Raw genomic sequence first — 144,179 nt, 5'->3', positions numbered from 1 at the left:
TTTAGCCAGTTAGCTACTTCATTCTTAACTCATTTTCAGTTACCAGTCAGATACGATAATGGTACGGAATTATTAACTTCGCTAAAACAATCGACATCCACGTACATTTCTGATCACATCCATGAGTGGAGACGTCGAAGGAGATTAGTGAAAGTTTTTATCCCGGACCAAATTTTAGCTGAATGGTTTGTAAAATCATTATTACCAAGAATTACTGAAGATGTAGCTAAGGCCGGCGTAGTTACTGAGGAGCAAGTCATTGCTCAGGCACAATACCTTGACTTAGTTTACACTCAGTCGGGTACGTTACACGAGAAAATTCCGGATCTTCCAAAGTCAAACCAAATCGCTGCTGCTCCTTCGGGATCTCATGCCGCTGATGGTATGATCGGTATCGTGACTACGAAGAGTAAGAAGAAGTCTTCCAAGACCTCCAATACTCCAATTATCACTTTGCCTGATTCTCCGACAGGAGAGTCTTCTCCTCCTGAACTTACCGCCGACATTCACGCTGTAGAGTCATCTACGGCCAAATCCAAAAACGGTGGAAAGAAGAAAGGAAAGAAGAAGGCTAAAGCAGACAAGGCTCCAAAGGAGAAAACGGAAAAGTCGGAAACCAATGACGAAAAGCGCAAACCTCGTTATCCTTGTCTCATTTGTGAAGAAGATCATTTTACGAGAGACTGCCCTCATCGGGCCGAGGTAGTGAAAATAGTTAAAGGTTCTCCGACTCCTGCTGTGTTAAAGAATCCATTCCCCGAGCAGGAAAATAAGATGATAGGTTCTTCTTCGAATGCCAGTGAAGAACCCATTTTGATGATGTCTCATGTCAGGATTGCGACTCGATCGCAAGATTATGGTAGTAAGGCTCCTGTTGATGGTAAAGAAGCAGAATCTTCTAACTCTAACCCATCAACCTCAGCTCCTGGTTCCGATCCACTACAGATCGAAAAACCTAACCCAGACTTAGTGATTAAGCCGCCCGCCAAGGGTGTACTTCGAAGGTCTGCTTTCAATCCACATGCGAGAGCAGCCCAGAATTACAACATTGTTGAAGACTTAGCTGTTTCACCTTCAGCAATGTCGGCACTCGAAGTGCTGCAATCATGTCCAGCGCAACGAAAATTGCTTTTGTCGGCTATTGGAGCTGTCGATGTTCAGGACCCGAACCTAATGATCTTTGATCTAGAAAGTAGTACACCGCGTCTCCCCCATCAAATGGCTTTCCAAATTCCAGTGATAGTCAAAAACAGGCCTATTCATCGGACTGTGATTGATGAGGGAGCTTCTACGTGTATTATGTCGATTCAATGTTGGAGATCGCTTGGTTCTCCTTCGTTGAACCAATCCCCCACCATCCTTAAGGCCTTTGATGGCCGTGGGTTCCGTCCGTTTGGTATTCTACAAGAATTGCCTATAGGGGTCGAAGGTAAAACCGTTAGTCTGGATGTGGAAGTGGTTGATGCCCCTCTAGACTACAACCTTCTTTTGGGTCGAAGTTGGTCATATGCTATGACAGCGGTCGTTTCATCGGTCTTCAGAGTCATTAAGTTTCCACATAACGGTAAGATCGTGACTATTGATCAGCTGACATACTTTTCATCCGACCCAACCTCTTTAGAAACTATCCAGCATGTTGGTAAAACGACAATCCCTTATAGGGACATTGGTGTAGGTTTAGTTAAGGATTCCGGTTTACTGGGAACTTTTCCTCTCCCTCCACTCAATGCAGACCCTTCGTTCGCAACAATTCATATGATCACGTCAGAAAACATTATTTATGATGATCCTTGGTATGTTCCCTCTGACTCTGAGCTAGACTCACTCGGTGATGTTATGCCGTTGAGTCCGTATGAGATTGCTTATGAAGCTCTTATGTCTTTTACCGACTTTCATTCAACCGACCAAATGAATGTGGTCAGTGAAGAGTCACTTTTCACCTCACCCTTAGAACGGATAACGTTTCCCGAAGAAGTGTCATCTGACGAACAACTTCGCGAAATCCTAAGTGTAGATGATCTACCATGGGACGATCTCCATCACAGATCTTCGTTTTTACCTAAGGATGATGCCTTTGAAAATGATTTTTCATCTATCTTTACCGCTGAATATGTCAAAGACGCTCAGGATCCAACGAAACATTCTGATTCAGAGCTGAATTTAGGGAATATTTCTCGTACTATTCCCATTGATATTTCAGTGAAGCCCGGAATCAAGGAGAACATTCATATAGGTGCCGCATGTACTGACGAAGAAATTGAAACTTACAAGGCCCTATTCCAAGAATTCCGCGACGTGTTTGCCTGGTCCTACGAAGAAATGCCAGGAATCGATCCTGCCATTGTTGTTCATGAAATCAAAACCTACCCGGATGCTAAACCCATTCGGCAACGGTTGCGTCAGATTCACCCTCGAAAAGCAGCTGCAATCAAAGCCGAAGTCGAAAAGCTGTTGAAAGCAGGTTTCATTTATCCGATCCCGTTAACGGATTGGGTATCGAATATTGTTCCCGTCAATAAAAAACAAGGAACAATAAGAATCTGTATCGATTATAGGGATATCAATCGAGCTTGTCCAAAAGACAACTATCCTACGCCTTATATCGATCAAATTATTGATGATTGTGCCGGAAGTGAGATGTTTTCCTTCATGGATGGTTTCTCCGGGTATAATCAAATCAATATTCTACCTGCCGATCAACCAAAAACGGCATTCATTTGTCCATGGGGGACATTTGCTTATTGCAAATTACCTTTTGGCCTTAAGAATGCCGGTGCTACTTTTCAACGGGCCATGTCTTATGCATTTCATGACATCAAGCACATTGTGCAACCCTATCTCGATGATTTGCCTGCTCATTCTTTACACCGAGCTGATCACCTTGTCCATTTACGAGCAATCTTTATGAGGTGTAGGCATTATCGAATTCGGTTGAATCCCCACAAGTGTGTTTTCTGTATAGAAACAGGTCGATTGCTGGGATTTGTTGTTTCCAAAACCGGCATTCGCGTCGATCCCTCGAAAGTCGAGGCTATCATCCAATTGCCTCCTCCTTCGAGTTTGCGCCAACTCCAAAGTTTGCAAGGGAAAGCAAACTTTTTACGCCGATTCATCCCTAACTACGCCGAGGTCACTAAAGGTTTTACACGGTTGTTGAAACAGAACGTACAATTCTTTTGGGACGAGATTGCTCAACAATCTTTTGATGCACTGAAACACGCGTTGACCCATGCACCGTTATTGCATCCTCCCAACTACAACCAGGACTACTTCTTATACCTCGCAGCTTCGCATTCCACCATTGGAATGGTGTTAGTTCAAGAAGATGAATTCAAGGCAGAGCATGTGATATATTACCTTAGCAGAACCTTAAATCCAACTGAGTTAAAATATTCGCATGTGGAGAAATTGGCCCTGGCAGCCGTTCAAGCTGTCCAGCGTTTTCGTCACTACATTCTTCTCCGCAAAACTACTGTTATTTCGGATTGCAACCCTATGATTTATATCTTGACAAAACAACTGCTAGGGGGCAAGTACTCTAAATGGATCGTCATCCTGCAAGAGTTCGACTTGGAGTTTGAGAAGTCCAAGTCTAAGAAATCTTTAGTCTTCGCGGAATTGATGTGTGATTTCCCGAGTGCTGACACAGAGACTGTGGCAGAGGAGTCCATTGCGGACGAATCTTTGTTTCTTATTAGCACTGTAGATCCGTGGTATGGGGATATAATCATCTATCTCCAAACCCAAACCTTTCGGCCTGAAACTTCCAAGGAAAACCGTCGAAAAATTCGGTTTCAATCCCAGCAATACAGAATTATTGGAGATACACTTTATCGCCTGGGGGCAGACTTAGTTTTTCGACGTTGTTTAACTCACGATGAGGCTGAGAGAGTTTTGAATGATTGTCACTCTGGAGCATGTGGCGGTCATATGTCTGGGTATGCCACAGCTCAGAAGGTGTTGCGCGCTGGCTATTTCTGGCCGTCTATGTTTAAAGATTGTATCCTTGCCGTCAGAAAATGCCACAACTGTCAAGTGTTTGATCGCAAGATGCGCGCTCCACCTGCTCCTCTCCACCCTATAATTGCCGCTGGTCCATTCGCCAAATGGGGCATTGACTTTATTACTTGTAACCCTCACTCGGCCGGGGGGCATGCGTATATCATCCTTGCGGTTGATTATTTTACTAAGTGGGCCGAGGCGATGCCTACATTCGACGCAAGCGGCAAGACAGCTGCACTTTTCGTATTCAATCATATCATAACTAGGTTTGGTGTCCCACAAGCAATCATTACGGACCATGGAAGCCATTTTCGAAATGTCATGATGACTGAGCTTACAAGCCAGCTTGGTTTGCGCCACGATAGCTCTACACCTTATTATCCGCAAGCCAACGGTTTGGTTGAGTCAATCAACAAAGTTCTAGTCATCATGATTCGACGGATCATTGGTATCCATCGAACGAATTGGCATAACATGTTATTTTCGGCGCTATGGGCATATCGAACTTCAGTGAAAAATTCAACAGGTTTCACCCCTTTTCAGCTAGTTTATGGCTTAGAAGCTGTGTTACCTATTGAGTGCGAAATCCCATCACTTCAAATGGCTGTCGAATTACTTCCAGCTACTTCCGAAGAGGAGAAACGGTTGTTATACTTAGCTAAATTAGATGAGACTCGACGTGACGCTACTTTAGCTATCGAGACTCACGCGAAACGAATGAAAGCTCAGTACGATAAAAATGTAACCCCTCGAAGTTTTTCGGAAGGAGACCTAGTACTATTATATGATCAAGCGAACGATAAGCTAGGTGCTGGAAAATTCGTTCCCATGTGGCATGGGCCCTACATTGTAAAGCGAAAGCTAGCAAAAGGGGCTTATGAGTTAGTTGATTTTGATGGGGACTCTTTGGGCAAACCCAGAAATGGACTTTACCTAAAGAGGTATTATGCTTAAAATGATGGATGGAGAAATTTTTAGATAGGTTAGATTTCCTTTCTAGCTAGCAAGTGTGTTAGTTTAGTCAGTGTGCTTAGCTTAGCAAGTGTGGTTTTTCGTCATTATTTTGGCTCATCTTGGTTTTACTCTTGATATTGTAGATGTCGACGCCTCTCCAAACATACATTGGATTTGCTGATGGTGCTTGTCGTAGTACACGGAATATCTCTTCCGCAGCTTGGGTTATCTATTCGCCCTCTGACGAGTTAGTTTCTATGCATGGGGTAAGCCTCGGTCAAACAACGAATAACATTGCAGAATACAGTGCAGTGGTTGAATTATTATCCGAATCTATTTCATTTGGAATTCGACGTTTGATAGTGAGGTTAGATTCTGAACTTGTTGTATTACAGCTTAATAGAGTTTATGCCATTAGAAATCCTGTGTTATTAAGGTTGTTTTTGAGAGTGCGTCTCTTGGAACGTGAATTTGATTACATTGAATATCAACATATTCCAAGGTCTTTGAATACATTAGCAGATGCAATTGCTTCTCAAGTGTTGGACAGACATTTATAATAATCATGCAAGTAAATTTAAAGACATTTCATCATACATGTTAAACAAGATAAGCCGATAATAGTGATATATAGATATAGATAGAAGTGTGTCCAAAAATATATACATCGTCTTCGATCATAGGTTTAACACACCTTATGATCGGCAAAATGATAGTGCAAAAAGTCAAAAATGTCACATGTGACTACAAAAGTGACTAGTCAATCACTGGTGGTGCTCTCTGTACGACACCACTGCGCGGGCTATCTTGCGCAGAAATCTCCTAAACGGTCCAGGGACTGCGACCACGAAGCGCTGAAGCCTCATTGGAATATCATCCATAGTAGTCTCAGGTATATCTGCCGTGAGACGCTCTAGATCATGCTCCAAATCGGCTAGTACTTCTGCTGTCGCATCCTGTAAGGCCGGTGCCGGTGCAGCTGGATGTCGTCTGTCGTAAGGCCGGAGATTGGCTGGACGCTGTGGTCCAACATCTGCATTTTTAAAATTTTACTGTTACTTTGAGACGATATATATGAAAAATAAAAAATACATAATTAGAAAACTTGTGAAAATGAAAGTACCTCTGTCATCCCATTGTTCTCCCTGTGGAAGAACCATGTCCGGATCACCTCTGAAATCCATTCCGGCATATGGAAAGTCTTGTATCACAAAAAGCTGGCCCTCTAGCCAGTCGAAGTAACTGTCTGAGAATCGAACCACTGCAGCACCCTCGTCAGGATGCCGGGCCATCACCGCAACCCATCGAACAAGCTTTGGCTCCCGAGGACCCAAGTCATCAACAGTGAGTTGCTGAGGGATCAGCATAGGAACTCTCTCCAAGGCAAAGCTCACGACTAGAGGCCCATATCCAAAAGTCTTTAGTCGTCCGTTCTTTGCCTTGGTTAGTTGGCTCTTCATATGAGCCGACACAGCTTCGCACCAGTTGAAGATGGTGCCTTGGTAACAGTCAACTGCCATCCGCATTTGGGATCCGGAAGCAATGTGCAAGGCGGCCGCGCCACAAATCCTAGTGACCGTAAATGCAATAACTCTAAGTTCCGCCAGAGCGATGTGCTTTATCTCCACGCCTTTTTTATGGCGAGTCCCTGGTCTGCACCACTCCTCGCGGAGATCATCAAGGGATTGGCCACCCGGCCTGGTCCCCGCAAGGTTGAGTTGCTCACCTCTGTTTGGCAAGCCAGTGAGAAAGTATACATCCGAGGGCTCTATCTCGAGCTGGTGCCCTCCAATGTAAAAGCATTGATCTTGAACGTTCCATCGCTCAACTAGCCATTCCAAAAATCTTACCTGGCCCCTCATGCCCGGTATGGTCCAATATTTGTACAATCCACATGTTCTTAAGGCATCCAGAGAGGGTTGGTGGTTAATCGCAGCTTCATCGTCTTCTACGTGCTCTCTCTCTCTCCAGTCTAACATGTTTTGGGCCCTGCACATCAAAAGAGTCAATTAGAAATTAATTTGAGAAAATTTGGTGGTTTTTTGAGAGAGTTAGGGTTTTGAAATGCGCCCTTTGCGGAAGACGCACCCCGGCTTTTTAGCACAGGGCGTCCGGACGCAGCTCGCCTGAAGGCGGACTGCGTCCCCAGACCTTTTTCCCGTGTGAGAAAAAGTCGGGGGACGCGGCTCACCCGAAGGGCACCTGCGTCCGCCGAGGGGCGCATTTTGAACCCAAAACCCCCCCAAAAAATGAAACAGAGACCAAAAACAAAAAACTAAACGGATAAAAATGAAGAGTGGGATGTGTAAAATACCTCGGTGAAGCGGCGTTCGATTCCGACGGTCAGATTTTCCGCAGCAACCACGGGAAGTTTCTTGTCAAAAGCTCCTTTTTCAACCTCAACAGTGAAACGGTAAAAATGACATGGTAAAAGGTCTTTTTATAGGTTTTTTGGATGAATTAGTTCATTTTTTACCATGAAAAGATGTTTTCAAATGTATTTTTGCCTATTTTAAACAGGTATGAGTAATGTGTCGCTTTTGTGCAGGACGAAGGGATTTCAAGGGAAATTGTAATTTTTCACAAACAAAATTTCAGAGTCATCTTTTAAGCCCTTTTCTGACTCCTAAAACATGAAAAGATCGCCGAGTGTTTCTTTTTCACTCGTTAAAACGGAATTAAAAGACGGTCCCCTTTTAGCTCTTTTCTGACCGCAAAATCAGGAAAAGATTGCCGGGTTTTTGTCGTTTCAAACTCGATAAGGAAATAAAACGACGTGTCTTTGATCGCTTTTTACTTTTCAGGTCAACGATACTATTATGAAAGTACTCCTTGGTCGCAAGATCAAGCGGTTCCCCCAGGTATTATTTTATACTTTTTCGGGCTTGAGGGACACAAATATACGAAAAAGTTCAACGTGGAGTTTCCTTAAGTTTTTCAGACTCTCTAAAATTGAAAAACGCCGAGTTTCTCCTATACTGGGCTCGTTAAACTTTTACAGTAAAGGACCTGTTCAATTACAAACAGGAACGAACCACTCCTTCCTAGGGTTCGCATTTAAACTAGGTTGGACTCGTCCGAAGGATGAGCTTATAATCAAGCATATGTTATCCTCCTCAAGCTTGTTAAAAATAAAGAGGTACTTGCCAGAAATGGTGGGGGAAAAAAGAGAAGAATGAACCTATTTGTCACCTTTTGCCTCAGAAGAAACTTTATTACCGCTCTTGAACACGACACTTTTCATTCACCTGGGTTGGGAAATCTTTTACCTCACAGTTGACTAAATCACTTTGAAAATCTTTAACCGGGTTCAGGGATCAACTTTGAGTTATTCGTCACCAAACCATCTGTTGTGTCGTTATGTGTTCAAGAGGTCTGCAAGCAAAACTTTCATCTGCAAAATACTTGTCATCCATTGACCATCCCTGAGTCAGTCCTTACAGCAACATTTCTTCAACTTGAACAATGATTTCGTGTTGCGGGCTTGCCTGCAACGGGTCGCTTTCTATCGACATCGACACATTATCTAGAAAGATGACTTAGGAATCGACAGTACCTTGAAGTCTGCATGCATCAATGGCAGGTTTCTCGCCTTTGACGTCAGTTTACATCATTGACTTTCGATCAGAGGATTCCGTGAAGTGTTCGACATCAAAACATCTATTCACATTTCACGGGTTGTGCTTGGTACTTTGAGAACCATTGACATTACTGGTGGTTTCTCTCACGCTTGTTAACAGTTTACATCATTGACTGGTAATCAAGTGGTTTCTACCATGTTCGACATCGAATCATTTAATCACATGGCTAGAATCGTACCAATTCGGGAAGTAGAAGTGAAGACCCTGGATCTAGTTTCTACCATCCAGGCTGCGAGGAGTTTTGTATTCATTGTCTATGTAGACTTATCATAAACAGATGGCTGCGTCCATACTGTGTCTACAAAAGTCTATAAAAATGATGTACTGCAAGATCATTCCTGTATCAGAATAGTTAGTCCATTAGTTAAAGTTTTGAATCTGAGTATGGGAATGCCTACCTCAGTGATGATATAATCTTATCCATGTATTTTGTGTTGAAAATTGCAGGTTCCAACCAGGCCATCCACAAGGCAATCCTTGAAATGATAAAGCGCTTCACCCTTCCTAGAATTACAAAACCCTATTCTATTCCAGGCTTCGCACTTTAGGGGGCAATCTGTTACACTAAAAAATGTCACCTTGACTACTTACAGTTAGTATGGCTCAAATCAACAAGTCATGCTACCCTCTTAGGCAAGTCTCATGCCTCTGTTATCCATCTCAAACTCAAAGAAGAGAGAAAGTCTTGTAAAAATCATGTTTATCTCTGGGGTCGCAGGTTCTCTCTAGCCTTACCTGCGGGGACGCTGACCATGTTCACAAAATCTGCGTCCATAGACGCTCTGTATGTTAAGGGACAGGTGCGTCCCTCTGTAAAAGGCAAAATGCGCGAGTTTTATCTTGAAAAAGTTACTTGTGGTTACTTCTAGAACATTCTAGAGGTCGGTTTGATGAAATGGATGCGCCTCCAGTTGGTTCATGTATCTCTATTAAGGGGGAACTTATCCCATCAATAAGGGAGCTATCCCACCCATAGAGGGGGATGATCCCATTGATAGTGGACCTGAATAACCTCTTTACAGCACTATAAATGAAGGCATTGAGCCAGAAGGAGAAGAGGTTGGAGCTATACATTTTCTTTGGGTAAATGCTGCAGGATTTAGGTCTTCCATTAGAGCCTTTGTGAGGAGAGATTGTCTTCACTTGATTCTACTTGGGAGAGGGTGAGCTTTGTCAAAGTAGAGGAAAACCCTTGATGGACCCTGGGAGGAACTTGCACAACACCAAGGCCAGGTTGTAAGAGTTTCTTTGTTTCGTTATTAATACAAACTGGTTTATTTTTCTCAATAGCTTGTGTTAATGAGTTATTTCATGTGTTCCTTGGTCTGCATGTTGAATATATGTTTTATTATATGAAATGCAAGTGCTTGGTAATTGTTTGATTGTTTGTGGTTGCAGGAATTGACTTGAAGGAGGAGCTCATCCGGATCGTCAAGAACGGACTTCAACAACAGCGTTTTGGAATAAGGTAAGCCTAAACACTTGTAGTTTTCATGTTGTAAAAGGTGTATTTAGAGAAAGATCACTCCATTTTGTCTTGTTTGTCATTAGAATGTCTTAGACTTCTAGGAAGGTCAGTCGTGTCCGCACCCTTGACAGATTCCGTGTGACACCCACTTGAGAACCTTGTAACTTAGGTAGGAATCTTCAGTCTTGGTCTTTCTATCAAAAATCTTTTTAACCTTTTCCTGCACAACTTGAGATTTGACCTGAAACTAAATAGTGCTACAACCTTCAAACCAAATTAGTAAATCATCAAGATCTTGGATTCAAATCCTTAAGGAATTATTTTATAATCTACTGAAAATTGAATTAAATCAAACTAAAATCCTACCTACTTACTCTAATTAGCTCTCTAACTGTTGGCTAGGTAACATGAAACAACCAATGCAACCACTCAAGCATTATATACATTGGTGAACTTTGTTGCTTGTACTTGTTGGTGTTTAAAATTGAGATCTTGCAATCAAATATAGCTTTGTTAACCTTTGAGAAGATAAAGAAATTCTCGATCTCTTTTGTTGAATCTAGAAACTATACAAAAGGATCTTGTAAAATATATACACTATTCTTGAACTGATTCTTGTGGTGATATTTTCACTGATTGTGATGTCTGTCTGGTAAGACCATTATCATCTTGATTTTGAATTTCATAGTCTGTTAATGGAGAAGAAATCTGATTGCTTTCATCGTCCAACCTATCAGCTATTGGATCATAAAGAACTTGGAAGGATTGTTGCAACTTATTACATATAGGTTCAAATGGAACTTCATAGATTTGTACAAGTTTCTCCTCCTTTTCTTTAAAAATTTTACACCACATTGTTGGGTCGTTAATATGCCATTATTATTATCACTTTTGAACACTTATCCCACCCATTTCCACTATTCTTCATCATATCATTTGTTATAATTTATCATTTAAATCCATTTTATAAATGATTTATGCTCTTATGGATGAATATTATTTATTCTCTTTATTTCTAATAAATTGATGATTATGCATGATTTTATCAATGATAGTTTTAATAAATCAGTTATAACATTATTTACCATTCTTAGCCTCCAAGATAATTTTCAGATTGAATATTTGATTTTTAAAAAGCGCCAACTCAGAAATGCACTGGAATAAGGAGTGACAGTTTTACGGTTGAGATTCTGAGCAAATGAAGTAGAATCTGGAAAATCTGGAACATGGGTTTTGTCCAGAACGGGCCCAATTAACTTTGTCAAAAAATGGTTTGCCCAAATTCGGCTTGTACTGGGAGAAACGCAGGGTTCTTTGAGAACGATTTTTTCAGATTTATTATTGCGGCCGTCCTCCAAATCTCAGCTGCAAATCCAAATTTGTCTTGCTCTTGTTGAAAGCTGGAAGGAAATATATCTTCTTGTTGATCAATTGGTTAGAAGAAAACTAATTTTGTAATGTAAATCATGTTGTAGTTATCTCTATTGTAACTGCTCTCTGATCTCTCTCTATTTAAATGAAAACAGAGATCAGAGATGGGGATGACTTCAGGGTGATTTCGGAGGAATTCGAATAATGGAAGAATGATAGAAAAATGATGAAGAATGATGGTGGATTATCCATGATAGGATAGGGATTGTTGCATGCTGTAATTCTCAAGCATTTGCTGTTGTAATGATTCCACAATTTGCTGATTAATACATGATTTGGGAGTTGCTGTTCATTCTTTTCCTTCTGAAGTAACCCAGCAGCGTTCGCTGGCGGCTAAGGGCCCAGCCTCTGGTGGAGTATTCTGCTGCTACTGTACATTATCTTCTTTTGATTTATGCGTGGTTTGCTTATCTTTATTGCTCGGTAATCTGACATGCTTTTTCATATGCTATTCCATGCTCTGCTACGATTAATTAATTAATGGTTTCTTTAGGAAATTTATGTAGTGACTCTGTATTGTATGAGTGAATCTTTTCAGAGTTGATTGCATGTTTCTGTTACAGAGCATTTGTACTGAATATTACTGTTGTTGGATTCATTTGAAATCCTGATTATTGGAATCCGAAAAGTGATATTATTCTATTTGGAAACATAGTCGTATTCACCTTAATTGTCAGATTACCATATTAGCGTGTCGTGTGTATGTATGGTTGATTCTTGCTAATTCATCAATGAGTGCTATTCCATAAAGTACATTCCATCTAATTTGCCTTAAGAAAGAAGATTGCTATTTTATTGCAGAATGTGAGTTTAGTTCTGACTCGCGAGACTTAGTTTATTTGATTGTTGTTCCATTTACTGCTTGTTATTCCATTTCCTGTTTGCTATTCCATTTTACTTTCTGCCGTTCCATTTACTTGCATTTGTTGCTTTGGTGTGAGAGAAGGTCTAAGGTTGTAGTGAGCCAGCAAGTCGCTGCTTAGCTCCCGGACCTATGGTCCATGCTCTAATTTCCTTTCCATCAGTTTCTAGAGGGATGGGTTATCGCTTCCGCACCCTTGACTGATAAGCTGCCTTGTTCTTTTAAAGTAATTTAGTCATAGCTTGCTCAGTGAATAGTTGTTGTATCCTCAATTGATGTTTGCTGAGTGAATAGTCGGATTTCAGAGCATTTGAGTTTATGTTATTGTTAGACTTCCTTTTCAAGCATTCATTTACTCTTGGGTTTTAAGCACTATACTGCAAAACATTACTCTTAAGTAAATAGCCGCCTCAGACTGAGTACGCTCTTGAAATAAAAAGTCGTCCCTGGGTTGATAATTAATGTGAAGGTAATTAGGAGTTTAAAAGACACCTTTTTATCTTTCCACATTTTGGCGGCGTTGCCGGGGAGAGTGTAGCCATTTCTAAAGAGTAGTGTGAATCTGATGAGTGCCTGCTAGGGAAGAGTTGGATCTTAAAAACGGAAGGTAAGAACCTGCGTACGGAGCATGTAAAAGCCCTGATCCCCCTTCCGCTTTCCAGCAGGACTGTTAAAGAACCTAGGTTACAAATAGATGTTTGAATTTTTGAATGATTAGGAAAAAGATAGAAATTTTTAAAAAATGAATCACATGATCTCACGCAAGTGGTGATGTAAGCACCACCCATTTCACTAACCGATTGACAGAAACATTTGAAGAAGGAGCCTCGAAGAAACACATGAAGAACATCTTATATTATGGTAAGAAATGGCTCACGTTTCTACTTTTGAATTTCCTATCAAAGATCTAGGAGAAGTGACACAAATGCACATAATTCCCCCATCTTTACCAAATTTTCATGGTTTAGCAAATGAAGATCCAGATACATTTTTATTTGAGTTCGAAATACTTTGTAGAGGATATGATTATTGTACTAATGATCAAAGATTGAAAGTGTTTCCTCTTACTCTAAAAGGAGCAGCTCTCCGATGGTTCATGAGCCTAGGGGGGAATTGCATCCAATCATGGGAGGACATGGAGAACATATTCTTGAAGAAGTACCAAGACTATTGCAAATCCAATGAAGATATTTTCGGTATGATACAAGGGGAAGATGAAAGTTTGGAGGACTATGTAGATCGATTTCAATACAACCTTCAAAAATCAAAATATAAGCATTTGGAGAAAGAGATCTTAAAAACACTCCTTCTTAAAGGAATCAAAGATGAATGTTTAGAAATCTTAAATCTGATAGGAAAAGGTGATGTTTTTCAGTTATTATATGATGATGTTTGTGAGTTGTGCATAAGGTATTCAAGAGGAATCTCCAAGGCTGGTAAGAATTCTAGAGATGTTTGCTCTTTCTTTTCCAAATCTGCTACAAGAATAGGAGACATAAGAGCTGAAATCAATGTGTTATTTGAAAATTTTAAAGTTGATTTTATTAGCTCTCTAAATGAAAAATTGGATGTTTTGCAGGTTCATAAAAATCAAGAATTGGATGAAGTGTTTTACCCTCAGGACCGAAAGGAGCATCTCATAGATACTCACTCTTCCTTATCTAGGATGGAAGTAGCATATCAAAGAGGTAAGGAAGTTGCAACAAGGTCAAAACCACGGAAATCATGGCCTACAGGTATGGTTCAAAACACTCCCTCTCCACTTTCTTACTTGCATAATCCATTATGGAATACTAATGTGTTAGGGCAGCCATGTCAATCTCAATATAACCACCAGCAATTTTCTCTACAAGCTTGGCATGGTTCACCTTATGATTGCATGACTACTCTCCCCCATCTTGTAGCACAAGCACATTCTCCATATTCTCCACCAGCTCTTCCACAATATCTTGCTTGCCCATCAAAACCATTCACACAACCCAATCAACCATATCATCAAAATGCTCCATTCCTTACACATTTTCCTGCTCAACTAATTCCACACCCTCACCATAATAAACCAGTACAACATACTTACAATGTTGAACTGGAAAATTTACCCACCCTTCCCACCCATTCTATCTCACATGTGTTATTAGAGAAAACCTACAATGAGATTCAGAATGTTTCAAATGCAAAAATTGTAGAAGCTATGGAAGAAAATGAGGTTTCTTTTACTATGCATCAACAAGCTATTTTAAAAGCTCAAGAACTTCATGATATGATGGCTATGCAAAATCAAAAAGGTAAAGGATATATTGAAGATTGGTTTCACTCCATCATTTGTTTGCAACATCATTCTATGCTTCAACAATTTTTGATACCATTTTTTGAAGGGAAGTTGGCTTCTCATACCCTAATATCCATTAACATGCATTTTTCAAATTTGGGTATGTGTGTACGTGAAGCCTTACTTCGAAAATGGCTTCACTGGAAGTACTCATATACGTAGTCATATTCATCTTTCAAATCAAAATAGGTTAGTGAAGAAAATAAAATAAATAGGGGAATAAATAAATGCATTTTGTTTTTTTTATGTAAAACTAGTTGTTTTTTTGTTGCAACATGCTATGCAAATCAACATCGATGATAAATGTTTCAATTCATTTGTGTATGTAGATGATTTATAATAGAAATAAAAATTCTACAAACACATATATTCATCTTTATCACCAATTTGAAAAAATGCTTGAATATCATTTTTTTGGCTTGCGGGCTTGATGAACTTTCTGGAAAAATAGTCGGGACAGTCATGTTTTGAGGGACCAAAAGTGAATATTTTTAAAACCTGTTTCTATCCTAAGTAGCCCTTGATGTCTACTTTCTAACCCAATTTGAATCACTCAATTTGGATTTGAAACGAAAAAGTTAGAACCAAAACATTGACAGGGTGTCTAGTGGGTAACTCAGGAACAGAGCTGGGACAGTCAGTTTTTGGAGGCCTAATGAATGAATTTTTAAAACCTGTTTCTATGGTAGATTCCCCTATGAATCTAGTTTATAATTAAATTGGAATCACTCATTTTTGATATTGTATGGGGAAGTTATGATCAAAATACTGACTGTCTATTGTAAATCAGCACCCTTAAAACTATGTCTTTCCGGCTGTTCCTTACAGTATTTGACCTATCAATTCTTCTTCTCTTCAAAACCTGTTTCTATTGGAAATAAATAAATGAATATAATTTCATTTCCAATTTGAATCCTTTGAATCCGACATCAAACGAAAAAATTATGCTTGAAATATCAACTGTTGGTCTAGGCTGGGTAATCGAAAATGACTCTGTTATGCAAGTTGTTATAACTAAAATTGACATATCATATCATTGAATTTTTAAAACCTGTTTCTACTGGAGATATACCTTTGAATTAGCTCTCATTTAGCTTTGGAATCACTCAATTTGGACAAAAAAACAAAGAAGTTGTGATTAAAACACTGCTGGTTAGTATGGTCGACCACTGCTCTCCCGCAGGTAACAAATAAATTTTACTTTGTTATTTTCTCCTTGGATTTGTTCTATAGAGTAACTACTTGTTAGTTTTTTTGCATAATTCTTGGATTAGGGGAGCTGTGCACCTCTCTTTCTCCATGATTTAATGTTTTATTGCAGGTAGACACTCGTTTTTTGCAGGTCCTAGGAGAAAAAGAATGTCACTTTATGGACAAGTGATTCTTGAAACAAATTTTAATAAAACAAAGGAATTACCCAATGGATTCATAATAGAAGAAATGAAGAATTGATTTTGATTTGAAGATTCATGTCTTGTCACTGCTGCCAAAACATTTTTCTCAAAAAAAGATCATTTTTTTTTTTTTACATAATATCATAGCTGTTGTAACTTAATTTACATATTGTTTTTAAATAAATTGTTGTTTCTTTTCTAATTTCTCTTATATTTTGTGTTTTAGGTGTTGCTTCATTCAAAGTGTAACTCATCCTTAGCATGAATGTCGTGAACAGCTAATTTGTTTTTTGCATGCTTTCATTTTATGATTGTCTATTTTGTTGTTCCTTTTTCATGTTTTGCTGTTCCTTTTCGAAATGGAACAACACTTCTGCACTTTCACGTTTTGCTGTTCCTTTTCGAAATGGAACAACACTTCTGCACTTTCACGTTTTGCTGTTCCTTTTCGAAATGGAACAGCACTTCTGCACTTTCACATTTTGCTGTTCCTTTTCGAAATGGAACAACACTTCTGCACTTTCACGTTTTGTTTTTCCTTTTCGAATGGAACAACATTTCTGCACTTTCACGTTTTGCTGTTCCTTTCCGAATGGAACAGCACTTCTGCACTTTCACATTTTTGCTGTTCCTTTCTGAATGGAACAGCATTTCTGCACTTTCACGTTTTGCTGTTCCTTTTCGGAATGGAACAACACTTCTGCACTTTTACGTTTTGCTGTTCCTTTTCAAATGGAACAGCACTTTTGCACTTTTCATTTTTGTTGTTCCTTTTCCAAAGGAACGACACTTGCATTTTTGTTATTCCTTTTCCAAAGGAACGACACTTTTGATTTTTGCTGTTCTTTTTCCAAAGGAACGGCACCTGTGTTGTTGCTGTTCATTTTCCAAAGGAACAACACCTTTGACTTTTGCTGTTCCTTTTCCAAAGGAACAGCACTTGCGTTTTTGTTGTTCATTTTCTAAAGGAATGACACTTTTAGTTTTTGCTGTTCCTTTTTCCAAAGGAACGACATTTCCATTTTCACGCTTTTTTTGTGTGTATTTTTGTTTTTTTGGTGTGCATTTTCTTTGTTGTTCCCTACACCGAACACCACTTTTTGAGTGTTTTCGCTGTTCATTCAAAAGAGAAACACTTTGAGAATATTTTTGAGAGTAACCCTTTCCTTCCTCTTGTAGGATTACTCCTAGTTCATCCCAACCACATTTTACTGATCCCCTTGTATGGCATGAAGTACACTACTTTTATGAGGACAAGAATTATGGATTTTTTTTAAAGCAAAGTTAATATCATTTACGTTATGATCTTTAACAGGACAACTCCTTGATGATAGATTCTTTTCAAAAGGCACACAATTATTTATATATCACTTTACTGCATTGTTTTCTGTTGAACATGATATTGATTGATCATCTTAATACCATGCTGGTTCCACTCTTCCTGGTTATAATCTTCTCTGTCTGTAATAAATGAGATTATGGGTATATTTTTTTTTCTATTGACATGTTCAACTTCTTCCACTATCCCTGTTCTTAAGGAGTATTGAGCCTCCCTCTTTTTATCATCAAAATGTGTAATAATAACAAAATTTTGTTCGCAGATTGAGGATAGGGGGTCTCATTACGAGCCAGCCTACCATGTTCATAAGGTTGTAACAAAGTGACATTCCCATTATGGCCACCACACCAGGGTTATGATCCATTGGATAGCCAAATTATCCTTGGAACAGGAGGTCTCATCACGAGTCGGCCTGATCACTTTTGCTATATCCTAGTGAATGTCAGTGTGGTTATCTGGTTACCATGCCAGCACATTGATCTCTTCTATAGAACAACACTGAAACTCTCTAGTTATAAATTGAGGATTCTGGCTCATATGGGTTAAAAATCAACCCTGCCGAGGCTATGGACGCCTGCTGGCAGCAGCGGCTCTGCTTATGGTATTGAAGTTATATCTTATCGTCAATTATTATTATAATACCCTTTTCTTATTTTCCTTTTTATCAGAGAAGTTATTCCCTTAATTTTTTCCCAGTTTTGAACCTTTATGCATGAGAAATTGTTTTATGATCAATCACATCATTTTCAGCTAGAATACCGTCAGCAAAGCATCTTTTTAGCATATTGTTGTCCTTTTTCGTTTTGCATAAACTATCATCACTCCAAAGCATCCTATCTCTTATTCATAACTATCTTTACACACTTTGTTCTCAATATAACCATAACTTTCACCGTCCTATCATTGATAAGTGTACTCTGCCTCCCTTACTGATATATTGTTCGTTCCATTGCCTTGCCGTCAGCACCACCCCTTTCATATGCTTTATGGTTATGGAACCCATTTTCCAATTGGAGGGGGGAATGTATGCATTATGGGATTGCATGCGATATGATTACTGCACTTTGCCATACCTTGTTGATTTGACAACATATTAGTATTGCATGTATACATAAGTTTTTCTAATTGAAATTTTGCATCCATTTTATCTGTTGCTATTCAAAGCTAACACTATGGATTCAAGAACATTGTATGCAAAATAGTGCTTTGTTTACAGGAGAACTACAAGTATGGACAGAATTCTATTCGTAGCATGACCACACTATTGCACTTCACAGTAGAGGCTCGTGAACGTGAACAATTCTTCAAACATGATGTGCTTCCCTAGATTCCACCTTTTGCATCACTTTCAGCACCAACTCTGCCTACATCAGCTTCAACAACTGCTAATACATATATGTCATTCCACATTTTTCTTTTGGAGGTAAAACTTGAGGTAAAATAGCATAATTTTCTTATTTATTACGAATTTAGGAGAATTTACTGAACATCCATTTTGAGCATTATTTACCATCCTTCATTTCATAGTTTTTACCACTTCCCAATTTTCAGCAGCATATCATTTCCGAGTGTGGGGGAGTGTTCCTTCATTTCTTTCTTATGACCATGTCATTCATATTCTTTATCATCCATTTCTATTCTTATTCATTCTCAACACCTCCCTTATTTCATGTTGTTTTACACCAAGCATAGAATTCAACAGCTGGTAGCAACCACCTCTATTTGTTTTCTAGCATCGCATGAGGACATGCTAATTTTTCAGAGAGGGGGAGGAACTACTATGCATGATGGATGTTTTCTACTTTCTTCCTTATTTAAGGCATACAATTTCATTTTTACACAGTGCATAAATTGATTTCCACATATTTTTAAAACTATGAACTCACTTCTTGTAATTTTTGGAAAACACATACGTATCATCAATACAAACCCACACAATTTCAAGAAATATTGGTTCATAAATTTCGGAAATCATGCACTCTCACCTACAGCCATTTTGTTTATATCTCATGATCCATGCATCAAAACGATCTGATTTTTGGATCATAGAAGCCTTCATATATTACAAATCTACTTGCAACATTTCAACAAAATCTGGTTTGTAGTTTTTGGGAAAATGGTTAATGAAGTTTGTTGTTATCTATGTCATATTTTGCTGCAACTTCATACATATAGTTGAATGTCAATGTAAAAATTGTTATACCTTCATCGAGATTGCTAAAATTGAATATTCATTAATTAAGGAAGCATTCATTTCTTCTCAAATTTTTATTGCTTGGTTAACACATGTTTTTTGTCTTTGGGTTGCATGAGGACATGCAATATATTCAGTTTTCATTGCATGAGGGCATGCAACATATTGAGTGTGGGGGTATGTTGAGTCGTTAATATGCCATTATTATTATCACTTTTGAACACTTATCCCGCCCATTTCCACTATTCTTCATCATATCATTTGTTATAATTTATTATTTAAATCCATTTTATAAATGATTTATGCTCTTATGGATGAATATTATTTATTCTCTTTATTTCTAATAAATTGATGATTATGCATGATTTTATCAATGATAGTTTTAATAAATCAGTTATAACATTATTTACCATTCTTAGCCTCCAAGATAATTTTCAGATTGAATATTTGATTTTTAAAAAGCGCCAACTCAGAAATGCGCTGGAATAAGGAGTGACAGTTTTGCGGTTGAGATTCTGAGCAAATGAAGCAGAATCTGGAAAATCCGGAACATGGGTTTTGTCCAAAATGGGCCCAATTAACTTTAACAAAGAACGGTTTGCCCAAATTCGGCTTGTACTGGGAGAAACGCAGGGTTCTTTGAGCACGATTTTCTCAGATTTATTGTTGCGGCCGTCCTCCAAATCTCAGCTGCAAATCCAAATTCGTCTTGCTCTTGTTGAAAGCTGGAAGGAAATATATCTTTTTGTTGATCAATTGGTTAGAAGCAAACTAATTTTGTAATGTAAATCATGTTGTAGTTATCTTTATTGTAACTGCTCTCTGATCTCTCTCTATTTAAATGAAAACAGAGATCAGAGATGGGGATGACTTCAGGGTGATTTCAGAGGAATTCGAATAATGGAAGAATGATAGAAAAATGATGAAGAATGATGGTGGATTATCCATGATAGGATAGGGATTGTTGCATGCTGTAATTCTCAAGCATTTGCTGTTGTAATGATTCCACAATTTGCTGATTAATACATGATTTGGGAGTTGCTGTTCATTCTTTTCCTTCTGAAGTAACCCAGCAGTGTCCGCTGGCGGCTAAGAGCCCAGCCTCTGGTGGAGTATGCTGCTGCTATTGTACATTATATTCTTTTGATTTCTGCGTGGTTTGCTTATCTTTATTGCTCGGTAATCTGACATGCTTTTTCATATGCTATTCCATGCTCTGCTACGATTAATTCATTAATGGTTTCTTTAGGAAATTTATGTAGTGACTCTGTATTGTATGAGTGAATCTTTTCAGAGTTGATTGCATGTTTCTGTTACAGAGCATTTGTACTGAATATTACTGTTGTTGGATTCATTTGAAATCCTGATTATTGGAATCCGAAAAGTGATATTATTCTATTTGGAAACATAGTCGTATTCACCTTAATTGTCAGATTACCATATTAGCGTGTCGTGTGTATGTATGGTTGATTCTTGCTAATTCATCAATGAGTGTTATTCCATAAAGTACATTCCATCCAATTTTCCTTAAGAAAGAAGATTGCTATTTTATTGCAGAATGTGAGTTTAGTTCTGACTCGCGAGACTTAGTTTATTTGATTGATGTTCCATTTACTGCTTGCTATTCCATTTCCTGTTTACTATTCCATTTTACTTTCTGCCGTTCCATTTACTTGCATTTGCTGCTTTGGTGTGAGAGAAGGTCTAAGGCTGTAGTGAGCCAACAAGTCGCTGCTTAGCTCCTAGACCTATGGTCCATGCTCTAATTTCTTTTCCATCAGTTTCTAGAGGGATGGGTTATCGCTTCCACACCCTTGACTGATAAGCTGCCTTGTTCTTTTAAAGTAATTTAGTCATAGCTTGCTCAGTGAATAGTTGTTGTATCCTCAATTGATGTTTGCTGAGTGAATAGTTGGAATTTAGATCATTTGCGTTTATGTTATTGTTAGACTTCTTTTTCAAGCATTCATTTACTCTTGGGTTTTAAGCACTATACTGCAAAACATTACTCTTAAGTAAATAGCCGCCTCAGACTGAGTACACTCTTGAAATAAAAAGTCGTCCCTGGGTTGATAATTAATGTGAAAGTAATTAGGAGTTTAAAAGACACCTTTTTATCGCTCCACACACATTTCCTTTAAAAATTGAAATGATTCAAAAAAAAGAGGCAGGGAATCAACTTGGATCATTTGATCATATGTTCTGACTTCCAAGTCTTCTTCTGCAACCTGATATTCAATGGCATTTTGTGGCTGCAAATCTAGATATGAGTAGTCTTGAACAAAGATTTTATTTCCCTCTAGATAGTTAATATCAAGTCTTGTTGACATTTGATTTCTAATTGCATGATAGTTATCTTTGATAAACTGAAATGGATCAAAACAAAATGGTAAAGTTCGTTCATTGATTTCAAAATTTGTTGCACTTTCCTCCTCATTTTTATAGCTGAAATGAACAAATTGATCACTATTTTCAAGCTGCTGAAATTGAACTTCCTTATTACCCAAATTAGCTTCTGATTCCTCTGCAACGTTAATTTGGATTTGAGAAACATAATCATCATCACACTGATAATATTTGGGCGAATCATCAAAAGAAGGAATGTCATCAAATATACACATTAGATCAGGAGATTGCTGCTCCACGTATTGCTCTATGAATCTATCTTCTTGTCTATGGTAGATCGAACTGGTAGGAATTTGTTCATGAATATCAGCCTTTTCCTTTTGTAAAACAAATTTTTCATGGTGATTTTCAACAAAACATTCAACTTTCATTGTGATCTTCTGCATCATTTCCTCTGTTTTCTTTATCAAAATGTCGAGTTTTTCATCTTTTTCTACTTTCAACTTTTCTATTCTAATTTTCAGATTAACTTCTACATCTACTGCCATGTTCTGCATTTGTTCCATTGTTAAGGGATTTCTTTCTCTTCGATGAAATTCTATCTCCGAATCAAATTCTCTTGGATAATGAAAAAGAGCCGAATCAGAAAGAGGTCTTATATTTAATGGTATTGAATAGTAGGGTTGATTAAATATGTCTGAAAAGTGTTGTATTGTTTCGTCTGGATATCTTTTTAACTGATTATATTCTCCTATGATCATGAGAAGATTGACTTTGATTATCCATCTATCAAGGAAGAGTTTGAGAAACTGCTTGAGATTTGAGATGCTTGCCTCAGGCAGGGTTTTGAACCAACTCTTAACTTTGTCTTGCAAAGAAAGAGCAAAAAGCCTAACACTAACATCCTCTTCATCTATTTCAAATAAGTTAAGATAATCTTCAAAAGCTTGAATATGTTTTTGGGCAGTGATACCATTCTCTCCATAAAACCTAGGGAGATACTTGGGATAATTGTTAAGGAAAGCATGGAGTGTAGGAGGCAAAATGAGTGGTTTATACCTATCAGGAACTTTATGAGGTACCTGAATATGTTTAGGGATTGCATGATTAGTCTTAATTTTTTGATTCTCCTTAATTGGAAAATGATCTTCATAAGAATTAGAAGACTGTTGTTCAAATGGGTAAGGAGACTTTGCATCTACATTTTTCAAAGGAAAATAATAAAATTTAATCTAAAAACATCTCTAAAATACAATATACATTGAAAAATCTTATCAATGAGAAAGAACATAATGTCTTGGATAACAATCTAAGATAAAAGCCTGATCTTTTCACACAGTTCTTTCAGGTTCATTTCTCCAATGGAGTCTTGACTGTGAAATTGATGTGGAGTCGCCAGGTGGATGGTTTTAACCTTTGTGTGTCTGATCACAGTCCACCATCATAGATCAGATCTGAACCTGTAAAACAATTCTAAAGAAAAAGTTAGTTGTCGAGGAAGCTAAATTTTGAGTATTTTATGGTTATTTCACTTTTTTATGAATTTTCAAAACAACTTCTATGATTTCTTTAAGAGGCTTTAGATATGAGATTTAAACTTTTTTAAAGACCTATTTGACAAGAGGAACTGATCAAGTATTTGAAACCAAATGTTTAGTCCATAAGCTAGACCGGAGATAGACTGAATCAACATTCATTTACTTCTGCAATTCAAAGTAAAATCATTTCAAAGGATACCTGGCTAACTTTAGGCTCCATCTGTAGCTTATGAAATAAACAATAGTGACAAACAATTATTCAGTTCCCCAGTGGAGTCACCATTAATGTTATCACTCAGGTTTTCCCAGAAGTTGTAAGAAAGGGAAAGGAGGCCGAGGTAACCACAAACCAACCTTTTAGATACAGAATCTAGCCAATCTGTATCTAGAGAGGGCTCTCTCTTTATGATTTAGCTTTGTTTTTAAAGGTATTAGGCTAGTTATGAAGTTTAGGAGTTTTGTTTGAGTTTGGGCCGTGAGTTTCAATAGAGCAGAGAGGTAAGATAGAGTAGTTCAGGCCATTGGGCTAATGGAGTCAAGGAAGATGGCTTTCTAGATTTGGTTTCTTAAGAGAGGATGGCTTCACAAAGCAAGGTGATCAAACAGGGAACAAATAAAGACTTGAAACAGATGGAATGGGCTCAAATGGGGTGGAGGGCAGTTAAGAATCCTTACACCTATTTAAAGAATGAAATTGGATGATTGCTGATAAGGAGAAGTTAAGTATTCTTTAGCAAATAATCAACATGAAAGAATTAGGAAACAAGAGAAATTAAGATTTCACCGCTTGTCCTAATTCTGAAGAAAACACAGAGAACAATAATGACTGAAAACATAGTGCAATCAAGCATATTCTGAAATTAAATCTTTTCTTTATCATTCAGATTGTGAAACACAGATGATATAATAATCAACAAAACTTTAAGACACAAGATATAGAGGACTTATTGATCCGGTGGTTGATTCAAGAAGTCTGTGACAAGTCCTCTGCTTCAATTCTTCATCCAGTAAGCCATGCAACAATTGATTCCAACAGCTCTTTATTCCAAAATATTCAATATTACAGCAAAGTCTAGGAATCCCCCCCTCAATACTCCAATGGAGGGGGTATTTATGAAAAAATTATACAACAAAATATCTCATAACAGAGTGAGATAATATCTAGGATGGCTAAGAATAGTTTACAAGAAAATAGAAATAGCTAGTCTCGAAAATAGGAAAAAGATAAACTGATGTTGTGCTGGTCCTGTTTTTGTTGAATGTGCTAGAGGCAGGCCCTAGGATTCAGCTTGCAGTTGTCTTCTTCAGTCACTCTTTGCTGGCTGCCCTATCTTTACGAATACTCTTTGACCCTGGTCTGATACACTTCGACCTGCTTACCCTGTTCATCTTTGTCTGGTAAATAGCTCAATCTAGTAAACATCTCCATATGTGGTTGGGACATTGTAGGTTGTTCTGTGCCTGAAGATTGCTGAGAAGTTCCAGCAATGGATGTGCAAATAGCTGATTGTTGAGAAAACATAAATGGTACCTGTGTTAAAGAGGAAGACCGTACAACACAGATTGAGTGGCTGCGAGCTCATTGTTGTAGTCTTTGTGGTCGGGTGCCGGCTTGTAACTTAACTACTGGCTTGAAAGTTTTTTCTGCAGGGAGCACAGGACGTAGTGTATAACAATTAAAAACATGTTTTTCCAGTTTATTTTAACCAAACAAAGGTTGGCAGGTCTTTTTTTGTTTAATTGGGCGGATGACGTAAGTAGCACTAGATCTGATGTCAGCAGAGGGTGGTAAGTGGTTTGCTCGCACCGCTTTTGGAGGTGAGTTGTATTGAGTGGAGGGCGAGCGAGCATTTTGGCAGTGCGACGCATGGCTTTGGTATGGGTGGAAAGCCGTCGGGTGATCGCGAGTTAAAGCGAGGTTGAAAGGGGGGTTGCGATATTGTTTTCAACCATCATATGAGAACGGGTTGATCGAACGGTGGACGGGCAGGGGACATGGCGGGGAGTTATGCAGCGGGCCCGACACGATAAACCATGTTTTAATCATTTTGGGGCTATTTTGATTGGTCGGGGAAATGGTTATTAGTTAACCGGGGGTTAACTAATCCCGTAGTTTGTCGTGCGGCGGGGAACTTCAGTTATTAATGAATTTATAATAAATCCGTTAATCCCTGTTTAAATGTATGATTATGGTCGTAATCGACTGGGGGCGGGAATATATATAGTATCGGGATTTTGTAATATATTAATACGGGAAGGGTTACGTTTATTTAGGAGTTATATAATAAGTGTTAATAGTTAATATGAAATTGAAATGAAAAGCGCCAAGTCAAAACACTTTACATATATTTTAAACTTAGGCTAAAGTGGGAATGGGGTTTATATGAGAAATGTAGCCATTTTCCTAAGTAAAATAGGGTTTTTACTTAGGAAAACTTTATGAAATGGACTGAATGGTTTATGAGTGATATTAAGCATAGATCTTAATACTTTTGGGGGAGTTAGTGAATGATTAGGGAAAAGTATGAAGGGGAGTTAGTTATGTAACCTTGCCTCGCTTGAGCTGCATCAGGTATAATGTCTGCCTTGCACTTGTGATAGAGATAAAGATTAACACATTTAGAGACATAATCTATCACAAGTATCATTCTGCAACACCATCTACCTACCATGCCTACTTTGGCCTAGCATTTTTTCTTCTTTATTTGGGTGCACTTAAACTGGCAAACCCTCATCAACTTTTCTTTTCTTTGCATAGCAAGCCTACCTAAGTCTACACTTATAACATCCAAGGGCTCAGATTGAACTGTTGAGCTCCTTTTTATTTACTCTACCTGTCTACTTATCTGCCAAGATTAAACAGTTTGGTCAGATTTTATTCTCTATATTTAAAACATGAACTTCAAACATGAACTAGCCAAGATTAAGTTGTTTGGCCATTCATGAATTGTGGCATAAGTTAACAAGCTGCACACAATTGCTTATTGCAGAAAATGAAATAGTAGTGGTATTTAGACTTGCATACTTTCCTAGTCTATTTTTCTTTGGGGTTCATTTCTTCTCATTTTTTGACCATTTTATTCTTTTTACCCTTTGATTTTTCTTATAGGGTATACCCTCTTCACATTTTTTACATTTTTTTATTTTTTGATAATATGGAAAACCTTTGCAACAAGGAAAGGAATGAACATATTATAGAGCTCAACAAGTCAATCATGAAATATGACACCTATTGGTATAGGAGCATAACACAATGTAAATAATGGTATACGTGATTGTGTTCAAGAACAAAGGCATGTACACACGCTTCTGATAAAGGAAACTCGCGTATACGTGGGTTCACTTCGCAGAAACAAGCGCGTGTACGCTACTGTAAACAGAGTAAAATGCGTATACAAAGCTTTGCAAGAAAAAAAAAACCATATCAAAAAGATCAGACTTAAGATTTGAGACTCTAGTAGACCAAATAAGATAGTAATAGCAAGCAAACCAAAGACTGAGTCTTGATTGACATTGAACAACCGAACTAGGAATAACAAGATTTTTATCCCCAGTGGAGTCACCAATTCTATTACGGGAAGAAGTACCCTAGGGCTTTGGGTTACAACCCCAACAAAGCAGAAGAAGACTACAACAAGAAACATTCATACAACTCAGGAAAAATGCTTATATAAACAAACTATGCAAGAGCGACTATACCTGGATTTCCTTCATTTGAGTAGGTCCCATATGGTTCAGACCCTCTACAACTCCCGATGTTATTCAGACCTAAAAATCATTTAATTCGAACATATATAACAGTATAGAGGTAAAGCATATTCATGAAATTTAACTTTATATCATATAAATTAATGATAAATTATACATCAAAATAACATTCATACATGAATTACAACACGATTTGATGCATAAACAAAGTTATTTTCGGAAACAAGACAACATTTCTTTTATTGCAGTCAGGTATAAATAACATGGAGATGATTCACCTGAGTCTTCTTCTTCCGGCTCCAAGTGGAACCGTCATCCGGGTTTGTCCTATCCTAGCCTTCAACAATCTTCTTCCATAACCAACACCATGATATCTCAAGCAAGAAGGAGAATACCTATAATCAAGGAAACAAGGGTTTCCTGAAGCTTGGGGAAGTGCATGAGGCACGGGGATACATCAGACTCAATCAGGGATAATCTCAATACAATAACTTTGTCTCCTCTCCTCCTCAAGGCCTTCCCATAGAAGTCTATTTATACTTCTCCCAATTAGTTTTTTAGTTGAGAAACAGTTGGGCCGCGAGCAATAAGAGGTCATCAATAGGTAAAAACCATGAACTCTGCCCATAATTAAGGATCTTTATTTTTTTTTAAGTGTTTTAACACATATACGCGGGTTGGGTATTGACTAACCCGTGTGTACATGCTTTTATCTCAGGACAAAGTAGCGTACAAGGAATAAAACACTACTTTTAAAATATTTGGACCAAGTCTGGAAGGAGGGGTTGCCCTAGGCCATAAACCAAGCATCACAAATACTAAGGGTGATAAATGGTGCTATAACACCAGTGATAATAAGATCTTTATCCTTTGCATAATATACCATATTTTTCTTACCTTGTTCATCCTGGGTTGGTGTGAAGCCTTTGTCAACTATTTCCCATGGTTCATATCCTTGAGATAGCAAATGAAACTGCATTATTCCAATCCAAAGTGCATAGTTATTTCCGTTGAACAAATGACCTCTATTCTTAATATACTCCATGATCTCCTTCCAGTTGTTAGACTGCTATTGAAGGAACCAAGCTTTGATTCCAATGGTTGGAAATACTGAGAGGGGTGTGAATCAGTATTCCCTAGCAACTAGCACTTTTAAATATTTTCAGAGCATTAGTTAATCTTCAATTATTATTAATGTTTATGCAGTAATAACAATGAATAAAAGAAAAAATGAGGCACAAGAATTTTATGTGGAAAACCCCCTCTTGGTCAAAAACCACTAAACGCCAATCTAATAAATTATTTAGTCTTTAGCCTCAACTGAAATGAAAGCAACAACTTCCTAGATTTCTAGAAAAGAATTCTTCTCCGGCTCCCACTGCAAGGACACCCCAATGCCATGGTTTCTTCAATAATCAACTGAATGGATGCCCCAACATCCTAGACCAACCTACCACCCTAAAGTGTTCACAGGCTCCAATGTTTAGGTGAATTCATGCACCTACCTAGCACCTCCCTGCCCCCTATAATGACTAAAATAAGACAAAGCTGTGGATTCCCAAACCAGGGACAATAATCTGCGATACAATAATATGTACAATGATTTTCATGTACTTGACCAAATACCCAATCGCTCTATGACTTGCAAACCAACCATGACATCATCCTAATAGTGACTCTTATACCTCCCAACATTGCCTCTTTGACTCTAGGCAGAATGACTCTTTCACAAATGACTCTTTGACAGTCTTTACAATGATGACTCTTTTACAATGTGTTAGCGCTTGGAATTTCACCTCAGGCTGAGAAAGGTAAACTCCAAGGCAACATCAAACCACTTAGCCTCGTAGCTAGCCCTACGGGGCAGGAGAGGGCTCTCTCCGGTCTATCTCAGTAAAGATCTTCAATGGGCGAGATGACCAATAGGGAAACACTGATTTTAGGCTAGTAAACTGATCAAGATTTTTAATTTGGGATTTTTTAGGTTTTTGGTGGAAAATTGGGGAATGGCAATTTCGGGTGCGGGGATTGGACACAGTTTCCGCAGGGGGTTCTTTGGGGCAAGGTCGGAGACATTATTGATGCCTTTGATTGAGATGGATGGAGGAGAATGACTGGTGAGGAGTTAAGGAGAGCAAGCAATAACCTTGATTTCCCCTTAAACAGTTGAAAACATTGATATCAAGCAAACTTAAAAGCAGAGCATGACAGTCATGAATTCTACTTTAACACTTCATTTGCCTAATTTGCAGAAGGAAAAGTAAGGAAATGATTCACATAACACACTTACAAGTACAAAGAGAAACACACCATCAATACATGTTACCACAAGAATCCCAAAAAGGACTGCAAAACCCTGGTCTTCCTTTGCCAAAAATTGCAGAGATACAGTGAGTAATACAATAAGAGCTGCTCCCTCAAGAGTCCAACCATGAAAATGAGCAAGAGAGTACATAATATAGATCATCTAACATCTTTCCCTGCCTCTAGGGGTCGAGCTCACTATCCTAGGAGCTGTTTCAACCAATTCTAAACTAAGCACTGAAAACTAGGCAGTCAAAACAACTTGCCTCTAGAAGCTAGGAAACCAGTTCATTCATTTAATTTTCACCTATCTCACGAATGAATCTTCTAGAAGAGATACATAAGTGTAAAAGTGTCATAAAATTACATCATTTACAACAAGGAGGATAAAAATCAACTCCAAAAAGTCAAACATAGTCAAAACTGCGTTTTGTTGAGCTGTAGGTTGAAATCCTGAGCAATTTGCCTGATGGGTCGCGCGCCATTCCTGAACGGGTCGCGCACCTTTGAGAGAACTTTTGGGGCACTTCCAGGTGTCCAAATGGGGCAAGAGTAGGCTTGTTGGAAAGGTATGGATGTCTACTTTCCAAATCAAGTGGAATTTCGGAATTTGGTGGTCATTTACCCCTTTAAAATTGCAATCTCCCAAGACTGCTTTCTGTGTGTCAAAAATGTGGTAGAAAGTCATTTTTTGCTTGTTTTTTGACTTTCTGGAGGCCCAAAACTTCATAAAATCTCTTGGAAATGGGTGAGAATGTGTAAATTTTCATGACAAATCTAGAAATGCTGAGTTTTCCCAGAACGGAGTAGCCAAATGAAAGGGTCGTGCGGGGGGTGAGACCCGTTGAGGGGACAAAACCTGTTTTTTGCCTGAAAAAACCAAAATGACCCAAAATGCTCAAAATTTCTTGGAATTTGTGCTGGGGCTGAGCTATTTAGTGCCATGCTCCTTCAAGGAAGCCTCGGCCAAGATGTGGAGGGGGTCGGACCTTTTTCTTCGTTTTTGTGCTTTGGCCAACCGCCTTTGGAGCACTTTCATCTTCGCCTTGCACACGTGCATTCGGGCCCAATAGTGGTTTTTCATGTTCCGGAGCAGGCTCAACTTCTGGTGTTGACTCACGGTCATCACTTTGCTCATAGTCGGTTTCGGTTTCTGACATGGTTTCAGGGGCAAAGTGGCTGAAATGTACTACTGCTTCTGCTTTGAAATCTGCTGTTTTAACTGTTTTGAAACGCTGTTTCAAGGGGACAAGTAGCACAAGGGAAATGTTAGGGAAGGGAGACTTGGAAGGGAAATTGGGAAAAATATATGAAACAGGGGTTAAAGAGAGGAATCATGACATCAACATCATCATACAATTTCATTTGCAAGGATGTTATGGAAGGTAGGTTTAGGGTTTGATTTTTGATTTCTTAATATTTTTGGTAGGGAAATTAAATAACAGTGATAAGGGAGTAAGAAATGGGAGGTGGGAAAATGTAGGAACAATAGGAATGAAAAGGAATACCTTAAAACAACAAAACAAACCCTAGCAACTCTGATATTTTCAAGCAAAAGCACATGGAGTCTTTACTTGCGAATGAAGGCTCTTAAAATATTATCATGATCTTCTCAAGCTTTAGCAAACCATAATTTATATGATTGAAGGCCTACCGGAAAAGCTTGAACAATTTGTGGTCGCTTGGCAGCTTGCTGGTAATTTTCTGTGGAGGAAACCCTGATGGGTCGCGCGCACTGCCCAACGGGTCGCGCGCCCTCAACGGGTCGCGCGCGTTATAACTTAACACTGGCACAGGGCGCCCGACGGGTCACGCGCCTCCAACGGGTTGCGCGCCTGGTTCAACGGGTCACGCACCTTCCCAACTCACACAATTCACTCAAACTCTCTTGGAAACAATTGCTCTATCACTTGAATGCACAATGAGGCTTGATGGAGGGGGATTAGGGCTTTTATAGCCTTGTCTGAATTAATTTCATGTCATAACCCACTTTATAATGTTTTTCCATGACACTTTATAAACTTGACTTTTTGATTTCCTTTTGTCCTGAAATTGATTGATTTGATGCTTTTCTTTGATAATTTTTGCAGGGATAGCATCTGAGGGATCTTGACAAGGGAGCCAGGGTTACATGCTGTCCTTTGAATCATTTTGAATTTTTACAATTTTTACAAAATTTTGAGAAATGACCTTGGCAAATTTTGAGAAATCAATTTGGCTTTAAAAACAGGGTTTTTAAATCCAAGGTGAAAATTAACTGTACAAGATGAAATTTTTCGAAGAAATATTTTGAAAATCATCCCTCTGGCTTGCTGGGCACTTATTGACCTTCAGAAACATGACCTTGAAGATAAATTTGACCTAAACCCTAGACCTAAAAATTTTGACCTCAAGACAAGGCAAATAACCTTGAAAAAGTCTAATGACTGAAACAACTTGATCCAACAGTGCCAAGAGGGGAATAAAGACACCAGCTCCTCCATCAGGGTTATGGCATGCCTAATGGAATGCAAGACACTGCTGAGACACCTACTTATGCAAATGCAAAGAGCTTTGATCGCTGATGGAGGGCTACTAGACCGACTCTAACACAATGATGACTCTTTTATAAATGACTCTTTTACAATTTTACAATGACTCTTAGCCTTAAAAATACTTCACGATATCTTGATGATTGTCATGTCTTCAAGGATGTCCCGCTACAATGCTTCCTTTGATTTGATACTTCTGCTCTTGAATTCTTGCTTGATGTTGTACTTGAATCTTCTTCTACTTACATGCAAAATTTTTCCAACAAAACCAATCCCAAAACAAAACGAAATACCCTTCCACTTACCTCTGCTTACAAAGCACATGTAAGTGCATAATAATGAATAAATACAAATTAAAATTACAATCCCTACCTAATGTGTGCTTGTCACTTTTGTTGTTTACTTGTTGCAACAGTAGACAAAGACTCTGACTCTTGATATAGGTCTAGACTCTATGCAAGACTGTATCCAAAATTGGGCTAAATATATATACAACAAAAACTGATGACAAACCCTAGAATTGTGATGGACCAAGTTCTAAGTACAACAATAGAGACCATTATATCAACTATGACAAGACAAGTAACATGAAATTACAACATCATATAGATTTAGCATACTTGGTGTAGCATCAAGAATATGTAGAATACAATGTGTAATATCAAGAATAGGACATCTGAAATGTGGTATCAAAATTAATTGTGACATATAGAGATACAATCAAGACCCTGTATATACTTACGTTGTCCTGCAAAAACATATGTTAGAGATGATACTCAAAATTCAAATGTAAACACTAATCATACATACCTTATTGTAGGAGACTTACCCTTGACTGTTGATTTGTGGTCCTTATTATGATGATCCTTTAATGCATGTTTTTTCTTGCCTTATAGGAGCTCGATATTGAATACGTTATATCTATGTAATTTTGGATCTACAGGTCTGAAATTTCGTCCTGTGGTAGCCCTATGGGTCCTCTTTCCAACCCCACAGGTCTGATCAAGATTAGATTCTTCAAGAAAGAGTTATGTCCAATCTCCCATGATGACCCGATTATAGACTGGTTCAGTAGAGCGAACTTGTACAAAGTGCCATGTGTCATTGTTTCGACCTTTCACCCTATTTGACATGGAATTCGGGACCCTACAAAAACCCTAACTTCCTTAGATCATATCTCCAAAAATATAGCAAAACAAGATTTGAAATTCAGTCAAGAGGTTCATCAATATTTCAGCTGAAATGGATTTTAATTTCAGCTTCTGAAGCTTAATGTTATAGCAAAAATGTCACGATGACCTGTTTGAAGCCACAAAATCCCTACTATAGGGGGATATGAGGGTCATTATTTATATGAATGTATTGAGTTGAGAGGGTCCTCAACAAGTGAATGATCGAGGGATTTTAGGAGAAAAAAACATTATTAATTATTGACTATTGAATTACCATAACCAATTATGAGTGCCATGCCACAACCCTAGGGTTTTAGCACCCTAACTGGGGTTACTAACTTCAGACACGAATATCTCTCAAACCATGAAGAATTACGTGGTGTGCCATCTATCAATGGAAACATATTGATGATTAGAATCCATCTAGAAGATCCTTGACTTAGAATAGAGTAAGTTGTCAAGCCAAAATTCCCATGCAAGATCGGGGTAGCCCCTACTGCTGCTTGGGTTGATATTAATGACAACCACTAGTCAATAAATTGCACCTTGCCATGGGTGGATCCTATATTGTATAGGAAAATAGTTAGGATTCTACTCTATTTGAGTCACATCTAACCTAAAATTACTTTTATAGTAGGGCTTGCCTCACAATTCTTCCAAGATCCTCATGAAAGTCACTGGGTCAATATTTGCCACTTCATTCTATTAGGAGAGAACTTATTTCATCTCACATTAGTTGTAGGATAAAATGTATCCATTTTTACCCTTATTTTTCTCATATATGTACACCATTGATCCCTATTATTTATCTGCCTATGTAGCATGGCTCCCTTCCATTGTACATCCCATCATGTAATTTGTAGGATGCACATTATGCCTTTTTTCACGGAGTGATGATCACTAAATATTCTATAATTTCTCTTTACTAAGATGATCGTCTTGAGGGGGTGTCATGACTTGGATTAGGTTCAATTAGAGAAGTTTAGTGACTCCTATCGACCCTAGGTGATGAGATACATCCTCCCAAATCTAGGAATATCTTATATAATAAGACCCTCTAAAGGGTGGAGGAGAAGAGAGATTATATATTATCCCATTATGATAAAGAATTTTCAGTGGGATACCTTTCCCTATTGCATGGATGAGACCAGTCTATGTCTGTGAGTCAAGAAAGGGTTAGGATTAAGGAACTAGAGAGGAGTAATTTACCTCCAAAGTGGTTATACTTGCATTGATATACATTTATATAGATTGTTGGATTGTCTCCCCATCTTACATGTTATTATATATGAGATCATGATATGTGTTCATATGTTACTATTTGATTATTTTATGTACACTTGTTTTCCTTATATTAAGGAAAAGGATCATCCTTGTTTGTTTATCATTATGTGTAGGTCATAGGATGTGAGATCTCTAGACAAAGAGCAATATTTCTGCCCACTAAATTGAGTTCATTGTCTATACTAGTAGGTGAGGGTAACTAGGTGCATATTATGTTCATCTTGAGTCCTCCTCTCCCTTAGAAGGCCTCATATTTGGGACCTATTCTTTGTAATCTCCTCATTTTTTTCATCTATATGTCTTATTTATTGGGGGTGTTGGAGTGCCAATAAAAGAATATTGAAACTTCTAATCTTATGTAGTGGTCTTATCTGCTACATTGTAAAGCTCGTATTTTAGTTATTGCTGAAAACTTCTTTTCCTACTATAAATTAGAATGGTGTACAATGTATTTTTCAAATAATGAATAATATATTCCTTTGTTTCTTCAATTTTATCTCTTTGTAGAAGTGTTTTCGGTTATGCAATCTGGTCCTTAGGTCTATTTTTGTATATCTACAATTTCTTTAATGAAATTTTGTGCTAGCAACCTTGTTTGTGAGTGAAATTGAAAAACGGTGGGTAATATTTGTTAATGTGTTCACTAGTACCATGAAATTACTTGATCTGAATGTGATCATAGACTTAAACTGTTATGATCTTAAGCTGCAAAAGATACCCAAATACAGAATATGCGAAGAAAAGATACCCAGAACATAGAATAGTGAGAGACAATAGCAAATATTTTATTATTCAGGAAGCAATGTTCATTGGCCTCTTCGAGGGGGCAACCTCCAATAGAGCAGAGCTCGATACAAAAATAAGACACGATGCTCCTCGCAGGGAGTCTCTATCCTTTATATATGACTCATACATGCAATACCATGGATCAATACCATGGGTTTTATTAATACCATCTATCTAATACCATGGCCCATTTGCAACTAACTGTGGTCCTGTCATTAATTGCGGGTTAACCACTTACAATTATTAATATGGGCTTTATTGACTCTTTACTATGACTCGATCCCACTACATAAATAAGGGGGTTAGGGTGGGACCCTAACATGCCCTCCCCCTTAAGAATATCCTTGTACTCAAGGCTGAAGCTGCGGAAACTGCTGAAGAATAGTGGCTGGTTCCCAAGTTGCATCTTCTGGAGAGGTGTATTTCCACTTGACGAGAACTTCCCTAATCATGCAGCCACGCGGATGCCTTTCTCGTGTGTCTAGGACCTGTTCAGGTTGGAGCTAGATTGATCCTTCCTCGTCCAATTCAGGTAGACTGGTTTGAATTCCGCAATTGTTCCCAATCACTTTCTTGAGGCATGATACATGGAAAACTGGATGGATTTTTGTAGTAGGCGGCAAAGCCAGCTTGTAGGCTACTTCTCCAATGCGCTAAAGTACTTGATATGGTTCGTAGAATTTTGGAGATAGTTTCTGACAACCCTTGTCTTTGAGTGATGTTTGCTTATATGTTTGCAGCCTCAAAAAGACCTGATCCCCTTCTTGAAATTGGCGCTCTGAGTGATGCTGGTCTACCTGTTGCTTCATACGGTTTTGAGCTTGATGAAGATTCTCTCTAAGATGGGCAAACATGGTTGCGCGGTTTTGTAGGAGTTGATCCACTTCTTGTACCTTTGATCCCCCCTTGATATAAGAAATAGGGGAAGGAGGGAGTTGACCATATACTGCTTCATAGGGAGTCATTTTGGTGGTGGCATGATAGTTGGTGTTATACCACCATTCAGCCAGAGGTAACCATTGTACCCAAAGATGTTGCTTTTCTGAAGTGAAACACCTAGGGTAGGTTTCCAGACATTTGTTGACGGCTTCCATTTGACCATCCATTTGTGGATGATGTTATCACTTAGGTTGTCCCTTAGCTCCTTGAGGGATACGGCCGAGGTAACCACAAACCAATCTTTGGACTGTAGGTGCTAGCCCACCAGCAGTCAGAGAGGGCTCTCTCTTTAGGATTTAGCTTTATTGATGATGATTTTAGGCTAGTTATTGGGTACAAGGGGTTTTGTTTTAGTTTTGGTGGGATGGATGATGCTTTCAAGTAAAGAGGCAGAGATAGCATGAAATTTTTAGAACCATTGGGCGTGGAGTCAAGGAGTAGGACTGTTGGTGCGTTTTCTTGGTCACAAGAGGGAATATGGAGCAAGCTAGCTGCACATGAAACAATTTTTCAAGCTAAAGGATGGAGTGAAGGCTAGGAATGAGAGGCAGTTAAGAATCTCTCGTTTAGCTTAGCAGAGGGAAGGTGAATGAGCTCTATCTAGGAGCAGTAAAGAATCCCTAGATAACTATCAAACACGAGTGAACTAGGGGAAATATGAGCCACAACGAATTCATATTCATTTCTAATTCAGATGAAAACATATAGAAACAACAGAAATTGAGCATAGAGGGCAATTAAACCAATTCTAAACTATTCATTCTTTCTGCTATTTTGGATGGTACATCAATGGAAAACAAAGGTATGGAAAACAAAGGTAAGAAACACTTATTGAGTCATGTTGCAGCACAAGAATTCCACATTCAATTCTTCAAAACATTCATACACAGCACACAGTCATTCCTCCGAGCTTTTCAGCAGTCTTTGATTAAGTAAAACATCAAGTATACAGAGCGAGTCTCTCTTGGAGCTATACAACCAACCAACCCCTTTAACAGTGAATTAGGGTGGTTTTTATAAGTGAAATATCTATAAAGATCAGATCTCAGACAGATCTGCTGTAATAAGTGTCTTTAACCTAATACATGTCTGAAATAAATGCAGGAAAATATCCTTGAGCTGCGCTAGGTGCAGCTGTACCAAAATGAGTTTAATGTGTTGCCTTTATGGCTCTGTGCTGATCACTTAGCCATAACTGTGCTTTGGGTTTTGATCCATGCTCTTGAGTGGTTCTGAGGAGCATTAACTGTGATGGGAGAGCCTTGAGTGGCCTTTACTGCTTTCTTTTACTTTGTTGGAGGTCATTCAATGTCCACCTACATTGGGAATAAAGGTTTTCATTTAAAACATTTGACTGATACTCTTTGCCGCTTCCTTGATGCTTTGGCACTGAATGTGCACCTTTCTCACTTCTGATACTCTTTAAATTGTTGCATCGACCTTTCATGGCTACTGTTTGGCCCTCTGTTTGCTTTTAAAACTATGTTTGCTCCTTTCTGAATGCTGCACGAAGAAATTCATGTCATTCTGCGCCTTTCGGGCCTGCTGAAGCTGAGCCACGAAAGGGATTTCTATTTTGGCCTATTTCCCGTAGCCATGCGCGATTAGCGCTAGGCGCTAATCGCGCATGAAAAACTACCTTAGATTTTGATTCCGGGCTTCCTAGGCTGCGATTTGCGCCTTTCGTGCTTTTTGATGGTGACGTCAGCATGACGTCATCATGACGTCATGCGGTGGGACCCAGTATGAAAGGTGATGTGGCAGGGTGACATCAGCAGTACGACAGGTGATGTGGCGGTACGGTGGAGGAGGCTACATGGCGGTGACATGGCAAGGACACAGCAGCAGGAGGCCGACGGAGGATGATGATGTCAGCATGACGTGGCGCTGACGCAAGAGGGGGGAAGGCGGTATCCGGTTTCGGGCGCACCGCTTTTGTACGCAGGCGGTATAGGAGGAGGGGACTCCGCCACAGCCGAGAGGGTGACGCGTGGTGGGAGTACGACGAGAAAACCGCCCATCTCCCGGGTGTTAACCCTCGGAACATTGGGGCACAAAAAGTCCCGCCCACCGTAGATCTTAGGCGCGCCAGATCTGATGGTCAACGGCACGAGTAAGGCAGCGGACGGTTAGGGACGGGGCCCGCGCATATTTAATTATGTGTTTTTATATGGCGTGGGGGGGTTTTAAACATTAGAAATGTGGGTTTTGGGTTATTTGCAAGCGGGGGAAATATATTTATGTGCGTGACCTTAGGATAAGGGCGGGGAATGGGTATTGTAGGGTTGGGACTTAGGGGGAAATGGTTGTTAGGGTGACCAGATGTCAGACTAACTCCTGGTTAGGACACGGAAGGCTAATGCTAAGCCCCAAATGGACTTAGCATTTCCCAAACTGATAAAATAGGGCTATAGTGCCTGGGGATGGGAATATGTACATAGGAGAGTTTTTTTTTTTTTTTTAACATAGTTTTAGTAGGGGAAGGGGAGATAGATAGGGAGCTACATAGTAAAATTAGTAGTTAGTATGACAAGTGATAAGAAAATGCTAAGTATGTGAATCTTAGGCTAATAGGGGGGAAAATGATTGATATAGGAAGTATGAACATGCCTTGAGCAAAGTAGATCTTTACCAAGCCAAATGATATGGAAAATGATGAAAGTGAGAGGTATCAAGCAGATCTTGACCCCTTGAGGGAAGTTAGTGAGTGATTTGGGAAATGAGAAGAAAGGGGAGTTAGACATGCCTCACTTGAGCTCCTCCGAATGGAAAACTACATCATAGCTATGATCTGTGAAGATATAACACCTGAAAACATGAAATGGATTACAGAGCATGATTCTGCAACCACAAAACTACCTACCCAGCCTACTTACTGTTATAGACATTTTTGTGCCTTACAGCATGAAGCATGAAATGTCCATAATCTAAGGGATCCAAAGTCCCTAAACATGTTGTTCCTACCCCTAGGGGAACAAGGTCAGCAAACCACAGCAATCCAAACAAGTTCTCCACTGAAAATTACTCAAAAACAAGGCAATTCTGGATCATGTCAACTGCTCCACTGAGAATCTGCGCTGAATGTCAACTGCTCCATGGACCACCTGCGTTGAATGTCAACTCCAACAAAGGCTACCTGCGCTGAGCGAGTTTTGACATGTGGAAGTCTCATTCCTCAATGAGTCAATGCCCAGGAAGCTTCCAAAATGACACTTGGATCAAGGAATTCGACTGGTGATGAGTAAGAGGTTCTAGATCTCCAAGTGGAAGCAAGAACCTCCAAGTGGACTCAAGAACTGAAGAAGAACTGGAGTGGGAGAGGACACTAGTCACATCTCAGGCTGACTCATCCTCTCTCCAAACTCCTATATATGGATCTCTCTCCCATGAGATCCAGAGGCTGGAATCTTGTGAATGTAAAGAATTGCTGTTGGTTTTTGTTTAGAACTATTGGGTGATTTGCTTTGAAGGAGGTGAAGAGGAGATTTCTTTCTGCTGGGAAGGTGATGCTGGATTGGGCCTTTTATGGTTGTATCACTTCCTGAACCTTACTTCTTCCATTAATAAAGCATTTGAGGTTCTTCTATATACATGTGTCTCAATGGTGTATTGTTATACTTGTGTATTTGATTTATTCTAATCCTTGAATCAATTATGAATGTATGCTTCTTGTGGTTTCCCTCTCTTGCCATTTTGCAGGATCTTGGTGTAGCTGGGCCAGTGAAAGAGCAAGGAGTTGGGGGCAAGCAACAGGGAGAGAAGATTGGATCAACCATTAGCGAAAGACATTGGTTAGTGGATCTCTTTCTCCCCTCTTTTACATCTCATAAAGAAGTAATCTTAGATAGCTTTGCTTCGATTGTTGCTAAGGAACTATCACCCTTAGAGTGGGATAGGGTCATTCCGTATTGGATACTTTTCCCAACAACAAATTGGTGACTCCGCTGGGGAACGTATCTTGTTGGTTGTTTGTGTTTTTGCTATTCATTTCCTAAACACAGGGAGTACCGAATCGAACTGCATTTGGATCTTTCAAATGCAAAGTAGAGGGCAGCTACTCTAGCTCAGTTTCTGGGCATGTTTATGATTTGAAGAGCTGATCCACAAGGACTCTGAACAGCTCTTAGTGATAGCTTTTCATCCTCCTTTGGATCATCCTCTAGTGTGTACTTGATTGGTAGCTTTGATTTGGCCAAAAACTGCTGATTTTTGAGCAATCTGTGACCCAGAACCAAGGGAAACGAGAGTTTTCCCTTTCAGCGCAGACACTGTGAAGGTAGTCTGCATTTCAACGCAGGTCCCGAAGGGGCTACCTGCGCTGAATGTCAAACTGACAGTGTTGTACCTGCGCTGAACCAGTGTGGCCTTGTGCAACTGGGGTTCTCTGCTTTCTGTTGCCCTGTTTTCATCCTTGTTTTTGCAGCCTTTTATCAGTCAATGTACCTATCTGAAACCACCTTTCTTTGCCACTATTCCGCCTCGGTTGTATAAAGAAACTGTATTTGATCTTTGTGTATTTCTTACATCATTTGCAGTTTCCCACAACGAAAGTGAACTAGTCTTGTTGTGGCCTCTTAGATCTAGACCTGTGATAAGTGTCGTTCTGATCTTAAGAGTTAGTTTGTTTTTTGTTCATAGCTGATTGAGCTTTTGCTTTCGTCATATGGTTTGAATTTATGTATTTCTAGTGTTGAAACAAGTAAATCTTAAGGTGTCTTTTGATTTTGGACAAAAGCTTGTTTGCTTTCACTTGAAATTGAATTCAAAGTTATACAACAGCTTTCTTTTTGTAGTACATCAACATTAAGAAAGAGAAAAGAAATACCTGCATTGTGCATGTGCATTTTGACAGCTTGCATGTTGATTTAGGGAAAAGTGCATTAGTGTGTGCTCTATGATCTGTGTGAAAAGATGATGTCTTTCTTTTCCCTCAGTAGTTAAGATTTTCATAAGTTGAAAAGATTGAAAAAGCTTGCTTCTCATCTTTAGACTGCATTTAGGAGTTGTACCATACATCTCGTGGTGATCCATAAAGGCAAACTGCTAAACAAGATCAACCTAAAATAAATTGAATTTACATAACAACGCTTTGAAACATAACGCAAACACATAGAGGTCTAAGCTAGAGACGTGTTCCGGCGTCGTTAAACGTGATATCTTAGCGTTGAGTGGTTGGGTGATTCCTCCACGGTGAAGCGATAAGTATCAATACGGACTTGTGCTCCCACGTACCGTCGCGTATATATTGGGAGACCCCTATAGGAACAAAGCCTTTATCCATAGGAAGCCGTGTCGGCCGCCTACTGATCGCAATGCAGTGAACACAGCATTCACGAAGATCGACCACCCGTACCATAAAACGTATTCTGTGGTTTTGCGAAAAGTTTGGCACACCCTCTACCTAGAACTCCAGAGTAGTTTCTTTTGGCCTTTTTTAAACTCTATAACTGAAAAAGTCCATCCGAGCATTTGTCACTTCGGGCTCGTTAAAACATCGAAGGAGACTAGAGTCATCTTTAGCTTTTTCTCGACTCTTAAAAAGTGAAAAAGCAAGTTGTGTCTAAAGCGTCGTTATAAAATTTATTTTAAAACGGAACATAATCACCTCCTATTCCTGCGTTGATCTGTAGGTTGAGAACATGGAACACACCAACCAAGGAATTCCCCATGATGGAAATCCTAGTCCTTTCTCCTCTTGGGGAGAAGTTGGATCACCCCACATGGCCACATTGTCGCTTCCAGGACTGACAATTGGCCTGCCAATCTGGCTATTCTCAACCAATGTAGTTCAGAACACCATGATTCCTGAATAGTCGAGTCAACAGTTAGATCAGTCTAAAGCTGCCCACCAGCCTTCTACTTCCTATAACTCTTCCTCCAATCCTTCATCTTCGCAAGGTAGAACCGGCAAAAGCCAAGCTCCCATGGAGAAGAAGGAGAAGAAGAAGAGAGAGAAGAAGAAGAAGGAGCCTAAGGCGACTGGGAGCAAGCAAAAGACATCTGACAAAAATCCACACACAGCACAGACCGGGCATAAATCGCCATGTGTCATATGTAGAGGAGACCACTTCCATAGAGATTGTCCCTGTATTCCCCGGATACTAAGGGACTGGTCCCCTCGTTTGCACAGTTCGGGAGCATCAACCTCTGATAGCCATGTTGAATGCTTACCGTCAACCAGCGAAAGTGAAGGTTCAAGACAAAGAGGGGGAGCAAGATCCCCCTGCAGACTGTGTGAAGGTGATCACGCCATCCACCATTGTCCCTTCTTAGACGAAGCGAAGAGAGTTTTGGAAGATCGTCCGGTTTCACCGTTGATACTTCCTCCTGGATACAAAAAACTCGTGCCAAGTCCTTCGTTGGTTGAGAATACAGCTGGCTCGCTCAAGTGGTCAGCTGAAGCGTTAGTCATTGAAAATGAACCTACTGAATCCAGACCGGACAAAAGTCCAAAGGTCGAAACGGCAGTTGACCCGGTTCTCCCTTCAGAAGTTTCATCTTCAAATGACACCGTCACTGAAGATTCATCTTCAAATGACACCCTCACTGAAGAGAATAAGGATGACACCATCCAGATTCTTTTCATCAACACAGACTCTGACGAGCGTCAGGGCAATGCACCCATTCCTTTATCGCAGGAAGGAACATCGTCAGGGTCATATCCGGCCGTGTATTCGGTCCCACCACCAAGCAACCTGGTTGCGTCCTTTGATTGGAACCAACTAGGCAGACCCCGGTTGCCAGCCAGTATACCATTCAGAATCATAGTCCAAATATACAGAATGGTAATGGCTGGCACTATCATTAATGAAGGGGCATCTGTGAGTATCCTTTCCTCTGTTGCTTGGAAAGCACTGGGTTCCCCGGCGCTTTTGCCTGAGATAAGAAATCTCTCGGGTTTCGATAAAGGAACCAGTCGACCATTAGGGATCCTCCCCAATGTGCCCATTACATTGAAAGGGAAGGCCGTTCAAATGAACGTGATGGTTGTTCAAGGACCCTTGGATTATAACCTACTCCTTGGACGAGACTATATATATTGCATGGGAGCAATAGTCTCCTCACTCTTTAGAGTAATGTGTTTTCCACACGAAGGAAGAACGGTCAAGCTCGTAGACCAACTTTCATTTCCAGGATCACGCATCGCAAATAGTCACATACCAACCCTGAATGGTCTATTCAATCAAGAAATGTCTCCACCCCCGTTCCTTCTTCCCGATGAGTGCGAGTGATTCGGAAAGATGGGACTGGAACCCAGGGGGCATGCATCCTAGTCTGCTTCGGGCAGAGAAAACCTCAGGTATAGGGTAGGTTTCCGCGGGAGAATATGACTAGTCCGTACCTCGTCCGTCTAGGAAGAGGGGTTGTTCTGGAACAAGATTCTTTTGTCAAAGTTATGTGTTTGACGGAACAGGGTCATTCACCGTTGTCTATTTAGGTAGACATCGCCGAAGAAATGTTTTATTCGTAGCCGCGAACGAGACAATCTTTGGGTAACCAGAAAGAGGTAGGCCTCCCTCGGCAAAACAAATGTTTTGGCGGAGGTGAAGTAGGGGTAACCTTGAAATTGTATTTTATACCTGGGGGCATGCAAACCTTTTGGAGTGCAAGCAAGGGCGGCTATTTGTTTTTTAAATTTTTAGGTCCTCCCTTTAAACCTGTAGGTCTAACCCTTTAAACTCGTAGGATTAGTCGCAGCCAAACTTGCATAAAGAAAGGATGTGGGGCAAAAATCTAAAAGTTGCCGTTATTTATAGGAGACATTCTTATCTTATGACTGGTATAAACGAGCAGTTTTAGCAAAGTTCATGCTCGTTAAAAAATAAACGCACAATTGAGCAGTTTTAGCAAGAGTTCATGCTCATTAAGAAATAAATGCACCTGTGAGCAAGCTTCCCCCTAGAGTTCAAGCTCATCCAGAAAAAATGAACCGGTAAATAACCATTTGAGACCGTAAATTCATCAGCCATAAAAGCTTTGGCCGATCATTCACCTCCACTTGATTGTTTACCTATTTTGAGGAACAGCTGCGAAGAGTGATTTCACCTAGCCATCCTTGTGAGACTGCCGTGATTGGAAAATTCCAACCTGTACCTGGAATCTGCTGCTATCCCTGTTTGTCACTCGTTCCTCAAAATACGAGTCTTCTTTGAGCTCTTTTCTTCAGACTCGTAAAATATGAAAAGTTTGCCGAGTTTTGGCCTTCCAGCTCGTTAAAATGACCGGAAGAGCTATCCCTCCTCTAGATTTTAATCTTTTTGGACCTGAGGGATTATTGCACAAAAAGATCGAGCGCTTGTCTGGTTCGGCTCGATAAAACTATCGAACATTCATCCCTTCTGTATTGTTTTATACTTTTTCGGACTTAAGGGATTAGATGACGAAAAAGGACCTTTGGAGTTAACTTTACGTACCTTTTCAGACTCTCTAAAAATGAAAAGGACCGAGTTGTCTTTGTCGCTAGACTCGTTAAAATGCATTAAATAGCGACAAACTTGTCTTTAGACGAGAACGAGTTTCCCTATCGCTAGGCTCGTTAAAACATAGCGATGGGCTTGCCCGAAGGGCAGGTTATAGAACAAGCATATGTTATCCTCCTCAAGCTTGACAAAAATAAAGAGGTACTGGTCAGAAATGACTGGGGAAAAATTGGGAGAACCTTAAAGCTTTAATGGTAGCAAGTCGCTCTTGAACATGACACTTTTCCTCCGTACCACATCGGGTTGGGTTGTTTCATTCACCGGTCTCATCACCATGGTCTCGCCAAACCATCCACATTTGGGGTAATGCTACCGATCCATCGCATCAGTGTCGTTATATGTTCAAGAGATGTTGTTCAGAAAGAGTCAACCGTGTCCCATCCACTACCATACATCATCTTTCATCCTTTCATGACCGCCACCCTGAATCATATTTCACAGATCGTTTTCACCTTCATCACAATCATTAGCTCCGTTCCGTGTCACTGATGTGGGATTCATTAAGGCCCTCCTTTAACGGATCACTTCTTGTCGACTTCAGCTCATTATCCAGGAAGTTGATCTAGGAACAACCCCCTCAGTACTTTGAAGCTTGCATGCCTCAATGGCAAGTTTCTCACTTCCGGCGACAGGTATACATCAATGACCTTCGACCGAAAGATTTTGCGTGGTGTTCGATGCCAAGTCCTTTATTCACACCACGTGGATTGTACTGCCGTACCTTGAGGGTCATCATCATTATCGGTGATTCCTCTCGCGCTTGTTAACAGTTTACATCATTGACTGGTAATCAAGCGATGTCTTTCCATGTTCGACTCCAAGAAATTCTCACATGGATCGACTTGTACTTAGAGTGAAGATCGGACGAGTTTGAAGACCCCGGATCTAGTTTCATCCATCCGGGATGCGATATATATTCAGGAAATAAAGACATTGACATGTGCAGCAGATGATCATCCTACTCAAAGGATGATAATTCCAACAGAGAATTATCAATCTACCATCAGACGATTGTCTGTTCTATGTACAGAAAAATGTATTTATAAAGCTGAGCATGGGAATGCCCGCCTCAGCTAGATCATGAAAGCAGTATGAAAAATAATGTATTGTATTGTATCTTATTACGGGTCACCTCTCAACGATTGAATGAACTTCGGATCCTCCTGATAAAGCATTTCACCCGATAAACGACCTCATACTTTAGGGGGCAACTGTTATAGACATTTTTGTGCCTTACAGCATGAAGCATGAAATGTCCATAATCTAAGGGATCCGAAGTGCCTAAACATGTTGTTCCTACCCCTAGGGGAACAAGGTCAGCAAACCACAGCAATCCAAACAAGTTCTCCACTGAAAATTACTCAAAAACAAGGCAATTCTGGATCATGTCAACTGCTCCACTGAGCATCTGCGCTGAATGTCAACTGCTCCATGGACCACCTGCGTTGAATGTCAACTCCAACAAAGGCTACCTGCGCTGAGCGAGTTTTGACATGTGGAAGTCTCATTCCTCAATGAGTCAATGCCCAGGAAGCTTCCAAAATGACACTTGGATCAAGGAATTCGACTGGTGATGAGTAAGAGGTTCTAGATCTCCAAGTGGAAGCAAGAACCTCCAAGTGGACTCAAGAACTGAAGAAGAACTGGAGTGGGAGAGGACACTAGTCACATCTCAGGCTGACTCATCCTCTCTCCAAACTCCTATATATGGATCTCTCTCCCATGAGATCCAGAGGCTGGAATCTTGTGAATGTAAAGAATTGTTGTTGGTTTGAGTTTAGAACTATTGGGTGATTTGCTTTGAAGGAGGTGAAGAGGAGATTTCTTTCTGCTGGGAAGGTGATGCTGGATTGGGCCTTTTATGGTTGTATCACTTCCTGAACCTTACTTCTTCCATTAATAAAGCATTTGAGGTTCTTCTATATACATGTGTCTCAATGGTGTATTGTTATACTTGTGTATTTGATTTATTCTAATCCTTGAATCAATTATGAATGTATGCTTCTTGTAGTTTCCCTCTCTTGCCATTTTGCAGGATATTGGTGTAGCTGGGCCAGTGAAAGAGCAAGGAGTTGGGGGCAAGCAGCAAGGAGAGAAGATTGGATCAACCATTAGCGAAAGACATCGGTTAGTGGATCTCTTTCTCCCCTCTTTTACATCTCATAAAGAAGTAATCTTAGATAGCTTTGCTTTTATTGTTGCTAAGGAACTATCACCCTTAGAGTGGGATAGGGTCATTCCGTATTGGATACTTTTCCCAACAACACTTACCTAGCATTTTTTCTTCTTTTTGCATAGGTGCACTTGGACTTGCAGACCCAGATTATCCTTTTCTCTTTTGACCACCCTCCTATCTAAATCTACACTTATTTCTTCCAAGGGCCCAGATTAAGCAGTTGGGCTCCTTTGTTTCTCTACCTATCTACAAATCTGCCAAGATTAAACTGTTTGGACAGATATTCATTCTCTATATTCTAAAACAAGAAATTGAAACCTAGGGAAGCCAAGATTAAGTTGTTTGGCCTTCCTTTAACAGAAAATTGTTCAAAAAGGAATAACTCATGAAAATTGGAATACAGCAGTGGCATTTAGACTGGCACACTTTCATGGCCTCTTCTTTGGCCTCTTTTAGGAAATATGGAGCATTGCAGCATGCAAAGTATGACATATTTGGCATGTGAAAATGTCAATCATGAAATATGAAAACCTGTTGCAACAGGAGGCTAACAGTGGCTCCACTTGGGGATGGCTTTTCCTTGTGAAAAGCCAAGAACAGCAGGTCAGACTGCCTTGATCTTCTATTATTGTTGTGGACTGAAGAATTTCCTTGTGCTGGCTGCTAAAAATGTGAAACTCTGAAATAGGAGCAGCCATCTCCTTCATTAAAATATTGTGAAATACATAGCACTGCTTGCTTTCTTCTGCGTGCTTGCTATTACATAACATATTGCTTGAGCATTGCCTTTGAAATAGAGCCAGACATGGATCAAAACTGATGTATTTCCCTTAGCTTCTGGTCTAGAATCAGTTGCTGATGTGAAACTAAACAATGCTCCTCTCTTATTGATACTTTTTGATTGGATACTGCAAACTGCAACCAGTTTCCTTTTATCATGAATTGTTGTGATATGATAGCACTACTCCTGCTGTTTTGCTGAGACTAATGCAGAGATAGAGCCTTCAAAATGGAGTACTTGCATTGGTTGTGTCTTAGCAAACTTTGCTGCTGCTCCTCTAACACTCAGACTGCTAAAAAAATAAAACAAAGTGCTAATATATACAAATATTAATGTACAAAGAGATATGTACAGAGCTGCATTGTACCCCTTAATAGGGATCATGGTAATGTTTTAGCATTCGACCGTTAATAGGGCCTTCTTCATCAGTGCTGCCCTATACAGACTTGAGGAAATATGTGTTATTTCCCTGAACAACAGAAATAACAAATGGCCCTTTCCATAAAAAATCAAATTTTGCATGTTTGCCCTTATTTTCTCTTCGTGAGTCCCACCTTAGAACTTTGTTGCCAATGTAGAAATCCTCAGCCTTAGCTATTTTATCAAACATCTTTTTTAGTTTCTCTTGCAATATTTGAGCTCTGTTATAAACTTGCTCTCTGGCTTGTTGAAGATGAATGGTCTGATTGATTCTTCTTTGAATATCATTTGGTTCTGCTTGGATCTCTTGCAACATTTTCATGATAGGAAAGCCCAAGGAGGATGGAAACGTGGCCTCCATGCCATACACCAGCTCATAAGGGCTCATCCCAATGGATTGTTTTGTTGAAAGTCTGTCTGCCCATAGGGCATTTGTGAGCTGTTTATGCCAGTTCTTCTTGTTTTCTTCTAAGACCTTCTTGATAATATTAATCAGGCTCTTGTTAGATGACTCGGGCAAGCCATTACCTTGGGGATAATAGGCTGTGGAGTGGCCCAAAGTAATGTGAAATTTATGGCAAAAACTGATCATCTTTTTGGATTTGAAAGCAGCGGCGTTGTCAGTGATGATCTTCTTAGGGCAGCCAAATCTAGAAAGGATATTGCACTCAAGGAACTGGATGATGATGGAGTCATTGGCTTGTCTGCATGGGATGGCTTCAATCCATTTAGTGAAATAGTCGGTGGCTGTTAAAATCCACTTGTGCTGGCCTGAGGAAGAGGGGTGGATCTCTCCAATGAAATCAAGACCCCATTGTTGAAAAGGTTTCTCGTTTGAGATGGGCTTAAGGGGCAAGGGTAATAGCTTTCTTTTGCCCTCAAAGATTTGGCATTTATGACATGAGATAGCAAACTTCTTTATATCTGCAAATAGAGAGGGCCAATAGAAACCAGCCCTTAAAATTTTATCAGCAGTGGACTTCCAATATAGATGTCCTCCACAGTCCCCTGCATGGAATTCTTTCATGACATTGTTAGTTTCATTCATGGTTAAAAAATTAAGCAATATACCTTCATGATTTTTCCAAAATAATGCACGATCCATGACACAAAACTTTGAAGCCTTCATTTTTAAAAACCTTTTCTTGGTTCTGGACAATCCTGGGGGAGCAAACCTGTTTAATAATACAAAGCATATATCAGCATACCATGGGGATTGCAAAAAGGTTTCACTGATCTGTGGAGTCGCCAGCTCCTGTTCATTGTCCAGTTGGTTGATGTCTAAGGCTTGAAAGTTTGTTTCAGACATCAATTTGGCTAAACCTTGTCCCTTTATGAGCTTGGTAGGTTTGATTTCTATGTCATACTCAAGGCTGTTAGCAATCCATTTGCCTCTTTTTCCTTCTAGCCCCTATTGGGTTAATATGTATTTTACAAGGCAATCACATGTGAATACAAAATGTAAACTCGGAAATCTTTGATTGCTTTAACAAGGGAATAGGCCTACTTCTCCATGATTTGGTATTTCAAAGGTGCATCTCTTAAGGCTCGGCTGAAAAATGGAATTGGCGTTTCAGCTCCCTGATCATCCTTTTGCAAAAGGACAGCAGCAATGGTGTGCTCAGATGCAAATGAAAATATGATGAAATCTTTGTCAAATTGCGGACTGGCGAGGACAGGGGCTTGGGTTAAGGCAGTTTTAATACTCTCAAAGGCTTGCTTAGTCTCAAGAGACCATTTTACCTTAGCATCCCTTTTTAACATGTTGCTTAACAGTCTTATTAGCTCGGCTAGGTTTGGAATAAATCTTCTTAAGAAGTTGATTTTTCCAAGGAATGCTTGCAATTATTTTATGCTTCTTGGATATGGGATTTGGAGGATGGCTTGGATACTTTCCGGATCTATTCTAATACCGTCTTTTGAGATGATATGGCCAAGGAGTTTTCCTTCTTCAAGGCCAAAGAGGGATTCCTTGGGGTTCAAGGAAATGCCATATTTCCTACATGTTATGAATATTTTCCTCAAATGTTTTAGGTGCTCTTGATCGGATTTGGAGAAAGGGGTTAAGTCATCAAGGTAGACAACTAGGAATCATGTATTTCCTTGGAAAATGCAATATCCATTGCCCTTTGAAAAGTAGCACCAACGTTTTTAAGTCCGAAAGGCATCTTCACATACTTAAATGTTCCCCACAGTGTGGTAAAGGCTGTCTTGTCTTGGTCATCCGGGTGAACTAGTATTTGATTAAAACATGAAAAGCCATCTAGCAAAGAGATTCTAGATGACCCCACTACTCTTTGTAGGATGTGGTCCATTTTTGGCAAGGGGTAGTGGTCTTTTAGGGAGACTTGGTTTAAATTTCTTAGGTCTACACATAGCCTAATCTCACCTGTCTTTTTCCTTGTGGGAACAAGATTGGATACCCATTCAGAGAATCTGATGGGTGCTATGATACCTGCTTCAAACATCCCTTTCACTTCCTTTTCAATTAAAGGAAGGAGTACGGGATTGATTCTTCTAAGTTTCTGTTTGAAGGGATTTTGGTTTGGTTTTAAGGGAATGGTGTGTTGGATCACTGAGGTGTCATAGGACTTCAAGTCCTCATAACTCCAAGCAAATACATCTTGGAATTCTTTGAACAAATCAATATATTTGGGCTTTTGATCGGGTGGTAAAGTTTGAGATATTTTTATCATTTTGGGCTTGTCTGCTGTCCCAATGTTGTGTTCTTCTACAACAGTGTTTAGGGGCTGTATTTTTGGCTTTTTGGGAACATCATTTGCATCAAACATATCTTCTAATGGAGTGAGGCCAGCAGGGAGAAAGTTATCTTTCAAATCAACGATCTTGGCCTCTGTTTCTACTATATCCTCCAAATGCATCTGTTTCAGCTCTTCTATGTTTGCATTGTCAAAAATAGTTGGGTTTAGGATTTGCTTGGCTGTTACAGCGGTTACAACCTGTTGATTTTCATTTGTTTGCTATTGTTCATCTGTCATAGCATCCATGTCAATGTTAATATTTGAAAACTCATGCTCAAGAGTGAGGAAGTTGTTAATCTGGGCATCACTTTCAAACACTTTCATCTTTAACATTATTTTGGATAGCAGGCCTATGTTTTATCTCAGTAGTAAAATGGTGATTTGGCTCAAAGGGAAGCTTGCATGTACTAGCAAAAGTGGCTAGGCTGTGTGCATGAATGTTATGATCCCTTGAAATCTTGGCAAGCTTTGATTCAGTGAATGCATTTATTATATTAGTAGCAGCAGTCCTATAGGCCATCATTCTATTTTCATTGGTAACAAAGTTGCCTTTCATTTGTTGTATGATTAAATCGGAGTCAACTAGAATAGACACTTTTGTAGCTCCTAGAGCTTTGAGCAGTTTAAGGCCTAAAAGGAGAGCCTCATACTCTGCCATGTTATTGGTGCATTTGAAATTTAGTCTGTAGGCATGACCTTCTGCATGATTGTTATGTGTATTTTGAATCCAAACACCTGCCCCTGCTCCTAACTTGTTAATAGAGCCATCAAACTCTAAGTATCATGTGATTTCTTGCTTGTGGTTAGTATCAAGAGTTTCAGTCAGTTTAGGATTGGGCAGATTTGAAATTTCTATTTGAGGAGGTTTTTCTTGTATGATGGTTGCCTTTATTGTTTTGACAGTTTCATCAGTATGGGCAACCAATTCTTCATCGGTGTGTGCATTCAGTTCTAAAGCCAAGGGCTTGTCATCAGTGAGAGTATTTGTTTCATCATTAAATAGAATGAAAGAATCCATATCAGAATGGATTGAGTGTATAGGAAAATTTTGGGGCTTATCCTCACTAGTTACCACATACTTCATCAGTGTTTCTCTATATAGCCTCTTTGGTTGCCCAAAGACAGATATAGTGGCATAAGAGAGGTCTAATTGGAGGGATCCTTGGAGTTTTGCTCCCCAGGATCTTGATAATAGCATGCCATACTTTGGTGGAATGTCAGCAACCACCACATCCATGAGGATAGTCTTGTTGGGATATTGGACTAAGGAGACACACAAGTCTTTGATGAGGCCTAAACACTTGACTTGACTTGAGTCAAAGGAGAATAGATCTTTGTAGGGTCTTGTGACATCAAGGTTGAGTTTTTCCATTACAGCTTTGGGCATAAGGTTGTGTGAAGCACCTGAGTCAAACATAGCATTATGCAAGACTTTGTCATGTATGTGTAAACTGACATAAAAAGGTAGAACAGATCCATAAGTTGATTTTCCATTAACTTCAGGACCGAACAACAGTTCAGACTGATCATCAAGAACATTCACATCATCCTTAACCTCTGGCATTTGAAGTGATATTTGAATTTGTTGCCTATACACTTCATGTTTGGCAAGTTCAGATAAGGGGATGGAAATCTTGAGTTTACCTATTTCTACCTCTAAGTCAAATGATTTTTCAAATTGGGTTTTAGTATTTTGGGAGGCAGGTTTCCCTTTTTCTATTGGAGTATCAGCAGTTTGGTCTTGTTTGTCAGCGTTAAGGGAAGTAACTGCTTGCGGTTTTTCAGTTTTAGGAGGGCTTTTTGGAACGTTGTTCAAATTCTCTTTGGAGGAAGAAGGTGGCAGAGGCTGATCATTAGAAGATTGCATTTCTGTTATGTCCTCTATGGTGACATCCTTTGGATTAGGGACTGTTTTACCAGCAGTTTCCATGAGGGCAACCTTTTCTTTAATCTTTTTCGCCTGCTTGGTATCATTTGCCTTAACCTTTTCAGGCACATCTATGGTTCTTGTCCTCAGCTTATATTGTTTGTGGACTTCATACACCGCAGTATCATAGCCTTGTTTAAAATCAAAAGACTCACCAGACCTAGTCTGAAATTGATTAAGGTCATGTTCATCTTGGTCTTGTTGAGTTAGGAGAATTTGTTGCTCAGCCTTCAAATCCACCAAGTTCATGTGAGTATCTTCCGTCTGTTCACTAGATGTAGATGCTTCAGCGTAATTTTTGTGAAAAGGAGGCCTTACATCATGGTCTGGGCTAGACCTACCAGCATTTGTATTATGAGTTTTCCAGAAATTTGGGTTCCTTATGGTATTGGGTTGTTGTCCTTCCCATGATGATTTCCTCTCAACACTCTCTACTCTGTCTCCCAGCCTGTGCATGCCAATGATAATAGCATCCAACTTTTGGTCTAAGGCTGAGGGTTCCTCTTCAAAGGTGGTTCTTCTCTTAGTTCTAGCTCTGTTTCTTTTGGCAATTAGATTTGCCTCTATGCGAACAGCAACATTTTGCATGTCTGCAAGGGTTTGAGGAGCTCTTTACCTTAATTGATAAGCCATGTCAGTGTCAAAATCATTAGGGAATTTATACAAAGCAAGATCAGGTGGAGGTCTTAAGTTCTGTGGTATTGCATTATAAATATTATTAAATCTTGCACAGTATTCCAAGACAGATTCTTGAGGGCCTCTTTTGATGGTGTCATATTTAGATAATATGTGCAAGGGGTCTTTCTTTTTCTCCCATCTGTTGATAAATGACTGGTATAAGGCTTCTGGGTCTGCTATGGAATTGGCTGTGAGTGCTCTAAACCAAGTTCTAACATCACCTATCAAACTTTGGACAAAAATCTTCATTCTAACGCTATCGTCATCTATCTTGTAGTTCTCAAAATAGTATTGCATCTTCTTTGTATGCTGAAGGGTTGTGCAAGAGCCAGTTCCATCAAAGTATGTGATTTTAGTTTGATAATCCTGAGGCATAGCCCCTGGATTAGCAGGTAACTGCAGGGGTGCATATCTATTAGCCATGTTTACGGGGATAAGTGGAACAATAGGAACAGCCGGAACAGTTGTAGCAACAACGGTCAGGGGAGTATGTGCAGTAAATGGAGGTGTGGAAGGAGTGCTTTGAGAGGTGGATGATGAACAAGGGGAAGTGGGGGTAGAACGAAATAAAACCTTGACAGGGGTTGGAACACAGCTTGGCTGAACTGTTTCAGGGCTAAAGTCAACAAAATCTTCTCTTTGCTCTAGCTTCCTGAGGTTCCTTGGGATTAAATTGTGATTTTCAAGAATAGTTGGGGGGTTGGGGTCTGGTTTTGACCTTGTATACTGTGAATTCCTTTTGGGAGCCAGATTCTGAACTTGTTTCAGTATTTTCTGTGAATGCTTTTTTAGAATTAGCAAGGAACTAATCAAATTTTGGAATAGCTATCTATAGCTTAAAACTAGCACGAAGTTTAATTGAAGTAGCATTTGATTACTCCTGTAAGGAAAATTCATTGTTTTTCCCCAGTGTAGCTTTCCAACTTGATTTGTGAGATTTAACCGAGGAGGTCCCCAGTGGAGTCACCATTATGTTATCACTCAGGTTGTCCCTTAGCTCCTTGAGGGATACGGTCGAGGTAACCACAAACCAATCTTTGGACTGCAGGTGCTAGCCCACCAGCAGTTAGAGAGGGCTCTCTCTTTAGGATTTAGCTTTGTTGATGATGATTTTAGGCTAGTTATTGGGTACAAGGGGTTTTGTTTTAGTTTTGGTGGGATGGATGATGCTTTCAAGTAAAGAGGCAGAGATAGCATGAAAGTTTTAGAACCATTGGGTGTGGAGTCAAGGAGTAGGACTGCTGGTGCATTTTCTTGGTCACAAGAGGGAATATGGAGCAAGCTAGCTACACATGAAACAATTTTTCAAGCTAAAGGACGGAGTGAAGGGTAGGAATGAGAGGTAGTTAAGAATCTCTCGTTTAGCTTAGCAGAGGGAAGGTGAATGAGCTCTATCTAGGAGCAGTAAAGAATCCCTAGATAACTGTCAAACACGAGTGAATTAGGGGAAATATGAGCCATAGGGAATTCATATTCATTTCTAATTCAGATGAAAACATATAGAAACAACAGAAATTGAGCATAGAGGGCAACTAAACCAATTCTAAACTATTCATTCTTTCTGCTATTTTGGATGGTACATCAATGGAAAACAAAGGTATGGAAAACAAAGGTAAGAAACACTTATTGAGTCATGTTGCAGCACAAGAATTCCACATTCAATTCTTCAAAACATTCATACACAGCACACAGTCATTCCTTTGAGCTTTTCAGTAGTCTTTGATTAAGTAAAACATCAGGTATACAGAGCGAGTCTCTCTTGGAGCTATACAACCAACCAACCCCTTTAACAGTGAATTAGGGTGGTTTTTATAAGTGAAATATATATAAAGATCAGATCTCAGACAGATCTACTGTAATAAGTGTCTTTAACCTAATACATGTCTGAAATAAATGCGGGAAAATATCCTTGAGTTGCGCTGGGTGCAGCTGTACCAAAATGAGTTTAATGTGTTGCCTTTATGGCTCTGTGCTAATCACTTAGCCATAACTATGCTTTGGGTTTTGATCCATGCTCTTGAGTGGTTCTGAGGAGCATTAACTGTGATGGGAGAGCCTTGAGTGGCCTTTATTGCTTTCTTTGACTTTGTTGGAGGTCATTCAATGTCCACCTGCATTGGGAATAAAGGTTTTCATTTAAAACATTCGACTGATACTCTTTGCCGCTTACTTGATATGCTTTGGCACTGAATGTGCACCTTTCTCACTTCTGATACTCTTTAAATTGTTGCATCGACCTTTCATGGCTACTGTTCGGCCCTCTATTTGCTTATTTCCATTTTGGTCTATTTCCCGTAGCCATGCGTGACTAGCACTAGGTGCTAATCGTGCATGAAAAACTGCCTCAGATTTTGATTCCGGGCTTCCTAGGCTGCGATTTGCACCTTTCGCGCTTTTTGACGGTGACGTAAGCATGACATCAGCATGACATCAGCATGATGTCATGCGGTGGGACCCAGTACGATGGGTGACGTCAGTAATATGGCAGGTGACGTGGCGGTACGGTGGAGGAGGTTACGTGACGGCGACATGGCAAGGACATGGCGGCAGGAGGCCGACGCAGGATAATGACATCAGCATGACATGGCACTGACGTAGGAGGGGGGAAAGCGGTATCCGGTTTCGGGCGCACCGCTTTTGTGCGCAGGCGGTATAGGAGGAGGGGGTTCCGCCACAGCCGAGAGGGTGACGCGTGGCGGGAGTACGACGGGAAAACCGCCCATCTACCGGGTGTTAACCCTTGGAACATTGGGGCACAGAAAGGCCCACCCACCGTAGATCTTGGGCACACCAGATCTGATGGTCGACGACACGAGTAAGGCAGCGGACAGTTAGGGACGGGGCCCGTGCATATTTAATTATGTGTTTTTATATGGCGCGGGGGGGTTTTAAACATTAGAAATGTAGGTTTTGGGTTATTTGCAAGCGGGGGAAATATATTTATGTGCGTGACCTTAGGATAAGGGTGGGGAATGGGTATTGTAGGGTTGGGACTTTGGGGGAAATGGTTGTTAGGGTGACCGGATGTCAGACTAACTCCTGGTTAGGACACGGAAGGCTAATGCTAAGCCCCAAATGGACTTAGCATTTCCCAAACTGATAAAATAGGGCTATAGTGCCTGGGGATGGGAATATGTACATAGGGGAGTTTTTTTTTTTTTTTTTTTTAACATAGTTTTAGTAGGGGAAGGGGAGATAGATAGGGATCTACATAGTAAAATTAGTAGTTAATATGACAAGTGATAAGAAAGCGCTAAGTATGTGAATCTTAGGCTAATAGGGGGGAAAATGATTTATATAGGAAGTATGAACATGCTTTGAGTAAAGCAGATCTTTACCAAGGCAAATGATATGGAAAATGATGAAAGTGAGAGGTATCAAGCAGATCTTGACCCCTTCAAGGAAGTTAGTGAGTGATTTGGGAAATGAGAAGAAGGGGGAGTTAGACATGCCTCACTTGAGCTCCTCCGAATGGAAAACTGCATCATAACTATGATCTGTGAAGATATAACACCTGAAAACATGAAATGGATTACAAAGCATGATTTTGCAACCACAAAACTACCTACCCAGCCTACTTACCTAGCATTTTTTTTCTTTTCGCGTAGGTGCACTTGGACTTGCAGACCCAGATTATCCTTTTCTCTTTTGACTGCGCTCCTATCTAAATCTACACTTATTTCTTCCAAGGGCCCAGATTAAGCAGTTGGGCTCCTTTGTTTCTCTACCTATCTACAAATCTTACAAGATTAAACTATTTGGACAGATATTCATTCTCTATATTCTAAAATAAGAAATTGAAACCTAGGGAAGCCAAGATTAAGCTATTTGGCCTTCCTTTAACAGAAAATTGTTCAAAAAGGAATAACTCATGAAAATTGGAATACAGCAGTGGCATTTAGACTGGCACACTTTCATGGCCTCTTCTTTGGCCTCTTTTAGGAAATATGGAGCATTGCAACATGCAAAGTATGACATATTTGGCATGTGAAAATTCCAATCATGAAATATGAAAACCTGTTGCAACAGGAGGCTAACAGATGATAAGAAGTACTGAGTTTTAGTCGGGTGCCTTGTAGCCTGAAGAGTTCCTGCCAAAAATTACTGGTGAATATTGGGTCGCGATCGGACACAATAGAAGTGGGCATGCCATGCAATTTGAAGATCTGATCCATGAAAGATTGAGCAACCAAAGTCGGTCTAAACGGGTGGGGTAGGGTGCAGAAATGAGCATACTTCGAAAGTCTGTCCACAACCACCATGATGACTGACTTATTTCCTGACTTTGGAAGACCTGTAATGAAATCCATAGAAACCTCTATCCATATTGTTGTCGGGATGGGCAACGGTTGTAATGTGCCTGGTGCTTTGACAGTCTCCCCTTTGTGGCGTTGACAGACATCGCATTCTGCTACAAAAGTGGGGATGTCCTTTTTCATGCCTGTCCAAAAAATTGATCTTCTGGTGCGAGCATACATCATCTGAAAGCCTGAATGTCCTACAATGGGGGATGACTGCAATTCTACCAAAATGTGACTTTTGAGGGTGGATGTTGGTGATATTACGACTCTGTCCCTGTACCGAAGAATCTCATCCTGCCACGAGTAGCCCTTGGTGGAATTTGGATCCGCTTGCAATTGAGAAATGAGTTGGGAGAGCCCGGGATGTGAAAACCATTCCCTGCGAGCTTCTTCAATCCATTCTGGAATGGGAAGGGAAATTGCTAGCAGGGTACTTCCCTCCTCAAATTGGCGAGATAATGCATCTGCTACACTATTTTCTTGTCGTTTCTTGTAAATGATCTGATAATCATATCCCAGCATTTTGGCAAGCCATTTATTTTGTTGTGGGGAGGATAGGCGTTGCTCCAAAAAATATTTAAGACTGTGATGGTCTGTGCGGATTTGGAAATGTCACCCCAATAAGTAAGGTCGCCAGGTCTCTACTGCATGTAAAATGGCCATCATTTCCTTCTCATAGGTAGATTGACCCAGATTCTTCCCACTTAGTTGTTGTCTTGTGAAGGCCAAAGGTCGCCCTTCCTGCATTAAGATCGCCCCAATACTCGTACCCGAAGCATCACATTCAATGACAAAAGATTTGGTGAAGTCAGGTAGTGCTAAGGCTGGAGTGGAACACATGGCATTTTTGAGAGCTAGAAATGCCTGTTGTGCATCCTCATTCCAGAAGAATGAATTTTTCTTCAGGAGTTGAGTGAGGGGCTTTGCTATGTGACCATAATTGCAGACAAATTTGCAATAATAGCCTGTGAGACCCAAAAATCCTCTCAGCCTCTTCAAGGTCTTAGGTTGACGCCAATCCTGCATTGCCTGGATCTTTTTGGGGTCCACCTTGACACCTTCACGCTGCACAATGTGGCCCAAATACTCAACTTCTTCCATGCCAAACGAACACTTGGACATCTTGACAAATAGTTTATGCTTGTGGAGCAGTTGCAAGAGTAGATCTACATGCTGAAGATGTGCGGCCCAAGTGCAACTATAGATGAGGATGTCATCGAAGAAGACAAGGACAAATTTCCTGAGATATGGTTTGAGAAGGTGGTTCATAAGGCTATGAAAAGTAGATGGGGCATTACAAAGACTGAATGGCATGACCAAGAACTCATAATGGCCTTGATGAGTTCGGAAAGCAGTCTTTGGAATGTCGACTTCCTTCATGCGGTTTTGGTGGTAGCCTGAGCGAAGATCCAGCTTAGTGAAGAATTGAGCCCCATTGAGTTCATCCAGCAAATCATCAACCACTGGGATGGGAAATTTATCTTTGACTGTCAACTTATTGAGGCCCTGAAGTTTGGACACATGCGCCACTCCCCATCTTTCTTGAGCACCATGACCACCGGTGATGAATAAGGACTAATGCTGGGACGAATGACACCTGCTTCCAAAAGTTCCTTGATTATTTTTTCTATTTCATTCTTTTAGGTGAACGGATATCTGTATGGGCGCACATTTGGGGGTTGGGCCCCTGGAACCAAGGTGATGCTATGATCATGTTCCCCTCTCGAGGGTGGAAGCTCATGAGGCTTTTCAAAGACCGGAAAATGGTTATTTAAAATCTGTTGCATCTTAGGATGAATCAGCAGAGACTTGGTTTCGACTGCCTGGATGGCATTAAATTGAGCTATAACTCCATAATGGCCCTGTTTTAGCAATTTTTCCATCCTATGCAAGTTGATGATAGAGGGATCTCCCGCCTAGAGTCCATGGAGGGTATGTGTGGAGTTGTTCTGCTTAAAACTCATATATAATTCCTGGAAATCCATTGTGATTGGCCCAAGAGTGTGAAGCCATTCAGCACCGAGGATAATGTCACACCATCCCATGTGTATGGCAAACATGTGGGTCTTCAACTGATAATCCCCCATTTGAAGTTTGACATTTTCACAGCGGCCTTCACATTTCATTGTGCCCCCATCCGCAATTTGGACTTGGAAGTTAGAAACTGCTCGTACAAAACAATTCACTGCTTCCGTGACTTTTTGATGGATAAAATTATGTGTACTTCCACTATCAATCAAGACTAATACTGGGCGATGTTTAATAAAACCTCTAATTTTGAGAGTTTGAGGTGAAGAAATCCTTGCCAAAGCATGCAGCGAAATAACTAGTTCGTCAGGGACATTGTCCTTTTGGTTGCCCTCTTCTACCGCCTCATGTTCCTCTAGTGGTGGATCTTCCTCCGATGAGCTGTAATCAATGGCATCAATTTGAAAAAAATTGGGCTCCTTGCATTTATGACCTGGGGAGTATTTTTCATCGTAGTAGTAACATAATCCTTGCTTTCTTCTTTTGGCCATTTCTGCAGGTGACACCTTTTGAACCTTAAGTCTTTGAGTCGTGCTCTGAGCCTGTGGGGGGCGACCCTTAGTGGTGAAATATGGGCGATTGTACTGGGTTGCTAACGCACGTTCCACATTACGAGCTACCTTACAAGCCTCCATCCATGTGGGCAGGTGGTGCAGTAAGACCTGGGCTTTTATGGATTCTTTAAGACCGTTGATAAAACATTCCGTGTAGAACACATCTGAGAGACCCCTAGTGCGGAAGGCTAAGGCTTCAAAGGCTGTAATATATTCATCCACTGTGCCAGTCTGTCAGAGCTTAGTAAGACGACCCAAAAAAGAAGAATCCTAGTCAAAGAATTCTGTAAGAGCTTTTTTGAAGGAGGTCCAAGTCATAAAAGGTCCATTGCAATGTTGATGCCATTCCCACCATTGCCACCTTTCATTGTCCAAGTACATGCTCCCCACCATAAGCTGAGTCTCATTATCTAAGATGTTATTCAAATTGAAATACTGCTTCATTTGTGCTATCCATGCTGCCGGGTGAGAACCATCAAATTTATGCATATCCAACTTGGGAGGTCGCGGACGGGATTGTTGGTGGGGGACCTCGAGGTGAAGAGAGTGGCTAGACTCACCCTCACTGTGTCCATTGCCAATATACGCCTCCTCATGGGCTTCCTCCTTGCCCTTCGGGATTATGCTCGGGATTATTCTAGTTAGTCAGTCAAGCTGAATTTGGAGGGATTGCAAGGATTCTTCAATTTTGTCCATCCTCTCATTGGCCATAGCTTGAGATCTAGTTTCTACCATGCACTGACCTGATGTTCTTGAAATTTGGGATCGTCCAAAATTTTTTTTTTCACTAAGAAGTGAATGGTACCGCCGTGCTTAGCTCGTCGTCCTAATTCTGATGAGCTAGATCATGCCTCGGTATAGGAACCCCACACGACTACTCAGATCAGGTGGATCTGAGAGATCTGAATGGTGGATCGGATAGCTCTGAGCGGTGGAACAGATTGTTGCTGCAGATCTGATGGATCTAATAGATCGGAATGGCTGGTCTGCTAACTCGGAACTGCGGGACTGATGTCTTCTGCTGCTGCACCCCTTTGCGCGAGCAGATATGGTAGATATGATGCGTGATCCCCAGATAGAAAAGGGAACTATGGTCTTGAGGAGTGTTAGGTGCTACAGATCGCAATATACATAAGGGTCTGACAGTAGTACTCGGCCCAATGTTTCAGAGCTCTAAATAAGGAGGATCAACCGTACCCTTAGCTGTACAACCTGACTACCCTATCGTATGGGCGAGTAATCTCTCTGAGTGCTGTTATCAGTGTACTGTAGCAACAAGACGGCCGACGGTTTATCTATGGCGAGGTTGCAGAGGAGCTAAGGGGCTTCCGATATACCCAGAAGCTACTTGCAAGACAGTCCGTACGCGGTTCTGTCTAATGCGCTACTACTCGAAGGGGTACCCACAGGGGTTACAAGGGAGTCCAACAAGCGTGACCACCTATTGTATTTCCTGTGTGCATGCCTCCCCAAATCCGCAGGTTTATGCGCTCAACGACAGATTTCGTGGTTTAAAGACGCCGGAACACATCTCTAGCCAATTTTTTTTTGCTAAGAAATGGAGATCCCACCGGCCCTGGAAAGTGCTCTAATACCACTTGTTATGCTCTTAACCTGCAAAAGATACCCAAATATAGAATATGCGAAGAAAAGATACCCAGAACATAGAATAGTGAGAGACAACAGCAAATATTTTATTATTCAGGAAGCAATGTTCGTTGGCCTCTTCAAGGGGGCAACCTCCAATAGAGCAGAGCTCAATACAAAAATAAGACACGATGCTCCTCGCAGGGAGTCTCTATCCTTTATATATGACTCATACATGCAATACCATGGGTTTTATTAATACCATCTATCTAATACCATGGCCCATTTGCAACTAATTGTGGTTCCGTCATTAATTGCGGGTTAACCACTTACAATTATTAATATGGGCTTTATTGACTCTTTACTATGAATCGATCCCACTACATAAATAAGGGGGTTAGGGTGGGACCCTAACATAAACTGATGTAGAATCGATTAACCATTAATGAATTGAATGTTAGCTCAAAACATGGAAATCGAGGAAAAATGCTTGAAAAGAAGACTTTACGATGACTGATTAAACACAATTAGGATGCATAAGAAAAGAAGCGATGTACTATAAAAAACACAGTTATAATAGACAGCGAGATTGATGATGGAGTTTGTCCCTGATGGACAACGTCTCCGGGTCCGCTTTTAAGGTGGGCGACCGTTTTTATTAAGAATGAAAAGAAGAAGTTGATTACGTAGTGATTCTGTCAGAATGAACTTGCACACAGGAAATTATGACCTCTGTAACTAGGAATCTCTCTGAACCAGCTTTCCAATGCTTCTTACAAATTCCAAATCCGACTTCAGATGCCCAAGATATGATCAAAACACTGACCGCCTCTCTGTCTCAGCCTCTGAATGACAAGTTCCAAAAACACTCAAAATCCTCACTAACTCTTAAAAAGTTTACAAATTCTCATTTATACAGTGGTTAGATGCATCATAACTACTGTTTCTTAATGCATTAGCTGACCTTGAGGGTACAATTTAGGGTTTTAGGTGTGTCACTTAGTAACATTACAAGTTTGTCTTAACAAATATTTAAAAAAACCCAAAATAAACATTGTATGGACCACTTAACCGTTTGCGGTCAGATTAACCGGGCGGAGGTTGGACAACTCATGTGAGAGGCGTTATCACCACAGTTAACTCGCCGACTGTTTTGTTGACGGTTCCTGATACGGTTGGCGCTGCGGTTAACCTCCTATCGTCTGTTTTTATCACATGATAATCCCCGCGCGGTTAACATTTGGTGGTTAACTCCAAACCCATTGGTTACGTAAACCCCGATGGTCAACCCAGGCCTGTCACATGTCTCTCCGCTACGGTCAACATTTGGTAGTTTATGAAATCCGATGGTTAATACTCTGATGATTTACATAGACATGTTCACATGACCTCCGACGTGGTTACGCTGCCCGTGCGGTCAGAGGTCTGTGCATTGCTTTTTGTAATGTGTTTTGCATTTAAACATAGGCCGAGGGTTATTTTATGGGTTTATGTATTGTTTTGTAATGAGATGGGTTGGTAGATTAGGTTTAGGACTTAGAACTTATGTTTAATGCGATAGGACTTAGGTTTTGATGGTTTTAGAATAGGTTTTAATACATTATCATGTATTACGATAGGTTTAGGGTTTTATATTTAGAGAATGGTTCTTTTTTAATGCATTTGGGATGTAATGTATTAGGTTAGGGTTTTTAGGACTTTTCATCAAAATAGAGAAAACAAAACTCATTTGTCCCCAAATGTCTCAAAGCGACATTAGAAACATGTGACATAAAACCAAATGCACGTCGTCGACACAAGTGGCATTTGCAACGACAACCTGACGATGAACCATATTGAACCTCTACAACGGACGACACACCCATGTCGATGATCAACCTACGAGGTGAATGAAAAACACATGTCATCGACCAAAACCTGGGGAACTATCGATGAACTCAAGTCAACAACCAGTTACAAACCCATCTCAACTGAATGCCATGAAACCATAACATTACCTGAACAGCCTGATCCATAACCAACACTGTCAAAGTTGATGACACCAAATTGAATTGACGATGACACTGAACACTGATGATGACACTTTAACACCTGTGCAATGATCTGACGAGATCCTCCTGGATCATTACTACTTTGTTTTATAATTTTTACAATACAATGATGAAGTTTATGGTCTATACTTCCCATGTTTATTTTGGAAGTGAAATATGTTGTAATAAATAAGTTGTATGTTTATATTCATATTTTAGTTGTTGACATTCCATATGTATTCATCACATCTCCCTAACCAAAAGTATTTATTCCTCATTTCTACAATTGTCTTTTGATATCCTAGGTAACTAGTAAAGGAAATTCTATGCATTCCATTAAGGATAACCTTGGTAAAATCAATATTGCTAGGAACATACATCTAATTTTTGTACATGATAATGCCAACATCTACTAGCAGCTAGTATCCTTGGTAATTCTATTTCATATTTCCATGTTGCATTCCTTCCTTCACCTAGTCATATGACACAAGCAATTCAATAATTGTTTTTTCCAAACTGGATTCACATATGTTTATTGTTGCAACCTACATTACATGTAGTCTTTTGTGACTACATTAGTAACCTTTTTTTTCTTTTTTCTTTTTTGTGATGTGTGTGATCTGAAAAACAAATCCATAATTGAATTTTAGATATATTGCTTGTTAATATATGTTATTTGATCAAATATATTTTTGATGAAATAATATCTCCACATTTTCAATGAATTCACTATTGTAGTAAATTCAACGTGATGTACGAAATAATTATGATCATGCTATTTTATATTTTGAGACTCATAATTCACAACACTACCATTTTGTATAAATTCTACTCACAAATTTTATGCAAGAATTTATCCCTACAACAATGTTCTCATTTGGAACTATAATTTTTTTAATTGGTGCACGGATAATAAGTTTATTCAGTAGTTGAAGAGTTCCTTTACATTGGTATAATTTTGAAGAGAGGTGACTATGAATGTGTGGGGTATGGAATCTTGTAAAATTGCTATATGAACCTTTTAAAGTAGCAAACAAAAACTTTTAATGATTTTACACATGAGACGTTCTTGGGAGTTGGTCATCCAATTATTTCTTGATTTTCTTTTCAAGTTCCAATATTATTCCTTTCTTAGAGACAACATGACTTAAATACCAAACCTACTTTTGATAGAAGAACACACTTTCTTATCTTGGAACATAACTATATTTCTCTCAAATTCGGTGTATCTCAACTACAAATATTGTTTATGCTTGTCTTAAAACCTATAATATACCATAATGTCATCAAGGAACACAATTAAAAATTTGTTTAAATAATAATAGAACATATTGTTCATGAGGCATAAAAACATAGTTAGTGTTAGTTAGGCCAAAGGGCATCACTACAAACTTAGAGTGTCTACGTATGTTTTTGAATGTTGTTGTTGTTGCTGGTTTTTTGGCTGTGGTTCATGAACATCTTGGTCAACAGGTGGTCGCTACGTCCACGGAAAAATTTGGGCTGATCGACCCCGAAGGGAATCTAGCCCCGTGACCCACTAGGAAGGCCTAACCCCAAGGGTTTCGGGCAGAATGGACCCTGTGACCTCCCGAACGGCGAGGCACTGATTTTGACCAACTGAGCTAACCCTTGGAGCTAGTTTCTGAATGTTGTTATTTAAATGTATTCATATTTAATTTTACTTGTTGGTAACCTAAAAGTAAATATTTGAGAATATTTGTGCTCCTATCATGTGATCAAATTATTTATTTATTCTATGAGAGGTGTTTTTTTTCCAAAAGAAAACCTTTTAAGATAAGGCCCCCCTCTCGCCACCCCCAAACACCCTCTTCCCATAGTATTTGTTAGATGGTTCCTCAACCAAGAGCTACAATAATTATTGTTAATTCTAATGGAATTGACAATAATTGAACATGAGATCTATAGCCTCCCTATTGACAATATGCCTTGTGTGGATGATTTAATCAATTGATCTAACACGTGGGACTTATGAGAATGTGTTGTTTAGGACGGTGACTTTATTCAATTTCTTGTAGCTAATACACAACATGAGAGTCTCATATTTATTCTTTATAATCTATAATGGTGCCCCCAAGGTGAGACACATGGTTGTATAAACCCATTATCCAATAATTCCTATAGTTTTGTTTGTACTTTATTAATTCCAAAGTATTCATATGGCTATAAGGTTTATTAACCAGAGGTATAAATCCAAGTACAAGTTCAATGGAGAAGGAACTTTCCCTCTTTTTAAGTACATTGGGAATATCATCTAGAAACATATATCCAAACTCTTTTAAGACTATAAAATCAACATGGTTTGATCCATTTAATTTGTTGGTTCAAATACATAATATTCATATAATTGATCCTATTTTTGAATCACTTATTTAACTAAGGATGCAATATTCCTTATGGAAATCAATCTTCAAATACCTTTGATTTCGCTTAATTTCCCTTCCTCAAAAATACATTCAAATGTCTATATAAATCAAGATGACATGATGTACCTCTAACCACTTCATTCCAATGAACACAACATACAAAATAGAAAGGGTCAAGATATTCAAATGTTCATATGAAGAGATCCCACTCAACTCTAATGTACACCTATTCTAAATAATATTCCTCCTAGTTTTTATAACTAATTGGACAATGGATTTCCATGCTTACTTTCCTTAAGAAGAAATCTATAAAAAATAACAATAAGAGTAACATAATTATAACTTTCAGAAGACCACAAAGAAAAATTGCATTATATTTCTTTGTAATCTTACCTTTAATTTTAACCATGGATAATTTGTGGTCTTCTTAGAAGTCTTCTCATTACATAAATGTAGGGAATAGTTTATGTCCCATCATTCATAGTACTAGCCTCTTGGTTGTTGTGAATAATTCTACTTTTATTCCTTTGATCTAGGAATCCCATGTGCATGTGGTCCTCTACACAAAACCAATAGTTAATTATTTTCCTTGACCTCTTTCCCAAATGTTCTATTGAATTTCTACCAATTTGAGCTAGGTAGTTTTTTTGTAAATAGATTACAATACTCCTTGAAGAAAGGGGTATGAAAACTTTATTCATTCTATCCTTCTATATTTTCCTATCCTTTTTATGGTTTTAAAAATATGATTTATCGGTGTTCTATCTTTCACAGTATGTCACCCTTTTTACTTACTTTTTTAAGTGTCTAAGGTTCCATGATTTCGATATGATCTTTGTATGAGGGAAGTAATCCACTTAGGAAGAAATATATTTTCACTTTATCGTCTCTTATATACATAACATGTTCAAGTAGTTCCATGATTTTTTTAATTTTTATTCATCATTGGACATTATTCTAGCATTGAATCATGGATTTCATGCACCTTCCTTTCATAGTAATGATTACATAGATTTATTTTGAAAATATTTCTTAAATCGTTTATGATCAATATTTATTTTATTAAATGTTTTTATTTTTTGGTGATGTTATTTCCAAAGGAAAACCATTCCCATCAATAACAATTGGAAAATATGCCTAATAGTTTCTTTAATAACCATGTATTTCAAAGTTTTTTCAAGTCCCTAAAAGAATGCCTCTTAATCATGCCCATAAACGTTTTCACCATCAAAAGTGGGTGGTTTTTCCTTGTGAAGTTTTATTTTAGTATTTCTTAATGGTATTTATCTCTCTATTGACTACTTGTGGGTAATTCAAAGATTGCATATGTGTAATGAATAACTAATAAATGATTCCAATAGATTTTTTTTCTTTCAATAATTACATTAATTTCTTCTTGGGACACAAGATTTTCTAATATAATCCCTCATTGAGCTTCTGATTCTTCAATTAACATTATTATAGTTTATTTTCAATTGCAATTTCCTTATTTTTTTAATCAAAATTTGGACCAACTACACATGATTTAGCTATGCATCTCTTGAGATTTAATTATCATTTCGCTTTATTCTTTGAATATGTAAACCTCAACCCTTAAGATCCTCATGGTTTCCACATTTTTGAGAAACCTCTTGGTTCCTTTGTCGATTGGTTCATTTATCATTTTGATTATTCATATTTGAATCCATGACATATTCATCATGTTCAAAGGGACTTGGTGTGTCTTCCATGCAAAGAACATTTTCATTAGTCCTGAAATTGCTTTAATGTCACTTGAAGGTTATGATATTTTTTTAGATCTACCAAAGTCTCCCCATGATACATTTATTAAACAATTTTCCTTTAAACACTTTCTTTGAAGTTTTATATATTTCCTAAATAATCCACAACTATATTTTCTTTGTCAAATCAAGGTCAAAGGCCCTATTTTATAAATATTTAGAAAAATAATTTTGATCTCTAAATAAAACAATTGCTCAAATATATTATCATCTAAAAGACATTTATAATGGTTATAGAATGTATTCAAATAGATTACAAGAAATTTATAATGGTTATAGAATGCATTCAAATAGATTTTAGATGTATCTAGAAGCTAACCTCTTAATAAATCCTTGCAATAATGTTGGAACAAATAAGGGTTCAATACCAATTTCTACTAATAGTTAAGGAAAAACATGCGAGAACTGGGGAAAGGGTTGTATCAATAATTTATAGTTTTTTATATTTTGAACACTACAATCTCCATTGTGATGACAAAGTGCCTCAATCATCTTTTACACGTCTCTTAAAATGGAATCTCAACATTTTCTCCACCTTTTGCAACTTTCAATTTAATTTGGTATCTCATGGTAAATTGAAAGTCTTGATAACATATTTTTTACATTTTTTCTATCTTGGATAAAATTTCCCACATCTTCTTGGATAAAATTTCATGCATCTTCTTCCTTTTGTGAGTAATGCTTTTTCCTTAAAATAGTGATTTTTGAGTCTATTTTCCAATTTCTTCCATTTCCTTAAATATTTATCCAACCTACTTCAATTTTAAGATACAAATAATCATTGATAATCATTTTATCCATCTCTATATCAATATGATCATGCAGTTCACTTTTATGTCCCTTATTCCTATAATTAAATCTTTTCATTATCTTAAGTTTTTGGGTCAAAATGAAAAATTGTGCTCAAGGATATTTTTTTAGATAATGGCTTTGTTGACCTTATATTTAATTTTCACATCAATTTGGGATTGTGTAATTGATCATAAAAACAAATTTTTTTACTACATTTGTTTTTCCTTTTTGGGTTCCATTTCCCAATATTGTTTCTTGCATATATTCTTCTTATAAAGCTAACAATTAGTCATTTTCCTTCATGCATAAGACCCTTTCCTAAAGATTTGGTCTATGATTATCCACACATTTTCCCTAAGCATACCACATATAGACCCTAATCCCATGACACATTATTTTCATCCCAAATTATATTATATAATGACTTAATCTCATGGTCCCTTTTGTGGATGATATGTTTTAATGTTTACCATGGCTTGCAATCTTCTTTTTGTTAATTGGGTATATAACCTTTGAGGCCTACTCCTGAGTCCTTTTCTTAGCCCCCTTGGTCCTATTAGTAGCGACACTACAACTGAATATTCTATACTTGTTGAACTAATGAATCTACCTCTTAGTTAGCTTTCAAGTTACCTGGAACTTCAATACTTATCCACTTTTTTGAAAATTGTTTCATTTTAACCAATTCATATAACTGGAATTGAACCTTTGGCCTCCCAGTTAGCTATAGGAACATATTACAACTAATTTATATTAAGTTTTAAGGTTGAACCATACGCTCGTTTCTACTTTTTTTTACACTCCTTGCGAATTGATACATGGACATTATCTGAGTGCTACTCTTACAAACCTAGTATATAAAATAATGTAAGAAGATATATTATCATATGTACATAGATGTGAGTGTGAATCACAATTCATAATGAGATAATAGAGATAAATTATGCAATAACTTCCTCTACATTAAGAGAAACTTATCCAAGCACTAAAGTACATCCATATATCCAAATCTTATGTCCACATCCCTAATAATGACTATATTGACCTCTATATATACATATTCCCCCATTATGCATAGTCTTCCACTATTAGGTTAGCTGTAATTACATATACATTTATAATATTGCATATATTATATCCCCCATAAAGTTATAATATAGTACCCTCTTTTGAAAATATTTATCCTTGAAGCTTGTTAAATAAGGATTGTACTTGTGATGAAACCGAGTAATTATAGGATTTTCTTATATTCTTACACTTTTGTTGTCACATATGATTATCCATAAATTCATATTAAATTACTTTTTATGTCAATCCTTCATAACTTCCTTCCCATTGATACCATTCATTGTCGGATTTTCTCTAATTTATTATAATTGTTGGTATTTTATAATATCTTGTCGATTAATGGTTTTCTAATCCCCTATTTCATGAAAATTGTTGATTGTACCATATTATTCCTTGGTAATGTTCATGTTATTCTCCTTGTATTCCTTGTCAACAACTAATGATAGTGTTGATATCCTTGCGCCTATAATGATTGCCTTCATTCATTTTCCACACCAATATCATCCATCTTCTTTTCTAATACAATGACATGCTCCAATTTTCTTGTCTGATATTTAGTTAGTGGTTATTTCGAGATAATACCATCATATTTTACCTTTACATCCTCAAAATAGAGTTTAATGTATTCCTTCTCCTTTTTATGCTACAATGTAATCTCATTCATCAGGTTCTTGCTTCCTTTCTCAATTTGTATTGTATTTTTTATTTTACCTCATTAGTATTTTTGACCTGTTCTACCTTATTGGAAATATTGCCTTAAATTATGTTGGGAATATTTTCTTCAATTGTTTTGATAGAATCTTAATTTCTCTATATAATTTGTTATGAATATGTATATGTTTAAATAATTTCTTTTATCTTTTTTTTAAAGATGTTTTAGATAAACAAGCAAGTTCAGTTAAGGAAAGAATGTAAAAGAAGACAAAATACAATAGAGAGACAAATATTCTCAATCGTAAGATGTATTTAGAGTCTAAGATGCCATAAGTTACTTTTTTGAGGGATAATATGTGGGGATCATAGATGTAAGGGGAGGAAACAAAGAACTAGCAAATTTAACTATGTTTTTGATTAATAAATGTATGTTGGTTTTTTATTATTGAAAAAAAAGAATCTTAACTCTTATTATTTTATTTTGACTTTTTTTTGTTTCAATTTCATATTCTTAAAATCATTAAGAATTTATTAATTACTCTTGCATAGTCTTTTGAATTTTTCATCTTTCATTTTAAATACTTAATTGGACTCATTCTTTCTCTTTTTGTATTTTCTCACATTTCTTTAGTTTAAGTACTTAACCTCTTTAATGAGTGCTTCATTAAGGGATTTCATCTTGAAAAAATCATCACACTTGTTTATGTTATACTTTTTTTTTTGTGAATTCATCTTTAGTTTTCCTCATTTCCTTTGATTTTATTTTAGTTATCCATCTATTTGAAAATGTGTTTTCAAAATCCTCCCATCTAATGTGATGTTCTGAGTTTGATTAAGACTATCCCACCAATCAAGGGTTTCATCATCATTCTCGGCACACTTTGAAATTTTTTTTCTCCTAGTCAACCCTAATAATATATTGTTAATATATTTAATAAATCCCATATTTATGTCCTACAAAAATTAGTATTTCCATTCATTCTTTGTCTTAAACACTTGTGATTTAGTAAAAACAATTAACTTCCAAATATTGTCACTGTAATTACCAAAAATTGTACATATATTTCACTACTCTATTTTCCTTTTTTCCCATGTCAAATATAATTTGAGTAGCCTAAATTGATCATTTTGACCAAAAATTATGTATTTTTTTTAACATATTTTTTAATCCTTGATTTCATGACTACTCTCTAAGATGACATTGCAGTTCATATAAATATGACTTATGAGTTTTAACTTTGTACGTTTAGAGTATGATATGTCTACTTTAGATTCCCACAAGTCTCATTCAATTTCAAATCTCGAAGAGAAGGTTGGTTTTAACCTACGAAAACCTGATTTTTTGGTACCTTTTAAATGAATAAACTTATATGAAATTCCACTTAGCCATTTCTTACCTAAAAGGTATAATTTGGACTCGAAACACCCTAATCCATCTTATTTATAATTCCACAAGTGACACTCAATTTAGACCTCACACTCTTTTAATGTGATCTTTTTACTCAAACAATATGTTTAAGAATATATCGAAGATTGGACAAAACCCCTAAATTGTACAAATTGTAACTTTGAATTTTTTTTTCTCAATTCCTTTTATCAACCATGAAATGTTCACACAATTATAATGATCCAAAATAAATTAACAGTGAAACAATAAAGTGACATTTGAAGGATCCAAAAACTAAATATCATCTGCCTTGATACCAACCAATGTAAAACCATTACATAAAATAGCATAAGAAATCAAATTACTCAAGCAACAAAACTCCCAAATATATAATAGATATGTATCTCCTTATATATTAGGAGAGCCTTCTACAAATAACCCAAGTACATTCATATATCCAAATCATAAGTTTACGTCTTCAATAATGACTATATTGATTGCTACATATGCATATTCTCCCCATTACAGATGTGGATTAGGCCAACCACTATTTCATACACATTTAACCATATATATATATATATATATATATATATATATATATATATATATATAAGTTGCACATTGAGACTTAAATATCTTTGAATCATATTAAATCCATTCCTTTCACTTGGCTTAGGGATTTAGCTCTAAAACTATGTTTTGATACCATTATATAACTTGTTTGAAACTACCCCTCTTAGTCAATGTGGCACTTAGATCACACTTCATTCTCAATTTCCAATCAAAATTGTCAACAATAAACAAATTTTGGCTTTTGAAAGCAATCAAAAAATTTCTAATGCATATTGAATGTATAGTTTTAATTGCAAAAGAAAATTTACAACATATAACCATAAGATCATAATAGTAAAAGCCCATAATTAATTATTACATAAAATAATTAATAAATAGCACTTAGATTTTAAATAATAAAACATCAAGCATTAGATAAATTCAATATGCAAAAAAATGAAAAATGATATTTCATATTAGGAAATCATATTGAAATGCTAAGTAAACATGCTTTTAAATATAACTACAATCCAACAAACCATTCACTTTTAAAACATTCACATAAGTAAGAAATTAAATGACATAAATGTATAACAAAAATAATCCACACAAGAAAAAACACAAACAAGTTTATATTTTCATACATTTGTCAAGAAAACCATCTTTAAAAGAGTGCTTCACCTCCCAAACATAGACATCTCTTGTATATGCCACCCATAAGCCTAACAATGAGATCAAAAAAGTGAAGGTATACATGTTGGGACCTTATTCCCATTAACACCAATCCATAGTGGAGAAGATTTAGCTAGGGAAATACTCCCCAAGTCATAATTTCTCTCATTGAAAACTCTAGGTATCTCACCTCGCCTTGAATTAGCCATGAATTTCTCCATTTCATGCATAAACACCATATTGTCTAAAATTCCCATTTTTGTTGTGCATTCTATAAAGAAATTTATCTCCTCTAATGAAAAGAAAAGAATTTGATATCGCAATTGCCCTCTAGGTTCTTGGAGTGGTAAACCTTGGATCAATATGGTTAATTCTAGATACATGTGCAAGGATGGTAGGTTTTTAAATTTCCCAATCTCTTTGCTTACATATATCCATAAAATTATATTCTCATTGTAGTATTATAAATTCTCTTATCTTACCATGGGCTCACGTTGCTCTTAAGGTCATGGGATTTGTTGGTGAAAAATGTTGAAAATGGAAAAACTTGAAAATCATATAGATGGGTAACACAGTTTGTACCCAAAATGGAATGAAATGCTTTCATGAATAAAATTTCTGCTAACATACTTTCTGGCTTATGCTAGACCACATGCTTGCTTCAAGTGCATAATAGATTTTCTAGGAATGTGTGACAAAGAGGTGAATTATTTAGTAAACATGGAAAAAATATGGAGAGATGGTGGACTCATGCAAGGTAGCATTAATATAATGATTTTAGTTCCAATGGATTCCATTGCTTTCATTGTTCTTGGCTCATAGTACTTTTTTGACCTTTCACAATGTTTTAGTGGTTTTAGAATTTTATATAATACTTTCTTTGTACATAAGCATGTGTCTATGTGTTTGGGCTTTGGTTTTAGGCTTCATATTAATGATATTGTTAAAACTGATACGATCATAAATAGGAACACAAAAAATTACGGATATAACCATAAATAATAGATGCAACATAAATAACACTTCATTTCATTAATCTAAAATACTGAAATATGTTTATAAAAAGAATGGAAATAAAACTAGCTCGGGAGATGGTAGTGTATCTCTGAGAAGAGATGTGGTAGATACATGCCTATGAACTGTGTTACAGTGAGTCTAGGGGGAATATTTATTATTGAGAAATAATGGAAAACCTTAAACATCCAAAAACCTAACCCTAGGAGATGAAGCGTCAAAATTATGGGCCTCCTTTGGGTATATTTGTACATCAACTTCCCGGGGTCATAACTTTGGCATACGATCTCAGTTTGACGCGCAAAATACCTTGTTACAAAGATATATCCGAGGAATACAACTTATGACTGGGAAAAACTAATCAATGGCCACTATTTTCCCCAATTTTCCCAAAAAACTTCGTTTAGGGCCTCAAAAAGGCTTTGGAAGTTCAGGACCCGAAAAACTGCCAAAAATAGTAAACTATGCTACAATTAAGGAAACTAAAAAATTGAAAGAGATAGTGGCGGGGGTCCCAGTGGAATATGTAGGTGGCCATAAAAATCCACCTAGATCAAAAACTCATTACACAAAGTTCAACAGTACAAAAAATAACCACATACTATGTACATAATCTAGATGAATATTACCAAAGTGTTAAAACTAGGGTATTACATGATCTAGATGAAAAACTCAAGTGAAAAACTATGAGTGGAACCTCAACGGTCATAAGGGAGCGTCATCATCTTGGTTCTTGATATTTATCTTCTTAGTTACTTGTATATATTGTGATTCTTGATATTATATTCTTAGTTACTTGTATATATTGTGACATATGAATAGATGGAATGCAAAATGATTCTTATTTCCTTACATATGTGTAATTTAATTATGTGCCTTGTATGATAATTGAGCTAGTGTTAGTTTGATGAAGAAGAATTCAGGCCTAGTTAGCAATGTGATAGCATGGTCACATGTTGTGACTAACAAGGGGTTGGAAGACAATAGTTTAATTAATTTTATTTATTTAAATATATGAGAGTGTCTATTTATTGGAAAATATGAGAAAAGGGTTTATGTGGCTGATTGATCCTCCCTGTGTGGAGATCAGGCCAAACAGTTAGATTTATTTGGCTAGAATAGAATATGAGGAATTTTAAAAGCTTGATTTAGCATTGGTTTAGAAAAGAGTGGGTTTGAAGAGACTTTTTAGGAGAGGTTGAGAGATTTCTGGTTCTGAACCAGAATTGGTTCATGAATCCATTTATTTGTATAAATTGTGTCTTCTTGTATAATTCAGAGTTAGGAGATAGGTGAGACAGAGAGGGAGAGGATCGAGAGTATTGTAAGCCTACGGGCATCGTAGTGGAAAAAGGCCATTAAACAGAAGTATCAGGCCAGAGAGGAAGAATTTAGAAGAGGATTTGAGTGGAGCGAGAGTAGAATAGTGTGTGGATTGTAAATGAAACAGAGGTCCTTTGAATTGGTATCATAGGCCAAAGCAAGACTCTATAATCATTTTATGTTGAAGTAATGAAGGATTTCTGTGTTTTTAATTGATCATCGGTCTGCGGAAACCCTTGTATGCTTTCAGATTCTATGTATACGACTGAATGAATATTCCTTAGTTTTGTTATGTGTAAACGCCTAATCATATGTTTGATAGAAGTTGGGACTTGCTTTTGAAATATCATCGTTGATACGGGTCGATAAAGCCTATTTGCATGGTTTCGAACCTGCGAGCGAAAATTCCATTTACACAGAGAAATCGTGAAAAACCACTAGTGGAGTCAAGTAGGCAGATTTGAAATATTATGCATTGAAGCTTTGAGTCATATCAGGTCTAGCTTATTTATTGCATCACGCAGTTGTATTGGCGCACGACCGAAGCTTGTCCCCAAACCCTTTGCGATTGCGATTGCCGACGCAAATCGTATCGACACATAGGAGCGGAGTTATATATTATAACTAGGCTATTGCCATCACCAATAGTGATATGATATTGCATCAGACCTCTGATAAGGAAAGTGGCGATAGTTGCTGACCATTGAGACCCCCGATCACTGATAAGGCAATTTGATCTGGACCGTCAGATCTCGTGCTCCAAATCAATGGTCACGAATGCTTGGTGCATTGACTATTTGCGTACGGTAAGCGCGCCGATGGAAAAAGGGGTGATGTGTGGACCGATAGGGTTATGCACACGGTTAAAATGTTTTTGAAGTCCGGGTAAAGGCTTAAAGTGGGGTTTTTCAAGCATTTCTGTGTATTTTAATATATTACCAAGAAAGAGTATGGTTCTGGGGTTTTAACTATGTAAAACGCTTCCGATATATATATATAAAGGGCATGGAGGTTTAAAGCTTAAAAAGGGGCCATTAAGGGGAATTTAAGTCCTAATAAGGTATATTGGTGTGGCAGCCTTAGGGTTGCATCATAGTTTAGAGTTGGTGGATAGATAGTTTTTAGTTAGTATTCGATATTCACATTACTCATATAATTATTGTATAAAATTTTTCTTTACTGGAAATTCAAAGTCAATTCACCTCAATTGATTGTGTTAGGTGCATCTTTTTTTTAACTAGAACCAAATTTATATTAAATCAAATGTTTATAGCTAAGGCATGTGATGAGTTACATAGTTATGGTTCATATTGTGTATTGCATACATAAACATTTATCCAAAACTACCATAAAATGCTTCAAACATACTATGAAATACATGTTCCAGGTTGATCTATAAGTGATTTTCTTTACAAAAATGGGTAATAAACATATATTATGAAAAACATAAAATTAAGGATAAATTGGAGCACTACCCTCTTCTTCTTGTCCTTCATCAGCCTAGGGGAATCTTTATCTCTCTATCCCCACTGGGTCTCTCAATCGATGAATAATATCTTCCTTTTTAGATTCAACCTAGATTTATTTTTCCATTTCCCTACCACTGGAGGCCATTGATCAAGATTCATTTTGTAAATTGAGTGCTAGGTTGCAAAGCATATTGCATTTTTATTCTAGGAAATCAATCTTTTCCATTAATGCGCTAAAATGCTCATTCTATCACGATGTTAACTGATGCTTGTGTGCTCATTCTCTAATACTTTTGAAGACACCAAGAGGATCATTTTAGTTGGCATAAACGAGATGTTCATGGTGTCCCAAGAAACTTCTACAATCATGTACATATCTATTCTCCATATTAACCAATCCTAGACAATAGAATAGGTATGGACAAACAAAAGGAAAACATGATTACTATTCAAGAAAACCAAGAGGAGATTAGCAAATATTTTACAATTTCTAATCTTTGGGCTTGTATTGTTTATAAAAAATCCATTGTGCTTAAGAGACAAATCCCTTTTGTAGAAAACCAAGAATAATGAAATTTCTCCAATACTCAACCTAGATTCAGAGCACACGTTCTTTTTTGAATAATGCTCCAAAATAATAACATCTACCACTTTATCATTGTCTTTTCCTAAATGACCATAGCCATATGTTAGAGAAATGAATAGAGTACTAGGTCTTAAGTAGGCCTAGAAGCTAGATATATCACCTTTGGTGGGAAACATTAAATTTATAACAAAGTAAATTACCACATATAACATTGTTTACTTACTGTATTTACTAATTAGGAAACCCAAACCAACACTCAAATACAAAAATCATACAACATTCGAGTCTCCTTGATATTTTTCAATGGAAAATTGTCAATGGTAAAAATAATAACATGAAATGCCACTACGAATACGAGCCAAGAAAACATAGCATGAAAAACATCACGACCCGAACACCCTACCATTAGGGATTCCTACTGAATGGAGAGAGAGAATATAGAGAATAACAAAACCTAAGCACCATTGAAAATGAGCCATAAAACTCACTAAATGGCTAAGCACACAACTAAACCAGCTTGAAATGCACCAAACGTCTTGCCTTAAACTCACTATTATCTCACAAATCTTATACCACAATACGGATATGGATTCAATTTCCACAAACGATGAACCCTTTTGCAAGCTATGAAGGATGGTATGTTTCCTTGGATCACCTATCCAAAGGATTTTCCATTACCTTGATAAGAGATGTTGATATTTATTGCAAGATTAAGGTTTGATGTGTGTTTATCACAAAGATTAGCTTCCTTGTTTAAGAATCACTTCATGTGGTAGTATGAGACTTTACCAAAATAATTGGCTTCTTGTTTGATCTTAGTGATAATATTTTTCAATGTGTCCCTCAAGAGAGTGGACTTGTTGATCATTATCTTAATTATTTTTATCAGAACCCTAAAAGTAAGAGAAATTTAATATATGATTCTTTAGATAGATATATCCCATGAAAGAGTGAATATGCTTCAACCATATTATTTAATAGATGACCAAAGCCTCATGCATACGTAATAATTGAGGTTCCTCTAGGATCCCAAAGACAACCCCTATTCCTCTCATCAATGGGTGTATATGTTATTGGATGACATCATAGGGGTTATTTAAGTTAGATATTTAAAACTTATCTTTCCATATCATTAAAAGATAAATACATTGTATATGTTGTTGTGGATGCACTAATTTTACCATGTGCACTATTTTGGATCAAAATAGTAGAGCATTTGTTTGCACATGTTTGTTGATTTTCTACAAAGTTTATGGCGAAGACTTGCTCTTAGACAAATAAAGAAATATAAGAAGAAATGTAGATCCACATTAATCTACTTGAAGCCAAAGTTGCTAGACTTAACTGAAAAATTGAGTCTATCAATGATCAATGGATGCATATCACTCACTCATTGTAAGATTTGACAAATTTTATGGCAAAATTGCAGGTTAGGTTTCAATAACAACCCTGGTGGGGAAACTCAAGTCTTAAAGGAATTTTATCGTTGAATTAGGATTCCTCTCTTATATTTGAAACCTAGGTGAAAATTTCACCTTATAATGATCATATTGATGTCTTGTGAAAGGAATAGACAACCCTTAAATGATTCTTTGGAAACTATGTGGCAATTACTTATATGATTTCAAGGATGATAAGATTCTACATTTGAACTTCATTTCAATATACTAGGAGTGTCAATTAGTTTTCATATTGATTTTAACCTTGATTAGTTTGTTGAATAATATGATGACTATTATTATTAGGATGATGATAACACATAGTTGTATTTTGCATCTTATTTTTGGAACATTAATCTTAGAATGCTTTTTAGTGGTTATTCATATATAATATTTGCATGTAAAATATTTTTGATTTTTTATATTGATTGATCTGTGTTGGTTCCTTTCTACATGGTTTGGACTTTTACATCTAGCACTTTTTTTAATTCAACTAGACCTATCATTTTTATTTAATTGATAAATGTTTTTGGTTCAAATTTTTCCTCTTATGACTTCTCGTTCTTTTGATTTGTGTAATAAAGAATTGATTGAGCCTTTTTCTTTAGTTGGCAACTCTTTTTTAATGTTTTCTCTCAAATCTTTAGTTTATATTATGATATTTCATTTTGATAATATTTTGCTAAATGTTTTTTAATTTTTTGATATATAATATAAATATATAATATATCTTTTAATTTTTTGATGTATAATACAAATAGATAATTTATGAGCTATCTTAATATACTTTTATAATAAATACTCTAAAACAACAATAATAATAATAAATTATTATTTTATTAAAAATCCATTATAAGAAATCAATAAAAAAAATGATTAATTATAAAATTGATAATTAGTATTCCAATAATTGTTGTGTAGAAATTTATATAATAAATCCTTTTAATATAAAATATTAAAAATCTTCTTGTAATATAATAAATTATTTCAATATAAAATATTACTCATCTTCATGTTTTATTACAATTATATCCAAATTTATATAATAAATTTTTTAATATAAAATATTAATATTTTTCTGGTTTTATATAAATAATTGATAATTAATGTTATTATAATGGTTACATAAATATGCCTCATCGATGGGAAGGGCAGGGTCTCCTAGAGGCCTGGCAGAGCTGGTGGTTTTCTTCTTTAAACGAAAGGGAAAGATCCATCCCTTTAATCATTACTTGGGGGACATGGCTGGCCAGGAACCATGCCATCTTCAAGGACGCCTTTTTTCCTATAAGAAGGCTTGCAGCTGAGGGTGCGGCCATCTATGAAAGCATCCCCATTCCTCAAGCTCCAAATCCCTCCAGAGCTGTTTGTCAAGAAATCATAAGTCTTTCCATGCCGTGGGCTTATTTTGATGGGGCATCGGATAATAATGGACGCTGTGGGGCTGGATTGATCATACATTTCTCAGAAGTAAAGATTCTTAAAGCTTCAGTAGGTCTGGGACAGGGTTCAAATAATTTTGCCGAATTAAAGGCCTTTCATCTTCTCCTCAGTTGGCTTATCCTCCGAGATGTGCGAAAAGTTCAGATTTTTGGGGATTCCATGAATGTGGTTAAATGGTTCAAAGGGACTCATCGCTGTCATAATCTTCTTCTGCTTCCTCTGTTTAAAGATGTCTCCCGGCTCAGGAATCGTTTTGTGGAGATTTCTCTTAGCCATATTTATCGGGAAAGAAATTCAGAAGCGGATCGTCTTTCTAAGGAAGGAGTAGCGCATGAGATGGGGCTGTGGTCTGTTTCAGAGGTTGACAACGGGTCTGTTCGGACTGTTGATCAACCTGTTTTTGATTAATCCTCCTTCACGCTTCCTCTGTTCCTGTATATATCTTGTATGTTGTCGTCTTTTTTTTTTTCCATTTCTCCTCGCTCTCTTTTTTATACTCTGCTGTCTTTCTTGGGCTGATTTCCCATTCTGTGGATGCCCGGGCAGAGTTTTCAGTTTTTCATTAGCGTTTTTCCTTTGTGGATTTCTATTATGGATCTGCGCAGTCCATGCGATGGCTCTTTCGCTGCTGTCCATGCGTTGGCTTATTTCGTCGTGGGTGATAGGATGCTGCTCACCTGTCCTTTGAGTGCCATGGGAGTTTCTCCACTCCTACATCGGGTCTCTTTCAGAGACTGTTTGTTTTGTTGAGCTGCGCCTATGATGGCGTTTCTGGCTCGGTGTCTTCTTTACATACTCCTTTATGTAAACCCTTTTTATTAATCAAAAGGTTGGAATTTTTTCTGTGGAAAAAAAAAATGGTTACATAAATATTTATTTAATAAATCCTTTTAATATAAAATATTCATAATCTCTATTTTATATAAATAATTAATGATTAATGTTATTATAATGGTTACATAAAGATTTATATAATAAATCCTTTTAATATAAAATATTCATAATCTCTATTTTATATAAATAATTGATAATTAATATTATTATAATTGTTATATAATTAATTATACAATGATTTTTTTAATAATTAATAACAATGATTAGAGTCTATTAAGATCAATATGGTTTGTTGGATTTTAAAAGGTAAGAGATGAATTAAGATTATTTAATATTTTATTTCTATGTTTGAAAATTTCCAAACAAGTCAAGAAAGTTGGTGGTATTACAAATATTTGAAATTTGCAATGGATGTGAGTAAAAGGTGGACAATCTAAGAGAAAGTATTTCTCATTTTCAACCTTCAACCCTCTTAGTATAACATAGATAACTTACTCTTTCATTCCATAACAGAGAAAGTATTTCTCATTTTCAACCCTCTTAATATAACATAGATGACATAATCTTTCATCTCATAACATTTTAAAAATTAATTAACGCGCACAACTTCACTCTAAAATTTATAAGATATATATATTTTTTAATCTCTAACAATGTTCCAATTTTCTTTTCCTTCCCTGTGTTTATGTAAGTCTCATGAAGATGGCATGTTTATTCTTCATGGCCGTGATGTATCACCTAATGATAATATTATTGATGGCACTCAATAATATTATTATGGCGACTTTGATGACAACAGATTTTCTTTCTCCCACTCACGTACCCAAATTTGCCAAATTATTCAAATCTCTAATCTCCAACAATGAGAATACATACATGATTTGACGCTTTGCCTGATTAGAATCTAATGCCAGTTTGGCACCTTGTAATTTATTTATTTATTTGTGGATCCTATTGTCACATGTGAATTACGCGAATGTAAGATTTGTTTGTTAGCAAATAAAACATTTTTTAATCTCAGATAATATTATGTAAAGTTGGCAAGCTGGTAATCAATCATTTTAAGCTAATCATGCAGACGAATAAAATATAAGATTAATACAGAATCTTTATGAATAGATATAAAAAAAATTATACTTGTTCAAATTTTGGTTGAGAGATATAAAAATAAAATAAAGAAGTAAATGTTAGGTTTTGGTATTATAATAAAATAATAGCGGATAAAACAAATTTAAAATAAGATAAAGTAAATGACAACAGTTTTGAAAACTATGAATAATTAAACATTAAAAAAGAGAAATGATTAATATTTTTTTTAAGTTTCAACTCAAGTAAAGGGAAATGATCGATAGTTTTTATAAGTTTATTGTCAATTACACATGCTTAAAAAAGATGATTTATTGTCTTTTTATGTAATATTTTAAAAACTTGAATAAGTCATTCATATATATATATGATTTAGTCTCAGATAACAATCTCTCACTTGAGGTCAAATAGAAGCTTGAGTGGATATTTTGCTATTGTTTTTATCTACTTGCTATTAATCTTTTCTCAAGATTCCTTTTATCATGTTTGCATTGTCCAATGAAGGTTTTGCAAAACTCTTGCTTATGCTTTGACAAAATCTTTGTTAACATATTAGCTAGATTATCTTAAGCATGCATTTTTTCCAAGTGCAGTAAGGCATATCGAATCATATTTGATATCCATGTGCTTTGTTTTAGAATGATATGCTATTTTTTCACTAAATAAATGACTCTCTAATTGTCACAATGCATCACATATTTGTGTTGTTTTATTCTTGGCTCTCCTTGGTACTAATAGTTTCTCAAGATTCCTTTCATCATGTTTGCATTGGTCTAATGAAGGTTTTGCAAAACCCTTGTTTATGCCTTGGCAAAATATTTGTTAACATATTATCTAGATTATTTTAAGTATGTATTTTTTCCAAGTGTAGCAGACCATCATCTAACACTTGGCAGATCCAATGATATCTGACATCCATGTGCTTTGTTTTAGAATGATATGCTATTTTCCCCACTAAATAAATCTCTATACAATGCATCACATATTTATGATGTTTTATTATTGGCTCTCCTTGCTACTAATCCTTTCTCAAGATTCCTTTCATCATGTTTGCATTGGTACAATGAAGGTTTTCCAAAACTCTTGCTTATGCCTTGGCAAACTATTTGTTAACATATTAGCTAGATTATCTCAAGTATGTATTTTTGCCAACTGCAACATCCCATCATCTAGCACTTGGCATATCCAATGATATTTGACATCCAAGTGCTCTGTTTTAGAATGATATGTTATTTTTTCAAGTAAATAAATGACCCTATAACTATCACAATGCATCGCATATTTGTGTTGTTTTATTCTTGGCTCTCCTTGCTACTAATCCTTTCTCAAGATTCCTTTCATCATGTTTTCACTGGTCCAATGAAGGTTTTGCAAAACCCTTGTTTATGCCTTGGCAAAATCTTTGTTAACATATTATCTAGATTATTTTAAGTGTGTATTTTTTCTAACTATACTAGTCCATCATCTAACACTTGGTAGATCCAATGATATATGACATCCATGTGCTTTGTTTTAGAATGATATACTATTTTTCCCACTAAATAAATCTCTACACCATGCACCACACATTTATGATGTTTTATTATTGGCTCTCCTTGCTACTAATCCTTTCTCAAGATTCCTTTCATCATGTTTGCATTGGTCCAATGAAGGTTTTCCAAAACTCTTTCTTATGCCTTGGCAAAATATTTGTTAACATATTAGCTAGATTATCTCAACTATGTATTTTTTCCAACTGCAACATCCCATCATCTATCACTTGGCATATCCAATGATATTTGACATCCATGTGCTTTTTTTAGAATGATATGTTATGAAACCAGCTCAAGAAAAGATAGAAAAGATAGATCAACGCCTTAGAATTCAGCCTCTTCGAGGGGGCAACCTCCTTTACATTACATAAATGAACATTTCTTCGATGATACAAATGAAAAGACCTCATTTCTATATATAGGAGTCTAAGGGGTCATAACATAATCATAGCCGACATAACAATAATAATGTAAGGGCACAATAATAACAATAGTGGGCTTCTATGGGGCACAATAGTAACAATATGGGCACTACATGGGTACATCAATATAATAAGTGGGTTGTACTAATAAAAATAAGGGGTTACACTAGTAGTATAGGGGCCTAACATGCCCCTCTCCTTCAAAAAGCGTTGTCCTCAACGCTTGAGTAGTTCTTGATGCTTATATATAAAATTCTTGTCCTTCCATGTGGAATCTTCAGCGGTTAAGTTCTTCCACTTGATGAGATACTCTGAAATTGATCGAATTCGTAGCTGTCGGGTTCTTGTTTCTGTGACTGCTCCAGGTTCCAATATGATTTCTCCTTCCTCTTCAATTTCTGGCAATATTGTTTGAATTGGGATCTTTTGTAACTTTTGAATAAGTGGCCATACTTCTTCGTCCTTCTTCCATTCATCCCTTGCTTCATTTATCCAATCTAGTTGGATAATAGAAATAACACAAAACAATGCTTCCACATCCTCATCCTTGAAGAGTATTCCCATTCGCTAAGGTCGCCATTTTTTAAGTGCATGTAGTATTGCCAACATTTCCTTCTCATAAATAGCTTGCTTGAGATGTAGCAGTAAAAATACCCAATCACCTACATCAAAACATTTTTCACTACAATGTTGATCTACTTGTTGTTTCATTTGATTTTGCACCGAAGTGGCATTATCCTTTAAAAGTTGGAGAACTTGTTGTTGATGCTCGATGTGATCTTTCACTACTTGAACCTTTTTCTGCTTGATATGTCCTTCTATCTATAGAGTTTGAGGAGTGGGAATTTCTTCCAATCCTTTACAAGATATGGCTGGATTCATTTCTTGATGCTCGATGTGATCTTTCACTTCTTGAACATTTTTCTTCTTGATATGTCCTTCTATCTTGATAGTTTGAGGAGTGGTAATTTCGACTAATGAATTACAAGATATGGTTGGATTCATTTCTTCTTTCTCGATGTGATCTTTCACTTCTTGTACCTTTTTCTTCTCGATATGTCCTTCTATCTTGAGAGTTTGAGGAGTGATAATTCTTGCCAATGCTTTACAAGATATCGTCTGATTCATTTCTTCTTTCTCGGGGGTGGGGTCCTGGCGTATATCTTCTTCTTTTGATGTTTCTTGATCCTTTTCTTCCTCCTCTTTATATTCTATGTAAAATATTTTCTTCTCAGCACACTTATTACCTTTAGTGCATTTGCTATCACAATTGTAACAAAGCCCTTTTTCTCTTTTTTCTTCCAATTGTTGTGGTGTAACCCTTGTAGGTTGTGGAAGGCTAGGAGAAACAACACTTCCATCCTTATAGTTGTGAGGGGTATGCTTCCTGGTTTCCATAATTTTGATTTCCATTATGTCACAAAGCCCTTTTACTCTTTCCAATTGTTGTGGTGTTGCTCTAAAGAAGGTGTTGCTCTTCGTATCCTCATAATGTGCTATCATTTCCTCCGTGAAAATTGACCACATAACAAGTTGTTTACGAGAACAAAGCCCTTCATACCATAAAAATTGATCCGGTTCTAAATATGAAGATGCAATACATACCTTTTGTAACAGTGGTACACCATGTAGATCAAAATATTGCTCCATCTGAAGTATCCAATTTACCGGGTCCTTGCCATCAAACTTCCTCATCTTGCTTTTTCTTGATTTTAGGATCTCGATCTTGAAACGACTGTAACTCTGTACTTTTGTATCTTTAAGTTATGAAATTGTGATCTGTAGTAGCCCTCTGTGTCCTCTTTCCAATTCCACAAGTCTGACCCAAATTGGATTCTGCAAGGAAGAGTTATGTGAAATCTCCCACAATGACTTGATTATAGACTAGTTCAGTAGAGCGAACTTGTACGACGTTCCACGAGTCACTGTTTCGACCTTTGGATCTCAAAAATGAATACAAGAAACTACAGTCTGTCCTCTTTCTATACCTTCTTACGAAATTTCAATTTTATCCCCAGAGAGAAAGTTATGACGATTTTCCCCAGGTCACCTGTTTGGAATGTAATTTAGGAGTCTGCAAAAAGACCAACTTCCTCAGATCATATCTCCGTAAATATAGCACAAAAAGCTCTGAAATTCGGACCCGAGGTTCAGTGCAATTTCTTCTCAAATGGGTTTTTTTTCAACTTCTGTAACATCGCAGAAAAAAAGTTATAGCGAAAATGCCACGATGACCTGTTTGGAGTAGCGAAACCCTAGAATCCAAAGCTCTGATACCAAATGTTATGAAACCAACTCAAGAAAAGATAGAAAAGATAGATCAACGCCTTAGAAGTCAGCCTCTTTGAGGGGGCAACCTCCTTTACATTACATAAATGAACAATTCTTCGATGATACAAATGAAAAGACCTCCTTTCTATATATAGGAGTCTAAGGGGTCATAACATAATCATAGCCGACATAACAATGATAATGTAAGGGCACAATAATAACAATAGTGGGCTTCTATGGGGCACAATAGTAACAATATGAGCACTGCATGGGCACATCAATATAATAAGTGGGTTGTACTAATAACAATAAGGGGTTCACTAGTAGTATAGGGGCCTAATATGATATGTTATCTTTTCAAGTAAATAAATGACTCTCTAAATCTCACAATGCATCACATATTTGTGTTGTTTTATTCTTGGCTCTCCTTGCTACTAATCCTTTCTCAAGATTCCTTTCATCATGTTTGCATTGGTCCAATGAAGGTTTTGCAAAACTCTTGCTTATGCCTTGGCAAAATCTTTGTTAACATATTAGCTAGATTATCTTAAGTGTGTGTTTTTTCCAACTCCAATAGCCCATCATCCAACACTTGGTAGATCCAATGATATTTGACATCCATGGGCATTGTTTTAGAATGATATTCTATTTTTTCCACTAAATAAATGATTCTCTAACTATCACATTGCATCACATATTTGTGTTTTTATTTTTAATTTTGGCTCTCCTAAGAATCATTGCATTCACAAAATATCATTTTAGGCTTCCATGATATTCTACCTTTATTATGGAGAGGGTTGCCAATATAGATACCCAAGACACTGCTACACATGTGAAAGTATATAAATAAATAGTGGTCGAATTTGTAGTGTCCACACATATAGAGATATTTGCATCTGTATAACCTTTAAGCATATCATTACTATTAACAAAATATAAACAATAATGACTCCTTCCCTAGAAATACCTCGAATTACACTTTACCACTTTCCAATGTTATTTGTTTGGATTTTCAAATAATATTCCCACTATTCCCACTGCATATGTAATGTCTAGTTGGGTACATACCATGGCATACATCAAGTTTCCAACTATTATAACATAATGGATTTTTTTCATTTCCTCCTTCTTTTCATTACAAGGGCACAAACCAACACTAAATTTGAAGTGGGATTCTAGGGATGTATCAATTGGTTTGGCACCATCCATGTTGAAACTATCTAACACCTTCTTAATGTTTTTTCTTGTGATAACCACAATTTTTTTTCTTTCTATCACATATGATCCTCATGCCCAATATTTGTTGTGTTGGACCCAAATATTTGATTGCAAACTAAATGCCTAAATCCTTCTTCAAGATGTTGATCATGTTCTTATTGTGTCCATCAAATAAGATGTCATCCACATATAACAATCGTATAATATACTTTTCCTGGTCATACCTCTTCATGTACATGCAATAATCAACCTCTAGTCTTTTAAAACCATGCTCCAACATAAATGAATCAAATTTATTATACCATTGGTGAGGTACCTATTTCAACTTGTAGAGGTTCTTCTTCTACTTGTATACTAAGTTCTATTTACCTTTTACTTTGAATCCTTCCAGTTTCTCCATATAAAATATTCTCCTTCAGTTCTCCATGAAGGAAGGTTATCTTTACACTAATTATTCAAATTCAAAATCTAGAGTAAAAATGAGAACGAGAACAATTTGTATGGATGACATCTTAACAAATTTTATCAAAGTCAAAAACTTCATTTTTGGCAGATCCCTTCACCACTAGCCATTCCTTGTATCTTTCCTTATTCCCTTCACCCTCATGTTTAATTTAGCATTCTCATTAATAATTTATTCCTTTTGGAAGCTTTACTATCGCCCAAGTTTTGTTTTCCAACAAGGAGTCTATTTCTTCCTCCATTACTTTCTTCCACTCTTTGCTAGTGTCCATTTCACAAGCCTCGTGAAAACAATGAGATCCACCTTCAACAATAACAAAATATAATTTGAGGGTGATACCTTTGTTAGGGATTATGAGGACCAATATACATGTGAAATAACCACGGTGATGTGTTTTCTAGTTGGATCTCTTGTAACAATTGCTACACAGTTTTTTCTTGTTATTGTCGACTATTTTCTAATTGTTTTCCATCATTTCTTGAATTTGATACCCAATTTCTTGCAATGGTGGTATATTTTCTTATTGTTCAACAGAAACTTCAACAACATGCTTGAACTCCATATCACATGTAGGCCTTTTATACATCTTTGATTCATTAAATATGAAATCCCTACTTCTAAGAATTTTGTGTTTAACTAGATCCCGTAGATGGTAACCAAACTCACTACCGACATATCACAGAAAATACATTTCATTGATTTATCATTTAACTTGGTTTTATGCTCCTTGGGAAAATACATAAATGCTTCACATCCAAAAAATTTCAGAAGAGAATAGTTACCTTCTTACCATCCAAACTTCTTGAGGAATGCCACTACATAAGGCTAAGGCTATAGTAGGTGATTGATTGATAAGGTAACAAGTTATCCTTATTCTTTCTACCAAAAATTACTTTTGCAATTTCTAATTTGACAACGTACTCGTCACCTTCTCCATGATAGCATGATTCACATTTATGCAGTACCATTCTTTTTAGGAGTTCCAAGGGAAATTTTCTTATGTTTTATGTTGAATCCCTTAATGTATATAAGGTTTCTCTCTTGAATCCTCTACCCATGACCAGTGATCCTACCCATGACTGATGACCCTTTACTAATTTTCTAACCACCTTTTCTAAAGCTTTTGTAACAACCTTCATTATCTAATCATCCTAAAGAGTTCAAGCCCATATGTGACTCTAAGACATGCCTAACCTATTTTAGCAAGATATTATGTCCATCCTTCATCTTGATTTAGATATCTCCCACTCCAATATTGTTACAAAAATTATTGTTTCCCAAATATATTCTACCATAATCACCAATTTCATATGCAACAAAATTGTTTTTGCGTGGATTTACATGGTTGGATGCCGTGAAGTCAAATGTCCATTTATTGCTATTTCTAGAAGTATATAAACATGCATCTTCTATTGAAATAGTAAATAAACATCAACTTATGAACTATAACAATGGTCTCACCTTCTTTTGTGCTCCTTGATTTTTTATTTGATATGATAAATTTTTGTTCCTTCTATTCTTTCTTCCAGATCCAACAATGACTTTTCTTGTGTCCTAGTTTTCCATAATGAATTTATGTTAGTTTGCATATTCTTTATTTTAATCTACCTCTTGATCTTGAACGCCCTTGTTTACTAAATAAGGCTATAGCTTCTTCTCCCTTATTTTCCGCAATTGATTTGTGTTGTAACTCCTTATTCATTTAAGTGTCACTAACATGATAAATTTTCAACATCCCTATAGGTGTTGAAGTGCTCATATCTATTAAGTAGAATGACTCAAATTTCATCATATAGAGGTAAAGTACCTAGTAATTATATTAAATTCATTTAAATTCTTTGTAATTGAAGCACTTTCATTCATCATGTTGTTATATGTCTTCTTCATAAAGAAAAAATTGTTTAATGTTATGTTTTTCTCACACAAATCATGCAAGTTTTTCTATATTTCTTATGCTATCTTCTCACTAGCCATATTGAAGTAGACATTCTTTGCTATATACTATCATTGTAGCAACTAGTGAAAATGCAACAAAAATGGTTTTGATACCATTGTAATGAACAATAATTCAATTACAAAATATTAAATATAAAAATAATAGTATGAAATAATCTATATATATAATTAAGATGATAGACAATGATATTCATAATGATATATTTATATATAAACATTATCTAGTTATAAGAGTGATTTTTTTTAATATATTAATTAAATTACATTATTTAATTTTTTTATTATTAATAATAATAACAATAATATTTACTTTTATATTTCATATTCATTTCAAATTGCATCCTTTAAATTACTTTATTATTAATAATGATAATGCTAATTTTTTTTACATGCCCCTCACACCTTTAGATATGAAATTATGAGTATACATAATACTTTTAGTTACTACCAAATATGTATATATAAATAATCTAACCATTGTTTATAAAGTTAACATGATAAATTAAATATTCATACATAAAGAAATTCACATGAATACATTAAACATTCATAAATCATAGAGATGACAGGATTCAGGTTCAAACACTTATTTTTTTCAAACATTATTTAGTCCTAAAAAGATGTTTTATTTTAAAATACTAGCACTAGTACTAGTTCGCTCCTATTTTAAAGCCATTATAAAAAATTCCTATTGTAGATGTTAATCATAATCACACTTGTTTTTATTTTGGTGGAACATTTTGAAAAAATTAAACATTAATTTTATGCTTAGCAGGAGTAGATCGCTATTACAATAGAAAAATCCAGGAGTATATTTAAAATGAAAAAGAAATCGAATAATTATAAAATAAATAATGATCCGAATATTAATCAAAACTGGATCCCTACACTATTTATTAAATTTATATCTCTTTCTATTTTATATTTGTTGTTGTTTTTTTCCCTCAATATTACATTTTTTTGGTCTATCTTTTTTTTCCCTTATTCATCTTATTATTTTTATTTCTGTTATCCCATTCTATAACATAAACATTGTAGTAATACCATGTTAATACTTTAATTTTATTATTGAAAATACTTATTAGCTCCCCTTAAATTTAGTTAACCATTATTTATAATATAAAATACATTATATATTAATATTATTTTAATTTACAATATTTAGTTTGGTATTCTATATTATTACATATATTAATATTCCTATCATATTATATTATCTTCCTTCTTATTATTATGATTATTAAATATTAATTAATTAAGATTATTAAATATATTTTAGGTTTGCAATAATTTTTTTATTTTTATTTTAATGTGTCCATTTTTATTTTTTAATTAAAATATAAATTTTCATATTAATATATATTTATGGTCAATTTTTCTTATATCTTAACTTAAATATAAATGACATTTGTCTAGTTCAGAACATAAATATTTACATTGATGTGATGGCTTCAAAAGAATATTCATAGCATAACATGTATCATAAAAGTCTCAAAATCGAAATAGATCGAAAAAAATTGGTGTAAGAAGTTGAAATATATATACTAATTGGGATATTATAAGAATAAAGTGTGTAGTTGAAAAACGCAAAGCAATAAGTTAAAACTTGCACACCATTATCAAGTACAACAAAGGAAAATATGAGTGAGTTAAATGATCATACAATATTATAACTGAAGATGAATCTAAAACATCAAAAAGCTATACAAAGAGCATGGAAACTGAGAGTTATATATATATATATATATATATATATATATATATATATATAATAAAATTGGATTAAATGAATTTATGTTTTTCATGGAAAGCTTCACAGTGCTCTCACTATATGATTAATCCAAGGTTCATAGGAGGTGTAATACAAGCCCAATGTAGGCTCTTGTGTTGGTATATTTCAATTCTAGAATGACGGTCATCTTAGCCCAAACATGTAAGATAGTTTCCATGTTAATAATGTAGAAAGTATTAAATATATAGTGTTTAATATAGTAGAACTAATAACATACATGATAAATATAATGAAATACAAATAATTTAGATACATTACAAAAACACACAAACACACATGAGAAAAACCCTTCTCTCCTAACAAATGAACATAATAAATAAAGTTATACATAAAACTCATAACAAAACATAATTCTTCATAACTCATAACTTGACAATTTAACTACTAATAGTCTCTCTCTCTTCATACATTCCTTGTATATAGGAAACTAGAGTGATTATAGAAGATTCCAAAATATACGAGGGAATTTTCCAATTATAACCCTTAGAAACAAATGCAAGGGATCAAAGATATTAGGTCCAAAAGACATATAAGATGGACCCATGGACTCCACATACTCAAGATTTTGTGAATTTGTGTACTTAATTTTGTTAGGTCCCTATAATACTAGTGATTACCCCATTACTATTGCAGTTGTATCCCTTATTAATATTGTTGCGCCCCTATTGTCCCCATATTTTTATTATTGTGCCCCATAGAATCCCTCTATTGTTATTTTTGTGGCTTTATATTATTATTGTTAGGTCGGCTGGGTTATATTGTGACTCCTTGGACTCCTATATATAGAAAGGAGGTTTTTTCATTTAAATCATCCAAGAATTGCTCATTTGTGTAATGTAAAGGAGGTTGCCCCCTCGAAGAGGGTGAATTCTAAGGCATTGATCCCTCTTTTCTATCTTTTTCTGAGCTGGTTTCATAACATTTGGAATCAGAGAAATTTATCGTTCCTCCATTTGCAACCATCACTTGACACTCTGGTGCTGGATATAGGAAGCAATTGGTATCTTCTTTTCTTTGTATCTGATAAATAAACACAATGGGTCAAATGGTTGCCTTTGGATGAATGGTGATATAACACTTCCTTCCATACAGCTACAAAAATGACCCCATTTATGGCACTTTATGGATATTGGCCACCATCCATCACATCATATTTAAGACAAAATTCTAAGGTTCAAGCAGTGGAACATCACATAGAACATCAACAACAAGTCCTCCAAATCTTAAAGGATAACCTCGTGTTGGCACAGAATAGAATGAAACAACAGGTAGATCAACATCGCAGCGAAAGAAGTTTTGATGTAGGTGATTGGGTATTCCTACGGCTACAACCATATAAACAAATGTCCCTCAAGCAAGCAAAGAAGGATAATAAATTATCACCAAATTATTATGCTTCGTACAAGGTGTTGCAAAACATTGGTACAATGGCATACAAATTGGAGCTTCCTACAACATCTTGAGTGCATCCAATTTTCCATGTTTCATGTTTAAAGAAGGTTATAGGTGACAAGTTCCTAGTTCAAACAATATTGCCAGAACTTGATAAGGAAGGAAAAATTATATTGGAATCGGAAGCAGTCACAGAAACAAGAACTCGACAGCTACGTAATCGATCAATTTTGGAGTATCTCATCAAGTGGAAGAACTTATCCATTGAAGATTCCACATGGGAGGATGAGAATTTTATACAGAAGCATCTAGAACTACTCAAGTGTTGAGGACAACACTTTTTTGAAGGAGAGGGGCATGGGGTAATACTAGTGATTACCCCATTACTATTGCAATTGTATCCCTTATTAATATTGTTGTGCCCCTATTGTCCCCATATTTTTATTATTGTGCCCCATAGAATCCCTCTATTGTTAATTTTGTGGCTTTATATTATTATTGTTAGGTCGGCTGGGTTATATTGTGACTCCTTGGACTCCTATATATAGAAAGGAGGTTTTGTCATTTGAATCATCCAAGAATTGCTCATTTGTGTAATGTAAATGAGGTTGCCCCCTCGAAGAGGCTGAATTCTAAGTCGTTGATCTCTCTTTTCTATCTTTTTGTGAGCTGGTTTCATAACAAATTTTCTATAGTTTATGGTCACTTACAACTTTTTCTTATCTAAAGTAAACTACTTGTTAGTACTTAAACGACAACAACTCCCCAATCACACCCTCCAAATAATTTCCAAGTTTTTTTTGATTTCCTACTGTTTGTGATTGTGTACTTTACCAATAATTCTTTCAAATGGGAGTATGAGTAGTGATATTCACCTAGATTTTCTACGTGTATGTCATCATAGAAACATTATTCATGGCATATGAAACTAGTATTGCATGTATAAGAGATTCCATATTACAATTATTTTCATCTCTCTTCTCTTATCTTTCATGAAATATGGGTATGTCCTATGAGCTTCCTTTTGTGACTCACAATACTAAAGGTATTTATGAGGAGAAACAACAATCTAAGGTGAAACTTGGTGTTTCCTTCACTACTTAGTAAGTATCTAGAAATACCTTGATAGAACCACAAAACATTTGACATCTCCTCTTACTATATGTCCCTTAATTCATGATACCCACTATTTTTCATTTTTAATATCCTTTCTTGTTTTACATATATAGTTATCTGAAGGATAATCACAAACAAAACTAGAAATGTTATTGTTTCCCCAAAAAATTCTCTTACCCTATTTGCATTGTTTGCACCTAGATTAAGGAAGTAAAAAGATCGGTATGCCCAAGGTAGAAATTGTCATAATTTAATAAAGCACCTAATATTTGTAGTATACTTGTTCATGACACCAAGGGTTCTTAACCCCTCCTAGTAAATCCCACCTATTTCATAGGGGATTCAATTAATGAACCTCTAACATATCACGTATGTTTGTGGCATATTAAACAATACCCTTAATTTGACTACATATTGGAAAATACATCTAAAAGTCACATTATTTACCCCCCTACCAATACGAACCCAATACACCTTCCCAATTTAAAAAATCCTACTGTCATTAGATATTGTAGGTATCCATTTTTCATTAACATTTTTTATACCCCTTTATATTTTTTCATTAAATTTGGCTCCATTTTTTGTACCTGCCAATATAAAAACCATTTACCCCCTATATATCCCCCAATATATTATGTCATTTTTTCCTCAATAAATATCCACCAATATGATTGCACGTGGTATAATATTTCTCCCATAGCGAAGCCCCCTTGACCTAGCTTAGGGATTTATTAAACCTAAAGTGCATGATATCCAAGTACTTGAGCCTTCCCTCTTGGTCAATTGGTGTAACTCCCTCTTCTTTATTCCTATCATCTTTATAAGGCAAAAAAATTCTTCTGCATCAACTCACTAGACCATCAATGTGACATGACTTGCTTGAGTGTGATCCAGGTGGATATTGGTGGCCACCTTCCAAGTCCACCTGGACCCCCACCATTGTTTCTCTCAGCATTTTCAGTTTCCTTAATTGTAGCACAACTTACTATTTTTAGGAGTTTTTCAGGTCCTCAACTTCCGGAGCCGTTTTAAGGCCCTAAACGACGTTTTTTGGGAAATCTGGGGCAACATGGGTCCATGGACCCATATTGCCTCCCAAAGTGGTAGTGCTCGGATAGATCTTTCTAACGAGCTATTGTGCACGTCAAACGAAGATCGTATGCCAAAGTTACGACCCCGGGAAGTTGGTGTACCAATTTACCCAAACGGGGCCCACAGTTTGGTGTTTCATCTTCTAGGGTTAGGTTTTGGAATGTTAAGGGTTTTCCATTGTTTCTCAACAATAAATAGGCCTTCAAGCCTCATTGTAACACAGTTCAGAGGCATGTAGCCACCACATCTCTTCTCAGAGATAAGATACCATCGCCCTAGCTAGTTTATTTCTATTATTGTTTGTAAGCATATTCCAGTATTTTTACATTAATCAAATGAAGTATTATTTCCACTGCATATCTGTGTTTATGGTTATCTCAGTAAATTGTTGCGTTCCTGTTTAAGTCCGGATCAGTGGTATTAGAGCAGTCTGCTTTTTCTCTGTTTTTCTTTGCATGTCCCCAACAAGGTCGGGATATAAGGAGTTAGGGCTTGAATTGGTTGAACCTTTGCAAGACCAGCCTCGCAAATTCCGACAGCCTCCCATGGCGGATGAGAAGAAAGACGAGGGGGCAGGAGATCCTATCAAAATCTTGCTCGAAGAAGCCCTCGAGCGACAATGGAACGTGATTATGGATAGCTTTGCCCAGATCCTTCAGCGGCTACCAAAAAGCAACACATCAACTTCCAACAGCTACTTTGGAAACGCCACGCCCTTTAAGGTACAAGTTAATTTTGAAATCCCCATATTCGAGGGTCAGATAGACACAGATGCCGTAGATAAATGGTTAAATCTGCTAGAGGGTTATTTTTCTGTTCAAGAATTTTCGAGTCGGGAAAAGATTGTTTTCGCTCTTCTCAAAGCAGCCCCCCACGTCAAGGACTGGTGGGAAACCTACTGCGAGCAGAAGGATGAAAGTATTGGCTGACTATTTTCAACCGCACCCACCTGGAATTCATTCCAGGATGCCATCAAGGAGCAGTACTACCCTGTCGGAAGCTATGAGGATGAATACATAAAGTGGACCACGCTGCGGTAGGGAAGGGACCAAGACGTGTCGGAGTTCACCAATCTTTTCCATACCCTTCGCACAAAGTTGGGTATGAAGGATTAGAAGCAGCATTTAATACTCAAATATCGTGGCTGCCTGCACAAGTACATCCAGTGAGAAATACAATTCCTGAACATCTCCTCGCTTGGCACAACATACCAATATGCCGTCAAGGTCGAGCAGAAGTTTAAACAAAAGAGGCGAGACTTTAGATCTGCGAATCCAAAGAAGGGGAAAGGTGCCCCTAAACCACAGAACAAAGGACAAAGCTAAGGCGGGGCAACCCAAGACAACCCGCCGAAGCTGCAAGCAAAGAACAACATCGCGAAGCCGAAAAAGGACACGGGAAAATGGTGTGAGTTCCATAAGAGCTCCACTCACAACACAAGTGAGTGTCCGGCCAAGCAGTCACTGGTGGCTGAGCTAAAGGTTTCAGAATCAGATGCATGTTCCGACTCTGAGTCAGAACCCGATAAGGGGAATGACAAAGAGAAGCAGATCATTGATGCGGATCCCAACGCCACTGTTGCTACTACCAAGATCCAGAAAAATGAACTCGAAGATCCAGAGGAGGAGGAGCGTCTCTTCCACTCCCAGATGTGGGTAAAGGGCTCCCCGATATAGTTCATTGTTGATAGCGGGAGCCAAAAGAACCTCATTTTAGTAGAGGTCGTGAAGCGGTTGGGCTTACCAACCACAGCACATCCACAACCATACACCATTGGGTGGCTTCACCAAGGACGAGATCTTCGCGTGAGCCAGCAGTGTCTCCTTCCATACAACATCAAGCCCTTCACGGATGAGGTATTGTGTGACATTGATCCCCTTGAAGTTTGTGACGTATTATTAGGACAACCATACTTGTGGAAGTGACATGCTGTGTATGAATCAAGGCCCCGTGCTGTTATTATTACATTGGGAAATAATTTGTACAGGATACCAGAGGTAGCACCACCTACCGCCATCTCTTTGATTACTGCAAAACAATGCAGTAAGCTCATTTCCAAAACCAGGAAATTTGTTTTCCTGATGATACGCCCTCAAGGAAAGAAGAAGACGGTGGTCGTGGCCTCCAGACTGGGCCCCTCTGCACGACAACTACAGATGGACAAGGTCGTGGAGGAGTACGAGGACATCTTCACCTCCCCCGCAGGGGTTCCTCTGCACTGTTAGGTCAAGCACTCCATCGATCTGACCCCAGGCGCACTGCTACCCAATGGACCAATTTATCAGCTCTCCGTTCTGGAGAACGATGAAATCAAGAGGCAGATTCAGGAGCTCCTGCAGAAAGGTCACATCCATTCGAGTTCATCGCCTTGTGGGAGTCTGATCGTGTTGGTACAGAAGAAGGATGGGATGTGGAGACTCTGTATTGACTATCGAGCGCTGAGCAAGATCACTGTCCGTAATAGGTACCCAATCCCGCGGATTGATGACCTCCTGGACCAACTAAAGGGGGCAAAATATTTCAGCAAGATCGATCTGAAGTCAGGATATCACCAGGTACCAATCGAACCGTCTGATGTGTGGAAGAGTGCCTTCAAATCCAAGGAGGGCCTTTTCGAATGGTTGGTTATGCCTTTCGGATTGACGAATGCTCTTGAAACCTTCATGAGGCTAATGGATGACATCTTGCGGCCATTCACCAACTCATTTGTAGTAGTATACTTGGATGACATTCTGATCTTCAGCCAGAGTTGGGAAGAGCACCTCCACCACATCTGACAGATTCTCCAAACACTATGGCAACACAAGCTATGTGCCAATTTGGAGAAATGCACTTTTGGCATGACCCAAGTTCAGTATCTGGGATACATCATTGATGAACAGGGGGTGCATGTGGATCCATCCAAGATCCAAGTCATTCAGGATTGGCCATCTCCAACCACTCTAATAGAGCTTCGTAGCTTTCTAGGTCTTGCCAACTTCTACGGCAGGTTCTTGTTGGGGTTTTCTCATATTACTTGGCCCTTGAGTCAAGTCACTAAGGGAGGGGCGAAAGCAAAATTCTTTTGGTCTGAATCTCAACAGAAGGAATTCATAGAGTTAAAGGATCATCTCTGCACAGCACCAGTGCTTGCGTTACCAGATTTACAACAACCATTTGAGGTCGAGACAGATGCCTCTGACTATGCTATTGGGGCAGTCCTTACTCAACATGGACATCCAGTGGCATATCACAGTGAAACACTTTCATACACAGTCTGGAAGTACCCCACTTATGATAAAGAGATGTATTCCATTGTGTAGGCCTACCGACAATGGAAGCATTACATTTTAGGGAAGGAAACGGTCATCCACACAGACCACCGACCCCTACAATTCATACAGACCCAAGGGAAATTGCAGAATGATCGCCATCAGAAGTGGTCTACATACCTGCAACAGTTCCACTTGAATATCAAGTATAAGAAGGGCAACACCAATAATGTTGCAGATTGCCTCAGTCGACCACCGATCATGGCGTTAACCACCGTGCTCAACTCTTGTGGGCACGAGACTTCTGATTGGCCACTTCTCTACAAAAGCGACCCAGAATTCGGCCACACATACCAGACACTCTTGGAGGGTCGGCATGTTCCAGATTTTCACCTCCAGGATGCCCTGTTATGCCACCTGGGTCACCTTTGTGTTCCTTCAAGCGAGCGTGCCAAGATGATTTGGCCGAATCTTCGACAGGATGTTGGGAAGTACATAAGATCATGTACTGCCTGTGCCATTGCCAAATTGACCGTCAAGAAGCACAGCCTCTATACCCCGTTGCCTACCCCTAGTCGACCTTGGGAATCCATCTCCATGGATTACATGTGAGGCCTTCCTTCCACTAAGCATGGAAATGACTATGTTTTTGTGGTCGTCGACAGGTTCTCGAAGATGGCCATTATGGCGGCCTGCAAGAAGAATATCACAGTAGAAGCCACTGCTGAACTCTTCTTTGAACGAGTGTGGGTGCACTTTGGGATCCCACAGTCTATCATCTCAGATCGGGACAGTCGGTTCCTTAGCACATTTTGGTCCAGTCTCTGGTCAATGCTGGACACCAAACTCACGAAGTCCACAGCCTTCCATCCTCAAACTGATGGCCAGACAGAGGTTGTCAATAGGATGATTGTGCACATTCTTCGCATGTATAACTCAAAGCATCCACGCACATGGGACGAGAGCCTCCCCTATGTTCAGCACAGCTACAACTGAGCTCTTCACAGCTCCACTGGCCATAGCCCTTTTCAGGTGGGTTTGGGATTGCAGCCACTATGCCCCATTGATGTGGCCATGCCACTTGCAGCTACTCACATAAATTCAGCTCATGTCCAATCTGAAACAGATAAGGCCACCAGCTTCATTGAGCGCATCCAACATATTCGCCAGCAGGTCCATGAAATTCTGGAGAAATCAAATGCCAAGTACAAGCAGCGACATGATCAACATCGGGTGCCACACAATTTTCAGGTGGGCGACAAAGTCTGGTTGCATTTGCAAAAGGAACGCCTTACTGGAGCCTATCGGAAACTGAGACCACTCCGATATGGTCCTTACACCATTACTAAGGCTATGGGAGACAATGCATTTGAGCTCAGCATTCCCCCATTCCTTGGCCTCCACCCAGTGTTCAATGTGGACCGCCTTCGGCCATACTTTCCACCATTGCTAGACACATCCGACATTGCAGAATAGCTCACACCCACAGAATTAAATCGAGATTTCATGGAACAAGCTGCAACTGATCGGATCATGGACACACAGATCAAGAACACTCGCCAACAGAATATCCAACTGTATCGAGTTGTCAAAGCAGGCTAACTCCTTCACCAAGGCAAGTGGCTCACCAGGGAACAAGTTCAGCAAAAGTTTCCTCATCTCATGGAGGAACTCAACGCAATGGGGACCATTGCTTCCTAAGGGGGGAGGAATGATCCAGGTGGATATTGGTGGCCACTTGCCAAGTCCACCTGGACCCCCACCATTATTTCTCTCGGCATTTTCAGTTTCCTTAATTGTAGCACAACTTACTATTTTTAGCAGTTTTTCGGGTTCTCAACTTCCGGAGCCGTTTTAAGGCCCTAAACGACGTTTTTTAGGAAATATGGGGCAACATGGGTCCATGAGTGCTCGGATAGATCTTTCTAACGAGCTATTGTAAGCGTCAAACAGAGATTGTATGCCAAAGTTACGACCCCGGGAAGTTGGTGTACCAATTTACCCAAACGGGGCCCACAGTTTGGCATTTCATCTTCTAGGGTTAGGTTTTGGAATGTTAAGGGTTTTCCATTGTTTCTCAACAATAAATATGCCTTCGAGCCTCATTGTAACACAGTTCAGAGGAATGTAGCCACCACATCTCTTCTCAGAGATAAGCTACCATCACCCTAGCTAGTTTATTTCCATTATTGTTTGTAAGCATATTTCAGTATTTTTACATTAATGAAATGAAGTATTATTTCCGCTGCATATCTGTGTTTATGGTTATCTCTGTAAATTGTTGTGTTCCTGTTTAAGTCCGGATTAGAGTGTGGCTTAGAAAGTATTAAAGGAAAGAAAACCTATTCTAGTGCCACATACCCATAACCATATTAACAATGAAAAAAATTGACTCTTTTATTGTAATATCCCTCAATGACCATATGAGCATATTGTGTAAGTATATGGCGCGTGTTTTAGTATAATACCATTTGATTATTTCTGAATTAATAATGTAAATACGATACTAATAAATAGGTGATATTGATAGTGATAAATTCCTAGGAGCACCATGAGCGAAATTAACTAATGAATGTGAAACTAGGGTACCAAAAAATAAAATTTTAACAGTTTCACTACCAAGAGTCTATCTCCCAAGATTTCCCATCTTTTATCTTATGTGCCTTATGATTTATTATTCCAAGATATGTGTGTGGGCACATGTTTCCCATGCAAGTCAATTCTAAATTCAAGTATTGGGGAACGTATTTGTTCCACTTTTGGGAGAAAATTAGGGGGATTCATTAAATTATGGTAGGATATGCAATTGGGAGTGCTAGTAGAGAGAGGGAATTATGCTACTTAAGTGTGTCATAGTTTACAACCTTGAAACTTTGTGGAATCCGTGACTATGTAAATGTGTAATTGTCATGATCGAGAGAGATTAATTAATAGATAAGTTTCTTTGTTCCCCAATGATAGATAGATTCAGGCTTGCGTTTATGGAGCACTAAAGGGAAGTGGGATAGCATAGAGGACTATCTAATAGTGAAATGGATCTCATTCCTTGTGATGTACAATGCTAAGTTGGAAATAGAGGCTAGTGAGTCAGATGGATGTTGTAAAGCTACCCTAGAATGTTAGTTCTTTGGCTATGATAAATGGGAATTAGGTAGAGTGAGGAGAACTTAAGCTCTAACTAGTAAATTCACCCTTTTTGTTTCATTACCAAGAATTGGGGTGGCACTTACACATGAGCTATTACCTATAGATGGGAGTAAAAACACTCCCATGGATCTATTTGTCTAAGTGCAACTCATCACAGATAAGTAATTCATTCTTTAATAGTTATATGTTGATGACTAATAGTTGTCATTATTTCTATACATGAATAATATGGTATTCTTTATGAAGGACATAGGGCTATAACTTAGCATTATTTCAAGAAATTATGTTGGGTTGTATGATAGATATTTATGTACATAATTCAAACATTATTATAACCATTGTTGTGATGCAAAGGGAATAGTTATGATTTGTTCCATAAATCGATCCTTAGCTATGCACAATGGATGTAATGGGCATCGTGAGTGTCATAAAAGATACCAAAGAAATGTAATTACTACACAATATATGTAAGTTGTTATCTTTTCATCTATAATCCAGTAGTTGATTCCATGTGTAGGTATAAATTTATGGGTTTTATGTTGATATGGCTTATGTTGTATGTTAGTGTGAAATTTATTTGGAAGGTGTACCAAAAACACTTTTCTTAAGTCACTAGGTGACGCGTGACCCTAACAACAATTTTGTGTCTGCTTACGCTTCAGATCTATAAATAAAACTTGGAAAACCTCCAACAAAACAACTTATACAATCCAAAAAAAAATTTTAGATATATATATATATATATATATATATATATATATATATATATATATATATATATATATATATATATATATATATATATATATATATATATATATATATATATATATATAATGTGATAACCCAAATGGAAAGACTTTAAAATGAATAATTTTTTTATTGATAACACTTGGTGAAGGAGATCTACAAAAGGGTTTTCAAATCCCCCTCTGTGGGATGGGTCCTTTGATGTCCTTGATGCTTCAATAAATGATTCTCTCTTTCAACGTGTAAAAAACCCAAAGCAATGTGGATAACTCAAATGGGAGCTCAAGTGAAAAGGGACGATAATGGTGACGATGATAATGATCATGGTGAAGTATGAATGGAAAACCCTCTTATTTATAACAAAGTATTGAGTTAATCTCGAAAATGGACAATAATAAATAATATTGACCAAATCAAGATCTAACTGTTAAGGAATGGTTTACTATATTTTTTGGAGAGGGAAAAGATATTCAAAATGGTCAAATATCTTTATTTAGAAATAATTAACAAATAAATGATTTATTGATTAATTCATAAGGATTAAGAATGGCGTGAAATTGAAATAATTATTAAATAGTTATTTAACAATTATTCCAATAATGGAAACGAAGAATAATAAATAAATAGTGATTTATTTAATTATTCCTAGGAGATTTAGTCAAATGTGACAAGGAATAAATATCAAACAATGATTTAAGAATTATTCCTAGAGAAAATTAAATAAATAATTATTTATTCAATTATTCTCATGTTCTTTTTTTCTTTTCTTTTTTTAATTTAATCAGAAAATAATTTAATAAAAATGGTTCACTAAATTAATTCCCATGGTGAATGTGATTTTAGTATGGTAAAATTAATCCTACATGGTGTGTTTGATCCACCTAGTTAGAAATGGCTACGTGATCATTTTTTTGTGATAACAATGTTTATATTCAAGGATTAAATTATTGTTACATCACTGTCAATACATTGCATTAGATCCATGGTTGATATCAATTCCCATCACATACGTTGAGTCACTATTGACATCAATGCCAACACTATGTTGCTAACACTTCACTATTAAGCATTCCTATCATTTAGAATTTTTTTCTATTTTTAGTAATGTGTGCCCCGTAGGATGGCATGTGGTGTTGACTAGAATTTGGTCATAATATGACATGGATAATTCCACTCCATTAATTCACACTTCTTAATGCATATTCCTTCCTAAGTGAGTACATACTTCCTCCCTACTTTATAGCAGTTAACTGTTATTTTTCTCTCTCCTCCTCTTGTGTGTTGACTTTTAAACCTATTTTTGAGTTTAGTTTGTTGGAAATACTGAGGGGGGGGTGAATCAGTATTTCTTTTTCTCACTATTGTTTTACTAGTTGAAACATATATGTTCAGAGCACAAAGTGAACAGCAGGAATAAATGCATTTATTAATGTAACTGTGCAGTAAAATAAATACAATAAATATATTGTCACACTTGGTTGCCAAGCTCCAACTTGGATTTTGGTGAGGCTCCAACCTCCTGAGCACCAACTCTATTTTGCCAAGACACCAATCTTGGACTTAGGAGCACCAACTCCCAAGGACTTCAATCCTGTTCTATTCTGAGGCTCCAACCTCTTTGGTTTACACTGGTGTGCTGTTGCGCTCTTTTCAGCTTCCACTGCTTCTGCTGCCCCCTTTTCTTCTGCTGATTCCACTATCTCAAGCTCAAGTTATGCTGTCCATGAACAACCTTCACAGTTCTCTGTTTTTGCTGCTTTTATATGCTCCATGCCCCTGTCCATTCGTTTCCTCTTACATGTTGGCTCTTTGGCTTCCTCCTCACTTGATCGCTTGACACTTCGGCTTCCATTCCTTTGCTTCTTCTGTCTTACAGGCTTTATCGGAGGCGTTTAATCACCCATTGGAAGCCACCACCCGAGCGTTTTAATCAACCATCACCGAGCGCTTTAATCAACCTGCCACACTTATAGAATCAGAGCCACCCTTTTATTGCCGCTTTTATGTCTATCGGAAGCCACCGCCCAACCGTGTCCACACATACAATCAACACAAGCATTTCAATATATGTCTTAAGGCTTAAACCCACAGCCACATATAATATATGGGAAACATTATAAAACCCCTTTATAAATATTTCGGTCACATATACATTACTACACCAGAACCCATGAAAATCCGCTCAAATGATCATTCGCGGATTTCAAATCTTATCCGCCCGCCTTTATAGTTATCGGCGGGTCGGGATTTCGGCGATCACAATAAATCCCTTTACTCCGACCTTCGATGAGGAGCGGACCCGATGCTCTTTAGACTCCCTTTAATATTGTTTCGGGTCCGATGAACATCGACGTTCGCTGTAAACAATAGAACAGCCTCCTCCTATGCGACGGACCCAACACCCTTTTATGATCCAGCCTATTCAAATTTCGGCTCCGTCAATTCAGCGAGTTCACCTCGGCGACTTTGTAATACAAAGGGTTTGTGGACCCGACACTCCTTTAAGCTCCCTTCTAAAGATATTTTGGGTCCGGCCTATCGGCAGTTCCCTATCGACAGATTTGCAATGTAATGGGTCTGCGGACCTGATGCTCCTTTAGGCTCTGTTTTATAATATTTCGGCTCCGGACAGTCGGAGCTTACACTTAACAGTCCCAAAGGCCTTTGCGGACCCGATATTACTTTATGCTCCCCTTTATAATGGTTCGGCTCCAGTCTGTCGGAGCATACACTTTGGTGATTGCGAAAGGCTCCACTCCTCCGATGCGATATTGATTTCGGACCCGAAATCCTTATCCGCTGTACTTCATAATACTTCGGCTCCGGGATTTTGGAGCATACACTTCGGCGGTTCCGAGGCCTCTCCTCTGATGCGATATTTGGTTTTCGGACCCGATATGGGTCTGGACAAAAATTAATATTCTTTCAACTCTGCCACTGTCCCACCTAAGGGGAAATATTTTGAATTCTCTGTGTAAACAAAGATATTCGATATAGCACTTGTAAAATGATTTAAGGAGTCTGTATAAAAAGGAAATGACTCCCAAGGCTTCAATCACATGACTCCGCTGGCCCTATTTGTTTGTAATATATATATGGCTCCTCTTGGCTCCTCTTGCTCCATCTGCTCCTCTCGGTCCATTTTCTCCATTTGCTCCATATATATTGCTCCTCTCTTGCACCATCTGCTCCTCTCGGTCCACTCTGTTTGCTCCTGTAGCTCCTCCGATGGCTCCTCTTGCTCTGACACTCCTTCGATATGGCTCCTCTTGCTCTGGCACTCCTCCGATATATGTGGCTCCTCTGGCTTGGTCCGCTCCTCTTGGCTCCTTTTGCTCCCCTTGGCTCCGATATGCTCTGTCTCCTCCTCTTGAATATTTCCATATTGACATCAATGACAATCTGTGTCCAACAATCTCCCCCTTTGTTATTGATGGCAATATTCTTCTGCCTTCTCCCCCTTTGACATCAATGGCAAAGGAATGCATACGAACTCCCCCTGTCAAGCTGCTCCCCCTGTCCTGCTGCATCTTTATGAATAAACTTGAGCGATGATAAAGAAATAACCCCCATCTTTTGTCGCAGATGTTCGAATGCTTCCCGAGGAAGAGGTTTTGTGAAAATATCAGCTATCTGCTCCTTAGTACTGATATATTCCAGAGCGATGTTTTGTTTAGCTACTTGCTCACGGAGGAAATGATACTTGATTGGTATGTGTTTGGTTCTTGAGTGCATCACTGGATTTTTGCTGAGACTAATAGCACTAGTGTTGTCACAATAAACAGTAATTGGTTGATCTGTACATATGTTGACATCCTTTAGCGCTTCCTTCATCCATAGTATCTGAGTACAACAGTCTGCTGCAGCAATATACTCGGCTTCGGTTGTGGATAATGATATGGATGACTATTTTTTGCTGAGCTAGGATACTAAACAGTCTCCTAGGAAGAATGCATTTCCACTAGTACTTTTCCGATCATCTATATTTCCAGCCCAATCAACATCGGTGTATGCAGTTACAGTCAGTGTTGAGCTCCTTGGGTACCAAAGACCGAAATCTGAAGTTCCCTTTAGATATCTGAGGATTCTTTTTATGGCTAATAAATGGGATTGTTTGGGAGCCGATTGAAATCTTCCCACCATTCCTACTTCTTGCATTATGTCGGGTCGTGTAACTGTTAAGTATAGGAGGGCTCCAATCATTGACCTGTAATGAGTTGCATCTACTAGAGGGGAGTCATCATCTTTGCTCAGTTTGCAGTTTGTGGTCATGGGGGTGCTCATGGGTGCACAGTCTTCCATTCCATATTTTTTGAGCATGTATTTTAGATATTTGGCTTGAGATATATACAATCCTGCTCTGGTTTGAGATGCTTGAAGTCCAAGGAAGTGGGATAGTTCTCCTATCATTGACATCTCAAATTCTTTTGCCATGCTTTGAGAAAATTCATGGCTCATTTCATCATTATTACTAGCAAAAATCAGATCATCGACATAAACAAGAGCAACTAGTAACTTACCTTGATCTGTCTTTAAGTATAGATTGCTTCTAGCCACTCCCTTTTTGAAGCCTTGTTGTTGGAGATAGTTATCTAGTCTTGCATACCAAGCTCTAGGAGCTTGTTTCAACCCATACAAAGCCTTTTTCAACTTACAGACTAGATCCTTTCTTGCTGTCAGATCAAAACCTTTTGGCTATTCCATGTAGACTTCCTCCTTGAGTTCCCCATTTAGAAATTCTGATTTCACGTCCATTTGATAGATTTTGAATCCTTTCGAGCAAGCAAATGCTAAAAACATCCTGATAGCTTCCATACGGGCCACTGGTGCAAACGTCTCTTCAAAGTCAACTCCTTCAATTTGCGAATAGCCTTTGCAAACAAGTCTTGCATTGTTTCTGATAACCTGTCCTTCCTCATTCATTTTATTTTTGAACACCCATTTGGTTCCTATTATGTTTTTGTCCTTCGGATGAGGTACCAGCTCCCATGTCTTGTTCTTCTCAATTTGGGACATTTCTTCTTCCATTGCTTTTACCCAATGAGGATCCTTACTTGCTTCTGTGAATGTTTCTGGTTCTATCATAGATAGGCGGGCAATGGCTTTTCTCTTGGGTGAGGTTGTTATCTTTCTTCTGGTCTGCACACCTGCATCTTTATCGCCAATGATTGGTTCTTCTTGATGGTATCTTTCTACATACTTCATCTTTGAAGGGGTATGAGGTGGTTCTCTTTCCTCTTCTTCTTCTTCATCATCTATCTCTTCTTCTTTAGGTTCTTCTTCTTCAATGAGAAAGTCATCTTCTTGTTCTTCAATTTCCTTTTCTGGAAGATCTTCATCAACCTTTACATCGATGCTTTCCACTATTTTCTTCAGTCAAAAATTGTAGCACTTGTAAGCCTTGCTCCGTGGAGAATATCCAAGAAATATCCCCTCATCAACCCGAGAATCAAATTTTCCAGGTGAACCATCATTTATTTTTATGAAGCACTTGCTTCCAAATATTTTGAAATACTTCACTGAAGCAGGTCTCCCTTTCCATAGCTCATAAGGGGTTTTGTCACAATTTGGTCTCAATTGAGTCTGATTCAATGTATAGACAGCTGTCCCTACTACTTCCCTCCAGAATTAAGGTTGTAGGTTTGTTGCTAACAGCATGGTTCTTTCCATTTCTTGGACAATTCGGTTTCGTCTTTCAACTACCCCATTTTGCTGAGGTGTTCTGGCAACCGAGTATTCCCTTTTAATTCCATGAATATTGCAGCTCTCTGAACTCGTTTGATGTGAATTCTCCTCCTCTGTCTGTTCTGAGACACTTAATTTTTGAATCTTTTTCATTTTCTACAAGGGCTTTTAGATTCTTAAAGCACTCAAAAGTTTCAGATTTATACTTTATGAAATATATCCACATCATTCTAGTATAATCATCAACAAATAATACAAAGTACCTTTCTCCTTGGAGTGCTTGATTTCTAGTTGGCCCACACACATCAACATGTATGATCTCCAAGGGCTTTGATGTATAGTGTTTCTTTGTCTTGTGGCTGGTTCTGTTCTGTTTTCCATGTTGACATGGACCACACACTGCTTGATTTGGTTTGGACAACCTTGGGATGTCTTGTACAACTTTGATCTTGCTGATATTGACCAGATTTTCGAAGCTGGTATGTCCAAGTCTCTTGTGCCACAACCAACTCTCATCTGCCTGACTCATGTAGCATTTATTTTCCTGGATCTTGTTCAGAACGTAAATATTGTCTGGTGTTCTCACCCCTATTGCCACAAGTTTCCCTGAGTCAGAGTTCCTTATCTCATAGTCTTTGGTGCTGAAAACAACCTTATGTCCTTGATCACAAATTTGGCTGACACTTAGAAGGTTGTGTTTGAGTCCGTCAACTAGTAGAGCATCTTGAGCTTTTCCTTTTCCATTGATCAGAGTAACTGTTCCTCTTCCTGCAATTTTTCCAGTTCCGCTTCCAAAGGACACATTCCCTTCCTTTTTGCTCAGTGAGATAAATTTCCTTCTGTCTCCTGTCATGTGTCTGGAGTACCCACTATCCACAAACCACTGGTTTCCATTATTTTGTGCAAATAGAGCCAGGCCGCATTTGTCCATTGCAGAGATCTTGCTGCTCGTCTTTCTTCCTTTGAGTGGGCCGTTTTGTTCATAGTGTCCATTATTATAGCAAAAAGAGCAAGTCAGATCAAATTTAGTCAAGGGATCGAATGAATTGAAGGTTTTGATTTGTCCCTGTCTTTTGGGAGCATGTGAGTTGATTACTCGGTCCTTTTGCGTTGTCTTTTCACTTCTGCGAGCCATACAGTGTCTAGCTTGGTGACCGAAGTTTTTACAGTGAAAACAGTGTCCAAGAAATATGGTTTTGAAGTAACCACGGTTTAATTCGCTTTCCTTTCTGAGAATTATTCCTCCCTCGTCCTTTGGATTTTTGATGGGCCCTTGGTGGGGTACAGATTTGTATTTGCTGTAGTGTCCATGATTCGACTCCACATTCTTCTTTGGAATAACTCTTTCTTTATTCTTGGAATCTGGGATGCACTTTTGATAAGATACTTTTTCATCTTTTGGGTTGCAGGAAAGTGCATCGGCATAGCTTTTTGCACTATTCTTAGTGCTTGAGGATTCTCCCTTGAAACCTATTCCAGACTTATCATGTTAAGGTTTTTGATTTTTCAGAATAGTATCAAGTATTTGAGAGCTTTTACAACCCTTTTTAATTTTCTCCAACTCCTTTCTCAGAGATACTACTTCGGCCTCACGTTCTTCACAAGTCTCTTCTTTTTCCTTAAGCTTTGTTTCCAAGAGATCTTCTCTCCTTCTTATTTCCTCGTTTTCCACTTTGAGAGAGATAATTTTGTTCTGCAGTTTCTCGTTCTCTTCAATGGCACTTATTAACAGTTCATCCACATTTCCTTCTGGCCCCGAGTCATCATCATCTGTGAGTGCCATGAATAATGCTTCTTGGCTTTCATCATGATCGCTTTCCTCATCTGATTTCTTTTTGATGACCATAAACTCATCCTCATCAGACTCACCTTGCTTGGAGAGAAGGTTTTTCTTATTGAACCCTTTCTTTTTGTAAGTCATTCTTTTAGAATTTCTTTCATCATCACTGTCTTGTTTATGAGGACATTTTGCTGCATAATGACCTATTTTACCACATTTAAAACAGATAAGAGGATACTTGCCTTTAAGCTTAGATCCTCTCTTCAGCTTTCGTACATATTGAGCCAATTCGGATTCCACATCTGACTCATCACTACAGTCATTCCTTTCTTTCCCTTTCTTTGACTTTGAGGCCTTGAATGTTGCATCTTTGGAGCTAGGTCCACCTTTCCTCATTTCATAGGCAGTGAGAATTCCATGGAGTTCATCCATTTTGAGGGTGTCAAGATCCTTTGATTCTTCTATAGCACTTATTTTGGAGTCAAATCTGTCTGGAAGGGACCTTAATACCTTTTGTACAATAGTACTTTCTTCGACTTTTTCATCCAATCCTTTCAGGGAATTTACCACTTCAGCTAATCAGAGGAGGTATGCTGCAATGTCTTCTTCATCTTCCATCTTCAAGCTTTCAAATTGCCTTCTGTGAGTTTGAAGGTTTGCCTTTTTGACTTTTGAGTCTCCATCATACAAGCCAACTAGCTTCTCCCACATTTCTTTGGCAGAGTTACAGTGCATGATTTTTGTAAACTCAGAATCAGTGATTCCACTAGTGATGGAGTTCATGGCCTTTGCATTTGCAATGTAGGATTTCGTCTTGTCTTGGTCTGTTGGAAGAGTGGAAGTCACTTGGTATTCAGTTTGACAAAAATGCCAGACTTCAGGTCCAAGGGACATTAAGTAGTAAGTCATTCTTTTCTTCCAGAACCCAAAGTTAGTGCCATCAAACAGAGGAGGTTTTCCTGATGCTTCATGATTTCTCATCATGGATGCTGATCCTTCTTCAAGCTGTTAGGCTAGAATGAAGAAGCCCGCTCTGATACCAATTGTTGGAAATACTGAGAGGGGGCGTGAATCAATGTTTCTTTTTCTCACTATTGTTTTACTAGTTGAAACATATATGTTCAGAGCACAAAGTGAACAGCAGGAATAAATGCTTTTATTAATATAACTGTGTAGTAAAATAAATACAATAAATAGATTGTCACACTTGGTTTCCAAGCTCCAACTTGGATTTTGGTGAGGCTCCAACCTCCTGAGCACCAACTCTATTTTGCCAAGACACCAATCTTGGACTTAGGAGCACCAACTCCCAAGGACTTCAATCCTGTTATATTCTGAGGCTCCAACCTCTTTGGTTTACACTGGTGTGCTGCTGCGCTCTTTTCAGCTTCCACTGCTTCTGCTGCCCCCTTTTCTTCTGCTGATTCCACTATCTCATGCTCAAGTTATGTTGTCCACGAACAACCTTCACAATTCTCTGTTTTCGCTGCTTTTATATGCTCCATGCCCCTGTCCATTCGTTTCCTCTTACATGTTGGCTCTTTGGCTTCCTCCTCACTTGATCGCTTGACACTTCGGCTTCCATTCCTTTGCTTCTTCTGTCTTACAGGCTTTATCGGAGGCGTTTAATCACCCATCGGAAGCCACCACCCAAGCATTTTAATCAACCATCACCGAGCGCTTTAATCAACCCGCGACACTTATAGAATCAGAGCCACCCTTTTATTGCCACTTTTATGTCTATCGGAAGCCATCACCCAACCGTGTCCACACATACAATCAACACAAGCGTTTCAATATATGTCTTAAGGCTTAAACCCACAGCCACATATAATATATGGGAAACATTATAAAACCCCTTTATAAAGATTTCGGTCACATATACATTACTACAAAGGAACCCATGTAAATCCGCTCAAATGATCATTCGCGGATTTTAAATCTTATCCACCCACCTTTATAGTTATCGGCGGGTCCGGATTTCGACGATCACAATAAATCCCTTTACTCCGACCTCCGATGAGGAGCGGACCTGATGCTCTTTAGAATCCCTTTAATATTGTTTCGGGTCCAATGAACATTGGCATTCGCTGTAAACAATAGAACAACCTCCTCCGATGCGACGGACCCGACACCCTTTTATGATCCAGCCTATTCAAATTTCGGCTCCGTCAATTCGGCGAGTTCACCTCAGCGACTTTGTAATACAAAGGGTCTGCGGACCCAACACTCCTTTAAGCTCCCTTCTAAAGAGATTTCGGGTCCGGCCTATCGGCAGTTCCCTATCGGCAGATTTGCAATGTAATGGGTCTGCGGACCCGATGCTCCTTTAGGCTCTGTTTTATAATATTTCAGCTCCGGACAGTCGGAGCTTACACTTAACAGTCCCAAAGGCCTTTGCAGACCCGATATTACTTTATGCTCCCCTTTATAATGGTTCGGCTCCGGTATGTCGGAGCATACACTTCGGTGATTGCGAAAGGTTCCACTCCTCCGATGCGATATTGATTTCAGACCCGAAATCCTTATCCGCTGTACTTCATAATAATTTGGCTCCGGGATTTCGGAGCATACACTTCGGCGGTTCCGAGGCCTCTCCTCCGATGCGATATTTGGTTTCCAGACCCGATATGGGTCTGGACCAAAATTAATATTCTTTCAACTCCGCCACTGTCCCACCTAAGGGGAAATATTTTGAATTCTCTGTGTAAACAGAGATATTCGATATAGCACTTGTAAAATGATTTAAGGAGTCTGTATAGAAAGGAAATGACTCCCAAGGCTTCAATCACATGACTCCGATGGCGCTATTTGTTTGTAATATATATATGGCTCCTCTTGGCTCCTCTTGCTCCATCTGCTCCTCTCGGTCCATTTTCTCCATTTGCTCCATATATATTGCTCCTCTCTTGCTCCATTTGCTCCTCTCGGTCCACTCTGTTTGCTCCTGTAGCTCCTCTGATGGCTCCTCTTACTTTGACACTCTTTCGATATGGCTCCTCTTGCTCTGGCACTCCTCCGATATATGTGGCTCGTCTGGCTTGGTCCGCTCCTCTTGGCTCCTTTTGCTCCCCTTGGCTCCGGTATGCTCTGTCTCCTCCTCTTGAATATTGCCATATTGACATCAATGACAATCTGTGTCCAACATAGTTGGGTTATTATTTTTCACGTGACAGTTGTTAATTACTTATAATTGAATTTTAGCTCCATTTACTTATATTTCACTGCATTCTAGGACAATTTTCTAATTTTTGGTCTCCCATTCTAATTTTGACTTGTTTCACAACTAAGGACAGTACTTTTGAGTTATACTTAGTGCATGCACATGGAACCCCATCATAATTCAAATTGATTGGCCTCCTAGAGAATATATACAATGTATTCAATTTAAACAATAAAATATCATCAGACCCTATGAGTAATTCAGATTGTCTTTGTTGAAAATGCAACACGAAAATCCTAATTTAATTTTGTGCTTGAATTAAATTAGCAATAAAATTGTAATTCCACATCACATGACAACTTGTATTAGCTAACTCAGTTAATTTGACTTACATGGTTGAGTTAATTCGAGTTGAGGGTATAAATTGAGTCATGTAGAGTGTCTCCTACTTTATAGGAGCACTGGTTGAGATTATTTTGAGTTGTAATTAATTGATTCAATTTAATTGAGTTAAAGTTAGTTAAACTAGTTCCAACTGTTGGGGGGCCTAGTGGGAGGTCTAGAAGTGTGGTGCTTCCTACAATGATCAACCATTTAACTAATGATTCACTCATAAATAACTCATGCATGTCAGATTTGAGAGTCACCCAGTTGATATTGGAGTTCAGGGGCAATGTATTATCAGTTGTATAATCGTTCGAATTGTATAGGTGTTGCATCTACTCCAAGGAAGACCTGCGAGGATTGCAAAATTCCAATTGAGGAATTTCCCTAATTAATACGGGGCTAATTCCCAAGGAAGAAATGCATGGAAATAAGGACTTGGGAAAGCGAGAAATTGGTTAAGTATTGGCATAGGCTTGTTTAGGAAGTTGTGAGATAGATAGAGATAGTGAAAAGGTTGCTTGGGCTTGAGCAAAGAATTGTAATCTTCTCATATTTTCTGACTAATGAAATATACAGATAGCAAGGGTTTTCTCTTGTATGCTTTGTGATTTCACGTTCGTTTAATTGTTTCCACTGATGAGTAAAGTAGATTCAAGTCTATTATTTTAGTAAATTACAATTAGAAGTTTGAACATACAAGGAATTTCTACATGGTATCAGAGAATAAATCGGTATAGAAGAGGAGAATATGAGTTTTTATTTTGCAGGTGAAATTGAATTTGCAGTATCATACTTCAGAGCCAACATGATGTTGTTCTATGGATTGAGACTTGAATATGCCCTTGAGGGTATTTCAAACTACATTACTTGGAAGTACATGATGGAGGCAGTGTTGGAAGACAAGAGGCTTAAGGAATTCATAGACAAATATATTTCTAAGCCTCTAGAAATTGACGCTCGATCTGGTAGAGTGGAGAAAATGTGTTGCAAATGAGAGAAGTATTATCCTAGAAGGAGATGGAAATCATATTATCTCAAATATCCATGGTAATGAGACTCCATATGCAATGTGGAAGGCCTTGACAAACTTGTTTCAAAACATTAGTGACCAAAGGAAGTTAGCACTAAAGGACAAGCTTAGGAAAATCAAGATGAAGAGAAGGCCATGAGATGTTCCCTTGAGAGGGAGCTTCAGTTACATGTAGATGAGGATATTTTAGTTCGAAAGGAATAACCTCAGGATGATGTGGAGAAGCCACATGTAGAGGAGTAGAGAGTGGAAGCACCCACTCATGAAGAGACTTCTAGAGATGGAAAGAAGCGCACCAGAGAGGCTGACATATTGATGTATGATTCTAGAGAGAATGTGGGATCACCTGCATCACAAAAAAGGTAGAGGAGGTCACCAGATCAGTACACTGGCTACATGGCTCTGATGAGCAAGAGTGTAGAGGTTGATCCATCCTCATTGGAGGAAGTAGTGCAACAACCAATATGGGTTGATGCCATGGTAGAGGAGTATGACTCCATTATTAGAAACAGTGTTTGGGAAGTGCTCCCAAGACTAATAGACAAGTCAGTGGTGAGTTCTAGATGGATTTACAAGGTAAAGAAAGAAACAGATGGGAGTGTGGAGAAACACAAGGCATGTTTGTGGACTAATAGTTCTCTCAGGTGGAGGGAATTGATTATGAGGATACCTTTTCTCCATTAGCAAGGTACTCTTCAATTAGATCTATTCTATCACTTTCAGCACAAATGGGATGGAAGATACATTACATGGATGTGAAGACAAGATTCCTCAACGAAATTATTGAGGAAGAGGTGTACATTGAGCATTCAGAAGGATTTGAGACCTTTAACAGAGAGTCACATGTGTGAAGACTGAAGAAAGCACTTTATGGATTGAAACAAGTATCTCATGCTTGGTACACAAGGATTGACAACTATTTCACCAAGTTAGGCTTCACCAAAAGTGAAGCAGATGCGAAACTTTACCATATTATGGTTGAAGGTAAATTGTCGATTATAGTATTATATGTCAATGATTTAATTCTAATAGATGATGAGAAGTTGGTAAATACTTGCAAATAGGATCTTGCAAGAGAATTTGAGATGGAGGACTTGGGGCTCATGCATTACTTCCTTGGTATGGAAGTATGGCAAGGAGATGAGGAACTATTTGTCTCTCAGGGAAGGTATGCCAAAGAAATATTGAAGAAGTTCCACATGGAGAGCAACAGACACATAAAGTTTCTTCTAGCAGGGAATTGGAGAAAGGATGATGCTACTTTATGTGAAGTAGTGGAGGCTACTATTTACAAGAATCTTGTGGGTTCACTTATGTACTTGGTGAAAACACAACCGGATATATGTTTTGTGGTTAACCAAATTAGTCAAGCAATGGTTAAGCCAACCAAACTCTATTGGAAGGAAACTAAACATGTGTTGAGATACCTCAGAGGCACCACTCAATTTGGTCTTTTGTACATAAAGACAGAAGAAGTGAAGCTACAAGGCTTCACAAATACAGATTGGGTAGTGAGTTCATCTGACAGGAAGAACACACTAGGGGGAATCTTTAGTATTACATCAGCAATAGTTTCTTGGTATAGCAGGAAGTAGACATCAGTTGCACTCAGTTTGGTAGAAGCAAAATACATGGCTGCTAGTCAAGAAACTTGTGAGGCTATCTGGATGAGGAAGATCATTGTTGGGTTATTTGGTCAGTAGATGCATCATACAGTGATTTACTATGACAACCATAGTTGTATCAAAATATCTAACAATCCATTTTTTCATTATCAGTCCAAGCATATCAACATCCGGTATCACCATCTACGAGATTGTGTGTAGACTAGAACCATGTTGTTGGAGTACATTCCTAGAGAGGAACAATATGCAAATATTTTGAAAAAGGAATTGTCAAGATGAAAAATCAAGTTTCATAGAGGCAGAATCATAGTAGCATATAATCCCTTTCTTTTTGAGAGGGAGCGTTGAAAATGCAACAAGAAAATCCTAATTTAATTTTTTCCTTGAATTAAATTAGGAATAAAATTGTAATTCCACTTCACATGACAACTTGTATTAGTTAACTAAGTTAATCTGACTTAGTTGGCTCAGTTAATTTGATTTGAGGGTCTAACTTGAGTCATGTAGAGTGTTTCCTACATTATAGAAGCCCTGGTTGAGTTTATTTTGAGTTGTAATTAATTAATTCAGTTCAACTAAGTTAAAGTCAGTTAAACTAGTTCCAACTATTGGAGGCACTAGTGGGAGTTCTAATAGTGTGGTGCTTCCTGCAGTGATCAACTAGTTAACTAATGATTCACTCATAAATAACTCATGCATGTCAGATCTAAGAGTTACCCAATTGATATTGGAGTTTAGTGACAATGTACTATCAGTTTTATAATCATTTGAATTATACATATGGTGCCTGCAGTCAGAGGAAGGCCTATGAGGATTGCGCAATTCCAATTGAGGAATTTCCCTATTTAATAGGGGCCTAATTCCCAAGGAAATAACGCAAGGAAATAGGTAATTGGGCAAGCAAGAAATTGGTTAATTTGACTTAGGCAATAAAACATATATCTTCCACTTATTGAGTAGGGATCTTGATGTTTCATCTAGCACAATTGATGTTGTCCATGTGGTTCACCCAAAAAATTCTTGTAAGTGTGTCACATATATGGTTCTTTGTGAATTCTAGATAGCATCATAGAGGAACCATCATTGCTCTAAATCCTTCTTTCCCTTCCATGAAATAGAGGTGTTTGCAGAGATGACTCATTCGACTAAGTTGTTTCCATTCTTCAATGACTCTATCAACAAAAATCCAATGGATTTTTTGTCTACAATTAATGTTGTTCCGAAAGAAACACTCATAGAATTGGATAGTTTCGAAGACAAATTGTGATTCCCTTTAGAGGTAACACTTGTGATACTCAAATACCCTATAGTAGGGCTGCCAAAATTTCAAACACACTTTCATTCTATGCAACAATTACCATGGGATATGAAAAAAATAAAAATGCGTAAGGGGTAGAATGTAGGAGGGATAGACTTCAATGCTATCTAGTATGCTTCCATGGTGGCATGGTTTTTTCTAGGTTTGGAATACTAACTCAAAAGAATCTACAAATTCTTCTCCTTAATTCTACTCTTACGTGAGTTCTGCAATATCACCTAGGTTAGTAGGCCAACATATCTACACTTGAATCCCCCTCATTTTCATGTTACTAATATCTCGATTGTTTATAATTTGCTTGTACCTTGACAAATTGCTAATTCCTCCACATCAACACAATTTATTCATTTTTTTCATTCAAAGATGGCCAATGGTCCTTTTTTCACTTCTCTCATTCTCCAAGTAATCCCACATTTTATATGTATCTTAGGATCATATCCTTTTGTCACTCTTGCTTGGCATGGATCTTTTCAATTCCTTCCCACCTCTAATTATCTACTATTTTCACATGTATTTTTTGTCACTTATGTTGTTCTTTTTCAAAATTTGTTTCCTTTACCATCACCAACTCTTTAAGGAAACTTTTGACACCAAATTTTCCACCATGTCTCTTACCATTCCACCCCTTCCACTTAGGGCTTATGGTTCCATCTTATAATGTGTCAAAAAAATACCTAATTCCACCATTAAAATTTTTATCCACACTAGTATTTCTTCAATTAGTACTTTGTGTGGTTACTTCTTAAATAATTTCTACACCTAGGTCACTATTTGATCACATTCCACCACAAAATACAAAACATATACATCTAGCGTACATTTGTATTGGAAATCGACAACATAGTTTGACTTATGGTCATACTATTGAATCTATATCAAGTTCTCAGTGGTCCACTCAACTCTTTACCATGGATGCGAATGTCCATATTTATCCATAAGTTTTTCTAAACATTAATGAAGGTTTACTAAAAATTCCTTCCAAAACATTTCATTCAACACTCAAATAGGTATTTATCTTTAAATCTTACAACATCCTCTCCCACATAGGAACTTTCTTGACATGCAAACTCATGGATCCTTTCTTTCAACCAATTCTAAAGCTTTGCCTTCACTAGGTCATTCCACATCTTTGTTACTCTATATTGGTTAAGGTATCAATAATAGAACCATGTTGTTGGTTCTATGATTGTATCAGGGATGCAAGAGGTATCTAACATAGGCTCTATGTAATTTACTGCATATTATATTCAAATTTATAGAAGAAAGGATGTCTCACTTGATGCATATAGGATTATTGACATGTTAATAATGTGTAGAGTATTGAATATTTAGTAGCAATATGTATTCCATTAGTTATGCTTTATTCACTTTCCTTTAATCTATTAAAAACCATATTAAATATAACAAAATACACATCATCCATATACATCACAAACACACACAGATGAGTAGACCAATTATTCATTGTGTTAGCAAATTAAACATCATTGAACAAGTGATGCACAGAATAAACAACAAAGAACAATGCTTCATAACTCCTAATTTAGCCACTAAACACCTAACTCTCTCTCTCTGTTTTAATTATATTTTTCATATATATAGGTAAGTAGAGTGGTTATAGAAGATTGTAGAATATATTAAGAATTCACTAATTGTAACTCACTTATATAATAGTAAGCCTTTACATACATGTGAAATGGTAAAAAATGATAAGCTTAGAAGAGAATAATGCAAATCCTTGGACTCCAACATAAGTATTTTTGGATCAACATACTCAAGATTCCACAACTTATTCATATGTGAATTTTCCCTCGATTAAACTCATATATATGTTAGTAGTTAGAGAAAAACATGCTATAGTATGGATAAACCAAATCAATACTTTCCTACCTTTGTGGGTGGAATTTCCAATGAACTTCTCAATATAAATTGGTGCACTTGACCCAGGGAAATTCCAATTGAACACTTGCTTGCATGGAATTGGGCTAGATAACTAATAATATTAACAATACTAATAGATGCAATGTAACAGAGTCATTTCCTATACCACTAATTAATTGATTAAGGTTTTGCAAAGTGTAGAAGAAGAACAATGAAATATTTCTCGACACTTCCACATTATGCATAGTGGCATATCACCTAAAGCAACACCTAACAAAATTCTTAAGATGTCGAACTTTTTGTTAAATAAAGATTAGTGCATATGTTTATTTGATTAACACATGTCACTATTGGAAGGTGAAACACATGCATGTTATCCATATCCTCTATACACATCGAACCATATACCGATAGAACTAAGGATTACTGGTAAACCTTAGTGTTTATAACATATTATATCATGTAATATTTGCAATGTAAAAATCATATAGTACCAGAATATGCGAGAAAGGACAAGTGTGTAGTGAAACCATAAATGGGAAATCTATGTCAAAATGAAGTAGTGACGAATATTGACTATGGTGCAGATGATTCCGCACTTAGCATTGAAAAATTAATTAAGGTTTAGCAGTACTTTAACATATATTCAACAAATTGATGTGCAATCATGATTTCACTCGAGTGATTACTATCATTTACTCTCATGCATTGTGTAATGATTACTAGCTATAAACATTTCAATAAAATTGTACCTATCAATATTATAAAATAGTATTTTTAAAATTTATTTAGAGAATCTACATGTGATCAACACATCATTCGAGTTCTTAATAGAATGTACTATTTGTAAACAAGTCAAGAATATGCATATGTCTTTGTAGCCAATATCCATCATAGAAAATTGAAATGATGTGTGGATCTCCTACACACACTTCTTTCGATTCACACATTTCTTCCGCATAATGGAAGCTCCCTCTACACCTTCACACTCTGTATAGAGAAGTGACATCGTTTGATTGTTTAATAGTGTTTACTTTGACACATTGTCTAATGATTATTCTTTGTAAACATATCAAGAAGATGATATTTATCGATATTATAAAATAGAACTTTTAGCATTTATTCGGTGAATCAATGCATAATCAGCACATCGTTTAAGTGCTTAGTAATATTCATTGCTTGTAAACAACTCAAGAAGATGCACAGGGCTCTACAACTAGTATCTGTTATAGAAGATTGAAATGATATGCTTCGCACACTTCTTCTGTATGTTGTCTCATTTTCTGATAATGTTTTGGTGAAATATTACATAGATTCAATTAACCTCCCGGGGCACACAGGAAATGTAATCAACACATCCTTCACGTGCTTAATAGCACAATAAAATAATAATTAAGGTTTAATCATACAATGAACCAAAGGTCCCTTCCTAACTAACATAAGCATTTATTCAACGAATCAACATGCAATCAGGACACCATTCCAATTCTTAATAACATTAGTGCATTGTATAATGATTACTTCTTGTTAAAAAGTAAAGAAGATTGTATTCATCGATATTATAAAATATTATTTTTGGCATTTATTCAATGAATGCACATTCAATCATTATCCATTCTAGTAGACTAGAAGGATGAGCGGAAGAATGATATGTGTGGAAGAACCTTTGTTCCCTCTTTTTTTACAAATATGCATACATTACCACTCCATACATATCGAGTTTCTATAGTTCCAATTAGTAAATATTAAAAAATTAATCAAGCCTTAATCTATAATTAAAAGATATATTTTCATATCTTAATAGAAAGTACTATTAAAATCATAAGCGTCCGTAGTAGAGTAATCGTAAAATACTTATATATTTAGAGCCTATCTGAATTTGAGCCTATTAAATTTTGATATTGGTTCTTGTTTATTCGTGCTACAAAGTTGTCACATTTTTATGTTGTTTATAGTAAGAAGAAATTGTAACAGGTTCTGCTCTCCTAAAGGTTTTCTAGGTCAGAATGAAAAAGGGAGCCCAAACAAATGAAATATGGACCCTTGTTTAGAATCTAGAAACGAAATGGAGGATGAAGATTAAGTGTTCTTGTTTTAACGTTGTAGAAAGCAACATGGCACTTGATACATCACCTAGTAAACCCATAAGATTCTTTATGATATCAAGGGCCAAATTTTAGTACATAGGAAGGAATGAATCAACAAGTCTAATTTCCATTTCTAAGAAACTCAAATCTTATAGATGCACTCTTAATTGCAAGATATTTTATAGTACTGGTTGTCTTGTCTACTCTGTTATTGTCTTGTTGTGAATGGTGATGATGAAGAAGTTGGGTGACCTCTGTGTTGGTCACTTTAATTGCTTATTAATTCAAACAACTAAGTGATACACAAATTGTCAACCCAGGGAAGTATGTTTATTTCAAAGGCAACTACACACTGTATGTGATCAATTTCAAAAGTGATAAGAGTTGTAGTAATAAGTAAACTAGTCACACCTTGCTCTAAGCAAACTGAAGCTCCAATATGAGTTACATCAAAAACAATCTATTGCAGACAATTACCAAAGAATGCTTAAATTCATTAAAAGAGTAATCTAATAAAAAAGGATCAATCTACAAGGGAAAGCGCTAGCTATGCTGTAACAGAGAACATGACCCTATTCCCAAAGCAGGAATCTTCAGCACCTATTTTTGATTACCATGCTTGCCAACTCACTCTGTAAACTCAATGGCCGATAAAACCCTCGTGAACTAACTGTAAATGAATTTGATAATGCAGCAATCAATTAGAGAAACAGAGTTCAGCAACAATGCATAAGCACATTTAGTAAACAGAACTTTTAACAAGGTATGGATAGGAAACACGCTTAACACACTGCAGAAATATGATGGGTGAATCTTGTGATCAAGGTGGGCCTTGTCCTCCTCACAAGATTCCCCAGGAAACGAGAACTAGTAGGAAATGTTCAGAATAGTATTTTATTCATCCATCAATATGTCATGTTACAAGAAGATTCCAGTTCTTTTCCTTCAGCTAGACCTTCCCGTAGTCTATCCGTCCCCTTCTAATGTAGATGTCTCCTCTTTTTAAAGAGGAGACTTCTATTACAATTGATTACATTGTAAGTCCTACCTTTAACCCAATATACCAAAATAGGGAAATCAATTTTCCCATTAACAAAATGTTGTTACAATGGTTATAGTAATGTTGGCTTTGAAATGTGATCGTTACAGCCAATGTAACAGCTCCTTCGATGATCTCCTTCTGTTGCTGTCGAATCTAGAATGCAAATCATGACTGCTTCAGCAACGGGATTTGTTCCTTGTTCTAACTATTACAACAACATAACCTGTAATGGTAACCCTCTAGTCTTCTAGGCTGTTTTAGCAACTATCCGTTTCAATCAATAAATTATGAAGGTAATGTAATTATATGTAAAATAAATTAAACGTATAGTAATGAGAAGAAATATTGTATACCTTTTGGAAAAATGGATTAAAGCAGTAACATGGACTTTAAATATAGGTTAGAAAAGGATGACATAATAGCAAAATATATGGTCAAAAAGGGACAATGTGAGGTCCTAACATCCCCCCCAACTGAAAGGGTTGCATGTCCTCATGCAACTTTACTCTGAATCTGAGTTGGAGTACTGGGCCTTGCAGTGCAAATTACTTAGGCAGTAAGTATAGAAGGTGCTATCAGCCAGATCTCTGAAACCATGAACATTTTGTAATCTCTGCCATGCTGCTAGCTCCTCCTTTTTAGACAACATGAAGTAAGCCTTATATTCTTGTGCTGGCAGCCATAGAATAGGGAAATGAAAATGATATCCTACCCATTTTTTGGCACACTGTTGAATGCATTTGATATAGTTAGGTAGCTGTGAAATTGCTGTTTCAAGATTAGGATGGTTAAAGGGATGATATTCCTTCCTCTCCTTAGGGGACTATTCCTAAAATAGGTTGTTTGCTTGTAAGGCAAGATCTCCCTTGGCTTTGACATAATGTTGGCAGTCTTTTAAGACTGCTTCCTGTAACTGTCTTATATGCTCAGTCATCCCTTGTTGCCTTAAAAATTGATGATATTCAGCAACGAAAATGGCAACATTCTGTTGCTCAGATCGAATCCATAGAAGACGATTTTCTTCATTATGCCTTGCTGAAAGGAAGGCATTCTGCCATGTGAGCTGATTGGCAAGGAAAGAAACAAAGGCCCTAATCTGAATATCACCCACCAGAGGATTTAGATTGAGTTTCCTATCCTCAGGGATGGCTTCATTATGAAGATACAATTCACAGAGTAAATTTTGTTCACTGGTTGATGCCTCTGTGAAAGTTTTGACAAACTGTTGAGGTGTAGATACCTCATGAGGTCGCCCATATCTAATTGCATTTACTTGGAAGAACGCTAAGCGTTATGTGAGAAATAGAGAGTAATTAAAGGATGGCTTCCTGGTGGCCAGTAATCTTTGAACCAAATCAAACATGAGAAACAATCTAGTTTTTAGTTTTTTATTTTCCTTGTTCTGGGCATGAGACTGTTCCAAAAATTCCAAATCTGCATATATATGATTTTTCCATGATGATTTGTGCTCCTGCAAGATCTTCTCTTGCGACATAATATATTACTTCTTCCATTTATCCATTTGTGCTTGAGTGCTGCTGGTTTGAGTGTAGACAATCTTTGTAGGCCGGGGTTCAGTCTGAGTAAACACAGTTTTTGTAGACTGAAGTGCAGGATTTTCAGTTTTAGCAATCACAGTAGGCCGAGGTGTTTGTGGTTTAACCTCTTTTTCAAAAATCTTTGAAGGTCCTACTAGTTCTTGTGTGACAGCAGGGCATTCTTGTTTAATTGCAATAGAAGTAGATGTAGGGGTGGCTCTAGGCAGTGGAATTTCAACTATTTTATAACCGGCTTGCTGATAAATATTACCACATTAGCTACACATGTATTCATTATACCGATCTTTCTTTATACTCTTCTTAGCTACAGATGCTACATGGGCTAAAGTATACAAATTAAGTTCTCTGTCATAGGCTTCCCTTGCCATTATTAATTCCTACTTGTAAGCTTCGAGTTCTGATTTTAGAAACTCGTTTTCCTGTAGAAGGGAAGCCAAGGTGACTAGGCTTTATGTAGCAGTCGTAGTCTCAGTAGTTGATTCCAGTGAATGAAAGGCCTGTTGTTTCGTAGCAGCTTCATCATTTGGAGCATCAACAGGTGGTTCTTGTGTGGCAACTGCTGAATCATTAGCTGGTTCTGTAACAGCTACATCATCCTAAGCATCCAAATTTTGCATATCAGCAGATGGTTCTTGTGTGGCAGCTGCTGACTCGGTAGCTGGTTCTTGTGTAACAACTATAGTTTGTGCAATATCCTAGTTATCTATGTTTTTTTCATCACCTGTTGGTTCTTGTGTAGTAGCTGCTGAATCAGTAGCTGGTTCTTGTGGGGCAGCTACACCTAGGTCGTTTGTTTTCTGTTCATCAGCAGTTGGTTCTTATGTAGCAACTGCTGAATCAGTAGCTGGTTTTTGTGGGGAAACTACATGCTGTACATCATCTTGGGTATCTAAATTTGGTGGATCAGCAACCGGTTCTTGTGTGGAAACTGTTGAATCAGTAGCTGGTTCTTGTGTGGCAACTGCATTTTCTGAAAGAAATGATGTCACAAAATCCTGGGCATCTTGCATTTCAGTACTCGAGGGTGAAATAGGTAAAGATTTAGGGAGTTGGGACTGTGGTGGGTATGGGGTTGGTTTTAGGCTAATAGGTGGGGAATTTGGGATGGTAGTAACAGTTGTTGCTTCAGTAGACATCCTCATTCGTCTTCGAGGTAAAAAGGTAGGGAGAGCAGTGGTTTTTCTTTTATGAGTGGGAGGAGGGTCATCAGGGGTGGTGGTTTCTTTAATTGAGGCCCTTGTTCGTCTTTTTGGTAGGGAAGCAACCTTATCTTGCCTTTTTCTTTTTAACTTAGCAATGGGAAGGTTATCATCAGAATCATCACTAGAAATGTGGACAGTGGGACTCGATGATTCTGCTAAATTATGGGATGGAGTTGGTGTGGTGGACGGGTCAATTGGATTGGGTGATGCAGGTGGTGGAATTTCTGGGGGATCAAGAATGCTCCCTGGTTGCTGTTCAGAAGGGTTTTCAACTTGCTGAGGGATTCCAGGAGTTTGTTGAGGAATTTCAGGGGCTGGTTGAGGAACTTCGGGAGTTTCAGCGGCTTCTTGGGGAATTTCAGCTGCTGTTTGAGGAATTTCAGCAGCTTCTTGGGGTTCTAGGGGTGGGTTGTTAAGAGGGGGAGGATTTTGTTGAGCCAATCCTCTCTGAATTAATAGTTGGAGAAGACGATGATGGGTGAGGGAAAGGAGTGGGTATTTTGCATGCATACAGTAATGTGACATATTCTTTAGACACCCAAGTAGATAATACGACATATTTAACAGTCGACCATGTCTCAAATGATTTAACAAGACAAAATCATGCTGATAGACTACCTGGTAACGACCTTCATAGGTGAGGTAGTGCTTGATGAATTCTGCAACCGTCGGCCATGGACGTGGTAATGAATGAAGTGTGACACCCCTGCCTTTAGGCTCGACCCGCTCTCTTGGCAGAAGAAAGTCCTACTGTGCGTTCAAAATGATGTGTTTACGACTAAACCATCGAATGCCATCAGCCGGTAGGCCTGAAACCTGTGCTATATCATCCTCTGAGACTGGAATTCAAACTCCTTGAATAGTAGAGTAGCCATCCCATAGATTACATGCAAATTCAAGGACTTGTTGTGGATCAAATCCCTGGAGCCTCTGAAAATAATCTACCCAACCGGCCTGCTGAAAAATCTGATATACCTCTGGGTGTAATTCTAATAAGGCTATCGAGCTGGGCTCATGTCGAATAGCAGGTCCCCCCATAGTTACCAGCTTCAGTAAAATGCACAGTGACAAAGTGAGTTACCGCACCCGAGACAGAGTAAATTTTGCAAATGAGATCATGGAATAATAGGACAGAGACGGGGTGATGAGACGTAATCGTGGGTAAAAAAAAACGACGGTGATTGGCATGTTGTGAAATGATGGCGTGATGATTTTGATATTCCCCCCAACTACGGCTGGAATAATGAGTTTTAAATGTACGGAGATCGTGGTAATAATGTCATAATCTTCTCATTTGACTATAGTTTAATAATATTTACACATACAAATACATACCTCATGTTTACCTTTGATTGATATTCAGAAAATATATAGTATACACTGCTAATAGATCATAAATGGTTATGGAAAAGGGGTTTTGAAATATGAGGTTAATTGTATGAAAGGCCTATATAATGATAGGAGAAGGTAGTGAAAGAACAAAGTTATAAGAATAATGCAATAGATGATTCTCACAATTGAAAGTAATGTATAATCATTCCTTGAGAAGAAATGGTGTTTCAGCAATGGGGAAAATGGTAAGAGTTGGTGTTTCAGCAAAGGGGAAAATGGTAAGAGTTGGTGTTTCAGCAAAGGGAAAATGGATGAAAATTGGTGTTTCAACAATGGGGAAAGTAAAGAAAAATGTTGTTGTAAATGGGAAAAATAGGGAAGATGTTGCTGAAAAATACTTATGATAAGAATGGAAAAGATGTTGCTAAGAAATAATGGGGGACATAGGGAGGAGAAAAAGGGAAAAATGATCAAAATGGGGGAATGAATTGTGAATTGGAGTGAGATGACAATGCTTCACAAAATGAAGCTTAAATATGCTTGCAGTAAGATTGTTCTTTTCAACCAGCCTCCCTACATCTGAGATCTGCAAAATAATCAATTGTAACATGGCAACCCTTGACAGGGATTATTAGTTAAGAAATCTAATCTAATACTAAAAAGAATACAATGCAGAAATTAAATGCAATGAGGGGCAGCAGGCTCCCCCAAAAAGATATAATGTGAATCTGCCATGCAGGTAGCTTTAAAATCCTCTTTAGAAATGGGCTACTGGTAGGGACAAAGCTGATACCCATTTACTAATAATGGTGTTCTATAATCATCAATTGTTTGGAGCCTTACTGTTCCATTGCAAAAACAGTATCTATTTCGTAAGGTCCCAACCATCTTGTTCGTAATTTCCCTTGAAATTTTTCAAACCGAGAGTCATACAATAAAGCCCAATTACCTTTTTGGAACTGCTTATGCTTAATAGTTTTATCATGCTACCTAGTTCTTTGCTGTTGAATCATAGTTGTTTGGTGGATGGCATCTAACCTCTTTTCATCCAATTCCTGAAGCTGCTGCAACTTGGCTGTCTGTGCATTAGTCAAATCAAGGTTAACAACTAAAGCAGTTCTTAAGGTTTTAATCTCAAATTCCACAGGAAAAACAACACTTTTACCATAAACCAATTCATAGGGAGAAAATCCTGTAGTGTTCCTCCAGTTTTGTAAGCCCATAATGCCTCAGGTAGCCTTTGAGACCAATCCTTCCTATTTTCCTTCACTTTTTTTGTTAAAATGGCTTCTATGACTTTGCTTGTACTTTCCACTTGAGCATTCGCTTGGGGGTGGTAAGGTGTAGTCATTTTATGATGAATATGATATTTTTGAAGCATGGCTTTAAAACCATGAGAATTGAAAGGAGGTCCTCCATCTATAACTAGTTCTCTAGGCACTCCAAATCTAACAAAGATTTCTTCAAATAGAAAGGTTAAAACAGCTTCTTCATTAGCTCTAGTAAGTGCCTTAGCTTCCACCCATTTAGTCATATAATCTGTACAAACCAATATGTAAACTCTTTGACTGGATGGAGGATTGATGGGTCCTATAAATTCTAGAGTCCAAATTTCAAAGGGTTCAAGTATTACCTGGGGATTCAATGGCATTTCATCTCGATGATTAGGTTGACCCATTCTCTGATAGCTATCGCAGGCCCGAACATATTTCTTCACATCCTTGAAGAGTGAGGGCCAATAATAACCCATTCCGAGAATTTTATGTGCTGTTCTCTTATCAGCAAAATTCCCTCCACAAGGGCCATGATGACAAGCCTTCAGTATATCATAAACCTCATCTTCTCTAATGAATCTTCAGATTTCATGATCAAGTCCTGTATGGAAAAGACACCCACTTATCTAGCTATACCAAGCACTTTGTTGAATGATCTTTCTTTTCTCCCGATGTGATAGGTGTGATGGTAGCTTCCCTGCAACCAGATAATTGGTGATGTCTGCATACCAAGGTGAGTGAGCAGATACTACAAATAAATACTCATCAGAAAAGGAATCATCTACTGGAGTATTATCATCAGTTTTTGTTCGAGAAAGGAAATTAGCAACTACATTTTCTTTACCTGGTTGATCTACAATTGTAATATCAAATTCTTGTAATAATAATAACCACCTGATAACTCGAGCATTTGTGACAGATTTGTTCATTAAATACTTAATAGTCGAGTGGTCAATATGAAAAAAAGTAGGGTAACCAGTAATGTAATGTCAAAATTTATTAATAGCATAAATGACTGCTAAAAATTCTTTCTTAGTAACTATGTAATTAAGCTTAGCAGGGGTCATATTCTTACTAATGAAATAGATAGCATAAGGAAGATGGTTTTCCTCTTGTCCCAAGACAGCTCCAATTGCAGTATCCGAAGCATTAGAGGATATATGAAAGGGAAGTGCCCAATCAGGTCCTCTTAGAATAGGAGCTGTAGACAACTGATGCTTAAGTTCATCAAATGCTTTCTGGCAAAGATCAGTCCACTTAAATTCAACATTTTTCATAAGTAACACAAACAAAGGAGAAGCTATTTTAGAAATTTTTTTAATAAATTTTCTGTAGTATTCAGCATGTCCTAAAAAAATTCTTACATCAGTTTGTATTTTAGGGATAGGAAGAGTCTGAATTACTTGTACTTTGGATGGATCTACCTAAATCCCTAGGAATGAAATGAAGTGCCCAAGTACAATTCCTTCGTTCATCATCATATGACATTTTTTAGTACGTAAGGAAAGGTGAGCTTGTATACAATGTTTAAGTACTTTTTCAAGGTTTTGTAATGCATCTTCAAAAGTCACACCATAAGGAATAAAGTCATCCATAAATATCTCCATAGAGTCATTAAGCATATCAGAAAAGATCCCTATCATTGCTCTTTGAAATGTTGCTGGAGAATTACATAGTCCAAATGGGAGAACTCTATAAGCAAAAGTTCCCCAAGGACTAGTAAAAGTGGTCTTGTCTTGGTCTTGGGGTGCAATTTTGATTTGGTTATATCCGCTAAAACCATCTAAAAAGGAAAAGAATCTCTTCCCTGACAAACTGTCTAGAACCTGATCAATGAATGGCAAGGGGAAATGATCTTTTTGAGTGGCTTTGTTTAAGGCTCTATAATCTACACACACTCTCCATTTCCCGTTTTTCTTAGGTACTATCACCAATGGAGAAACCCATTCACTGTCAGATATGGGGTATATAAACCCTACATTAAGCAATTTTTGAAGTTCTTCTTTAACAAGTTCCCTCAAATTGGGATTCTTTTTGCCGCTGGGGTTGACAAACTGGTCGACACCTTTCCTTAATATAGATACGATGAGTACATAATTCAGGAGAGATCCCCTTCATATTTGTATAGTCCCATGTGAATGCTTCCTTATTTTCATGAAGTAACTTCATCAGCTGTTGTGTTTCAGCATTTGATATGTTGGGGTTTATGTTCAATGTTTTTCCAAGTTCAATTTCGACTGTTATGCTTTTAGAGGAGATAACAGTTGATGTTTGAGGCAGATTTTCAGATTTAAGCCTTTCCTGGGTTTGAGGTTCCAAAATTGCAGTCAACTAGTTATATGTTTCAGAAGTGACCGAGGAGGGTTTAGAAATAAAATTACTAATTACTTCATCCTCCGTGGTATCTTTAAGAGTTAAAGCTTGTCTGATAGTCAAAATGGGTTGAGTAGCATTATCATCGTAATCCAACCATACAGAATCATCATGATTAATTATAGGTGTATCATGAGGGTAAAGAGTAAGGTGCTTGGTTTCACATCCATTAGAAATTGTCATTAAACCTGATCTACAGCTAATAAAAGCATCAACTATAGCTAGCCAGGGTCTTCCCAAAATGAAAGTATGTCCCCCCAACCTTGTTTTAGTCTGCAGTATGACAAAATCATCTGGATAATTCCAGGATTCAACTAAAATGATTAGGTCTTCAATAACTCCTTCTGGTTTGATTGTGGAATGGTCAGCTAACTCCAAGATGGTTGGTGTCTCTCTGTTTACATTCTTCAGTTATAACAATTGTGAGGTTTCAAGGGTCATAATATTTATAGCAACACCTAGATCTACCAGAACTCATGAAATAATGGTTTTTCCAATCTGTACTATAACCGTAGGATGGCCGGGATCACCATATTTAACAGGAGGAGTTTTTTCGGACATTAAGGCAGCTAGATCACCCATAACATGAACTGTAAGGGGATCCTTAGCTTTCCTACCAGGTTTCTTAACAAAAATGTCTCTCACAGTTCTGGCATAAATTGGTACATCTCTGAGTGCTTGTAAGAGTGGAATTTTAACATAAAGATTCTGCAATTCCCCTAGAAGATTAAAAGCAGGCAGCTCAGGTGTCTTAGTGAGGGCTAAATGCTCAGGGAATGGTGGTTCTGCTATTTCAGCATCTTTCTTAGAGGGCGGCTCTGCTATTTCAACACCCTTATTGGATAAATTATTTCTCTCTGTCTCTTCTTTGTTAGAGTCAGAAGAGGTAATATCATCAATAATAGGCTCAACTATTCTCCTAGATCGTAAATGAATATCATTACACTGCACAGAGTAAACATGAGATATAGGCTGGTTCTGAATATCGATGACTTGCATAGCTTTATTATTATTAGGGTTAGGGTTCAGTTGTATAGGTAGCTGGGGTCTTATTATCTGATTATTTGGTGGAGCACCTAATGGTATAGGGAGTGGTTGCTGAAACTGAGGAAATTGGTTTGGAAACGGAATTTGTTGAGCTCTCCAGTTTGGGTTCCATTGATTAAAATAATATTGTTGTGGAGGCCAAGGAGTCCACATTGCAGGGTCTACAAAGGGAGGGTTTGTTTGTTGCATGGGTGGGAAAGTCATTTGATTAAAGGGTGGGTATTGCATTTGGTTGAAGGTTAGGTAATTTGCTTGATTAAAAGAAGGATAATTATTCCAACGATTAGAGGATGTAAATGGCATATTAGAGTTCATACCTTGTCCTCGTGGTTGCCATTGTCTTCACTGTGTCAGCAAATAAACTGCTTCAGCTTCCTCTTTGGTTGGTTGCAATGCTGCTTTTATTCCTGGTAAAGAAGGGCATTGTTGAGTTTCGTGATCTTTCTCACAAATAGTGCAAATTGGTATTTTGTCCAATGGGAATTCCCTTAGTGGATGTTTATCTCTGCATTTGGGACAGAAGATAGCCAAAGTAGCTTCTGCCTCTGCTTGTTTCTTCTTAACCTACAAGGTATCAATCTGTGAAGCAAAAGAACTTAACATTTCAATTTTGAATTCCTCAAGTAAATTACCTATTTCAGCTCTTGTTGCTCCTCCACTGGCTGATTTTTGGACTCTTGAATATGTACTATCCCTTCTTTTTGATCTATTTGCAGCTCCTCTTGAACATCTCTTGCAGAGGTTAATGATTTCATTGTACGATTCTTTAGATATGTCCCCTTTACCAAGCATGTTCAACATGCCTAAACAATCATCCCTCACCCCTTTCAATAATATTGTTTTAAGAATGTCTTTACTTACATCTGGATGATTGGATCTATGTAGATTGTATTGTAGTCTTTCCACAAAGTCCTCCATATTTTTGTCCTCCTTCTGGACCATCTTAAATAGTTCCTCCCTTTTTTCTATTTTTCGGCAGTAGTCTTGATATTTGGTCAAGAATTTATCCTTCATTTGTTCCCATGTCGTGATTACATGACCTCCCAGACCCATAAACCATCTTAATGCATTTCCTTTTAGTGAGCATTAGTAACATAATCATAACTTCTACACAATATATAAAACTCAAAAAGAAACTCATCACGACCCTCAGAAGATAAACCATGGAAGTTAGGTAAGGCTGAGAGTGGGATATTCTTCATGGGGGTTGCCCCTCTGGGAAGATCCCCAATAGGAAATCCCAAGGTGGAGAGAGAATTGTCACCTCTTCCCTCTCCTCCTACCTACCCTCCACCAAAGAGTCCTTCATTTTTTCCTTCCATTGGTTGTTCTCCTGTTGCACTTGCCTGGTATTCAATGTTTTTCATTGGCTCCTCAATGTCTTGAACTGGTTCCTCAATGTCTTCTACTAGTCCTTCAATATCTTCCAATGGTTCTTCAATGTCTTCTACTGGTTCCTCAGTATTTTCTACTATCTCTTCAACCCTTTTAGGGCCCACAACTTCCTCCATTTCGTAGTTTGTTTGGAGGGAATGCTGAGTCTTTGGCTTCCGAGAGCTTAGCATCTGAGAAGTTTCAGCTTTTGAGATAATCTCATCAATAAAGGTTTTTCTTCCTCTTCCTTTTCCCTTACCACCTGTAGGATTATTTTTCTTGCGTCCTCTCATGCATTCTACACATCTAAAAGAAGAACATTAAGGCTTTTAAAATCTATGATTTCCTTCCCCGGAAACGACGCCAAAATGTTGGTCACTTTAATTGCTTATTAATTCAAACAACTAAGTGCTACATAAATTGTCAACCCAAGGAAGTCTGTTTATTTCAAAGGCAACTACACACTGTATGTGCTCAATTTCAAAAGCAATAAGAGTTGTAGTAATAAGTAAACTAGTCACACCTTGCTCTAAGCAAACTGAAGCTCCACTCTGAGTTACAACAAAAACAATCTATTGCAGACAATTACCAAAGAATGCTCAAATTCATTAAAAGAGTAATCTAATGAAAAGGGATCAATCTGCAAGGGAAAGCACTAGCTATGCTGTAACAGAGAACAGGACCCTATTCCCAAAGCAGGAATCTTCAGCACCTGTTTCTGATTACCATGCTTGCCAACTCACTCTGTAAACTCAATTACCAATAAAACACTCGTGAACTAACTGTAAATGAATTCGATAATGCAACAATCAATTAGAAAAACAGAGTTCAGCAACAATGCATAAGCACATTCAGTAAACAGAACTTTTAACAAGGTATGGATAGGAAACACACTTAACACACTGTAGAAATATAATGGGTGAATCTTGTGATGAAGGTGGGCCCTGTCCTCCTCACAAGATTCCCCAGGAAACGAGAACTAGTAGGAAATGTTCAGAACAATATTTTATTCATCCATCAATATGTCATGTTACAAAAAGATTCCAGCTCTTTTCCTTTAGCCAGACCTTCTCGCAGTCTATCCGTCCCCTTCTAATGTAGATGTCTCCTCTTTTTAAAGAGGAGACATCTATTACAATTGATTACATTGTAAGTCCTATCTTTAACCCAATATACCAAAATAGGGAAATCAGTTTTCCCATTAACAAAATGCTATTACAATGGTTATGGTAATGCTAACTTTGGAATGTGATCGTTACAGCCAATGGCAGCTCTGATGATCTTCTTCTGTTGTTGTTGAATCTAGAATGCAAATCATGGCTACTTCAACAACTGGATTTGCTCCTTGTTCTATCTGTTACAGCAACATAACCTGTAATGATAACCCTGCAGTCTTCCAGGCTGTTTTAGCAACTATCTATTTCAATCAATAAATTATGAAGGTAATGTAATTATATGTAAAATAAATTAAATGTATAGTAATGAGAAGAAATATTGTACACCTTTTGGAAAAATGGATTAAAGTAGTAACATGGACTTTAAATATAGGTTAGAAAATGATGACATAATAGCAAATATATGGTCAAAAAGGGACAATGTGAGCTCCTAACACTCTGTAATGCAATATGAAAAGAGGCATTCATTTGTAATTGCAATTGTTCAATGTTCAAAGATAGTAGCCATTAAAGAAAAGAAATTATAGAATGGGGTGAAAACAACTCCTAGATTTGTTGTGAAAAATATGTAAGTATTTGTAAATGACTCAATGTGAGATTTGTGTTTAACTAGGTTATCTACATATAAAGATAACTTTCTGAAATAATGTAACCATGATCATTTCTTTAGCAATACTTACCTTGAAGTCATGTGGGTAGATCTCTATTTTCTATACCAATTAATTAGAAACAATTACATTGAATATAATAATAAAGCCTTCAATTATTATTTTTCCAAATTGCATGAATTATGGTCATTTTTCTGATTTCATATAATCTAGTTACTGCTTACTTGTTTTTGTATTTTTATTTGTATCAATATTGAAAATGCTTTTGTCGTTGCAATTGTTTCCATGAGTATTGAAAAAAATGCAACTAGCAAAACATGTAGATTTATCATGCATATTCAGACCTGGAAATAGAAAATTGATAAAACAAGTTCAGTTTTGTTATTGCCTTTTAGAGAATTGGAAGGAATGTTGAAATGCACAAATGAATGCATAAATAGTTTTAGAAATATCTTTATTTTGGCATCTTAAATCAATTTATTTAATTAAAAAACTAAATATCTTGATAATTTGTATTATTAAAATTTGTGAAAAAACCCAAAACATATAAATGATATGTAAGTTACTCCGGGATTCGCAAATTTCATTGTCACATAACCATTTCATTATTAAAATAATGTGACCACAATTATAAAACCAAATATTGTTCAATACATAGCGAAAGAAGAAAAAAAATGCAAGAAACAGATAAATATGCAAAATATTTTGTTGAGCAAAGTGTGTATATGTGACGTTGGAAACCTTTGAGCACTACTTGGGGAGGGGGGGAGTTAATTAGTAGTGTGACTTATTACCAACTTTTTCCTTTTATTTACTTCTCTAATGAATCACATATATTAACCAACAAAACATTATATTATCTCATGCATATAAACCATATAAACAGTTAAAACAAGACAATTATGAGAGCAACAATATTCAACACATCAAAAACACATCCACACAAGAGACATAATATATCTAGTGTAAAACCCTTCACTGGGAAAAAAATCACCCTTGTTATTGTTGCGCTTATTTGAATCTTCTATTAAGAAAAATATGTCTTTTACATAGATTTGTTGAGTCCCATCAACATGGAGACTCAATCTCATATACAACTAGCTGACTCCGATTAGCATGGAGACTCGATTCTACTGATAAACTCAGAAGAATATGTTCTCCCTGGATCATGCCATCCACTGAAATCCACCACGATTAATCAATCCTCACCCAACTCTGATTGGACTATCCAACTATGAATGGATTGAGAAATTGTTCCTTTCGTCGAAACTTCGCAATCACTACTCCACCTCCATGAAGTCACTACTCGTCTACTCTATGTGTACCTCCTTTCATCTATTTTCAAACTGGATCCCAATATTTTCTGATCAATTCTATTTAGCTTTGCAATACGACCTCTAGCACCAAGACAATCTCATCAATAAAACATCACCAAAATCATATTCTCTCACACAAGTAAAATAGTGGCCATAATCCATCCAATAGAAAAACTGAATAATATCACTAGTAGCTCAAATAAAACTCATAGAAAACCCTCACACCAAAATATGAATGTTGCATAATACAATCAACAACATAATACACTATGGCTATGTGCCAAATGCATTAGCATATCCTGCAAACAAATGTGAGAGTCACTAATATGGAGCTCCATCAATACCAAACTTTGCTACAACTCTCTGCATCACTGATCTGAAATCTGGAGATCTAAATCAATACTATTCTTCAGGGAATATATCTATTGATACTGCTGCCATTAGAGCTCATACACTGAAGAAATCAAGCTTACTATGGCTTTGAAGAATACTATCACAATTCAGCCTTCTCTAACTCACTATCACTCCCATCATCAACCACTAAGCTCCAAAGTGAAGAAAATAAAACATGTTGGGTGAAACTAAGCTTGGGGCTAGGATCAAGGGTGCACAAATTGGACTAAATCCATCCACTAAGACCACTAATTTTTCACTAAATGAGTTCACATAATTGGAGGACATTTTCAAACCATTCCCGACCTTTACAACTAATTCTGGAAGCCTATGGGAATTTCTATGCTAATTTATGTTTGGTTTGTGTGAGGAATGCGGATAAATTCTCGTGAAAATCCTCAGTCACATGCATAACATAGGCTGAACTCAACTAGAACCTTCATTTGCTCCCATAGGCTTGTATTCCAATGATTGGATCCTTTCAGATGCTCTCACAGGCCTACCTCCATATGAGTGGGGCTAAGGATGAAGAGAAACATCAAGCCTTTAGCTTAGAACCTTTGCCACCTATTGGATCCTATTCTTTAGCTCTTGTACATGCCTGCAAACCTATGAAATATCCTTTGACACATATACAAGTGGATCAAACAAGTCTCCCAAGTGTCACTTCCAAGTTGACCATGAAGGACAACATACAAGGTTGGAAAGAGTGCCAACAAGTCCTCCACTATCCAACAACCATTTGCACAAGTTGCAAAACCTCTTACTAGATCTGTAACACCTATGCAACATCATCATCATTATCATGAGGCCAACATATTGTAGCAAGTCATCTCCATGCGTATAGGCATTAAGACCTGTATGAATACCTAGTTTCCAACTCAACAAGTGTGGCAACCCAACAACATGGACACAACTTGTACATGAGAAACCATTAGCCACACCAATGCCATCATATACCATCATAAAAAAGGATGATATCAAGAGTTGCCATCAATTCCAACACAACCATCTCAATTCCAACTCAACTAGCTACAATCATGTTACAATGAATGACATCAACACATCAACTAGACTACATAGGGTTGACATCAATGCCAACATGAGCTAGCTGCCATCATGAACCAATGCCAACATCAGCTAGCTAGATCCATGCATACCCTAATGCCAACAATCTCCCCCCTTTGGCATTGATGTAAACCATACACAAACTCCATACCATCATCCACTATCACTCCCCCTTTGACATTAATGGCAAAGGTTAATGTTAAAGGGGCAACTCCATCTGAATAGGGTAGAAAAACTAAAGGAAAAATACTAGAGAAACTATCATTCATGAAAAGTAATGCACATCAACAATCATCTATGGCTCTGACATCAATAGAATCAAGAAGCATATATAAGAATCATCATGTAGAGTCACATACCAACCAACAACCTCTAGGAGCAAGCAACAAGTAGCAATATGCCAACATGAGGAAACCATAAGAAACATCAATGAGCAACATCAAAATGAACAATAAATATTCACATCAAGGCACATCCAACATCTCCATAGCAATCACATTGAAACAACCTCCAAACATCTATGAACATGACATGATGCCAAAAAACCCAACTGTCATAGCATATCATGAGGTACATCATGACACCTCCAAGTGAATCATAATGGAAACAATGTATGGCTGAAATGAATAAGAACAAGTAAATGCCCCCCATGAAAACATGTCATCTCCAAGATGTAGTGACCACTTCCACTTCAAATAATACTTCCTTTGACAAATAGAAGCATCATATGGACCAATATTCCACATGAATATGACTCATATGACATATATAATGATACATACATGACTGTAGCAAATATATAATACCTCAAACATACTCTCATATGACCATAACATGGCCTCATGACTATTGGCTAGATGACCCAATGATACATACAATACAAGTACATGACTTGATGATCATGTTACATGGATATATCAATGAATATATGCCTTCTACGATCATCTCTTATGGACCAAAGACTCAAATACATGATATATCATGATTGTTACATCAACATTATCCCATACATGTGGTTGCAAAATGACTCCATGAAACTCCTCCATAGAAAACCTATCATCATGATTACTTAATCTAATAGTGATTGGACCCAATACCAAAGTAAAATGATGAATCAATGATAAATGCATGGTTATAATAAAATGCATATAAAAACCCATACATGGTTGGTCCATGTCTCAAATCTCCTTGATACATGGTTGTGATAAATATTTCAATCTATGTATGGCATGCATAGCTCTCCCTAAGGTCAATATACCTCCAAGAGACAGGTTGACCCTGTGGACCTGAATGTGCATGAGTCTCAAAAGAGCTCATCAAGTGTTCCTGTAATAATCTCATACTCATTAAGCGACCAAAATTCTCCCCCTAAGGTTGTGCACCTCTCATGAATTTTGCAACCCTTTATGAATATGCATGAAATAATCATGGATTGCAGAAGGGAATGTCCTTCACTACATGAGGAGTTGCTTCTCCTTCTTCCTCCACATGGTGTTTGGCAACTTCTTTTCTTCCTTCATCTGCTTCTTCTATTCCTTCACTGGTTTTTCATAGGTCCTCTTTTATTTTGATGCTTTTGTTGATTTTGAGTTGAGTAACAGGGCAACAAACAATCTTTTGCCATAAGGCCAAAATTATGCCATGTATAACACTTCACATGGCCAAGAGGATTAAATATTCTTCTTCTCATGCCAGATCTAAACCCTGCATGAAATGTGCCTCTCCTCCATCAATTAGACCTGAAATCTATTGCCTTATGGCCAAACAAGTGACATGAGTAACAATAACCATAAAAATCACAATTATACATGTTGGCCAATCTCCTTGGTTGCTGATATTGCTGATTGGATCTATACATTTTGTGCCTACAATTTGTTGCAACGTGTCCATATTTGTGAAAAATGTAGCATTGTAGCTCATGCATCAAAGGAATAAAAGGAATTTTCTTCCTTTGAAATCGAATAGGGCTGCCACAATCATCTCTAGGAGCAAAAGATTTTCTAAATGTAGGAGCTCCTTGAGATTTTCTTCTTTGTTGTTGCTTTTGTTTGTTTTTATAATGTTGGTTCTTTTATTTCTTAATTAGCTGTTGGATCTGATTCTCCCTTGTAGTTTTTAACCCTGTATAGAAATTACCTGCAAATGAATTGTTCAAACATAAAATTAAACAATGGCGAGAACATAAAATAAATATACACAAATATTTTCCGCTAGATCCCAAAACCGGGACTACCAAATTGATTTTTCATTATATTCCTTTCAAACTTACAATATATATATATATATATATATATATACATGTTCAAGCATTCTTAAACCCCAATCCATTAACCCTACATAACCATAGTTCCTTTGACGGGATCTATAAAATACCATGGGCAGAAAACCATCATGCCCAGAACCATGTACAAAGCCCATGCACAAAACCATGGGTAGGTCCACCCACCATCTTTGGGTTCGCCTTCCATCCTTGGGTTAGCTAGTCATGGAAATAATATAACACATACCCAACATTCTCCTACTTGTTGTTTTCTTTCGTGTCATAGGAGAGCTTTGTCATTGGTCTAGTGCTGCAACGCCCACTATTTCTACACACTATGAAAACTTCTCAGTGCTCACAAAATTCATTAATGCATCTGCAACATTCTTCAAAGTGTCCATATTTACCAACAACACCTTTTTTCCCTCAACCATATCCCTCACAAAGTGATACTAAACATCAATGTGCTTTGTCTTTGAATGATAAGTAGGGTTCTTAGCCAAGAAAATTTCACATTGGATGTCACGGGCTATCCTTATAGCTCACTACACCAACCCCATACTTGAATACAATCTCTGTAACCAAATGAATTCCTTGCTTGCATGAGTGGCTGCCATGTATTCAACCTATGTAATTGAAAGTGACACTATAAACTGCCTCTTACTACTCCTCCAAATAGGTTAAACACATACCCACTTGTAGATCTTCTTTGATCTAGATCTCCAACCTATTATGCATCAACAAAGCCACACATGTCCAAAAATCAGTCCAATCCTAGTCTTCCTTGGTAGCACAAACCATAATCACTTGTGCCATGCAAATACCTAAACACCCACTTCACTATTTTCCAATGCTCCTTCCTTGGTTTCGACATAAACCTACTCAATTCTCCCATTGCATGTGCAATGTTTGGTCTGGTGCAAACCATTTCATACATCAGGCTACCAACTACACTCACATATGGAACATGAGACATGTTCTCTTCATCGTCTTATGTCTTAGGACATTGTTCAACCCATAACTTTACAACTACAGGAGTAAGAACCTTCACTGGTTTACTATCCTACATATTAAACTTCTATAATATTGTCTCAACATACTTCCTATGGTTTAACCATAGCTTCCTCTTTGTCTGATCTCATTTAATTTCCATGCCCAAAATATAGTTTGCTGCACCAAGATCCTTCATGTCGAATTTGGAGGACAATTGGGTTTTCAGATCCTGGATAATTTCTTTGTCATTTCCAATCACTAACATATCATCCACATACAAGAAAAAATAAATAACACGGTCACCAATTAATTTAAAATACACTCAGTGATCCACTTTTCTTTTGGTGAAGCCAAGTCCTCGTATATAAGTATCAAATTTATGATACCACATCCTTGGTGACTGTTTTAACCCATACAAAGACTTTTTTAACCTGCATACCAATTCTTTCTTACCATTCAATAAAAATTCTTTAGGTTTCTTCATGTAGATCTCTTCTTCCAAATCCCCGTGAAGAAATGTTTTCTTCACATCCATCTATTCTACTTCAAAATCAAAAGCAGTAGCAATAGATAAAAGTAATCTAATAGAAGCTAACTTGGCAACAGGGGAAAATATATCACCAAAATCAATTCTCATCACCTGGGAATAACCTTTTACTACCAATCGAGCTTTGTATCTCTCCACCTTGCCTTCTGCATTTATATTCTTCTTAAAATCCCATTTATTTTCAATGGTTTTCCTTCCAATCGACAACTACACTAGATCCCAAGCCTCATTTTTGTCCAAAGATTCCATTTCATCAACCATGGCCTCTTTCCAGAGTTTTCCATCCTATGAATCCACTACCTCCTTGACAGTTATGGGATCATCATCAGTAATAAATAAAGAAAAAATTGAACAAAAAGAAGATGGCCTATACCTTTCTGGCTTCCTTCCCTCTTGAACTGATCTTCTCAAAACTGGAGTATGTGGCTCTTCCTTTTCTGATTCATGTTCTATTATATAGTTTGATTCTTCCTCGTTTAGTTAAAACTCGATATTCTCATGTTTTGCTGGTAGGAATTCACGTTTAATAACATCTTTCACCCCTCTAAACACCACATCTTGGATTTACACAACCTTCCTTATTTATGGGTTCCAAATATTATAACCTTTTAAACGATCCTTATACCCATTAAAGATGCACCTTTCATATTTACTATCCAACTTGGTTATTTTCTCCTCTAGAATGTGTACATATGCATCACATCCAAATACCCTCAGATGTGAAAGAGAGGGGTTCTTATTAGTCCATAACTCATTTGGATTCTTATTCTCCAACACTAATGAAGGTGATATATTAACTAGGTAACATGCAATATCTACTGCCTCTGCCCATAATTCCTGCCCTAATCGAGTGCCACTGAGCATGCTTCTTTCCTTTTCCATCAACATCCTGTTCATTTTTTTTGCAACTCCATTTTTCTCATGTGTGTATGCAGTAGTCTTATTCCATGCTATACCACACTTCTGGCAGAACTCTTCAAATTAATTCTTGCAGAAATCTCCACCATTATATGTCCTCAACACCTTGATCTTCTTCCATGTTTGATTTTCCACCAGAGCCTTAAATTCTTTAAACTTGTCAAAAAATTCAGATTTCTTCCTGAGGAAATATATCCATGTATTCCTTGAGAAATCATATATAAATGAGACATAGTACATAGACTTACTCAGTGATGGAACTGAAATGGGTTCAATCACATCATTGTGCATAAGCTCTAATATCTCTTTTTCCCTCTTAGCACCAAAGGGGAAACTCACCTAATTCTACTTCCCATATACAAAATGTTCACAGAAATCAAAATCCAGAGAGAAATTAAACATACCTTCTACCATACCATTACCATGTTTTATTCGAAGGCCCTTCTCTCTAATATATCTATGTCTTTGATGCAATAGCATGGCCTTTTCTCTAGAGACCACTAGGTTTTATGCTTCACTTTTAGGAACCATAGAATTGTTGCACCCACCAATAACAATGCTACCTAGAATCTTGTATAAAGTTCCAATATGAACACCCCACATCAATACCATTGTTCCCCAAACTATCTTGGAGGTATCTTTCTCAAACACTATTTTTACACCTACATCATCCATATTGTTTACAGAAATCAAATTTCTTGCCAATGAAGAAATATGCAGAAGACTAGGAAGTGTTCTAATCCTTCCACCTTGCAACTTCAATTTACATTTTCCATTTTCGATGATTTTGGCCTTCTTGTCATCCCCTAATAAGACATCACCACCATCATATTTTCTTGTACTCGTAGAACCATTCCCTATGGGGAGTGAAGGAAAAGGATGCACCTGAGTTCATCAACCATGCCTCATGATCTACATGTGTACTTGAAGAAGAAGCCAAGTACACATGCCCACCTTCATCTGTGGTGGTTTTTACCTCTGCAGAAGGAGCATCATCACATCCATTTCCTTTCTTAGGAGCTTTTGATCTACAATCTTTTTTGTAGTTCCCTTCCTTTTCGCATTTCCAACGCACCTTTACAAGTTTTCCTGGAGATTTAGATCTCCCTCTACATTCAGATCTCCCACTCGAGGAATTATTTGTGTTTCTATTTTGGGACCATCCTCATACAGATAAGGAATCTCCATTCTAGCTCTCCATATTTTTCCATCTCATCTCCTCTGACAACAAGGATGAGACTATTTCATCAAACTTCAAGGTAGTTGTATTGCCACCTATAGCAACAACCAGAATAACCCATGATTCTGGTAGATAACACAACAAACTGACACACTTATCTTCATCTGAAATTTTTTATATCAAGAGATAAAAACAGGCTTACCACAATATTAAAGGTGTTTATATTCTTTATAACTGAGTCTCCATTCTTCATCCTTTGGTTATACACTTTTTTTGCAAGAACAGTTTGTTCACCATAGACTTAGATTGGTAAAAAGTCCCTAACTTATCCCACAAAGCCTTGTCGTAGTTTCCCCTGATACATTCAACAATAATGAATCTAAGATACACAATTGTATTGTTCTCCTTGGCTTCCAATCCAACTTCACCCACTCTTCTGCTAACATTGTCGTTGGTTTAGTACCCGGATCTATTACGATCCACTGATATTTATCCACCAATAGATCCTCCATCTTATGCTTCCACAACTCAAAAATTTGTCCATTGAATTTATCGATTTCTATATTTCCATTGTTCACCATCTTCTTTCATTGCAAGAATCAATCCCACAGATCTCCCACTATAACATGGTCTACAACAAGCCTAAGCAAAACCACTCAATAGCAAAGGCGTCCCCTTGAAGCTAAAACAACTATGATACCATATGTAGGTTTTAACCCTGTAC

This window comes from Pinus tabuliformis, chromosome 6 (assembly GCF_031772625.1).
Source record: "Pinus tabuliformis cultivar Carrire ecotype Pingquan chromosome 6, CPIR1, whole genome shotgun sequence".
In the NCBI taxonomy this organism is placed as follows: Eukaryota; Viridiplantae; Streptophyta; class Pinopsida; order Pinales; family Pinaceae; genus Pinus; species Pinus tabuliformis.
Note: the sequence above shows the minus strand (reverse complement) of the source record.